At 37.3% G+C, this 144,179-nt stretch overlaps 1 protein-coding gene across 1 annotated transcript; it reads right to left on the reverse strand.

The window, feature by feature from the left end:
- Positions 1-19,057: 19,057 nt before the first annotated feature.
- LOC150075239 (mitochondrial glutathione transporter SLC25A40-like) lies at positions 19,058-111,581 on the reverse strand. Its single transcript, XM_090388410.1, has 10 exons — positions 111,410-111,581; positions 90,477-90,643; positions 71,150-71,217; positions 49,748-49,878; positions 45,718-45,792; positions 38,181-38,279; positions 28,796-28,917; positions 23,986-24,067; positions 21,379-21,456; positions 19,058-19,191 (listed from the first exon to the last, which is right to left on the reverse strand). The coding sequence occupies exons 1-10, from the start codon at positions 111,501-111,503 to the stop codon at positions 19,058-19,060; spliced, it is 1,050 nt and encodes a 349-aa protein (XP_090244536.1). The 5' UTR covers positions 111,504-111,581.
- Positions 111,582-144,179: the final 32,598 nt, after the last annotated feature.

Genomic DNA, 144,179 nt, shown 5'->3' on the forward strand with positions numbered 1-144,179 from the left:
ATATGGGGCAAGGAAGCTTGAGGCTATGCTGTACCAACCAAAAAAAAAAAAATCCCGCGTTACCCTGAGCGAGAGAGAGAGACTCATAAGAATCACCAAGGAAGCAAGAAAGAGCAGAATGATGATATCCAGCTCAGGACCCTGGGTTTTCCAAGCCCATACTCACCAGATGTAAGCCCCTGAGGTATGTGTCGGTAATATCACCTATTCTTCAGCCGATTTGCTTGCTTGCTCGGCGCAAAATGAGGTCATTGTACCTTTGTACAAAGACATGTTAGGTCGCATCTTGAGTACTGTACTGTATACAGGTTTGGAGCCTCATTTTAGGAAGGATGTAGAACTGCTGGCATGGATGCAAAAAAGGGCAACGAGATTGGTTAAGGGAACAAATGAATGCTCTTGCCAAGAAAAGATTCAGCTTTGCAAATTGCAGCGTTTGGAGAGTAGGCATTCGCGAGATCTGATTGAGGTGTTTAAGGCTTTGAAAGGGGTGGACACCTGGTGGAAATAGCCCGAGTTCGAGTCCCGTCGATGACTACAGAAATTTCATGGGGCGTTTTCATAATTTGGCTGAGTTAGTCGGTCTCAGGCGAGGACAGCATGGTTTTTCTCACGGAACTCGAGAAAAACTCGAGTTCCGTGAGAAATAAGGAGCAATGTGGCCTTAGTCGGTGACGCTCCAAACACCCTACAACAACCACAGATTGAAAAACACTGCTCTAGAGAACTTTCTAGAAGTTTTTTGGAAGGTGGAGACTGAAATCTGTTTCCTCTCTTCCAGTAAGACCAGCTCACTGATTGTAAAGTGTAAAGTGTATTTAGGGTCAAGCGGCACCAGGGATTTCCGCGTAGTTTACATTGTGGGTGAACCAATTGACTGGAAAAGCCAGAGATTTAAATTATCGAATATCTAAATGCGATTAACGTTGATTTAACCGGACTATTTTTATAATAAAAACCTGATAACTGAGTATGGCATGAAAATTTTCAATCTACATATGAATTTCATTATATTATGTTATATCTTCCAGTTTTGCCTTGCTCATATATACTCTTCTATTTATTTAGTTGTGCGTTTGCAAGTTATTTAATATCTCTTGTGTTTAATATCTCTTGTGTTCAGCTAAATTAATAATGTATATAATTTAGCATGGAAATTTAGCAAGAAATTTAGAAATTTAAAATTTTACATCCTCGAAGTGCAAGGACGATGTAATAAACCTCGATACGAATTGAATATGGTGAGGCGCATTGTCCTGCTGGAAGAGTTCATTGCCCTGTGGGTGCACGATGACCATGAAAGGATGCGGATGGTCTGCAAGGATGGACGCGTAACCTGGACCGTTCAGAGATGTGTCTAGACGTACCAGAGGTCCCAATGTGTGCCAGTTGAACACGCCCCAGATCATTACCGACCTGCCTGAACAGTTTTGTTGACATGAAGGGTGCATAGCTTTGTGCGGTTTCCGCCAGATACGCACTCTTCCATCCGTTCGAAATAATTGGAAACGGTACTCATCGGACCATGAAACCCCCTCTCCAATCATCCATGGTTTAGTGCCGATGTTCTTTGGCCCAGTTGAGGCGTAGAGTCCTGTGTTGTGGTTTTAGCAATGAGACTCTGGTGGATCGGCGGCTCCCATAACCTATTGTGGCTAATGATAGCCTGATGGTCTTGGAGGAGACGTTTCTGGCACCTCCCTCGTGAAGTCGGCGGTGATTTGTGCCACTGTCGCTCTAAGGTTGGCTGAAACAATGCAAAACAGACGTCGACGGCCACTTTCATCCTCTAATTTTCTCCGCCCACAGCGCTGTCCACGATGAGATGTTATTCCGGAAATAACGTATTCCCGATACACTCTTGATACTGTCGAACGGGGATAGTGCAATTTCCGTATCACCTCCGCGATAGTGACCCATAACGTTCATCCGTACTGCCAAGAATGATAGGGCATGCACTATCATTCCTCTTTCAAAGTCTATTAACTCATGACGTTTATCCATACTGACATCGAATTACCGTCTATGTGAATGCAGTGTACTTATCTATATACCTGCCAAGCGGTAATTTCGCCCACTAGCGAGAGGGGTTACAGCGTCGCGTTGCTCAGGAACCCCATGAATTCTGTCCTTTCAGTGTACGCCATGGCCAAAATCACTGCAAGGTAGTAATCGAAATTGTCTTACACATTAATTATTCTCCATTTTGATTAAATATCCATTGTTACATAACACATAACAATGAGGGGTTAAAAGTCCTGATGACTGAATTTGTTTTCTAGATTGCATCGAAGGTGCAAATGGAAGGTTGAGTGAGTGGAAGAATACGCCCACACTCCTTTAGTTCAACCCTCAAAATATAAACAAATTAAGTGAATGACAATAATTGATATAATATTCCAAAATTTTAATTTCCATCTTTGGATTATATTAACAATTCTTTTTAGCAAATGGCAATTATTGAGTGAAGGAATGAGTATTTTCGGTTAACAATGATGTATATTGACAACAAAGCAAGTGGTTACTGTTTTGTTAAGTGTGGCTTTATTCGTCTTTCAAAATTTGGTCAGTATGGTTAGTCATGAATATCGTCAACCACCCTCTCATGGGATGACAAATATAATTCGCAATCTGCAATTAGACGAATGGCAAGAAGAGCGGGAATCGGAAGAATTTCAAAACCCGGCTTTGACGCTGTCCGAAACGCTATCCGTGATTTTGTAGAATTCTTGCGAAAAGCTATAGTGGTTGCCCAACATCAACATAAAAAGACTATATCCTTGCAGAACATGCAATTGGTAGAAGAAAGCATGGGGAAATCATACTATGGTCTTGGCCGCTAAAGAATTGGACATAAAATTATCAAGTTATATGTATTAATTTATAATGTTATGTTTGTAAAATCTATGTCGTTATATGTATTTAGTTAAAAAATGTTTGTAAAATCTAAGTAAATAGATTTATTTAACTAATTACTAATTTATTAATAGATACTATCAATTTATTATTAGATAGTTAAATAAATTTAACTATCTATTGCCACCCACATGTTTCGAACTCTCTACTAGCTATCTATGCCAATACACCGATTCTAAAAGCTCTACGAATATTACTGCCCTACGTAAGGATCTACGTGACAAGTTCAGTTATTAAATCACATAAGTAGTGCTATAATTTATGATTTATAATCCTCTGCTGATACTGATTACACTGCTACAAGTTATGTAGAAACTGCCAGTATTTGCTGTATCGATATGAAAACAATGGCGGTAGATTTGAATGCTACTATCAATACAATGCCGGCAGAAATCGACTGTGGTTTTCTACGCAATTACAAGGCAAGTAAAAAATAAATGCACCAATTTAATCAGCAAATCACTACAAAAAACCATATTACTAAATTTAAATCAAAAGTTATACAAAAACAATAATTTCAACCAATAAATAAAAAAGTTCACTTAGTAGCTTTGAACACGTCTCGCTCCCACTGACCTTGTCCCATTAAGGGGGGGGCCTCGTCCCATTTTATTAAGGGAGGCAGCATAGGATGCAAGTAAACCCTTAGCCATAATTATAAGAACCTCTTTTGATTCGTGGGATTCCATGTGGACAGGAGATGTGCAAATGTATCTGTAATTCGCAAAAGGTGATATAAGTAATGAAAAATTGGTTAGCTTAACTTGTTCCAGGGAAAATAACGGATCATTGGTTAAAGAAGTAATGCAGGACCACCTAGACAGAAGTGCAGTTATATTGCGGTCACAGCATGGATTTCTTAAGGCGCAATCTTGTCTGACCAATTTGATTGGATACTGCGATGCAGTGAGAATGGAAATAGATGCAAAAAATAATTCTGATATCATATACTTGGATTTCAGGAAAGCTTTTGATACTACTGCACATTATTATTATTATTATCCATATGGTGCAAGGAAGCCTGAGGCTTTTGCTGTACCAGCCAAAAAAAAAAAAATTTCTGAGTTACCCCTGAGAGAGAGAGAGTGTCAGAAATACAAATGAATCACCAAGAAAGAGAAGAATGATATCCAACTCAGGACCCTGGGTGTGCCAAGCCCATACTCACCAGATGTGAGCCCCCAGGGGTAATAAAAGACTGCTGTACAAATTGGAGCAGTGTGGCATTAAGGACAAGTTATTGCTATGGATAAAGGGATGGTTTTTTGGGATAAGACAGAGCAGTTATCAAGTGGCACTGCTCTTTGTGGACTAAAGTTATTAGTGGAGTTATACAGGGTTCAGTGCTAGGCCCGCTGTTGTTTTCTATATTTATTAGTGATACTGATGAAGGTATACACTCTTAATATCTAAGTTTGCAGATGATACAATGGTTGGCAGGGAGGTTAATGACAGCAATCAGAGTATGCTACTGCAATGAGATCTAGAAAAATTAGTCATACGGAATAAGAAATGGCAACTGAAGTTTAGCATTGACAAATGCAACTTAGTGCACATGGATAGCAGTAATCCCAGAGTAATGTACAAACTGTGTGGAAAATTAACTCAGGGTAGTGGTAAATGACAGACCTGGAGGTAATTGGGCAGCAAAATATAGTTCTCTGAGCAGTGCAGACAGGTGGCCATGGGTTTCTGTCAATACATATAGGAATATTTTAATGGGGATAAGGAGGTCATTATCTCAATGTACAAGGCAATGGTTAGGCAGCAGCTTGAGTACTGCATATAGGTCTGGAGATCCTTAGCCTGTATACAGGCTAAGGATGTAGACAGAATGGGTGCAGTGCAGGGCAATAAGATTGGCGAGTGGAACAAAAGGGTGCTCTTATCAAGAAAGGTGATATGTTGAAGTGCTTAAGGCTTTGTTTGTTTTGATCTAGCTGAATGCAGATGATGGTATTATTCCTCTTGCTCACACTACACATTTGAGGGGGCATAAATCCAAATTGAGAAATTATCATTGTAGGACAAAAGTGCAGAAGATTGCTTTCAGCAGGCGTTTGGTTGACTATTGGATAAAACTACCATCTGTTGTTGTGGAAGTTCAAGGAAGAATTAAACAAACTATTGGAAGGAATGGACAGATGATGTGGGGTTTTTTTTCCCCCCAATGCTGCCTACTTACACTTTTCGCCTGATGAAAAGGAGCAGAGTTGTCCTGAAAGATGCAGTTACTTGGCAGGTTGAAATGATCTCTAATGGTTGGCAGAAATTTGCCTTCCAATATAGCCAGGTTTTTGGCTATATTAATGGCATTTACGGAACCTTTTATACACTGCAGGTGACCTACTTCGCGATACGAAATGCACCCTCATATCATTTGGCTGGTAGGGAATTTCACTGTAGACACCATATTGTCTGGATGGTATTCTTCATGACGTTTAGGGCGAACCGTTTGTCTCTCATCACAGCCATGCAGGTTGAATTTCTTCTCATCCAAGAAAATAACTGACTTCTACTGCTCGGGGGTCCATTTGACACGCTCCTTACACCAAATTAATCAGGCCTTTTTCATTTTTTTGTGAAGACGGGCTACTTCTTAGGACGATGAGCTACAAGTCTATTTTTGAAGAGGCGTCTTCTGACTGTTACTGCATTTGCTACCACTCTTATATGTTCTTCCCATTCTCTTTTCAGCTCACACGAAGAAGTTTTTTTAAGGCATAAGCGCTTTAAAAGGGGGTCCTGTTTTGGCGCACAGACTCGTTTGCGTCCGGTTCCTTTTTTCCTATTGGTAGAACCAGTATTCTTGAGTTGGGAAAGAAATCTATCACTCTCGATTGATTACAAGACACTATAAACAATATGACAGGAAGAACATCCCTCCTCACGTAAAGCAACAATAGCACTCTTTCTTCGTGGTGTCAACTGCATGTAACTTGCCATCCTGACAGAGGCGGATTTAACGGTGGGTGCACTGGGCCCCAACTTCTGAAGGGCTCACGCAAAACCGCAACAAATTAGTTGAACATATTAGTTCAAAACTTTGTGATTATTATTATGCTATTATTAATTATATTATACATATATTATATTCAAATTTTATTGGAAATAAAACATTAATACTACATACTTTTTTATTTATTTAAAAAATTGGTTAACATGTATTTTTATTTTCCTTGTCTCTTTTTTTAAGGGACCCAATATTTTCCCTGTGCCCGGGGCCTCAACCGACCTTAATCCACTCCTGAATCCTGACACGACACAAGCAAGGAATGACTGCAACTCTTGCAGAGTGTGCTTATATAGCTGAAAGTAGCAGCTGATGCAATATTATGTCATCACCTATGCATGTCAATCTTATCTGATGCAATCTGTAAGAAATATTGCCTTTTACTTACGTTATTCAGACAATTACAATTTTAAGGGGTGATGCACCTTCTTTGAACACCAGTGTATATATATGGAGCAATATGTCCTTAGTCACTGATGCTCTTAAAACCCTACTACTACTACATTTTGTATGTATCTATGTGTACACTAAGTTTGCTACGAAATGCATCCATCTCATGTTTAAATTCCACCATGAGTTGCCTCGGTTTGCATTACCACTTTATAGAAAATAACACTACTCCCAGAGGAAGAAGTATACTACCTTTGCCATAAATTTACTTGGGTAAATAAGTATAATAATACTGGCAGAAGGTAATAAAAAATTAAATATTTACATTCCAAAATTGTAACCCGTGAATACTTAGAAATACTTTAAAGAAACACTATGATTCCTTTTCAATGATGCCTAATTAAATTATCAGTTTGAATTTGCCTCTAATATTCCAATAGGCCACAACTTTTGCATTACTTTATATAAAAAACACTACTCCCAGAGGATGAAGTATACTTACTACCTTTGCCATAAATTTACTTGGGTAAATAAGTATAATACTGGCGGAAGGTAATAAAAAAGTAAATATTTACATTCGAAAATTGTAACCCGTGAATACTTAGAAATACCGTACTTTAAAAACTCTACGATTCCTTTTCAATGTGCCTAATAGAGTCATTCCACTTTGAATTTGCCTCTAATATTCCAATAGGCCGCAACTTCAATATCGAATCCAAATGTATTTTCATTAAATTAGCAATATAGTAGTAGCGGGGTTTTAGGGGCATCAGCGTCTAAGGATATAATTGCTCTGTCTACTGTCTGTAAATTGTGTGTGTTCTGTGGTCGATTTTCTGTTTGCTGGACGAAAAACCTGAGTTGCGGGGAGAAAAAATCGTGCTAACCTCGCTTGAGACCAACTAACTCAGCCACGTTGTGATAAAGGCCCATAAAAATTCCTGTCATCGATGGGATGCTAGTTCAGGTCTTTGCCAGCCGGTGTGAAGAGGACGCCGATTCTACCAACTATGCTACCCACAAGGGCCTATAAAAAAAAAAATTTCTGTTTATACTCTGGGACGACCAAACGATCAGAGGAGTTTACAAGATACACAGAATACAGGAAACAGCACCATATTCAGCAGTCACGGGCTTGAACCCCGGTCACTCAAGGCACGTGTACTTATGCACCCGCGCGCCTGACCACTAGGCTACGGCAGCCTTATGTAGTCTGTAGTGCAGAGACTTTACGAGGATTAGTATAATACACAAACTTGAATATGAGTACGTGCAGCGCAAATATGTACACCTTATTATTTGCTTAATGATAAAACAATTTCATGGTATGCAAGAGTTAGCTGAAATCAGCGTATCGGTCAGCGAGAACGATCTTAAGAATTATTCAGATCATTTGTGTTCATTAAAAGGCAAAATGAAAAATAGATTTTCAGATTTATTTTCTTTGAAGTGAAGCCATGGCTGTTATATCCAATTGGATGTGATGCCGGTCTGCTAGTGAAGAAATTCAAGAACTCATTGAATTAAAATGTAACGAAGAATGCAAATATAAATTCGAAAAAGGTGGAATGGCTGTGTGTGGGGAATCAAAATCAACTAAACATCTTTATCCAATGATATGGCCAGGCGCCTCCGTTGTTGTTATTTGGTTTTTAGGAGCATTAGCAACTAAGGCCATATTGCTCCGGGATATGCGGTGGTCATTTCCTGACCTTTCCGCATCCTCCGTATTTGGTGGTGACGGGCTCGAACCCCGGTCTAATCAAGAAACATGTGCTACGCACTGCTGCTCCTTCCCACCTGGCTACGGAGGCGCCAGCGCCTCCGTAGCCAGGCGGGAAGGAGCAGCAGTGTGTAGCACATGCTTCTTGATTAGACCAGGGTTCGAGCCCATGACCACCAAATACGGAAAGGTCAGGGAATGACCAATGCATATCCCAAGAGCAATATGGCCTTAGTTGCTAATGCTCCTAAAAACCAAATAACAACATATGGCCAAAGTACTACTTTGTTTTACATCTATGGATGAAAGTGGATTTAGTTCAGTAAATAAAATATTAACAAAGGAAAGAAACAGAACTGATATTTGTTCAAGAGGAGACATTAGAATTAAACTTACTAACCTCATACCAAACCCGAACTTTTAGCTAAGAAGCATCAGGCTCAGGGGACAGGCATCTGTAGCCAGGTGGGCAGGAGCAACAATGCGTAGCACACACTTCTTGATTAGACCGGGATTCGAGCCAGTGACCACCAAATATGGAGGATGCGGAAAGATCAGGGAATGACCACTGCATATCCCCGGAGCAATATGGCCATAGTTGCTAATGCTCCTAAAAAAAAAAAACAACAAAAAAAAAAACCAACCAGCTCAGGGATCCCATTGAATAAAAGAAGTATAAAGCATTTTCATGTTTAAAATTTCATGGAGGGCGATCAGGAAAAAGAAATTGTCTAAAAAAGCCCTTTAGGGGTCAATAGTTAAAAAAAGGTTGAGAAACACTGGACTAGATAAACTAAATGCTGCAGGTATCTTTGCTATTCCTCAGATGACAAGTACAAGGAGACATAAATTTAAATATTTATATTACAAAAGGGTGTTGCAAGTGGTCTATGTGTGTAAAATTTGCTGTTTTTGAAGTTTGTAGTCTGAATAAATTTAAAGGACTAGATAAATTTGGGGGGGGGGAATGAAGTTGATGGTGTTTTTTTTATCTGATGCCGCATAAGCTTGCTTTCTTGCATCATTTTGACACTACAAATACTAATACCATTTACATGCTTATACAGTATACACTCTCTGTGATGTGGAGTGGTTTAGCCATTACTTGTTTGGAGAGGTCTGGGTTCAAATCCAATAAGAAACTATGGGAATGCCTAGCAATCCTCTTCAATTAGGGATGTAGTTAACTGATTGCAAGCAGAAGGAATGAGTTTTTTTCTGCAAATTATCTGGTTTTTCAGCCTACACAACATGCAAATCAGCTTTTCTACAAAAGGGCTATTTGTACAGACATGATACATACAGTCAACATATCCTTAGATTTATAAGACTTTTTTTATATTATTATTATTTTTTTTTTTATTAGTTGTTGGCACATTGGCTTCTGTGGCCATAATGCACCTCCCAAAGTTTTTGCATTTTATTCTGATCGAAGCCTGAGGCAGGATTCGAACCTGCGACCTTTGGGTTGCCAGGCAGGCGCTTTACATACCCGGCTAGCCCGGTCGGCTTATAAGGCTTACCTGTTATCACGATCTGGTATACTGGATAACATGAGCCAGATCACATTAACAGGTAAGACCTACCAACTAATTTAGATAGCAACTTTAGGGATTTTTCATAAACTATCTTTATTGATTAATGAGTTAATTAAATTATAAGCATAAGTGTAATAATTATAAGATAATTGTACATGTAAAAAAGTATAGCATAATTAGAATACATTATATTGTAAATAATCAAATATCATTATCAAAATGAAAACTTCTAGTACCACTCCTCAAACAATGTTCTATCCCCATAGGCCTGAAGACAGGAAACAGTGAGTTCCAAAAATGCAGCTATAAATAGTGTAAGTGTTTGGCATTGAAGTGGTTCAATTCCTTTAAAACTATCATTCTGATAATAAATTACTTAATCTACCACATGATATAATAGTGTAGTGTCTATCAATTCATTAACATTATATAGTTAAGGATTCTGTGCAAAACTGTAGCGACCTTACTGCATCTAAATTAACACACACACGTAGTAGCATTATAAAGAACATGGAAAAAAATGTTAAGTGTTTGGGTAGATGATATGATACAGCTCTATATGCCACTCACCCAGGCAGTAATTCAACACTAAGCACTAAACTTATTTAAGGGCCCAGGAAGCTGAAGAAACCACTAAGACTTTTGCAGCTTCTCAGGGATGGTCTTAGAAATTCAAAAAACGTGCCAGAATTCATAGCGTTAGATTGAAGCGTGAGGCCTCAAATGCTGAAGTCCAGGCAGCAGCAGAATTTCCTGCATAACTGCAAGCCATAGGGAGCAAGGAAATTTGGTATTCAATGTGAATGAAAGCAGGCTATTCTGGAAATGCTTGCCTTCCAAAACTTTCATCTTCCAAGATGAGAAAAGAGCTTCCAGGTTTAAAGCAGCCAAAGACCAATTAAGATTGCTAATGGGTGCAAATGCATCTGGGGATACGAAGCTAAAACCAATGCTTTTTTACCATTTCAAAAGGCCTTGAGCTATGAAGGAATTGTCCATACCTATCCCTTTCATATTTGCCAGTAATATGAAAATAAAATAGAATAGCCTGGGAAACGAATTTGCTTACCAATTGGTTTGTAAGCCGAAAATCTATAAAGGGATTTTCGGTTTACCTATGGGGTTTGAGTCTTAGTGGTCTAATGTCTGAAATTTACTTCTCTAGAATTCAACAATTACATTTAACACCTTTTCTCCCTAGTGTTAGGTATTACTGTAGATACCTCTATGACATACTTTGTATTACAGATTCAAGCACCATTCGGGATATCTTACACGCTTTTAATAATATACACTTTAGACTATATTTGATGTTAGAAACTGAAAATATTAAGTTTTAAAATATAAGAATTATATTTTAAAATTATTGAAAATTATTGAAAATATATATTAAATTATTGAAAATATAAGAAATTGTTAAATTTTTAAAATTTTACTCTCATACGTGATATGTATGACATTCAGTTTAAGATATACAGGAAACCAACAAATACTGGTGTGTTTTTACATTACAATAGCTACCACCCTTTCCCTTATACAAGGTCGATAACGTTAAACCAGTTTCTTAATGCTTATAAATATTCTACTTCCAAATCTGCTTTTAACACTGAAATAAGAGAATTAACAAATAGATTCCAAAACAGTAGCTATTTGTCAATAATAAATCATATAAAAGAATGCCTTCCGGTTTATTGGGCTTTTCTGTTAATGCAAGGCACCTCCGTAGCCAGGTGGGAAGGAGCAGCAGTGCGTAGCACACACTTCTTGATTAGACCGGGGTTCGAGCCCGTCACCACCAAATACGGAGGATGCGGAAAGGTCAGGGAATGACGACCGCATATTCCCGGAGCAATATGGCCTTAGTTGCTAATGCTCCTAAAAACCAAATAATAACAAATAACAATCTGTTAATGCAATCTATTATAAATAGGTAGTAAACTAGATCTTATTGCATTTGCAATAATACTGATAGCTGGAATTCTGTGGGTTTTTATGTTATGATGAAATGTATCCTCTTCACTGAAATCTTCAGTCATATATAAAAAAACAAATTTTAAGAATATTTTTAAGCTTGTTACTCCGTATCTCACTTGAAAATTTGTGCGTGCTGTGATCATTGTTATTGATTACTTTTTTTTTTTTTCTTTACTATTTTAAATTTTACAATCCTAAAAATAAAATTTTAAAAAAATTTTTGTAAAAAAAAATTTACGTTAAAGTCCAAAGTTACGTAATTTGGGGACTTACTGTATTGAAATATGTTCAGCAACCTACGTAAAAAGTATGGTGATAGATAAAAAAACTTAAGACGCACTAGTTGCGTGTCCAATATGATGCTTCCTTTATTTTTATGATGTCAGGTATGGTTTGGTCACAATGTTATAATGGTTCATTAAAGAATTAACGCAGTGGTTTTCAACAGGGGTGCTGCGGAACACTAGGGTGCCATAACAACATTCCAGGGGTGTCATGTAATTTGGGTTTAAGTTACTTAAACTATTTTTTTTTTTTTGAAATTTATATATATTTATTTCATTATAAAAAGGTGTACTCTTTTTAATTTTATAGTGATCTATAATTGATCTTTATTTAGCACCTCTAAATAAATAATAAAATTATAATAACTATCATATAACGTATTTTTTTTTAATATTTATACATACACAGAGAGAATCGGATTATTAAAAGGGTGAAAACCACTGTGTTAGGTATTTCTTTTGGCTCAGGGGCACGGTGAAAAAATTACCGGGACACTAAGGACACCGTGAACCGAGAAAGTTTGGGCACTGCTGATTTAACGGATGCACCGTTTTCAAACTTTTGAATAATTTCAAGTTTTTGTTTAATTGAAAGCACAACTCTTTTGTGTTTACAGATCATTTTTGAAATTTCTAAAAAAAAAAAAAAAAAATATTCACTATAAAAAACTTTTGACATCCCTGACATAAATGACAAAACAAAATTTGTCTTTTGGCGTGCGATGGAACACAGCAATCGATGCGACACACTAAAACAAACTAAACTTTTGTTCTTTTTTTTTTTTTTTTTTTTTGAGTGGTGGGTGTGAAGACAACAGGAGTTATAAGATAATAGGTTCATTTTTCTGCCAATCATGACTTATAATGCCACTTCTTATCACTAATTTAAAATTTGCAAAACATCTGTTTATACCTATTCTAGTTATTACTTGAATTTCATGATTTCTGATTGTTTTTTGTTTTGTTTTTTAATTTGGAGTCTTGAAGTGTCCTGGTTAATCTGATCCTGCTGTATTTATTAAATAATCTTTATAAAACACTCATTTTTAATTTTAAAAAATCAAGTATAACATTAAGAAATAGCTATTTTATGTGTTGTTGGGATTGCCTGTCAAACGTTTAGAATGAATTACAGGAAATCAATGTACTATTGGTTTCAACTTACAATGAGTTTTGTGGAACAAATTACCACTGGATGTTGGGGCCCCCGCTATATTCATTTATGTACATACAAGCAAAAAAATTATTCTGAAATGGTTGCAACCTACTAACTTATGCCAAAAAAAAAAAAAAAAAATTTATTATTATTTTTTTATTGTTAAGCACATGAATCATCTTAGCACAGAGGCACTTTCTGGAAGCAAAAGGTTTTGGATATTTCAGAATAAGGGTACATAGTGACACTTTTATTCATGTAGAATTATTCTGCAAGTGTAAGGCATTCCACCAAATGAAGCAAAGATCTTCATAATACATGCATACAGTAAACCCTCGATTTAACAGACTAATAGGGGAGAAGGGTGTCCGTTAATGCCAAAAGTCCGTTAAATTGAATGTAACCGGGGGGGGGGGGGATTTTTTATTGTTCTTAATGTTAAAAAAAAAGCTTTAATACAATATACAGTACTGCACAATATAAAATTATTAAATTATAATAAATAATTTAATAAATAATTATAATGTTGTATAGTATGAATCAGAGCTGTAATGCTCAATATGTTCTACGTTGATATTAATATTTGCAAAATAATAAGAGGAGTTTACCTCAATATAGTACGTAGAACGCTTCCGTATGATACTCTCCAGAATTTCTGGAGAGTATCATATGGAATTATAAATATAAAATGCGCAATTTGGCCTTTTGATTTACGGATATCAGAAACAGTTTGTTTTTTCACGCCGTAAATTTCACAAACACGTTCTACTGAGACGCCTTGTTCTAATTTCTTAATTAGCTTTAATTTCTGTACCACATTTAAGTTCACAAGCTTTCTTTTAACTCCGCTATCACTTGATGTCATTTTAAATTGTAAGGATTGCAAAATTATTTAATAAATAAAGTCACAATTCAGAAATCACAGAAACACTCTGTATACAACCTGAATGCATGATAGCTTGAGGCAGACCGAGATCAAAACAAAGTAAGTCAGTAGATCTGCTATTTTAACACATTTTCAGAAAGAATAAAAAACAATTTGCTGAATTTGATTATAAAATAAAAGTAGGCAATTATCAAAACAATAATGGAAATAGATAATTATTATTAATTAAAAATTAATAATAACACTGAAGTTTTGTATAACCTAAAAAAATAATATGGTCGAGAAGATTAATATGTACATTACTGTATTATTATCTGTCCGGTCCGTTAAATCCGAAATCTGTTATATTGAGGTCTGTTAAATCGGGGGTTTTCTGTATTGAATCTAGAATTATTCCCTAAGCAGGTGCCTCCGTAGCCAGGTGGGCAGGAGCAGCAGTGCGTAACACACGCTTCTTGATTAGACCGGGGTTCGAGCCCGTGACCACCAAATACAGAGGATGCGGAAAGGTCAGGAAATGACCACCGCATATCCCCGGAGCAATATGGCCTTAGTTGCTAATGCTCCTAAAAAATCAAATAACAACAGCATATTCCCTAAGCAAGACTACATTTTCTTTAAAAGAAATGTTTCTTTTATAATTCTGTTACATTTATTTTTCTACTGTAAGTTTTTCTGTAATCTGAGGCTTCTGGCCCTGAATTTTTATTGTCTTAAATTTCTTTCTCTGCTGAAAAAAATGGCTTATTTGTTACTAGAGTGGTAGCTCATGGGCAGCAGCTGACTCGTATTTACACGAAGTAGGAAATGATTTACAGAACAGTGTTAAGTGTTTGTAAAACGTAATTTTAACAGAATACAAACCAGCATTTTATTTATATTCTGGCTATAAGCAATACTAGTTCTAAAAGATTTCTAAGTTGTAATTATATTACAGTTATTACAAATAAAATATTAATAAATAACATACGCAAAATTAAAACCCCTATTATAAGTTCAAGTATAAGTTTAAAAAAAAATAGCATAAGTTCAAAAAAATATATATTGTTTCCAGAATGTAAAATCCATTAAAAACACTTGATACTATTAAAATGTTTATACTTACAATAATGAAAATACAAGATCTAAAAAATAAGTAAAATAAAAAACTACTGAAATAGGCTGGGGGCAACTGCTGAGTGGCACTTGAGATTTTAGTTTCAATAATAAGTCTTGTCAATCAATGATATAGTGATGCTCACTATATCATTGATTAAGGCTTAATTATAGGGGTATCATTAAGGTAATTCATTAGAATAATCCAAATTTTTTATAATTTTTTATTTATATTTAGTAATTAATTGACCATTGTTAACATCACATTATTCCATGTTATGATTACATCTAGGCTGAAGTTTCAAAACAAAAACTCAGCTTTCAATAATATGACTTGTCTTATCAATATCTATAAATAGCATGTTACAATGGAGTTTTTACCACCCCTATTTAATTTTTCTACTGTAAATTGATCCTTATTTGTTTAATTACCCCTTTTTTTACCTTTGAATACCTAATAACCTGTGGGTTCATTAACACTTTTCCAGTTAAATGGAAAACATATTTTAAGAGAGTGTGATTTAAAAGTATCAAAAACTCCACTTGTAACTAAATCTACATAAGCATGTTACTAGGAGTCTACATTTAACCAAGAAGCAACAATTTCCACTGAAAGAGTGGATGGGTCAGAGAAGTTATCTCATTCATATAAACAACAAAGAGCCTTAAGAGATGTGGAATGCCAACACAGGGCTAAAGAGAGAAAGAAACTGTGATTCTCACGTGAAAAAGTGAATACCTTTAGCACATGTAAGCGTTCACAAACGTAAGGTGTCACCCTTCCATTGCAAAAAAGGTAATGGAGAGGATTTGTTGTATCACTCTTAGCTGGATTTCAGATGTACCAGATGTGTGGCGTGATGGGGTAATGTGGTCTTCTCTTTTTCCATCACGTGCTGTTCGACTGCTTAGGACACGAGTCTTCACCACAACATTCAATTATATGCTGAGATTGTCTAAATGAAGAAGTTGTTAATGAAGTTGAGTGTGTTCTGTGTGTTTTGCCATTCCACAAGAGAAAGATAGCCAAAGCCAGAGTTGTTTAACTGGAATTCAAGGCACCATTGAGAATCCAGCCCAGATCGAGTAAACAGGTGAGGGAGGGGATGTTACTTTTATTGAGTTCGAAAGGTGAATGACTGGGATATCAATAGTTTTTTTTTAGGAGCATTAGCAACTACATATTGCTCCTGGGATATGTGGTGCTCATTCCCTGACATTTCTGCATCCTCCATATTTGATGGTCACGGGCTCGAACCCTGGTCTAATCAAGAAGCGTGTGCTATGCACTGCAGGCGCCTCCGTAGCCAGGTGGGAAGGAGCAGCAGTGCGTAGCACACGCTTCTTGATTAGACCGGGGTTTGAGTCCGTCACCACCAAATACGAAGGATGCGGAAAGGTCAGGGAATGACCACCGCATATCCCGGAGCAATATGGCCTTAGCTGCTAATGCTCCTAAAAACCAAATAACAAACAACAAACAAACAGCTATGCACTGCTGCTCCTGCACACCTGGCTACGGAGGCACTGATATCAATAGTATAACAGGTAATAATCACATTAATTCCTACCCTTGGGAGATGATAATGGCCAAATGATATTGGGATTGCCGATCAATAAGAACATCTATATTCACAATTTACTTTTTGCAGACGATCAGGTGGTGATAGTACAAGACTTAGAAGGCACAGACTATGTATGTTGCCAATTGTTTGAAGAATATAAACAATTTTAGCAAGACTGAAATGTTGTCTTCAGGAGCAGGACACATTCTAAATATTGCAGGTTTTAAAATCAAACAAGTCGATAAATTCAAATATTTGGGATCAATCTTACAAAGTGATGGATCATCCCAAGCAGAGATAAATACGAGAACTGCAGATGGCAGAAAGGCTATCAGCATGTTAAATTCTGTTCTATAAAACAGAAATATCCTAAATAAAACAAAGAAACTTATATTTCAAACGACTACAAAGTCTTCTATTGTATGGAGCAGAAACCTGGACGTTGAATAGGCGAGGGGAAAACAAATTGCTCTCCACAGAAATAGATTTTTGGTGACACTCAGCAAGAACTTCTAGAAGAGACAGAAAACGGAATGAAGACATAACAGAGAAAATGGAAGTGAAAAAGAATATTATCGACACTATCAAAGAAAAGCATTTGACATGGTATGGACATGTAAAACGGATGCAAGAAACCAGACATCCAAAGGCTATCCTGGAATGGATATCTCCTGGAAGAAGGAGAAGAGGAAGACCTATGAAGACATGGATGGATGGAGTACAGGAGTACATGACAGCCCAAGGTTTAACCGACCAAGACACTGAATCGCACTTTATGGCAGGGAAAAATTCAAAAAATAACTTGAAGGATGAGGAAACTCATTGTAAATGGAAACACTCCTCTTGAAGAAGAAGAAAAGGATGATAGAGAGACTACATTCTAAAACTAATTCTCAGTGCAGATGATGTTTATTTCATACTTAAATGGAACCTTTGAAAGTAAATAAGCTGCTTTTTACAACTCAGTGTCTAGCTACTTATCACTGCATTCATATAATCTCCTTGGCTGTTTTAAATTCAATATTATTCATCTGGTTCCTTCCTGGTACAATAATTAGCATTTTTTTTTTTTCTGTGTGTATATAATGCATCTCTACATGACCTAGACACCATCTGCTCCACATTTCATCTGTATGGATACATCAAACCCATTTAAACCAAAACAGATGTATTTTGATTCTTTGAACTTCCTTCAACTGTACAGAAACTGAACCACAATATATTACTACACTGACCATAAGTAGCAGTCTGTTAATACTACTACTCGTGGTCAACTCACAGCTAATCCAACTCTAAGAAAACAGAATTAGGCTCTCACTAAGCAGCCACATTCCCCAACGTTGTTACAATAAAAATCAAAAAGGGATAAGGTGTTACCAAAAAGGTTAATATTAATTATAGTTCTACACGATGAACAAGTTAGTGTAAAGCATCATTTTGGTTCATAGGAGATCACTGAAGTAGGTGAAATGGCATCATTTTTGTTACATCTCATATTGTGAACACCTTCACTATGAATTGCCTGTTATTGGACTACCTTGAATAAGCAACACTTTCCCAGCAGAGAAGACTAATGTGTAAGTGTTCTACTGGGGATGTGTTGCTTATTTGAGGTAGTGCAATAACAAGCAACTCATTGTTAAGGAGTTTGCAATATGAGATGTAACAAAAACAATTCCATTTCATCTACTTTGGTGAATTTACTAAACTAAAATGATACTTTGCTCTAACTCGTTCATCTAGTAAATTTCCCATAATCTGAGGCTTTCAGCCCTAAACCCTTTCTAGTGCTTTTATAGTTCTACATTAGAAGGGGTAGTACCAAAGTTATACATCAAAGCCAAAATAAATTAATATCAATTTTCCTTTCCTCCATACATATTTTACAAATATAATTCTTTCTTGTGTACACTCTCTCATTACCACTATAACAAGTGATTAAATTACTATTCACAGTTACAAATATAAATATTTTATATTTTGTGCTTTGAGGATTAAAATTCTTAACTGTTTGAGCAGGCAAACTGGTGTACATTCATTAAAAAAAAAAAAAAAAAAAAAAAAAAAAAAAAAACCACTGGGAACCACTTAAAATTATAGGGATAAAATGATCACTGGATACCTAATGTAATACTTCATTTGGCCCACTGATTCATCTACAGAGAAAAAAAAATAACCAATGATAAAAGATTTTGGACTACTATTTATCATACATAGCAAAATAAAATAAAATATATATATATTACTTAGTATTTATATTAAAATATATATACTATCTATGTGTATATATGTAGGAACACAGAAAGGAAATTATTTTTTATCGCCTAAACAAAGCAAAGGAAAATAATTATACATAAAATATAGGTAACTAAACAATATACACTAAATGGAATTTAATGCAGTTTTTTTTTATCATTGCTTTTTTTTTAAAGAATTTCTATGGTCTATTGTTCAATTCAACTCCACGTCGATCTTTCCCCAGTTTTAGATATTATGACCTTGATTTGGCTTCATTTATCAATTTTCCTGAATGGATTCAGCTTTTCCTTCTTTAGACTGATTATAATCTCGAAAAAACGTTTTCCCAAGCTCATAAATACTAATCATTATAGCACAAGATGGAGCTACTTTTATAACTCTTGGAACTAAACCTGGAATAGTTAAAAAAAAAAAAAAAAAACTGTTATAAATTACTGCATCCATAAAAATTACATTAGTATTAACATTTAATTAATGCTTACAATATGCTTAGATCTACACTTAGAAGTATCATATATTGCATTGATTTTAATAAATTATTTTTACCTAAAATCACGAGGGGAAAACTACTATTTAAAAATTCAAAACATCAACACTTCATTTGCTTTATGCACAGTTATTAATAATAGTATTCCTTTTAATAAATGATAAAAATAAAAATGAAATTTATCTATATTATTCATTACAGAATTTATATTGAAATAAAAATTTTATATTTCAATAAAATCTTTAAAAAATCTTTATAAAAAAATCATTAAAAAGTAAAATAAAGACAATGCTCAAGAACAAACAATTTTACTGATTTATAGGAAAACTGACTTTATACACAGTGAAAATAAAAATTTCTCATGATAAATTAAAATTTTATAAATAAATATTTATTTAATACTTCATTGAACAATGAAGTATTAAATAAATATCTAAATAGATTTTACCTAAGACTAGCCAAGAAACAGAATTATTCAGAGTTATTAAAGTGCTCGGAATAAATAGAGAAAAACGTCTTGTCTAACTGCACATATCAATTCTAATAAACATGGTCTTTCAAGAAATCTGACACTCAATTGGAGAAAGACTCCAATTATGTGAGCTGCAGAGCTTGGTAACCAGGCACCTCAGAGGTGACTTGACAGGTTTATAAGGCACTGAGAGGGATTAGTAAAATGAATGAAGGTGAATTCACTGTTATAAATAATTCCAGAACTAAAGGCAATAAATTCAAATTACAGGGGTTGTATTGTGAAGGCATTACAAATATCAGTTGTAAATAATACTATCTATGCCAATGTAATCAACTTTGGTAGACTTACTATGTTCAGACTAATAATAATAGTATTTGCCACTATGTGGCAAATACTATTATTACTATCCCACATGTGTGGGATTCCCTCCTCAGGCCTGTAAATTTTTCATTAATTATGTACTTAAATTAATTCCCAAGATATGCCCTTTCACTCAACATATTAAATACTGTTCATTTATCCCACTGATGGTCTTTGAACAGAGAGAAACTGCTATGTATGATAACTAATGTATATTTATCAAATTAGTCCTTTTGTTTCTTCTCCTTTTTATCCATAATTTTTTCTGTTGAGGGAGGAGATTCCCAATGATTTTTTTTATTTCAATGCAGGCATTGAAATAAAACCCCTCACTCTTATTAATTTGTTGCAATGAGTGAACATAGCCCAGTGCAAGGGATAAAATTACTCATAAATTTCATTGTATATTTAATTGGAAAGCTCTTCCTCACACCACTTGGCTGCTCATTTAGACTCAACATATTCATTATTTGGCACAAAACTACTAACTACCACCTGCAACTGGTGAGAGACAAGTAAGTCTCAAACAGGCTGTAATGGGAGTGTATTTGTTATTAATTGAACAGTAGATTCACCTATTTTGGTGATGCTCTTCAAATAAGAAATTAAATTAGTAATTTTAAATTGACTTGCAGATAACCATGCTGTTTCTAAAGGAAGCATAAGCCATGCCTTGTAAATGGAATGACAGAAAAACAGAATGCAGAGTAGGGAAAAAATAGGAACCAAATCAAAGTCCTGTGTGAATTGTGCACAATTGGCATGCAAAGCAATGTGCAGTATTTAACCATGTCTCTCAATGTCATTGGATATGACTTTCATTAAGACAGTGGGACCACTTTGAACAATGAATCTAAGAGAGGCCTCAGTAATGAACAATTCTGATGGATCTAACTGCCATTCTCAGCAGAAGTGGAATAATATCACCAGTGATACCTGAGTTGAATCTATACCATGCAAGATTGCATGGTATAGATTCAACTATGTGAAATTGCATAGCAGCAGCTATGTGATATTGCATATGTTCTCTAATATTTTGGTAGAATAGTGTCAAATAACTTGTAATTTATTTTTGTAAAAAATAACCTGTTGTACATTAATGTGAAAAAACAAAAAGTAATATGTAAATAGGTATGAGAGACTGTAACTAACTGACAGCAGGGTAAAAAAAATTACCAATAAGCTCAACACTAATATTAGTCAAGGTTTTATTTTAAATAAAGTTACTTTATTTTATACTAAAGATAAAAAACATACCTGCAAATAGTGCCTTGATTCCTTGTTTGCGATACATATATTTCATAACCTTGAACATTGAATCATCGGGAAGACTTTCTGAAATTTTTTTTAAAAATTCATTAAAGGGTAAATTTCTGGAGAATATTTAAATTAATATATTTTTACAATAAGAAACAGGTCATATTATTAGATTAGTTAGTATCTATCAAAATATCCTACTGACGAGGCTATCTGGATGCTTAACTTTTTTTGGGAGGAACTTTTAACTTTTGATTTAAATTTAGTAGTATAGTTATTATTTGTGATTCTCTGATTAAGTTGGTGAATTTGTTCATTACTTGGTTTGTAACTGTTTAAGAAACCACTAACTTCTGCTGCCATTTTGTTGTATTGATAAGAATGTTTGAATTTTGCCACCACTGTGTTGTAAAAATAACATTCAAATCCTGCTGCCATTGTTATAGTATTAATGTAGGCAACAACTTGGAGATTTTCTACATAGTTTTGTAACAGTATATCAATGAGAACATTCAATCAGCAATGTATCAATACCAACATTCAACTTCTGCTGCCATTGTACTATAACAAAAACATTCAAATTCAGCTGCCATTGTATACTATTGATATAGGTGACACTTCAAAGTTTTCTACATAGTTTGTAGCAGCATAATTAGTATCAGAAGAGGTCCATAAACTAATTTGTAGCAATATAATGTTTTAATAACATAACTTTATCAGTATGTAAAGTAATCATCATCAAACTGCCATTAAATAAGCAGAATTAGTGTAGCATTAATCTTTTTAATAATCTTAGTTTTATCTCTTTTCTGTTCTGGGAAAAATAATGGCATCACTGGTTAAAGGAAGTAATGCAGGAATAACTAGACCAAAATGCATTTACATGATAATTACAGCATGGATTTGTTAAGAGGCGATCTTGTCTGACAAATCTGATTGGATATTATGGTACAGTAACAAAGAAACTGAAGCGACTGGTTAAGGCAGAAATTGAACAAGTGTGCCATTAAGGGCAAACTGCTGCTATGGATAAAGGGCTGGTTAAGTAAGGAAGACGGAGAGAGAGGTTATCGATGGACACTGCTCTTCTTGGACTAATGTTATTAGCAGATTCTCCCAAGGTTCAGTGCTGGGCCCATTTTTGTTTTCTACATTTATTAATGATACTGATGAAAGCATAGCAGCCTCAATGTCTATGTTATACGAAGGTTGGCAAGGCAGTTAATCACAGTAATCAGGATATGCTATTGCAACAAGATCTAGGCAAATGGACTAAGAAGTAATAAGTGAAGTTTATTGACAAATGCAAGGTACTTCATATGGGGAGCAGTAATCCCTGTTTAATGTACCACAACTATGTGATACCACAGTCAGGGCAGGTAATTGAGTGGTGTAGACACACTGCCAATATAGCTCATGGGGTTGTCAATGTTTTTTTCAGGAAAATTGCCAGCAGGAATAAGGATGTGATTATCCCATTGTAAAAGGCAATTGTTATGTATTGAGTACTGCATATAGGTCTGGAAGCCTCACTTTATGAAGAACTTAGATCTGTTGGAACAGGTACAGAGAAGAGCAAGAAGGTTGCAAAGTTTTGCAAACTGTAGTGTCTGGAGACTAGGCACCTGTAAGGAGATATGATTGAGGTGTTTAAGGCTTTGAAATGATTGAATAGGCTCAATGCTGATAGAATCCTTCCTCTTGCTCAGAGACTACATATGAGTGGGGTATAAATTCAAACTGAGAAAGGATGGTTGCAGGTCAGATGTGCAGAAATTTATCTTCAGCCAGATGGTGACCGATTTTTGAAACCAACTCCAATCTGGTGTGGTAGAGGGGGTTAGTCTGAATAAATTCAAGGAAGAACTAGATAAACTGTTAGAGAAGATGGACAGGTGAATGATGTGATAGAGCGGTAGTCTGAATAAATTCAAGAAAGAACTAAATAAACTGTTGGAGAAGATGGGCAGGTGAAATGGGAAGTGTGGCTTCTTTCTTTCTCTCTTCTTTTTTATTTTTTAGCTGACACTATAAGCTTTCTTCATTTGTCACTACTACTGAAAAAGAGAGATGCAGAAAAATTTTCCAGCTCCATTTGAACATTGCTAAAAAAAAGAAATAGCATATTTTCAAACTTCATGTTTCAAAAATCTCTACTGGCAGACTGAATCAACTTCTTTGTGCTGCACTAAAACTGTTGAAGCTTTCTTGAAACTGTTTTCAACCACTATTGGGAAGACTGTTTCCCAGGCACTTTCTCTCCATGTTCCAAATGGTGATGTCTTTTCACATTGACAGATTTAAAATCATAATATCACAGCATATGCGATGCTTTTTGCACCAATGCCAATTTAATGAGCTTTTCAACTCTATGATCGGCAGTTATATTACTTGAGACTGTGGTTATATTGCTTGAGGCTTCAAAAAGTTCTATGATAAACTTTTTGAATTGTTCTTTCAAATAAAATGAACTGTTCTCTTTATCTAGTGTACTTTTCTTTTTAAAGTAGTTTGTAATGTGGTGAATAATATATGCTCTCCCTGAATAGCAACAGATGCACACTATGTGTATGCATTTTTTGAAAAGATCATGTTTAGTGCACTTACTTTTTTGGAAGTTCCTATCTCCCAATTCAATCTGCTGATGAGTTTTAACTACATCAAAAGGAAGTGTTAATGTTGCAGCTATCTAGCAAGAAAAAGAAAGCACTTGTTAAATTTATTAAAAAACAGTAAATATCAGTCACAAACAGTGATTTTCTTTAATGCTAAACAGAAAATATCAAAACAAGATACAAATATCTATTTTTTTATTTTCTAATAAAATAATTATATGTTTTCAATATATAATTAATTTAAATTAAAAACATGAATGAGGCAGTTAACATATTTGAGATGCCACTCTAATTCATTTCTGGGTATTAAATATCATTTTAATGATAAATGAATAAATAATAAATTTTCTGTTTATACTCTGAGATGATCACATGGTCAGTGGAGTTCACAAGATAGAGAGAATACAAGAAATAGCCCCATACTTAGCAGTCATGGGCTTGACTGCTAAATATGGTTCTATTTCTTGTATGTCTTGAGTGACTTTCCCAACCACTTAAAGACATGGGATACCTATGCACCCTCGTGCCTGACCACTTGGTTATGGCAGCCTTGGTAACTTGGAACTTATGTCATTGTAGCTCATATTAATTTCACAGTAAGCATTTCAAAGCAAAAATAATCAAAAGAAGGACAAATATGCACAGCAAGGATCCCAAATTTTGTACAAAAGGAACTATGAAAATCTACAAAAAAAACCCTCAATGCTAAATGATTGCAAGTATTGAATGCAGGTAAAGAGTATGAATTTTGATTTAAAAATCACCTTAATTAAGAAATACTAAAACTTCTTTACTATGTTAATGAATTGATAGACACTACACTACTATGTCATGTGGTAGATTAGGTTATTTATTATCGAAATGATACAAGTTAAAGGAATTGAACCGCCTCAATGCCAAACACTTAAACAATTTATGGCAACGTTTCGGGAACTCACTGTTTCCAATCTTCAGGCATATTGGGGGTTAGAAAAATTGTTCGAGGAGTGATAAAAGTTTTCGATTTTATGATATTTGCATTAAATTAAATGGAGAATAATTCAATTACTTACAATACAATGTATTCAAATTCAAGATTGGGAAACAGCAAGTTCCTAAAATGTAGCCATAAACTGTTTAAGTGTTTGGCATCGAATTGGTTCAATTCCTTTAAATTGTATCATTTCAATAAATAACTTAATCTACCACATGATATAGTAGTGTAGTGTCTATCAATTCATTAATATATTAACAAACAATCACATAGATTCCCCCCCCCCTTGCAAGTAATGGTTGATCTTGTTACTGGTAATGGTGCATCAGTGTTAGTTGTGTGTTTGTGCCTATCCCATCTTTAAGAGTTTGTCAACTGCTACTGATGAAAAAGGAAACTTCTCAGAAATTTCTTGCTTTGAAATTTATTCAAAAACCACAGTGTTACTATTTCCATTTTTTAATAGTTCCCCTGTCAAAACTAAATGCTATTCTCTGCTAACTGCCAAATGCAGCTATCAGAGAATAGCATTTAGTTTTGATGTTTTTTGGTTTTGGCTTCAAGTATTCATTATAAGTACTATATTGTTTTGTAAGTATATTATGCATTGTTTGTCAACACAGCTGGTCAAACTCAATTTTTTTGCACAATGCAATATTCAGTATTGACTTCCCCAATTAATAATAATAATTTACTCAATTTACAAATATCATTTGACATACTGAATTTCTGCAACCTGAAGACTAAAATTACAAAGAAGGATTTACATTGAAAAAATAAAAGCAGAAAATGGTCACTAAATTTCAATATTCAAAACATAATTTGAAAATCTCATGATTAAAGGTTAAAATACCGTTTTGTGCATATTATAATAAGTTGGAATGATCCAATGTATGGTCTTTTAAAAATTAATATGAACAGAAAGATATTTTTCAAAAATATTCAAGTATTTCATAATTCAAGTTAAAAACCAAAGAAATACACTTTTTAATATTTAATATGATATTAAAATTTTTAAAATTTTTGATATTTAATATTTTAGCTTTAACAGCCATCTTTACTTGTTCCAGCATGGAATTGATCAGTTTTTTTATGTTTCATTTATTTCTGGATCATGAAACTTTTATCACAGCACAAACCATCTTCTCTTTTATTATACAAGTGCATATTTTTGAGCCTGTCCTAGATTTAATGCAATTGAGGCGAGTCAAGTTTCTAGGTACTCCAAGCACTTTATATTGTTTTCTTTAAAATCTGCATGACTTTCTTGGATGAATGGCAGGGAGCAAGATCATGCTGAAAAATGACATTTCCAATTGCATCCAGCTTATTCAAATCTGATAACAGGCTTGTTGCTAAAATTAGTATGCATTTGTCACTATTCATCATCCCATCTATAGATATCTATAAGTTTCCTTGCCTGCACCTCAAAATGGCTCATCAGAAATTAGAACTTTTTTCTGATCTTCTTTAGTCCAGCTTTATACCTCTTGGCAGTTCAGTCTTTTTTTGTCTTCACAGCTTGAATTAAAAGTTGCTTTTTAGTTGGCTTAAAGCTCTCTGCCCAACCACAAAGATTCAACAGTGCATCACAAAGTCTGCGATGCACTGTTGAATCACATTTTCACACCAGTTCTAGCTAAATCCTTTTATAAATCAGAAATAGCCATATGAGTATATTTTTCTTTTTCTGGTTTTGGCATCAGTTTTGGGTGTTGTTTTTCTTTTCCATTCATATCAGCCTTTTCTTTGATGTCAAGTTCAACCTGTCTTGTGTTTCAGCTTTATTATATTGTAAACAGCTTTTAACCTAATTTTACATTAACCTGCTCTGAGTAAGGAAAGTACATTCATGTAAAGTTACATGAATGTGCTTCCTGTACCATTTTCTAGTGGTCAAATCCATTTGGGAAATGAAAGATCTATAAATACTAAAAATATTAGGATTTCTATTTAAAAGCATAGCTCTTTGTATAAACTTGTAATTATGTCAAACAATCCTGTAAAAAAACAAATGAAAATATGGTTACAGCTGTTAACAAGTTGATAAAAGACAATGTATCAAATTTCCCATTTTTTTTTCCACATTAGCACAAGACTGTACACTTCAACATACATAAGAAAACAAGGTCAAAATCAGCAGCCATATCAAAAAGATTAAGTAACCTGACTGCATCCCATGGGGCCACACAGCCATGAAACCAAACACCCCACTCAGCATTTTAAACACTGTATATCTTCACATAAGTAACATAGTGGACAAAGGAGAAATAAGCCAAATTTTTAAAAATTGTTGCCAGAACCATAAAACTAACATTAATTCTTTTAACATTAATCCACAAGTCATTCTATACTCAAAGGACATAATCTGTTTCTTTGCCATAATGGACATAGAAGACCACAGAGCAGCAAAATATCAAATCAACAACAGTACAGTGTATTTGATAATTATTTAACATGAACTGAGACCTGTTTTAACATCCTCATATTACTAAGAGAATTGCTATGAATCATATCAGTATGCAGAATAAAGTTACTTTGGAATATAAAGTGAAACTGAAAATTTCATTTGGAAATATCTTTTAATTTCTTCATCACAAAGGATAATCTCAGCACAGAGTAGGTTATAACAGCATAAGGTTATAAGACCATTAAACTGTAAAGTAACATTATAACAAACACAATATAGTATTTTATGTTGAGATAAGCCAACAGTTGCTAATGGAACACATCTGAATTAAAATGCATTTAAATGTGTAAGTGACAAAAAATTACAATCGTCTACCTATGACATAGTACCAACTAAGGCTATAAAAACTGCACATAAAATAACAACATATATATTATAGTTGACCTATCTTTCATAAAATAATGAGCAGAAGGTGGCCTGCCTATTATTACCTATTACTGAGAGATAATAACATACACTGAGTGGCCAGTTTATTAGGTAAACCAATCTAATAGCATATAAAGCCTCCTTTAGCCCTTCAAAACAGCTTCAAATCACTGAGGAATAGACTCCATGAAATGTTGAATGCATTCCACAGAGATTCTATCCAGAACAGGCTTAATTGATTCCCATATTTGTTTTAGATTAGATTGGTGATGAATTCTGGCTACAAATGGCTCATTCCACTTCATCCCACAGATGCTCATTCATTTGATATCCATCATGAATTTTATAGTAGCCACCGTCATACTCCTGGAATCAATCCTAAATTATTTGAGACTTGTGACATGGTGCATTAATCTGTTGGGAGAAACCATTACAAGGCAGGTAAACTGTGGGCATAAAGGGATCCACCTGGTTAGCAACAATGTTCAAATAGGATGTCACATTCAAACATTATCTACCAGTACCAGGAGACTTAATCTCTGCCACAAAAATACTTCCCATACCACTATATTTCTATCACCAGCCTATAGCACTGACACCTGACATGATAGAGCCACCCATTGATTCATACTACTATCACTAGGTCCTGCCATCAACACCCTTTTCAGCTAAAAGCAAGCAGCAATGATTGCTTTTAAGGTGAAAAGGATGAAACCTTGTGAGGTTGTTCTGTCATATTATTAGTATATTTATTTGTAGTACTAGTAAAATGAGTTCTACATAAAATATGAGCTGTTGCTATTTTCAAATTTATTAGAAATCAAATGGATTATAATTTACATTGTCTGAAATGTATACAAATTTCAATTATTCAAAATTAGAACTGAAACTAAATTTGCATTTTTTTTTAAGCAATGAGAATAGTAATTCATCTTATTTGGGTATTAAAATATATGCATCTCTTATGTATATTTATATACAGACAGTACTTACACTACCACACAAGAATCCAGCTGCAAAATGAAGCATAAATTCTGATTCCTTTTGATGGTGAAATACCATGCTCTGTTGTTGAAATATCACCTTAGATGTCTCATAGCCAGTCCAGTATATGACTAAAAACGATAATGAAGTAATTTGTGAAACTCATTTTTGCAGACAAACAATTCAATCCAGACTAACACAATTCCAGCTATGTTACTAAAAGTTTTACAAATGGAAGATTTTATTTCCAGTAACAACAACTGCACACTGACTAAAGCCTTGACAAGTCATTTATTTATGATTCTTAACACTAATTATTATTAAGGTTATTATTATTTTAAAACCATTCTGCCACAAAAACACTTCCCATACCACCAGATTTCTATCACCAGCCTGTAGCAGTGACATGTGGCTATACTGGAACTAATTATTATTATTAATAAATTTATTGAAATACATCCATTTGCAAAGCCCAGCTGGCTGGAGTTTGTTCAATATAGGCATAAGAAGTGCTGGAAGTAAAGTTTTTTATTAATGTACTAATTGACAGTACGGATATCCTTGAATAACAAAGAATATATAAATACATATAGTGTTTTATATTACATTCTGAAATTACACCATATTAGTATTAGTAGTAGCAAATGATGCAAGCATCAGAAAAAAAAAAAAACTTCCTGCATCACCTGTCCAACTCCTCTAATAATTGCCTAGTTCTTCCTTCAATTTATTTAGACTAACTGCTTCCACAATATCAAACTGAAGTTTGTTCCAACGATCAGCACAGACATCTATCCTCCACCAATCTTCCTCAAATTCTTTTTTATGCCTCCTCTGTATATTGTGTCTAAGCAAGAGGAAAGATGCTATATGCATTTAGCTTACCCAATCCATTCAAAGCCTTGAATACTTCAACCAAATTCCTTGCAAGTGCCTAATTACACAACTAACACCTTCCTTAATAAGAGTACCCATCTGTTTGTTATTTGGTTTTTAGGAGCATTAGCAACTAAGGCCATATTGCTCCGGGATATGCGGTGGTCATTCCCTGACCTTTCCGCATCCTCCGTATTTGGTGGTGATGGGCCCGGTCTAATCAAGAAGCGTGTGCTATGCACTGCTGCTCCTTCCCACCTGGCTACAGAGGCGCTGCCCCATCTGTTCCATCCACTAACCTCGTAGTCTTCTCGGCATCCATTCCAACAGATTCAGATTCTTTCTAAAATGAGGCGATTATACCTGTATGCAGTATTCAAGATGTGGCCTCCTTATCCCTGCTGAAAAAATTGCTGTATATAACTGACAATATGGGATTTACATAAAGATTTAACCACTGCTAAAGGCAAGGGAAGAGCTTTTGCTTTTGTAAAAGTGATTACGATGGTCTCATATGGTTTTTAAATTCTGTACAGTGGGACCAACTGAAAAGTTTCCTCAATATACACTAAAAACAGGTTGGCAGAATTTTGAGGTTATCTTAACTTGTTTTCATGTCCAGAAATGGAATTGCTGCTAAATGAAACTACAACACTATTTTTCTTATTTATTTTATTTATTTATATATTTTTTTGTTTTGTTCAGCTTATGAGACAGTGGCCAAAAAAATGTGTTTGTGTTTATACTTCGGAATGACCACTAGGTCAGAGGAGTTGACATTAATTATTAGTTTGATAATGAATACAATCATTAAACATATTAAGCAGTCACATAGACTTAAACCATAGTCCACTCAAGCATATCTGCTTCTGGACCCTCAAATCAGGATGCATCTTGCAGCAGCACATAATGCTGTCCTTAATTTATTATAGATCTCATAATTAACAAGCATCATCCTAACATTTTAGTGGAGGTTTAATTGTTTTTCTATTTTTTCCACCCATTTTTCAGAGATTTAAAAGCAACCTGTATTATTATTATTATTAATAATATTAGCCATGTGGTACAAGGAAGCTTGAGGCTAATGCGGCACCAGCCAAAAAAAAAAAAAAAAAATTCCCAAGTTACCTCCTGTGTGCGCTTGTGAGAGAGAGAGAGAGACAGAAGTAGAAGGCATCACCAAGAAAGAGAAGAATAATGATATCCAGCTCAGGACCCTGGGTTTGCCAAGCCCATACTCACCAGATGTCAGCCGCTGGGGCAGACAAAATCCATAATAGTTAATATGCATAAATGCTTATTTAAAAATAAAAAAAAATACACATATTGCCCTTTACATTTTCTGTTAGAGACAACTATTACTGTAGAAATAATTTTCATATAGCTATGATGCTGAAATATCATAAAAAATTATTAATTTATAAAAAGTTTTTATTTTCATCCTATGTTATAAAATAAAGAATATTCTCATATCGATACTCAGCAGACCAAAATTATCCAATTCTGGTATGTTATTATACCGTTGTATTAAAATCAAGAATATTTTCTTAGAAGAGTAGGAGATTGGCGGAATTACTTAACAAGTACAGGTCACTATTGAAAAAAAGCTATGAATTAGGGTTGAATTTGAAAGTGTCTACAATTCAGCCCAGACACGATAGGAGAGAGTATATGATGAGAGCCTTGTCAATCAATTCGGCCCTGGAAAGATTGTGCAAGGCTCAAGGGGTAGAATTTTTTTCAGCCTGGTCTGTACTTGTTAACAGGAGAGATTGCTTCTACAGGGATGGGATACACTTAAATAGAAAGGTGCAAGAATATTCACTGATGCTATCAAGGCAGTGTTAGGTGGGTTGGAAAAATGCTAGCTCGGAGGGATAAAAGGACTAATAGATTAACAGTAGCCACTGCCAGAGGGGAAAGTGATTCTTGCACTGCTTCTATTGGAATGAGCAGCAGCCTGGAAAACAAGATGCAGGGTATTTCAGAGACTGCTGGGAGTCATTGCGGTACAAGTAAACACATGGGTTGTGTTAGCGTAGCTAAGAATAGGAACAGGTGCACGTATACTTGCATGTACACCAATGCTAGGAGTTTGGTAAATAAATTTGATGTAATTGAGGTATTGCTCAAAACATCAAAGGCAGATATTGTTCGGATGTCAGAGACGTGGTGTAACCCAGATATAAGGAATGCAGAACTGGAATTTGGGGAGTACAATGTGTACAGAAAGGATAGACAGGATAGGAAGGGAGGAGGGGGTTGTGCTATTAGTTAAGAAACACATAAAATCCAAGGAAGTGAAGCCAGTCGACATCACTGGACAGTGCAGTGTAGTGTCGAGTCAGTTTGGTGTGACATAAGCATTGGGAGATCAAAATTTAGAGTAGGAGTGTGCTATAGGTCTAATGACTCTGATGAGTATAATAAGAAACTGTACAGAGAAATAGAGTGGGCCAGTAAATCAGATAGTCTGATAATGGGGAATTTTAATTTCCCAGATATTGACTAGAATTTGTGGGTTGGTCACTCACACTAGCAACGCTTTTGTGGATTTGTTGGATGATTGTTTTCTACATCAGCACGTTTGGGAGGCAACTAGAGGGAGCAATACTCTTGATCTGATTATCAGTAGTGATTCTTCATGCATTAAGAATCTCCAGATAAAGGAACCACTAGGTGGCAGTGATCACAGTTGTTTGTTTGCTTGTTATTTGGTTTTTAGGAGCATTAGCAACTAAGGCCATATTGCTCTGGGATTATGCAGTGGTCTTTCCCTGACCTTTCCGCATCCTCCATATTTGGTGGTGATGGGCTTGAGCACCCAGGATGGAAGGGATCTATCCAGTTATATTAAAGGAGGCAGCTAAGGAAGTAAGCAAACCCTTAGCCATAATTATGACAGCTTCCCTGGACTCAGGGGACGTCTCCACGGACTGGAGATGTGCAAATCCACAAATCCCCAATTCACAAAGAGGGAACAAAGGGTGACACGAGTAATTACAGGCCAGTTAGTTTAACTTCTGTTCAGGAAAATTAATGGAGGCACTGGTTAAAGAAGCACTGCAGGATCATCTAGACAAGACTTCAGTTATAGCTCGGACACAGCATGGTTTTGTTAAGGGGAAGTCTTGCCTGACCAATTTGATTGGATACTATGATGCAGTCACAAAAGAACTGGATGTAGGGAATAACTTTGACATTATATACTTGGATCTTAAAAAGGCTTTTGATACAGTTGCACATGGAAGACTGCTGCACAAATTGGAGCAGTGTGGCATTGGAGGCAAATTGCTGCTATGGATAAAGGGGTGGTTGAGGGGGAGAAGACGGAGAGTGGTAATCAATAGACACTGTGCATCATGGACTAATGTTATTAGTGGAGTCCCTCAGGGTTCAGTGTTGGGTCCATTATTGTTTTCTGTATTTATAAATGATATTGATGATGGTATATCAAGATGAATGTCCAAGTTTGCAGACGATACAAGGATAGCAGGGTTGTCTAGGACACTACTGACACTATGCTGCTGCAACAGGATCTGTAAAGGTCGAGCAGATGGGCTGAGAGGTGGCAAATGAAGTTTAACATTGACAAATGTAAAGTACTACATATGGGAAACAGCAACCCCAGAGCAACGTATCAACTCTGTGGTACTACACTGACAGTGGTAGAAAATGAAAAGGACCTAGGGGTAACTATGCAGGCAGATATGAAGTTCTCTGAGCAGTGCAGATGGGCTGCAAGAGTAGCTCATGGTGTCTTGTCAATGATATACAGGAATTTTTCTAGCAGGGATAAGGAGGTGATTATTCCCTTGTATAAGGCAATAGTCAGGCCACAGCTTGAGTACTGTATACAGGTATGGAGGCCTCATTTCAAGAAGGATATAGAGCTGCTGGAATGAGTACAGAGAAGGGCAACAAGATTAGTTAATGGAACAAAGGGTTGCTCTTAAGAAGAAAGGCTTAAGTTTTGCAAATTACAGTATCTGGAGACTAGGCACCAGCGAGGTGATCTGATAGAGGTGTATAAAGCCTTGAATGGTTTGAGCATGCTCAATACTGATGAGATTCTTCCTCTTGCTCAGAATAATTACCCAAGAGGGCATAAATTCAAATTGAGGAAAGACAGATGTAGGATAGACGTGCAGAAATTTGCCTTTAGCCAGCAGGTAGTTGGTTGGTGGAATCGACTTCCATCCCTTGTCGTTGAAGTTGACAGCCTAAATAAATTTAAGGCTCAGCTGGACAGCAGGTATTTCGAATGAGAGGGGTGAAGTGGAAGTGTTTTTTTTTTTTTTTTTGGCTGATGCTGCATAAGCTTGCTTTCTTGCATCATATGCCTCTACTAATGCTAAGTTGGGCTGCAACATAATTATCACGGTACATTTTTACCCTTCCACATTTGGAAGTGTAAGTGAAGAACAGGGTGAAAGGGATAAACAGGACATTAAACACATACAGATGAGTACTATTGGAGTTGAAATGTCAACATCAGGGCTGATATTTGCTGGATACTGAAGAGGTACTGTACAGTAAAAGCATCTGCAAGAAAACAAAAGAAACGAAACACTAATAATGAAAGTCTGACTGAGTTTTTAAAGTAAAAGGTGAGTTTTTAATATACTTTTTTGATACTCAGCCCTTTTCAGTAGTATTTTATAGAGATGACAATGAATTTTCCAAAGTTTTCGGGAAAATATCAGGCAATAAAAACTGTGTGACCAACTGCAAACTTTTTTGCAATGGGTACAGCTATTTACTATTCGACGCATACTGGCTTACCTGCTCACGACAAAACACAGACTACATTTCTTTAGGACAACTAGAGAAAAGATCTGCTACCAATTGCAAAATTTTCGCAATGAGTACTGGTAGTATATACAGTGTATATATATCTGATAATTCAAAATATTTTATGTTATTATATTTTAATTTTTAAGCCATTATTTAAATATATATATATATATATATATAAACATTAGAAACAATTTTTTTGATTTAACAGCTTTTTTTTTTTTTTTTTTTTTTTTTGTTAGTTGTTGTTGCATCGGCTTCTGTGGCCACAATGCACCTCCCACAGTTTTTGTATTTTACTGTTATACAAGCCAGAGATGGGATTTGAACCTGTGACCAGGCAGGCACTTTACCCACCTGGCTAGCTCGGTCGGCTAACAAACATCTAAAATACAATAGCCACTAATCTATAGCTATATAATGTGTAAGCGTCTAAAAAAATAAACAGAAATATCTCTTATATCATTAATAAATAACCCTGCTCCTCCCTCTTTTTTACAGCATATTTTAGGTTTGACAAAGTTCCGTTCACATCAATATAGTGATTAGGTGGACTTCTTGCATCAAAAGTTTCTTTAAATTCTTAAAAGTACTTAAAAGTTTCATCTATACACTGGTGTTCAAAGAAAGGGCATCACCTAGGAACTGCACATTTCTAACCGTTATTCGCGATGGTATGTTACATTAATGACTAGCATCAGAAATAGAAATATAAACAAAAGATATTTATTAACAGTTAAGGCAAAGCTAAGTAATATTTAACAGGTGCTCTTAAAATATTCCAAAAATGAGCATTTGCAACCTTTATACAACAGTTTTGGTAAACACAACAATTATGGCTGAAATGTTATCAGAAGCCCTCAATTTGCTTCAGTTTATCGTTTTAAATGGAAAACAAAATGAAAAGTTCACCAGGTGCAAACTAATATTTAGTTGAACCGCCTCTAGCCCTGATGACAGCAGCACACTGTCGAGGCACTGACAAGATCAATTTCTGAAGATAATCAACTAATAGTTCATGGTTCCAAACACGAATTATGGCTTCGTGAAATTCACAAAGGGTGTTTGGTTTCTTTCTGGCAACTGCAGATTCCATATGATGCCAACAGTTCTCTATAGGATTCAGGTCCAGGCTGTTTCCCGGCCAGCTAAGAGTTGTAATGGATTGTTCTTCCAACCATTTTTTCACCTGTAACAAATGTAAACACATTATTGTCGAACCTCTAATGCAGAAATGAAGCTAAAGTAACTACGTAAGTGCCTACTTACACTTTTCGCCTGATGACAAGGAGCAGAGTCGTCCTGAAAGATGCGGTTACTTGGCAGGTTGAAATGGTCTGTAATGGTTGGTAGCAATTTTCCTTCCAATATAGCCAGGTATCTGTTGGCATTTACGGAACCTTTTATAAACTGCAGGTGATACAAAACTAATACTCTGCGATACGAAATGCACTCTCATATCATTTGGCTGGTAGGGAATTTCACTGTAGCCACCATACAGTCTGGATGGTATTCTTCGTCATGTCTACGGTGAATTGCTTGTCTCTCATCAGAGCCATGCAGGTTGAATTTTTCTTCTCATCCGAGAAAATAACTGACTTCCACTGCTCAGGGGTCCATTTGACCCCTGAGCAGTGGAAGTCAGCCGACCATTTTTCTGTACATTCTGATGAAGACACTGAAGAACATCAAATTGATATACATGAAGAAGTACAGCTACAGCAGCTGTCTGTGTCAAGGGATCCACGATTTTGTCCAAACCTTTATCCTTCTGAACCAATAAGATCACAGAAAGTGAACTTAATGACTCATCAGGGATCGCAAACTGCCGAAGAATAAGGCAGAGCGTTTGGCCTCAAGGCTACAACAATGAAATCTTCTCGATCGTTTTGTGAAAGTGATGAAAATGACAACATTTTGTACTCGAAATAAAGACTATGATATATTACATTGGCAGCAACGAACACGAGACATGTTCCAAAAGAATGCCAACTATTTAAAGATGCTTCTAAGGTTAGTTCAAGGCTGTGTTATTACACAATGGAAATATGCTGCCTTCAATACCTCTTGCGTATGCCATCCACAAAAAAAGAAACATAAGCAAATGGAGAACATCCTCTTAGGCGTACACTATCAGAAGTATGAGTGGCAGATATGTTGTGATTTAAAGATAATCGCCATTTTATTAAGACTACAAAAGGGTTACACTAAGTATTGTTGCTTTCTCTGTGAGTGGAATAGTTTTTCCAAGGATAGGCATTACGAGAAGAGGAGTTGGCCTCAATGAAAATCATTAATACCTGGAATAAAGAAAGTAGCATTTGAACCTCTGGGAAATCAAAATAAAGTTTTGTTTCGACTACTCCACATCAAACTAAGGCTCGTGAAAAATTTTGTGAAGGCTTTTGAAGTGAAAGGTCCTGCATTTACATACTTGCAAGAGAAATTCCCAAGGCTTAGTACAGAGAAGATTAAGGCAGGCATTTTCATTGATCCAAAAATAAAGCAACTTTTCAAAGACTAGCTTTTCAAATGTGCCCTTAGTGATAGTGAGAAATCAGTGTGGAAAGCCTTTCGAAATGTTTAGACTGGTTTTTAAGGAAATGTTAATGAAAAACTTGTCAATTCAAACAGAAATGAATTGACAGAAACTATATAATGAAACTCACCGATACTACCTCCAAACAGTTTACTATGAGATAAATCATCACACTCATTGAAAATATGCAGAATCACCATTATGAAAATTTTTCAGTTTGGACTAGTTAACCTTTTATTGGTCCCACATTTTGAACTTCTCTTCTTTCCTTTGATATTGTTGTCAAACACAGGCACTCTGTCAAGCAGTGCTAGTAATGATAGTGGCTACAGATGGAAAAAAAAAAATCTGGGTTTTGTTTAGTAATAGTGGATGAGGCAAGTGAATTCTACTCTATTGATGTTGAGCTGAATATAAAGCAAATATCAAATTGACACTATTATTCCACTCTGCAATTAAAAATCACAATAAAGTGAAATGATGAAATTAATAAGAACAAATAATAAATGATAAACTAGTAAAAATTGCTCTAAAAATAACATTTTTCCCTCAGCATTTCTGATTTTGGTCTTTTAAATAACAAAACAGTTCTTATACAGTGTCTGAAGTGTCTCTTTAAAACTGAAAGGGGCTAATTTCTTTCCACTATACAATATTTATCAGTAAATAAAAGTATAAAAATATATTTTCATCCTTTGAAACTTCATATGATGATAATTTGACATTGAACTGTTCATTTTATGAATGTTTATTTAGTTAAACATTATCCCATTAATTGCAATTATCTGCAAAATTTTGTTCTTCTATGTTTCAAATATTTAATACTTATCTTCATAAAGCACAATTGGATTGGTAACATAGTTTATTACATGTTAAGACTCCTCTCTAGGGATTTACTATGCCTACAGAAGGAACTCAGGCACTGAAATTAAAATTTGCTATACCCACCTTAACATACACATTTAGTTCCAGCACATAAGCACCTAGCATTGTAGGTCACGATATGCAGTAAACAATGGTACAAATCCAATTATATTAGTTACACACAGAAGTATTAAATATCTGCCTGCTTTAAATGTTCATTATTATACGTGAAGGAAGAATTAGTGAAAGTAATATCAGATACTATTTGCATAATTTTTAGCGAAGTTCTAATTGTTGTAAAAAGGAAATCATACTAACCAGAAAAAGGAACATCCCTTAACAATGTTGCTGTTAATCCCATCCACAGTGAAAGCATGCCTCTTTGAGAAATCAACTCTTTTACTGATTGGTATATATCTAGAAAATACAATAATTAAAATATAATCATAACATGTGGTGCATAAACAGATGTATTAAAATCTAAGCTGATTTATAAGACTATTGCCTTCCTTTTACTATATAAAAATAAAGAGAAAAACAAAAATTCTTCAGTCTATAATGGCCCTAGTTTAAAGGTCAGGAGTGAAATACAAACAATATTCCTGTAAACACCAACAAGACAGGAAATATGACTTATTTTAATGTAGGAAAATAAAGTCTGCTTATATAGGAAAAGAATAATAAGAAAAGAAGGAAAATAACAAAAACCAGTCAGACAGAGTGTCTCTTTGCAGGTTATAAAAAACTAGAATGAATGGAAGAAAAGTTTTCACAAGTGAAAGCTCCAAAACATCAGTGACACAATTGTCTGATTGGCTAAAGCTGTCTCTTACCAAAATGAAAATTTAAAGAGGGCAAAATGAAGGTCCCCTAATAAAAAATAAATAAAAATACCTGGAAAACAAAAACAAATTTGGTTGCGGATGCCTTAACTTTTCAAGGGAAAGCTACAAGATACTCCAGCATGCAATGGAGAAACGCAGTGTTGTGATAACCCTTCAACTTAGAGAGTCTGAGTTGAGTAGCTACAGCCCTGACATTAAAAATGCCACTAATCGCAGTCCTGACCAGTGAAGCGCTTGAAGCTTTGAAAAATGAAATAGAAAATGCATGAACAGAATTTGAATGTTCAAAGCCTCTAGTGACGATAAAATATTTGATATTTCAAAGTTAAAGTCGTAAAGGCCATCCCGTAATTACAAAGTATGAAAAGATAAAATAATTTTGAGAAGGAACCAAGGGATAAACAAGGGTTTTTATAGTTAATTTACAGTTTTCAGCCCTTCTTCTATACTCACCATTTAGAACTCTCCAATTTTACCCCCATCCCTTCTCTTAAGTTACTTAAACTGCCTAGCATTTTTAACATTGTTTTTAATGGTCAGGATTGTGTTTATTGTAGTGTTGGGGCTAGAGCTGCTCTACTTAGATACCCTGGGATGAGGGGTTATCGAAATGCTATGTTGATCCTTTATCTACTGGAGTGCCTTGTAACTTCCCCTTAAAAACATGGGGCATCAGCAGCTGATCCTTCTTCTTTCTCAGGTGTTTCCATTTAATCTTTATTAGGTGACCTTCACTTTAATCATTTCACCTTCTCTAAATTTTCATTTCAGCATGAGACATCTACAGCCAATCAAAGAGATATATCATCTCACTGGCATTCCAGAGTTTTCACTTCTGAAAATATTCTTCCATTCATCTTAGTCTTTCATTTCTGGAACCCCTTAAACTAGTTTTTGGCATTTTCCTTCTTTTTTCTATATAGGCAGACTTTATTTTACTACTTTAAAAAAAACAAAATTCCTTCCACATTTCCTGTCTGGTCATTGTCAACAAGAATATTGTTTATAAAATTTCTTCAAATACTTAATGAAAATTAACATTAATAAAACTTGCCAAGAAATCACAAACTAAAACTAACTCTATCTGTGCTAAAATCTGCAAAGAGAGTTATTTTTTTTAATGGATGTAATGTTTTGTAAGTAATTAATAATCTTGTTTTTTATTCAACCCCCCTCCCCACCCTTAATATAGTGGTTTTGGCATGTAGCAAAAATACTATACTGTCATATAGGACAGCAAATTGTGCTAACTCTCAGCAATCATGAGAAATGTTTGGATTATGGTTTTCAGTTACTGGCTAGGGTGAAGGTTGACAGTACAGGTAATTACCCTTGAAATGTTCCACAGACTGATCAGGCACACTTTTAACTGAATGTTGATCGCTGTTTGTCAGATGTGGGGAACATTACAATCACATGTCAATGTATACCCTCTGCACATGTTATTGTTTGTTTGTTATCTGGTTTTTAGGAGCATTAGCAACTAAGACCATATTGCTCCGGGGATATGTGGTGGTCATTCCCTGACCTTTCCGCATCCTCCGTATTTGGTGGTCATGGGCTCGAACCCCGATCTAATCAAGAAACGTGTGCTACGCATTGCTGCTCCTGCCCAACTGGCTACAGAGGTGCCCACATGTTATTGTGTGATGCAGTTTCACCATTATATTCATTATAGGACTCCTCTTTTTTGAGGAGGTTTGACTAAATTTTCCTACAGCACATACCTTGACTGGTGCTCGATATCATAAATTCCTCACCAAGCACATTATTTCCAACATTCAAACTAGAGCAGAGTTCCCCAAACTTTTTTAGTCACGGAACGCTTATCCGTAGCCTAGTGGTCAGGAGCGGGAGTGCATTAGCACACGCTCTTTGAGTAGACCGGGGTTCAAGCCCCTGACTGCTGAATACGGTCGATCTGCCAACCCGCACTGGACCAGCATGGCAGATTATGGTCCATTTCCCTCAGCATGAATTGTTGAGGAGGCTTTCATCATGCAGTGGGTTGATAATTGCTGCACTTTATCTTTTTTTTTTATATTCTTTTGTGGCTATTTGGTTTTTAAATAAAAAACATAAAATTAATGCTCAAATGCATTTTATTTTTGAAAATAAAATCAAAATAAAAATATACGTATAAAAATTATAAAATCAGTTGAAAATTAAAGCTGCATTCTACATAAGAAAAGTGTTATATAAACGTACATACCAAAACAACATGAATTATGATTTTTAAAAGGAAAAAATTAATTGCATTTTAATGGGATTGATGTTTGTGTCTTTGAATCACAAATTCGTTTATAGTAGATATAAAGATACGCTGGAAAGTTGAATTCTCATGTAAGGTGCAGCATCAAGTCTATTCCTATATTTAGTTTTTGTATATTTAGTATAATAGGAAAAGCCAGTCTCACAAATAAGTTGTAGCAAAAGGAAATAATACTCAAACTGCACGTTTAGCCACATTGGGGTACTGTTCTATTAAGCTACTTCAAAAATTATTAAGTGGAAGTTCCTTAAACTTTTGTTTTAAATTATAGTCAGAAATTAAATCAATTAGGCTTTCAAATAAGTGCACAGTGAAGCTGAATCAGAAATTCATGTAATGTGGGGAAGCAGTCAAAGTTATTTCGTTCTACAGAAGATATCCAGAATTCCAGTTTCTTTCTATATGATGAAATTTTATCCATTGTACTAAAAATTATCACATTCTTCCCTTGTAGTAACAGATTAATTTAATTTAATTTTGAAAAAATATCTGCATGATATGCAAGTCTCATTTGCCACTAGGAATTTGTCAAACAGTCAATAAAATTTCATCCTGAGTTACCAAAAGCGAAGAATACCAGTAGTTCACTATGAAGTTCAAAAAAGTCTCACAAATACTTTGCCTCTGGATAGCCACCTTACTTCAGTGTGTAAAAGAAGCACTTTATGCTGACTACCAATTTAATCACACAAAATTTTAAATAATCTGGATTGAAGTGGTCGTAAAGTTAATAATTTTTACAGCTTCATCCAGCATAATTTTTAAATATGCTGGTATTTTTTTTAGCTGCCAGAGCTTGTCTGTGTAGAACACAATGACTGATAGTGCTTTGTGGTACCACATTTAAGATTTGCATCACAGTTCCCTTTACCTTCCCGATCACTGCCTGAGCACCATCAGTACATACGCCAATACATTTTTTTCCAACTAATTTAGCCACATGAGTTGGGGAAAATGTGATAAAATTGTTGATGCAGTTGAATCGGTGTTGCTTTACAGAGATTCACATAAGAGCAGGTTTTCTTTGATAGTATTATTAAATCTATATTGGATGAATACTAGTACCACATTTAAGATTTGCGAATGGGATGACCTGCGAGACTTCTTTTCTTCTTTTCCTTGGTCAGATTACTGTTTCAAAACTCCTGATGTCAACGTTTGCTCAGATCGTGTCAGTGAAATTATTCTTGCAGGAATGGAATCCTTTATCCCACACTCCACCTTAAAATCTCGTCCTTTATCTAAACCTTGGTTTTCCAATAAATGTGCTAAGGCTGTTCAAGAGAAGAATGTTGCATATCGTAATTGGCTTGTTTCTAATTCTTCAGTTTCATTTTCTGCCTACACCAAAGCTCGCAACAATTGTAAAGCAGTTATTAATCAGTCCAAACTAGAGTTTGAACAGGCTAAGAGTAGAAAACTTGCTTCTTGCCCTAATGCCGAGCATTCTGGTCTCTTGCCAAAGCTATTGGCCGCAACTTTTGCCCATCTCTGCTTCCACCTCTGTCCAAACCAGATGGTTCTGTTGTCACTTCAGCCAAGGATAAAGCTGTCCTGCTAGCATCCCATTTTTCTTCCAGCTCATGTATTAATGAACTTGGTAAAACACCTCCCACCATTCCCAACACGGTCCATTCAATGCCTCCTGTGGTCTTCCGTCAAAAGGATATCAGAAGGATTTTGATGAATCTTGATGCTAAGAAAGCTCCAGGTCCTGATGGTATTTCTCCACTTGTTCTCAAAATCTGTGCTCCTGAACTTACTCCTGTTCTTTGCCGCCTTTTTTCACTTTCTTATTCCAAAGGTGTTTTTCCTTCTGCTTGGAAATTTGCTCATATCCAGCCAGTTCCTAAAAAGGGTGACAAATCCCTCCCATCCAATTATCGTCCCATTGCAATTACTTCTACTCTTTCTAAAGTAATGGAGAAATCAATTAACCGCCAACTCTTAAACTACCTAGAAACCTTCCGTCTGATCAACGATCGCCAGTATGGATTCCGTCGGTGTCGATCCACTGGTGATATTCTGGCTTATGTTACCCATTTATGGACTACTTCAATGGAAAGGTTCGGTGAAACACAAGCAGTTGCTCTTGACATCTCAAAGGCTTTCGATCGTGTTTGGCATAAAGGTCTTCTAAACAAGCTTCCATCTTATGGTTTGCCAACTGTTTTTAGTAATTGGTTATCCAGTTTTCTTTCTGATCGCTCACTGAGGGTGATGGTAGATGGCTCTCTGTCTTCTAACTTCTCCACTAATGCCGGTGTCCCCCAAGGTTCAGTTCTTTCCCCCACCCTTTTCCTCTTGTATATCAATGACCTTCTTCCATTGACTGGAAATCCTATCCATAGTTTTGCCGATGATAGCACATTGCATTCAACTTTCCATTTTGAGAAACCTTGCCCTGCTCAATCAGCTTCAACTTCTCGAAAATCTGCTACCAATTCCTTAAATGCCGATCTTCAGGTAATTCTCCAGTGGGGCAAAGACAACTTAGTTGATTTCAACCCTTCTAAAACTCAGTCTTGTCTTATATCTCGCAAAAAGGATTCTTCTGCTCCTATGCTTATCTTTAGTGACACTCCAATTTCTAGGCAAAAGGATATATCTCTTTTGGGGATTACCCTGACTTCTAATCTCTCTTGGCAAAAGCACATTACAAATATTGCTTCCTCTGCATCTAAAAAACTTGGTTTTCTCTTTCGCTCTCAGCGTTACTTTTCTTCCAAACAGCTGCTCACTCTGTATAAATCGCAAATCCGCCCTGCCATGGAATATTGTTCCCACATTTGGGGTGGTGCCCCCAAAACCTCTCTCAGGCTTCTTGATTCCATTCAGAAGAGGGCAGTTAGGTTAATTAATGATTCATCTCTAACGGAGTCTCTCCACTCGCTTTCTCATAGACGTACTGTTTCTGCTGCATGCCTCTTCTACAGATATTTCCATGGGCACTGTTCTTCTGAATTGGCTTCTATAATTCCCGCTCTCTCTTTCAAAACAGTCCGAACACGTGCCGCCACCAGCCAACATCCATTTACTGTCCAACTTCAAACCCACAGAACCAACTTTTCATCTTCCTCATTTATTCATTCAACTGCCGTTTTCTGGAACAACCTTCCTTCATACGTATTTCCTGAAAATTACAATCTACAGAAGTTCAAGTCCAATGTCAACAAATATCTTCTTTCGTCTTCTCAACCTCCAACCCAAGCACGGTACTAAGTACTATAGGTTCTAATACCTCTCGTGTTTGGGGTTCACATAAAAAAAAAAAAAAAAAAAAAAAAAAAAAAGCAGAGCAAGTGAAATGTCAGTGGATTCATCTATCTGCAATGAATACTCACAGCAAAGTTTCATAAAGTTTCCTTTGGTAAAGGAAATTCATAATTTCCTTTACCAAATGCCTGACCACTTGCTCACCTGACTTCAATCCATGTGATTTTTAATTATGGGTTTATTTAAAGGATTAAATATACCAGGATAACATGGAGACCCCGAAAGACAAAAAAATACACCATAAAGAGGCATGGTTGAGAACCTTAATTGAGGGAAATTTTACAAATGACAACTGACAATGTGGTCCATGATTCCAGCATATTGCTAATGTCAGTAAATAAAAACATTGAACAGTTTACTGCCACAACAATCCAGAATGCCATTTTCCATACTGAGAAACACTATCTACCTACATAGTATATCTCAGTGATTCTTATATTAGTGTGGTATAGTTATGTTCTCCCCCATGATCTAAGTGATTTTCTAAACCCACAGTACAGGCAAGTCTGATTTTTTTCCGATTCAAAAATCTAAAACATAGTATTGGGACCATTTTATCCTTTCATGCTAATAAACTATTAGCATTTTCACGTGGTAAAGCGCGTTTTATTAAATATTATTACCTCAACTCAGTTTATTACAATCTTCTAGTATATGATAGACAAAACTTGTTCAACAAAAAAATATTACTTTAGAACTGCCCATTAAGTGGAATTTCCAAGCATGCAACATTCAAGTTATGCATAACTTGTGGCCCACCAATGAAGCTGCAAGGCTTTAATACTGTCACTGGTTCACAAATTTCTTTCATGGCAAAATTGAAACCACCACCACTATCTCAGATGAAGCAAGGTTGGATATGAGTGACTAAATAACCAACCAAAATAGTAATATAAGGAAATCTATGGTTATTATGAAGGCCACTGAACCAACTAGTAAAAATCAGAACATGTTACCTGAATCAAGTCAAGCAACTGATGGTTAAATATTCTTCTGAAACAACATTAATACAGAATCTTCCCAGGAGATCATAATGCAATTTATTGCTTTTCTGAAGAATCATGAGAGATTTGTGATTTTAACAAGATGGAACCATCTGCCATGCTGCTTATACAACTATAACAGCTACAAAGGCATTTTTTTTAAACAAATAATTTCACTGGGACCCCTGCCCCAAATTTTTTCACATGGGGATATTTTAAGAACAAGCACTTATAGTGGATAAATGATAATACATCATTGGATGGCATGGTGAAACAGGTAGATTCCTATGTACAAGGTGATGGATATTTCAACATTTATTATACGAAACTCTGAGTGCATATAGGTTACTTTTGCACAATTTTTTGTTGTTTAAAATAAATTTTATGCAAAAACAAAAAAAAAAAAAAAAAAAAGAAACACTGATTTTATAATTAAACCTTATATCTTATTTTTAAACATATGAAACCCTAATACTTACCTTTGTAGCTGAATCTACGATACTGCAAATTAGTCCTAATCAGCTCTACAGGCCCTACAACTGATGCTGAAATAACTGAAAATAAGAAGCACATTTCCCAATATTAGCACATTATTATTACTGAATTATTATTCTCTGAAAAGCATACATTTAGTATTCATTTATAAATTACAAAATGACAACTAACTGAAAAATTACCATTTTAAGCTTCATTTTTTATGTGAACAAAAGAGAATTTTTAACACAGTGGTTTTTAACTTCTGATATTCCAACTAGCTCCAAATAACTTTATACTACACTGATGTCACACTCAAGAAGGGAACCTCATCATATTCAACAATTATGAGTTAATTCCAACCAAACTCAGTGCAAGTGATTGGTTGAAATAGATTAGGTTCAAAGATAGTGTCCCATTGTTGTTTGTTGTTTTTTTGGTTTTTAGGAGCATTAGCAACTAAGGCTATATTGCTCCAGGATATGCGGTGGTCATTCCTTAACCTTTCCGCATCCTCCGTATTTGGTGGTGACGGGCTCGAACCCCGGTTTAATCAAGAAGCGTGTGCTACGCACTGCTGCTCCTTCCCACCTGGCTACGGAGGCGCTTAGTGTCCCATTGCTCCCTCAGTTTCTACTCACCCGAACTCAATACAATGTGTTTGCAAATATCTATGTAACAAACTGATCAACTAATAGCTGCAATGAAGTTATTGTGGCTACTAGTTAATCAGTTTATTCTGGAAATGACTGAATACTGCAATTTACAATAAAATGTCTAGGTGCATTCCCTTCTTTGCATCTTCTATGGAATTATACAATAAAACTTTTGCTTACCACAATGGAATATAAATAATTTTCCCTGTGTGAAAAGCAAAGTTCCCACCAAGTTATACCATCTTAGATGTTTCAAAAGTATCCAACCTTCTGAAGCTCCTTAAGAGTATTCCTCTCCCAATATACACAGCACATCTGCTACCATTTCAATCACCAAATATTCACTATACACTAAAAACAGACCTATTACTACTAATGCTCTCCAGACAACCAATTGATTAATATAAGACACTAAAGCCAATTATAAGATAATAAATAAACAATCTGTTTATACTCTGGGATGACCATATGGTCAGGGGAGTTCACACGAAACCAAGAGAATACAAGAAACAGCACCGTATTTAGTAGTCATGGGCTTGAATCCTGGTCACTCAAAACACATTTACTTATGTATCCTGGCACTTGACCACTCAGCTACGGCAAGATGGAAATAATACAAGGGTTATTCCAAAAGTAATGCATAAAAGTAGTTAATTTAAAATGAATTTGTTTTATAACATATTTACATTAAAAACTTTCAATGTAGTCTCATTCGTGCATTATGACAGCCTTTTCCAACATTTGAGTAATTTTTGAAAGCCACTTAACTGTCTGCTGAAGTTAAGCTGTCAAATGCACTGGGTCAATGTTTCTAAAGACAGAAATCTTTGTCCATGCAACAGTTCCTCAAGCTCAGGGAATAGATCGCAATCTTAAAGACTTATATTAGGACTATAAAGGGGCAAGTGAGGAAGCAGCTCCTACTTCTAATTGGTGAAAACAAGATGTACAGACTGTGATATGAGGCTTTGCATTGTGATGGAGTACGGGCATACCAGCTTCTGTAGCCACTTCTGATAAATTTTCAGGTGTAATTTCTGATTAAAAAATGTTGCATAGTAATCTCCAATTACTGATCTTCCAAGGGGCACATGATCAGTGGTAATAATGGCCTAATAATCATAAGCCATGATAACCATTTGTTTCAGCTTTGATTTTGCTATTGACATTTAGAGGGGCATGGTGAAGATGGATGATTCCATCAAGCTGACTGTAACTTCAGTTCAGGTTCAAAGTCCCACATCTATATCTCATCAATGGAAACAACGAGTTTTAAAAACTCTTCATCATCTTATTGGTAATGTGCAAGTAACAGCATTGCAATTACTTTAACACTTTGCTCATTGTTCATCTGACAGAAAATGTGGGATCCATCAGGTGGTGACTTTTCATTTTTGTAGGTGAACAGATGATTTTTCACAGCTCATACTTCTGTCTTCCTCCAAAATGGCAGTAATAATGACAACTGATGTGTTGTCTATAGATGTTCTCAGTCTACCTGAGCACTGCTTGTCTTCAACACTGGTCTGAGTCTGATGAAACCTTTGAGAACAATGTGAAATTGTACTACAATCTACTGTTAACTCATCACACACTTCCTGCAGCAATTTATAAATTTGTGTTCGACCAAGTAAATTTTCAATTTTGATAAAAAATCTTTGATCTGAAACTGTAAAACTGACCTGAAGAAATATCAGCAAAATTAATTTTTAAAAGCCTCTAACATTCAATGGCAGAAGTCTATTTCAAGCACACTAATTTTAAGGTTAAACTTCACATTATTACATTGATAAATGTCAATCATGTAGATGCATGGAATGAGGGCACACGCACAGTGTGGAATATTTTTCAGATAATCCTCTAGTAGCTAATGTTTCTAATATTTAGACCAACACCTAGAATAGTAGCCTACAACTGTGGTCCTTGGACTCAACCTGGAGTCCTTGAACAAGTCTATTGGAGGGGAGGTCAGCAAGGAGGTGGACTTTCTACTCAGTATGTGCACCACAAATGAGTTACATAGCATAAAAGCTCATCCATCCCACTAATTTTGGAAGCTAGGCTTCTAGAGACCTTTCCCCCCCCTCAATCACTGGGTAAAAGGTCTCAGAAATTATGTATCAGGTAGACTGTATATACATAAACAGCCAGGATATAGAGAGTACTGTATTTATGGTACCAATAACTGCTTAAGTAATACAAAAATATAGTCTGATTTTCAACATTCACCAGTGAATTACCTATTTACATCATTATGTTTATGGAACATTAAACCTTTATAAATCTTTCTACTTAATGTGAAACTACCGTGGAAGCAATTAAAGATTAAGTTGAGGAATACTTGTATATTTTGTTTTTATAAGTCTGCAAACAGAAGAGTTTCAAACAGATTGCACTGTCAAATGATAACCAGATTGTTTCAAAGATGGCAGATTGAAATAAAAGTAACCGCCCACAATTAGGGTGAATTTTTACACTCTCCCAAAAAATGTATTTGGTTTGGATTATAATGTAAACATATGAGTTATAAACAGATGGTGCTCCTGGGGGTGCTTAAATACACTGATGTAGAGGGGAAGTATGTACATGATAAATTTGGTTTTTATCAGACTGTAAACAGGAATGTTATTAGAGTGGGGGAACAGAGACACACACACACACACACACACATATTGCAATCTCATAAGCTAACCAGCTTTTGGAAAGCAGTAGAAAAAAAGGGTGAGTTTTTGGAACATTTTCTTGAATAAAAGTTAACTGTTAAGTGATTAACTGAATCAGTGAAACATTTCTCAAAAAAATGATGCCTGTTATTTATACTACAAAACTAATGTGTATAAAATAAATTTACATCTGAAAATATCCAAATATAAATAGAAACTTCTAGATTGCTAAATACATTGCAATGATAAATAGTAGACAAAGATAAAAAAAACAACAGTTAAGATGATAAGTAAATCAAAACAAACTGTAAACTGGTTTATCATACAGATGAATAACAGTTTTGTAAGATGAGAAATTACACAATGCTACTCTGAAATGAATTCAGTTCTCACACTTGCCTGAGAGCATTAAATAACATATTAGTAGTTTTAGATTCACTATGTTATATAAGTTATTTGCTATTTACTGACTATAACTGCTACCAATATTAATTTTGAAAATTTTCTTGAAACCCAACAAAATGATGCATTTTATATGACACAGCATTGGAATAAAAAAAAAAAAAAAAAAAAATTGCCAATGATATACAACTATACTGTACATGTCTACATTAAAAAGTTGCTATTGTCCCCTTTTTTCCACAACATTTATAAATTTTAAAACGAAATTAAAAATAATTTCAGAATTTCTGAAGTTATCATATAATTTAGACTACCTCTAGCTGCTGCTCCTGATACAGCAGGCACCCAGAGTGGCTGCTGAGGTGCTTTAAGTAGATCAGTCAGTTTCTCACGAGTTTTATCATATAACGTAAAATACAAAGCAGTAGCTGGAATAGCCATAACCCTATAGAAATCAATAATATAATTTCAAAACACTAGTTAAGTATTTTATATTAAAAACAATAAAGTTTAATTTTAAAAGAAAATAAAAAATAATTTTTTTAAAAAATTAAAAATGCTCTGATTGCATAATCAGTGGCACACAATGGGTAGCATCAGCATTTCAGGCACTAAAAGTCATGATGATGCAGATGCATCATTTGGTAATAATGACTTGAATGCCTAATGATATACTCCAACTGGAGGAGGGTACATTCAATGATTATACAGTCAGTTCTGCTATAATGCTCATTTTTGCAATGCGACTGTTATATTAGGTAACAATGCAAGTATAACGCGATTTTCACATTCGCTCATGTGATTTCATCTGCAAGTAACACTAAGTGAATGCAAAACCTGGCACCAAGCTGAACATAGTGACCTGCGCAGCAATACATAGAAGTTCACAAAGCTTAAAAAATGTCAAATGTGTGAGAACTATATTTCCCATTTACTGTAGTTGTATTGGTGGGAGACAAACTGTTGTCACTCACTGTATTCACAAAGATAACATGTGATATTGTAGGCTGACTCATGTTTTCAGCAGCTCACATTTTTCTGTTCGAACAGAAATTTCGTGAGGCGTGATAGCGTGGGCAGAGGAGCACATTTGTGGAGGTCACTACCATAAAACAATAAAACCAATTTGCAGTTCCCGGTTTATTGAGCTTTTCAATTAGTGCAATTAATTATAAATGGGTAGTAAACTTGATCTTATTCCATTTGCGATAATACGAATAGCTGGAATTCTGTGGGTTTTTATGTTATTATGGTGAAATGCGTTTCCCTTTCCATGAAATCTTCAATCATATAAAAACATAAATTTTCAGAATCTTCTTTTCATTCCTATTTTTCAAGATTCGTAAACTTGTTACTCCATATCTCACTTGTGCAATTTGTGCATCCCGTGTTCACCGTTATTATTGATTGCTTATCCTTTTTAATGCTTTAAATATTACAATCCAAAAAAAAGAGAAAATGTCAGTGAACAGAAATATCAATCAAACAAACAAACAAACTTCATATCTTGTCAAGGTAAAGTGCTATATTTACTGTAATATTTATTTATTTATTAGAAATTTAAGATGTTTAAACCTGTGTTAGCAATTTTATTGGGTTTCTAACTTTTTTTAGTGTTTTACTTACAAGACTGAAATTTTTTTTTTTGAGTGCTCTGCCCCCTTTCCTATTTTTCCCCATAAGCCCTGTTGTTTTTAATGCACGAAATACTATAACGTGAAGATTTTTAGGAACACATACTGCATCAGTGGCGGATCCAGAAAAAAATGGCAGGATGGGCACCATTTTGTGCCTTGTTTGTGCACAAGCAAGGCACAAAATAATGCTCAGAACAAAACAAATATGACACTCAAACATAATGTGACTGTGGACATAGGCACACAGCTAAAGTCTGAATTACTCTGAAGTAAACATTACACATGACCAAACTGAGTTTGGTCATGTGTAATGTTATTGTGTTATATTAAAGGAGGCAGCAAAGGAAGTAAGCAAACCCCAAGCCATGATTATGAGAGCTTCATTGGACTCAGGGGAGGTACCCATAGACTGGAAATGTGCAAATGTAACCCCAATTCACAAAGGAGGATCAAAGGCTGACACAAGTAATTATAGACCTGTTAGTTTAACTTCTGTTCCAGGTAAATTAATGGAGGCACTGGTTAAAGAAGCACTGCAGGATCATCTAGACAAGAATTCAGTTATAGCTCAGACGCAGCATGGTTTTGCTAAGGGCAGGTCTTGCCTGACCAATTTGATTGGATACTATGATGTAGTCACAAAAGAACTGGATGCAGGGAATAACTTTGATATTATATATTTGGATCTTAGAAAGGCTTTTGATACTGTTGCACATGGAAGACTGCTGCACAAATTAGAGCAGTGTGGCATTGGAGGCAAATTGCTGCTATGGATAAGGGGATGGTTGAGTGGCAGAAGACAGAGAGTGGTAATCAATGGACACTGCTCAACGTGGACTAATGTTATTAGTGGAGTTCCTCAGGGTTCAGTGTTGGGTCCGTTGTTGTTTTCGGTGTTTATGAATGATATTGATGATGGGATATCAAGTTTAATGTCCAGGTTTGCAGAGTTGTTAAGGACACTACTGACGCTATGCTGCTGCAACAGGATCTCAAAAGGTTGAACAGATGGGCTGAGAGGTGGCAAATGAAGTTTAACATTGACAAATGTAAAGTACTACATATGGGAAACAGTAACCCCAGAGAAACATATCAACTCTGCGGTACTACACTGACAGTGGTGGAGAATGAAAAGGACCTGGGGGTAATTGTGCAGGCAGATATGAAGTTCTCTGAGCAGTGTAGACGAGCTGCAAGAGTAGCTCATGGTGCTTGTCAATGATATACAGGAATTTTTCTAGCAGGGATAAGGAGGTGATTATTCCCTTGTATAAGGCAATGGTTAGGCCACATCTTGAGTACTGTATACAGGTCTGGAGGCCTCATTTCAAGAAGGATGTAGAGCTGCTGGAACGGGTACAGAGAAGGGCAACAAGATTAGTGAATGGAACGGGTACAGAGAAGGGCAACAAGATTAGTGAATGGAACAAAGGGTTGCTCTTACGAAGAAAGGCTTAAGTTTTGCAAATTACAGAGTCTGGAGACTAGGCACCGGCGAGGTGATCTGATAGAGGTGTATAAGGCTTTGAATGGTTTGAGCATGCTCAATGCCAATGGGATTCTTCATCTTGCTCAAAATAATCACCTCAGAGGGCATAAATTCAAATTGAGGAAGGATGGATGTCGGATAGATGTGCGAAAATTTGCCTTTGGCCAGCGGGTGGTTGGCTGGTTGGTGGAACCGACTTCCGTCACTTGTTGTTGAAGTTGATAGCCTAAACAAATTTAAGGCTCAACTGGACAGGTATTTCGAACGAACGGAGGGGTGACATGGGAGTGGTGTGTTTTTTTTTGGCTGATGCTGAATAAGCTTGCTTTCTTGCATCATATGCCTCTACTAATGCTAATGCCTCGAACTAGAATAGCGATAACATTAGCATCAGTGGTGCCAACTGTAGTCAGTTGAAAATAGCTCAGCAACAATGCATATATAGATAAAATCCTATGTTAACAATGAAAAAAAAAATTTTTTTTATTTGTAGCTAGAGGGAATTTAAACAATTGGTGCATATTCTCTGAAAAATGAAAATTTGTGGTATGGGCACGTGCCCTTACTCTTAATCCACCACTGTACCGCATTATAGCAGAACTGACTGTATTGCAGAAAATGGATTCAAACTACTGGTATTGGATTCTAAGGTAAATGCCTCCGCTGTCACTAGCTTATATGTGTGTATTATGTGTGCATGCATTAGGTTGAATTTTCACATCATTAATGGTCTTATAAACTTGAAAATGGAAATGACTAATAGTTTCATGTTTATGATGTTCATTTCTTTTTTTGCTTTTCCAACAGAATTAATAAATATCTTGTTATGTTGAAAAATAACATGTTATTAAATTTTTAAAATTTTCATTTAAAAAATTATAAATGCATTTAATTCGTCAGCTGTTATATCATTGGGATACCTACCCACTCATCAATGAGGGCCCAAATAGCCCTTAAATGGTCATCTGGTTGGTGGTACCCACTGAAAATAGGTAGCAGTAAGCTCCTCTTCTACTGGGGGAAGTATTACTTTTTTTTTTTTTTTTTTTTTTATGAAAACCACAAAACTTAGGTTGTTTGGTTTTTTTAGGAGCATTAGCAACTAAGGCCATATTGCTCCAGGATATGCGGTGGTCATTCCCTGACCTTTCCGCATCCTCCGTATTTGGTGGTGACGAGCTTGAACCCTGGTCTAATCAAGAAGCATGTGTTTTGCACTGCTGCTCCTTCCCTCCTGGCTATGGAGACGCCACACACACACACATACACATACTTAATACCATGCATGGGTTGGAGGTTGAGAAGATGAAAGAAGATATCTGTTGACTTGAACTTCTATAGATTGTAATTTTCAGGAAATACGTAAGAAGTAAGTTTGTTCCAGAATATGGAAGTTGAATGAATATATGAGAAAGAAGAAAAGCTGGTTCTGTGAGTTTGAAGTTGGACAGAAAAAGATGTTGACTGGTTATGGCATGTTTTTGGACTACTTTGGAAGGGAGGGAGGAAAGAAGGGGGGGAATTATAGAAACCAATTCAGAAGAACAGTGCCCATGGAAGTATCTATAGTAAGGGTACGCAGCAGAAACAGAACATCTATGAGACAGAGAATGGAGAGAATCTGTTAGAGATGAGTCATTAATCAATCTACCTGCCCTCTTCTGAATGGAATCTAGAAGCCCGAGAGAGGTTTTGGGTACACTGCCTCATATGTGGGAACAATATTCCATGGTAGTATGGATTTGTGATTTGTATAGAGTGAACAGCTGTTTGGAAAAAGAGTAACACCCAGAGCAAAAGAGAAAGCCTAGTTTTTTAGATGTAGAGGAAGCAATATTTGTAATGTGCTTATGCCAAGAGAGATTAGAAGTCAGGGTAATCCCCAATAGAGAGATATGATCTTGCCTAGAGATCAGAGCATCATCAAAGATAAGCATAGAAGCAGAAGAATCCTTTCTGTGAGAATAAGACTGGGTTTTAGAAGGGTTGAAATCAACTTAGTTATCTCTGCTCCACTGGAGAATTGCCTGGAGATCAGCATTTAAAGAATTGGTAGTGGATATTCGAGAAGTTGAAGCTTTTTGAGCAGGGCAAGATATCAGAAACTGGAGGATGGAATGCAATGTGCTTTCATCAGCAAAACTATGAATAGGATTTCTGGTCAATGGAAAAAGGTCATTATCATTACTATACAAGAGAAAAAAAGTGGAAGAAAGACTTGAGAACCTTGGAGAACATCAGCATTAGTGGAGAAGTTAGAAGACAGAGAGCCATCTACCATTACTACAGTGAGTGGTCAGAAAGAAAACTGGATACCCAATTACAAAAAACAGTTGGCAACCCATAAGATGGAAGCTTATTTATTTAGACCTTTATGATAAATATGATCAAAAGCCTTTCAAAAGTCAAAAGCAACTGCTTGAGTTTCACCAAACGTTTCCACTGAATATATTATCCATAGATGGAAAACATAAGCCAGAACATCACCAATGGATCGACAATGATGGAATGCATACTGATGATCATTATCAGATGGAAGGTTTCTAGATTGTTTAACAGTTGGTGGTTAATTGATTTCTCCATTACTTTAGAAAGGGTAGAAGTAATTGCAATGGGATATTAACTGGATGGGAAAGATCTATCACCCTTTTTAGGAACTGGCTGGATATGAGCAAATTTTCAAGCAAAAGGAAAAACATCTTTCGAATAAGAAAGTGAAAAAAGGCAACACAGAATAGGAGTAAGTTCAGGAGCACAGGTTTTGAGAATAAGTGGAGAAATACCATCAGGACATGGAGCTTTCTTAGGATTAAGGTTCATCAAAACACTTCTGACATCCTTTTGATGGAAGACCACGGAGGCACTGAATGAAGCATACTGGGAATGGTGGGAGGTGGTTTACCATGATCATTAATACACGAGAATGGCTCCATTGGAAAAGAGACCATCATCAAGTTGTGACCTTGGGTGCCAAGAGAAACACTGACCTCGACTGTGTACTTAAAAGGGTTGTTTGTGAGAAAAAGATCAAGAGTGTTGGCTGTGTGGTTAACACTGTCTGGTATTCTGGTAGGTAAATGAATCTGTGCGAGGTCATTAGTAATCGCAAAAGCCTCAGCATCTCGACCAACTGGGCCCGTGTGACTAGAAAACGGAAGCCAACTGGAGCTGTGAACATTAAATTACCAAGGAAAATTACCACACTGTTAGGAAAGTTGGACTGGAGAAAGTTATTTCAAAGTGAGTAAGTCAAAGAGTTCCAAGTGTTTAGTTGAGTTGGGAGAATGATAGAGGCAACAGATAAATCTGACACAATGTGGTAGAGAGATTTTAAGCCAAAGAAGATCAAAAGAGAAGATTTTAAATGACTAAATCTCCAACAGGGAATATCAAAATGGACATATGCACAAGTACCACCTTTATAGTGAAAGAAATCGTACAGCAAACAATTCAGTCAACTGAGATGAGCAGTGGTTGAATCAACCTATAACTGAGATTCTGTTGAAAAAAGTACATGGGGTTTGACAGACTGTAAGTGGAAATGGACATCATTGAAATTAGAACTGAATCCACCTGTATTTGTGAAATGAATGAGGGATTTTAATAAACAGGGAACTTATCTGAGGTTTAATGAGATAGGCAACTCACGAAGGAATTCACAATGTGAGATGTTATGCAATGAAGCCACTACACAACTTTGGTTGGTTTAATGTGTATAGAAATGATGCTATTGCACCACCTTATATAACAGTACTGCAATTTATTAAGAAAAAGCAAGACTGATATATTGTAAGAAGATCAAAAAAAAAAATATATATATATATATATATATATTGGTGGCACTGTGTCAATATGTTTGTTACAATTAGGGGTGCTACCTCAGGTTTTCAGGCATCACTTGAACGTTGGCACCCGGGTGCAGTTAAATTTCACTGCAGGAAAATCTGCCATTTCACTCCTAAGCAGCAATTTCCTAATGTTCACCACACTCATGCTATGATATGATCAAATGATTTTGTTGATAATCAAATCTTGCATGATGTCCCTCAATGGTTGCTCCTAATCACAACTGATATCAAACTTAATTTCCACAACTGAGTTTTGTGCCAGCTTATTGGTATGTTCGCTGAGTATTACTAATATATATTTTTTTTATCTTGTATCAGTAGTTTATAGGTTTCTAGACAACTTCTCTCACACACACACACACACACACACACACACACACACACACACACACACACACACACACACACACACACACAGTAGATGACTTTCATCAACCGGTGAAATACCACCACTTTGCTTATTGGAGGCTTGAAGTGGTGAAACCCATGTTTAGTCTCTAGAGCAAAGTTTCCAGCATCCCCTTCCCCCAATACTTCTCCTTCAACCCATGCACGGTACTAAGTACTATAAGTTTTGATACCTTTCGTGTTTGGGGTTTTCATAAAAAAAAAAAAAAACATATGGAGGATTCCTTCATATGTATTTAATCTATTAACTATTCCTCTATAACTTCATAGCATGTTGTATTCTTCATACAGTAGGCTCAATTTTCTGCTTTGTGGGTTAACCATGGAACTTAATTATCAGTGATATTTTTAGATTAATTATCAGATTTATCATATTCTCCCACGATACCAATGTAGTTTCAACAGTAAAGACTGCTGCGAAATACTTATTCAACTCAGCCACTATTTTGGCTAGACTGCTGATTATATCTCCTCTTTGATCTTGTAGCAGTAGGGGGTCTATCAAATTTACTTTCTGAATTTTTGCATTCATAACTTCTTTTCCTCATTCTTAGCTTTCTCCACCAGTAATTTTTAATACTCAGATTTTGCAAGACTTACCCTGCCAATGGTTTTATTACATCTGCTTATATTTTTTATATGAAGCAATGTCACAAACAACAGCCTATTACTATCTCATGTCATTTTCTTTTGCTCAATTAAATCTTTCAGCTCTCTTATCTTGGCATCTTCCTTTTGTAGTACTTCTCAACTGGAATGAAGGTGGTTGTGGCCTCCATAATAAATCCCTTAAACACCTCTCATAATCAATACTATCAAATATCATATAGTAATAGCTCTAGTAATGGTTAACAGAGCTCAAGAAACATAAGTTTGCAGTAGCAGTAATTAAAAACCTGAAATTTCCCTTTGACCACTGAAATTTCTTTGGATATTATCGATTTTACAACATTATGATCACTCCCCACTATCACTTAAGGAACTGTCTTAAAGTCAGGTGGATGAAAAAAAAAAAGCAAACTGACTTTAAGAACCATTCTGTTCCAATTTGATGATAGAAAACCGGATATTTTTTCCAAGCAGCCTTTGACAGAGAAGCTGACTAATTCACTAGTGTTTTTTTTTTTTTTTTTTTTTTTTTTTTATGTAAACCCCAAACACGAGAGGTATTAGAACCTATAGTACTTAGTACCGTGCTTGGGTTGGAGGTTGAGAAGACAAAAGAAGATATTTGTCGACATTGGACTTGAACTTCTGTAGACTGTAATCTTCAGAAAATACGTATGAAGGAAGGTTGTTCCAGAAAGCAGCAGTTGAATGAATAAACAAGGAAGATGAAAAGTTGGTTCCGTGAGTTTGAAGTTGGCCAGTAAATGGATGTTGGCTGGTGGCGGCACGTGTTCGGATGTTTTGAAAGAGAGAACAGGAATTATAGAAGCCAATTCAGAAGAACAGTGCCCATGGAAGTATCTGTAGAAGAGGCATGCAGCAGAAACATGCCAAAAGACATATATATCATTTTGCCTAGAAATCGGAGTGTCACCAAAGGTAAGCATAGGAACAGAAGAATCCTTTTTTGCGAGATATAAGACAAGACTGAGTTTTAGAAGGGTTGAAATCAACTAAGTTCTCTTTGCCCCACTGGAGAATTACCTGAAGATCGGCATTTAAGGAATTGGTAGCAGATTTTCGAGAAGTTGAAGCTGATTGAGCAGGACAAGGTTTCTCAAAATGGAAAGTGGAATGCAATGTGCTATCATCGGCAAAACTATGGATAGGATTTCCAGTCAATGGAAGAAGGTCATTAATATACAAGAGGAAAAGAATGGGAAAAAGAACTAAACCTTGGGGGACATCGGCATTAGTGGAGAAGTTAGAAGACAGAGAGCCATCTACCATGTTTTTGGTTTTTTTTTAGGAGCATTAGCAACTAAAGCCATATTGCTCCGGGATATGAGGTGGTCAGTCCCTGACCTTTCCGCATCCTCTGTATTTGGTGGTGATGGGCTCAAACCCCGGTCTAATCAAGAAGCGTGTGCTACGCACTGCTGCTCCTTCCCACCTGGCTACGGAGGCGCCGCCATCTACCATCACCCTCAGTGAGCGATCAGAGAGAAAACTGGATAACCAATTACTAAAAACAGTTGGCAAACCGTAAGATGGAAGCTTGTTTAGAAGACCTTTATGCCAAACAAGATCGAAAGCCTTTGAGATGTCAAGAGCAACTACTTATGTTTCACCGAACCTTTCCATTGAATTAGTCCATAAATGAGTAACATAAGCCAGAATATCACCAGTGGATTGACACTGATGGAATCCATACTGGCGATCATTGATCAGACGGAAGGTTTCTAGGTAGTTAAAGAGTTGGCAGTTAATTAATTTCTCCATTACTTTAGAAAGAGTAGAAGTAATTGAAATAGGACGATAATTGGATGGGAGGAATTTGTCACCCTTTTTAGGAACTGGCTGGATGTGAGAAAATTTCGAAGTAGATGGAAAAAACACCTTTGGAATAAGAAAGTGAAAAAAAAGGCAGCAAAGAAAAGGAGTAAGTTCAGGAGCACAGGTTTTGAGAACAAGTGGAGAAAAACCATCGGGACCTGGAATTTTTAAGCATCAAGATTCGTCAAAATCCTTCTGACATCCTTTTGATGGAAGACCAGAGGAGGCATTGAATGGAGCGTGTTGGGAATGGTGGGAGGTGTTTTACCAAGATCATTAATACATGAGTTGGAAGAAAAATGGGATGCTAGCATGTCAGCTTTATCCTTGGCTGAAGTGACAACAGAACCATCTGGTTTGGACAGAGGTGGGAGCAGAGATGGGCAAAAGTTGCGGCCAATAGCTTTGGCAAGAGACCAGAATGCTCAGCTACCATTAGGGCAAGAAGCAAGTTTTCTACTCTTAGCCTGTTCAAACTTTAGTTTGGACTGATTAATAACTGGTTTACAATGGTTGCGAGCTTTGGCGTAGGCAGAAAATGAAATTGAAGAATTAGAAACAAGCCAATTACGATATGCAACATTCTTCTCTTGAACAGCCTTAGCACATTTATTGGAAAACCAAGGTTCAGATAAAGGACAAGATTTTAAAGTGGAGTGTGGGATAAAGGATTCCATTCTTGCAAGAATAATTTCGCTGACACGATCTGAGCAAATGTTGACATTAGATGTTTTGATACAGTAATCCGACCAACGAGAAGTAGAAAAGACGTCTCGCAGGTCATCCCATTTTGCATTCTTGTAATGCCAAACCACACGAGGTGGGGAATAACCATGAGATAAAGGCTCCATTGGAGAAGAGACAATCACCAAGTTGTGATCTGAAGTGCCTAAAGGACCTCTCACTTCAACCATGTACTTAGAAGGGTTGTTTGTGAGAAAAAGATCAAGCGTATTGGCTGTATTATTAAGATTATTATGATTATTGTTGTTTTTATTTGGGTTTTTTTAGGAGCATTAGCAACTAAGGCCATATTGCTCCGGGGGATATGCGGTGGTCATTCCCTGACCTTTCCGCATCCTCCGTATTTGGTGGTCACGGGCTCGAACCCCGGTCTAATCAAGAAGCGTGTGCTATGCACTGCTGCTCCTGCCCACCTGGCTACAGAGGTGCCCCTGATTAAGATTGTCTGGTATTCTTGTAGGTAAATGAACAATCTGTGCAAGGTCATTAGTAATTGCAAAAGCCTCAGCATCTCGACCAGCTGGGTCAGTGTGACTGGAAAACGAAAGCCAGCTGGAGTTGTGGACATTAAAATCACCAAGGAAAATACCTCACTGTTAGGAAAGTTGGACTGGAGAAAGTCAAGTTGCAAAGAGAGGAAGTCAAAGAGCTTCAAGTGATTAGTGGGATTGGGAGAATGGCAGAGACAACAGATGAATTTGACACAATGAGGTAGAGAGATTTTAAGCCAAGGAAGATCAAAGAGAGGAGATCCCAAATTGCCAAGTCTCTGACACGGAATATCACAACAGACACATGCACAAGTACCACCTTTGAGGCGAAAGGAATCATACAGTGAATAATTTGGGCATCGGAGATGAGCAGTAGTTGAAGCAACCGATAACTGAGATTCTGTCAGAAAAAGTATGTGGGGTTTGGCAGACTGCAAGTGGAAATGGACATCGCTGAGATTAGAATTGAGACCACGTATATCTGTGAAATGAATTAGGAAGTGTTTGGGAGGTTTAGATCTTTTTGCAGATAAGCTTGCTCTATTAGTTTGACAATTCATGGTGTATTCAATAGTAAGAAAAAGCGGATGGGACATGCTGTATGAAGTAATGAAATTTTTGGATATGGCGTACACATGGTAAGAACATAACGTGGTCTCGACAATGCTCCCCGCATACACACTACTTGGACTCCCTCCAATCACTATCTGGCAGAGTAGAGGTAGCAAGATTATACACTAGCTGATCCGGAAGCCTCCTAGAAAGTTACCAATAGGTTCGGTCCGGTGTACTAACTAGCGGCCGGCCTGTGAACACCGTTTTAGAGCTGTACCCTCGAAATGTAAGGAATATTGGATCTCGCCACGATGTTGATCATAACCTCAAAAGTCATCAATCATACTGCATGGTGGAAGAGATAGGGAAGGGTTGACCGGAACTTAGCTCTTGAGACTAAACATGGGTTCCACCATTTCAAGCCTCCAATAAGCAAAGTGGTGGTATTTCACCGGTTGATGAAAGTGATCTACCACCTAGTACTGCCTGGTAACATAGAGGGGCGGCATTCCTCCATGTGGTGTGGATGCCGCACCTCGACCCCTGCTTACATGGGTTCACACCTGGGTGGTCACCCACGATGTATTTGTGCATGGAGGTTATACCCAGGATTACTAATAGTCCCACCATTGTGAAGGTGCAAGCAGAGGATTTGGCTGTCACAGACCGTCTGGACATCGCCGAAATTGGGTCCACTCGACTTGAGTGTCACCCGAATATCAGTTCTATCAGCGTTTCAGACTCCCAGGTAGCAAGTATTTGGCATAGAGAGGAGATTGGCATAGATTTGGAATTTGACCTGGAGAGGAGAAAGCCAAAATGTCTCTGCTCTTTGTAATCCAGATTGACTCAATCCTGTAATTTCTGAATTTGGCTGGTCACAGGTCAACCCTAGCAGCAAAGGTTAATGACACAATTCAGAATCACTTTGACAAGAATGGCATCCTAAATGAGTTTTGGCATGGTTTCATAACAAGATCTTGCTTGCCAAACCTAGTAAGTTACTATTACAAGGTTATAAAGCAGTTGGATATCAAAAACAACTCTGACTTTAAACATATGGATTTTAGTAGTGTTTGATACAGTTCCTCATGAGAGGTTAGGGAAGGCTGGGATAACAGAGAAAATCTATTGGCAGATGAGTGGTTGGCTGAAAGACAGGAGACAAAGGGTGGTCATAAATAGGTATTATTCTGAGTAGTGGAGCAGCAAGGGGGGAGTCTCTCGGGGATTAGTGCTCAGGCCTTTCTTATTTGTTATCTCCTAAATGATAATGATGAGAGAATACAGGGGAACCATCAAAGTTTTCTGGTGATTTAAAGGCTGGGAGAGTGGTTAATGATCAGAACAAGGCTTTACTGCTTCAAAAGGATTTGGACCAAATGTATGTATCCATTTGGGGAACAGAAACCCAGAAGTAGGTCACAGAGTAGGGGAAGAGGAACTAAAAATGTTTAGGATGAGAAAGACTTGGAGCCTATAATAGAGCTGAACTAGAAAGATGCCAGTATTTCCCCAATCCATAAGGGAGAAGCTAAAGAAGTATAGAAAGTATATACAGTACTATTATACTTCTACAGTATAGAACTATAGAATACTGTATACAGGTCTGGAGATTAACACCAAAAGGTGTAGAACTAGATGAGAAGGTGGCATAAAGAAAAGCAAACAGATTAGTGAAGAACACTAAGCATTATCCCTATGAGGAATGGCTTAGAAGATGTGGTCTAAGCGCAGAGCTTGGCAGCTGGGGGGGGGAGGTTATCATTGAAGCAGATAAGGTCTTAGTGGGGTCTATAACAATGAATTGGGGAAGAATATTCTCCCCAATAAATATTAGTATTGATAAATGATGAAAGGAATCAAGCAAAAACAAGTTAATACAACAGCGACCAAAAAATAAACAATGAAATGAAATAAAATAAAAATCTTCGGAAGTAACAGTAGATTAGATCATAAGAATACCTTCAAGCAGAGTGGAGTGAAATACTGGAATAAGTTGCCTGCAGTAGCGGCGAAGATTGAGAGTTTAGAAAAATTATTCTAGGAGAAATGAAGAGGCACTTTCGGATGATGAAAGTAATATCAGAGTTTTTTTTTTTTCTTCTTGCAAATGCAGAGTAATTTTCCTTAATGGAATCATTATGCCATTTTTACTAACTAATACTAATATTTCAGATATTGTACATTAGCATTAGTTGAGAAATATGATGCAAGTAAGCAAGTTTATACAGCATCAGCTAATAAAAAAAAAAAAACCTTTTCCCATTTCACTGATCCATTCATTCCAAATGTTTGTCTAGTTCTGGCTAAATTTATTTAAGCTATCAACTTCCACAACAACAGGTGGAAGTTTGTTCCAGCAATCAACTACTCGCTGGCTAAAGGCAAATTTCCGCACATCTATTCTACAACTATCTTTCCTCAATTTGAAACTGTGCCCCCTCAGGTTCTTAGTCTGAGCAAGACGAAAAATCCCATCAGAATTCAGCTTGCTCAACCCACTCAAGGCCTTATACATCTCAATCAGATCACCTCGTAGGTGCCTACTCACCAGGTGCTGCAATTTGCAGAACTTAAGCCTTTCTTGGTGAGAGCACCCCTTTGTTTCCCTCACCAATCTTGTTGCCCTTCTTTGTACTCGTTCTAGCAACTCTACATCGTTCCTAAAATGAGGCCTCCAGGCCTGTACACAGTACTCTAGGTGTGACTTGACCATTGCCTTGTATAACGGGATTATCACCTCCTAGTCCCTGCTAGCAAAATTCCTATATATCATTGACAAGACTCCATGACCTGCCCTGGCATCCCGTCTGCACTGCTCAGCGAACTTCATATTTGGCTGCACAATTACCCCCAGGTCTTTTCACTTTCCACTTCCATGAGTGTAGTACCACCCAGTTGTTATGTTTCTCTTTGGTTATTGCTACCCATATGCAGTGCTTTGTATTTGTGAATGTTAAACTCCAGTTGCCACTTCTCAGCCCATTTTTCCAACTTATCTAGATCCAGTTGGAGTAGCATACTGTCGTTAAAAACCCTGCCAACCTTTCTATCATCTGCAAACTTGGACATTAAACCTGATATACCTTCATCAATATCACTGATAAATATACTAAACAACAATGGGCCTAATACTGAACCCTGAGGAACTCCAATTTGTTCAGCAGTCTTCCATGTGCAACAGTATCAAAAGCTTTCCTGAAATCCAAGTATATGATATCAAAATTATTTTTTGCATTCAGTTCCTTTGTAACCACATCATAGTAAGCATTCAAATTGGTCAGACAAGACCTCCCTTTGACAAACCCATGCTGTGTCTTAACTATTACTGCAGTCTTGTTTAGATGATCCTGCAATGCTTCTTTAAAAAGTAATTCCATTATTTTCCCCAGAACAGAAATTAAACTAACAGGTCTGTAGTTACTTGTGTCACCTAGATATAAGTTAGATATAACCTAGATATATGGGCAGATGGGCTAAGAAGTGGCAACTGAAGTTTAACCTTGACAAATGCAAAGCACTACATATGGGTAGAAGTAACCCCAGAGAAAAGTACCAACTGTGTGGTACTACACTTAAGGTGGTAGAAAATGAAAAAGACCTGGGAGTAATTGTGCAGTCAGATATGAAGTTTTCTGAGCAATGCAGACAGGCTGCCAGGGCAGGTCATGGGGTTTTGTCAATAATATATAGGAATTTTGCTAGCAGGGAAAAAGAGGTGATTGTCCCTCTGTATAAGGCAATGGTCAGGCCACGCCTTGAGTATTGCGTACAGGTCTGGAGGCCTCATTTTAGGAAGGATGTAGATTTGCTTGAGCGTGTACAGAGAAGGGCAACAAGATTGGTGAGGGGAATGAAGAGATCCTCTTACCAAGAGAGGCTTAAGTTCTGCAAACTGCAGTGGCTGTTGACTAGGCACCTGCGCAGTGATCTGATTGAGGTGTATAAGGCCTTGAATGGGTTGAGCACGCTGAATTCTGAAGGGATCATTCCACTTGTTCAGATTACAAACCTAAGGGGGCATATATTCAAATTAAGAAAAGACAGATGTAGAATAGATGTGCAGAAATTTGCCTTTAGCCAGCGGGTGGTTAATTTCTGGAACAAACTTCCATCTGTCATTGTGGAAGTGGATAAGTTAAATAAATTTAAGGAGGAACTGGACAGGCATTTGGAGGGAATGGTGCGATTTTTTTTTTTTTTTTTTTTTGGCTGATGCTGCATGAACTCATACACTTGCTTTCTTGCATCTCATGCCATTACTACTACTGCCTTTTGAACCTCCTTTCTGAATTGGTGATACATTTTCACTTCAAGTACATGGGGATCTCCCCTGAGTCCAAGGAAACTCTCATAATTATGGCTAAGGGTTTGCTTACTTCTTTTGCTGCCTCCTTTAATATAACTGGATAGATCCCGTCCACCCCAGGTGCCTTCTTCATGTTTAACTTCAATAATTTCTCCTCCACTTTGCTCTCAGTTATTACAAAATCACTTAGCTCCCTGTCAGCATTTGATAAACTTCTGACACTCCCCTCATTGAACAACTCCTCAAGTGTGAATGTAGATGCAAAATACTCATTCAGTTTATCAGCTACCTGAGCATGATCATCAATAGTCAACCCATCTATGTTGTGGTCCAATCTGATTCATCCCTTTCCTTCTAGAGTTTACATAAGTAAAGAACTCCTTGCTGTTTTTTTTTTTTTTTTGCATTCTTTGCCAAAGATTTCTCATAATCTGCCTTTGCCTGCCTAACCTCCTTTGTGACTTGATTACAGACTAGTTTATACCTGCCATAGGCTTCTGTATCGCCTAATACTTTATATGCATCCCATACATTCTTCTTCTCTGCCACTAGCCTCATTAATTCATCTGACATCCATTTAGGCCTAAACATTGAACAGTATTTCTTAGTTGGAATGAAAAGCGTAGTATCCTTCAAAATTAAGTCCCTGAAGGCTTCCCATTTAGAATTCACTGTTGGTAAAATCATCAGTTGATCCCACTGTACAGAATTTAAAAACTGTCTTTAAACTGTCTAAAAACAGAATTTAAAAACAGTGATCAATACACTGTGATCACTGTTGCCCAGTGGTATCTTTATCTACAGATCCTTAATGCATGAAGAATCACTACTGATAACCAGATCAAAAGTATTACTCCCTCTGGTTGCTTCTCGAACATGTTGCTGTAGAAAACAGCCATCCAATAAATCCACAAAAGTCTTGCTAGTGTGCAAGTAACCAACCCACAAGTTCCAGTCAATATCTGGAAAGTTAAAATCTCCCATTATAAGACATTCTGATTTACTGTCCCACTCTATTTCTCTGCACAATTGCTCATTATACTCATCAGATTTATTAGGTCTATAAAATACACACCTACTCTCATTTTTCCTTTCCCTGTGCTTATTTCACACAGACTCAACACTGCATTGTCCACCAACATCAATTAGATGCACTTCCTTAGATTTTATGTGTTTCTTAACTAACAGCATAACCCCTCCTCCCTTCCTATACACACTGTACTCCCCAAATTCCAACTCTGCACTGCCTATATCTGTGTGACACTACATCTCTGATATCCCAACAATATCTGCCTTTGATGTCTTCACTAGCACTTCAAGCTCATCAAATTTATTAACTATACTCCTAGCATTGGTGTACATGCAAGTATACATGCACCTGTTCCTGCTCCTCGCCACCCTAACACAGCCCATGTATTTACTTGTTCCACTATGACTCCCAGCAGTCCTGGAGATATCCATTACCTTGCTTTCCAGTCTGCTGCCCATTCTAATAGAAGCAGTGCAAGAATCACTTTTGCCTCTACCTGCGGCCACTGTTAATCTTTTAGTCTGTGTATCCCCCCCCACATTAGCAGTTTTCCGACCCACCTAACACTGCCTTGATAGCATCAGCAAGCATTCTTGCACCCTTTCTATTTAAGTGTATCCCATCCTTGCAGAAGCAGTCTCTTCTGTCAACAAGCACAGACCAGGTTGAAAAAAATTCTACCCCTTGAGCTTTGCACAATCTCTCCAGGGCTGAATTGATTGACAAGGCTCTCATCATATACTCCCTCCTATTGTGTCTAGGTAGAATTGCAGACACTTTCACATTCAACCCTAACTCGCAACTTTTTTTCAATATTGACCTGTACTTGTTGACTAAATCTGGAGATCTCTTACTTTTAATGTCATTAGTTCCAACGTGTACAACAATATCAACTTTTGTACCCTGAAAAGATGATATCTGCTGTACAACGTCATCAACTTTTGTCCGTGGCAGACATACCCTAGTCCTGTTCCACCTATCCTTCTTACAAAGTATATTCCCCATCTCCCTGACAATAGAGTCGCCAACAATAACTAGTTCCTTTGGGACTAGTGCATTCTGCCTTGGAGATTGCCTCTGTGTTGCCTGATGCACAGGAGTGAGCTCTGTTGTTGAGCTAAGTAGCTGAGAGCCTGATGGGCCCCTCATATTAATTTCTTCGAGAGCATTTACCCTACACCTCAAGCTCTCATAAACACCCATCAGAATGCTGAGTTGGCGCCTAATTTCTTGACACTCCAAACACCTAGCACACACAAAGGCATCCTCCTTGGCTAGATCACATCCTGTTTTAGAAAGGTCGGCAAATATTTCACATTTTGCACATTTTTTGAGACTGTAATGAATTGGAGAATCACCCCTTCGTTTCCCCCCCCTGAGCCACAGCTCTTGCTAGTCTGTGATCTTTGCTTCGCAGCTCTAGTCTGAGTCACGATTTTTGTTTAAATACAATTTAATTAACAATGAAATTTAATAAGATTAATAATATTTTTGATTAATTGATAATACTATAATATGCTAACAGATTCCTAATACAGTGCTGCGTATTACGCTATCTAGTTTAACTTTATACCTTACGCTATCAGTTCGAAATACATATACGTTAAGCTATTTCTTATCAACTACAATATGGCAGCTAGTTCAACAATATTGGCGCCAACGCCGGAAGCCATAACTTCCAAAATCGCTGGTCAAATTCAAAATAAGAAGCTAACGAATGCTACTTAACCTTTTTATTATCTCCGTAAAACACAATGTACTATGTTAAATAACAAAGAATACGTTAAAAATTAAAAAACTACCAAGTCTATAATTATTTATAGATATGGTGGTGGAGTTCAACTAAACCCAGTAGTGGAGGAAAGGGACTTGGGTGTTACGATACGGTCAGACATGAAATTCTCTGAGCATTGTAAACAGGTTGCAAGGAAGGCCCATGGTGTCCTATTGATGATCTACTGAACTTTTGCAAGTAGAGATAGGAATGTGATAATCCCATTATATAAGGCTTTTGTTAGACCACACTTGGAATACTGTGTTCAAGTATAGAGACTGCACCTAAAGAAAGACATTGAGCTTCTTGAAAGGGTGCAAAGACGGGTAACTCGCCTGGTGAGAGCGGCAAAAGGGCGCCCTTATGAAGAAAGACTTCGAATGTGTGGGTTGCAGAGTTTGGAAACTAGACACCTTAGAGGAGATTTGATTGAGGTGTTTAAGGCTCTGAGAGGCATCAGTAAAATTAATGAGGATGAAATGTTCAAGATTATAAATGATGCTAGAACTAAGGGACATAAATTAAAGTTACGGGAGAAATGTTTAGATTGGACTGCAGGAAGTTTTATTTTAGCCAGCGAGTTATAAATTACTGGAATAAGTTGCTTACATGGGTGGTAGAGGCTGACAGTTTGGGGAAATTCAAAGGTCATCTGGATAGTACCTTCAGGTGAGGGAAGGGCATCGGATGATAGGTTTAATTTCTTTTTCTTTTATTAATTATTATTATTTATTTTTTATTATTTTTTTTTATCTTTGTTTTATTCGGTTTTTTTTTTTTTTTTGGATGGTGCATCATAAGCCATAGGCTTTCTTGAACCATGCGGCCATTACTAATACTATTTGTGTCACCCTTTGAACCCCCTTGTGAATTGGGGATACATTTGCATATCTTCAGTCCATGGGGACCTCCCCTGAATCTAAGGATGCTATCATAATTATGGCTAAGGGTTTCCATACTTCCCTCGCGGCCTCCTTCAATATAACTGGATGGACTCCATCCACTCCAGGTGCCTTTTTTATGTTTAACTTCAACAATTTCTCCTCCACTTTGCTTTCCATTATTACAAAATCATTTAGCTCCCTGTTAGAGTTTAGTAAACTTCTGTCCTCCCTTTCTTTACAGAATTCTTCATGTGTGAATACAGACGCAAAATATTCATTCAGTCTGTCAGCTATCTGAGCAGGATCATCAACAGTCGAACCACCAATATCAAGTGGACCAATCTGATTCATCCCCTTCTTTCTAGGTTTACATAAGCAAAGAAGTCTTTGTTGTTTTTCTTTGCATCTTTTGCCAAGGTTTTCTCATAATTAGTCTTTGCTTGCCTAACCTTCTTTGTGGCTTGATTACAGACTAGCTTACATCAGCCATAGGCTTCTGTGTCACCTGATAATTTATATGCATCCCATGCATTTTTCTTCTCTGCCTTATTAGTTGATCTGACATCCATTTAGGTCTTAATCTTGAACAGTATTTCTTAGTTGGTATGAAAAACCTAGTAGCTTCCAAGGTTATTTTCTCAAAGGCTTCCCATTTAGAATTTGCTGTTTTTAACATCATCAGCTGATCCCACTGTATAGAATTTACAAACTGTCTGAGACCACTGTAGTCACCTTTACAAAAGGAAAAACCCTTCCCTTTACTCTTGATGGTAGTTACATCTTTAAGTAAATCCCACTTAAGTACACTGTGATTACAGTCACCTAGTGGTTCCTTTATCTGCAAATTCTTAATGCATGAATAATCACTGCTGATTATCAGTTCCAGAGTATTACTCCTCTGGTTGCCCCTCAAACACACTTGCTGTAGAAAACAATCCTCCAATAAATCCACAAAATTCTTGCTAGTGTGTGTGACTAACCATCCCATAAGTTCCAGTTAATATCTTCAAAGTTAAAATTCCCAATTACAAGACATTCGGATTTACTGGCTCACTGTATTTCTCTGCACAATTGTTCACTGTACACATCAGAGTCATTAGGCCTATAACACACTTCTACTCTTATTTTCCCTTTCCCAATGTTTATGTCACACCAAACTGACTCAACATTGCACTGTCCACCCATGTCAACTGGATGCACTTTCTTAGATTTTGTGTGTTTCTTAACTAACAGCATAATCCCTCCTCCCTTTCTACCCTTTCTGTACACATTGTAATCCTGAAATTCTAATTCTGCACTGGTTATATCTCTGTGACACCAAGTCTCTGATATCCCCTACAATATCTGCCTTTAATTGGACATTCATTCACAACATACAAATATATCTGCCCACACACTTAATTTTAATTAGCGATATTCATAATGGCAACAAATGTTTGACACCGATGTTGCCCATCTCATCTCTGTATAATGAAAATTTAAACCTTTTTGCAACTGAATATGAAATTTTCTGACTTCATTTTATCGAATCACTTTAGATAAAAAAGTGAGCTTACTACCTGGCCACCCACTTTTTCCTTGGCAAAATCTTTTAACACTCCAGTGTACAATATAATTTGGTTAAACTAGCAACTTTAATCCCTAGTGCTTTGCAATTAATTTAGATATAAATTTAGTAAAGATTACTATACAAAAGAAATATAAATATATTAAACATGACACACAGTCATCACATTTAAGTTAGATTATAAGTATAGTGTCTTGATAAGAACATTGGACAAACAATCACAAAAAAGGGTAAGTTTCAAGGTAAATTCCTAATCAATGTTTAAATTAAAATGTAGCAAAAAAGTTTGATGATGTTTAATAGTCTGTTTATATTCTGACATGACTAGACAGATTAGAGAAGTTTACAACTAGTCAATTCGACAAGAATATTATCAAAATCTGATGGATACTTCTGGATTTTTGATTAGTTATTGTCTTGAATTACCTGCACCATTTCTCCATTTCCATTATATTAGATAATCAAAAGTCCAATGCAATAATAATTAAATTAAACAGAAAAAGGTAAATTGAAGTATAATATACATACTTACAATGTTGGAGAAAGCCCACTCCATAAGGAAACAATACCTTCTGATTTTGTAATTTTTATAAATGCATCCTACAGAAAGAGATATTTACTTAAACTGCTTTCTCAAACTGACAGATTTAACTAATTGCTAATAATGAGAACAGTAGCTTCTGTGAAAAGAAAATATCTTGGTTTATTCTTTAGAACAGGCCTGGCCAACCAAATCATTATGTGGGCCACTTTGGCAAACTACAAATTTTCTGCGGGCCACATATAAAATGAAACAATCTTTTAAAAATAAAAAATCAAAGGCCATAAAAATTTATTTCATTCATTCGTTATTATTTTATATCTACATCAATAAAATATTTGCTTTTCTTTGCAATCACTCAATTTTTTTTTAAAACCTACTTCGATATTGGTAGTTGCACATCTTAATTGATTTGTTATTGAAGTTCAAGATTTAATTTTAATAAATTTCATTTTTGAAAAGAAAGTTTCATAAATGATGTGGATTCGAAGGTGCTCGCAATTTTTTGTGCAAAAATCTTAATTTGGATACTTTTCCACTGTCACATACGTGTTGTAAAAGTTGATTTTTGATGTTGTGGCGTGAATGTGTTTTAATTCATTGTTGTACTGTAAACCAATCTGCAGTTTCCGGTTTGAAGAAGGGAATGAGTGGTGGAGATTTGGAGAAGTACAGCTAGTCTAGTATTATATTTCTCGTGCTTAGTGCAGCTAGCGAATGATTTCCCAACTGATGCTGTCAGTAGTATAAAAATTGTCTGTCGGGCTGCCAAAAAATAATGTGGCGGGCCACATGTGGCCCACGGGCTGGCCAGGCCTGCTTTAGAATAAATAGTTAATTAGAATATTCTGTTTTTTATAACTTACCATGATAATTTACTGTGACGGTTATCTCATATCCCATATTTTTTCTGAGCTCAAATAAGAGAGTATAGAGAGCAATTCATAGTTGAATAAATTTATTCAAATATGAGGAACTTGGAACTGCTCAGACATTTGGCAGCATGAAAGGTTTGATTATTTTAAACTTGGTCTTCAGTTTGCTTAAACATTCTTTTCACTTTTAATTCTAAGGCATTTAGGAATCCTTTAAGGGTTCAATTTCTTGTCAATATTTGTTTTTTTTTGTAACTTGTCGTATATGTGATGATTGTTGGGAGGGTTTTTACTGTAAACAATTAGACTATATATCAAAGTTAATTAATTTCAATTTCTTAGGTTCATTGGAATTGAATACAATATAAATAAATTTCTGTTTATTCTTGTGATGACCAAGGTCAGAAGAGTTTAAATATTCATTGTGATTGTATTATACATATGGAATTAATCACCAGGCAACTAGGAGTTTATATTGCTACAGTGCACAATAGGCTGTGCCATTTTTATGATAACATATGGGCTCAGCTCAAACCCATAATTTCTTTACTTGTGGCAATGCAGAATAACTGCTAGAGTACAGCCAGTCCATACTGATGGAACATATAAATTCCACAAATGTTCAATAGCCATCGTAGACAAAGTAATATAGCAATAATATAATAAAGCATTTGATCATTATTATAATTTATAAAATTTAAGCTTTGCACTTTTTTAAAGTGGGTTTATGAAATCAACTTGTCTTGTATTTACTATCCAAGTCAAACTAGTATTCACAATACATATCATGCATACAAGAATAATTTAACGAAGATATTTTTATTTAAACCTTCCATCCTTAACCTTCTCCTAGTATGGCATCTGACAATGCCACTTTAAATGTTTCTGTTATTTTTTTTAATTTGAAAATTAAATCAAATCCTGCTATATACCTTTGCCAACCAATTCCACTGCAATAATAATTATTCTCTAAATGGTTATACGGTATTTTATACCTTCATTTTGATATACCATGAATTATAAGACATAAAATTTTGTTGATGCCTATCAAACAAATGTATCTATCTTTCTTCTAGGCAACTCCTATTCCCATGTGGCATTTTTGGGACACCAGTGATTGTTGGCTAATCTTGATAGAGCTTTGGTTTCACTGGCTAAACATGAACAGCTGATGAAAATATATATGTTCCTGTTGCATCAGCCACACACCAGCATTTGTTTCAATCTGGAAGATGAGTGACCTTAAAAATTCTAAAACATATGAAATATTTTATTATTATTATTGTTGGTTTCTCATTTATTTTCATTCAATATTTTTCAACTAAGCCTTGCAGATCAAGGGGGTCTTGCAGATCTCAAAGGAACTTGTCTGACCAATTTGATTGGATACTATGATGCATTAACAAAGGAACTGGATGCAAAAAATAATTTTCATATCATATACTTGGATTTCAGGAAAGCTTTTGATACTGTTGCACATAAAAGATTGCTGTACAAATTGGAGCAGTGTGGCATTAAGGGCAAGTTACTGATAGGACAGAGGGATGATTGAGTGGGAGAAGTCAGATAGTGGTAATCAATGGATTACCACTATCTGACTACGAGGTATTTCGGACGAACAGAGGGGTGAAGTGGAAGTGGTTATTTTTTATTTATCGATTTTTTTTTTTTTTTGGCTGATGCTGCATAAGCTTGCTTTCTTGCATCAAATGCCTCTACTAATGCTAATGCTAATAATGTGAAGTCTGCTGACGAGGCTAGTGGGAGCCAGACATGTTCAAAGCTGCTAAGCGGATTTTCTTATTTATTGATTTGAATTTATTGTTTTTCTAAAACTTTTGATTTAAATTTAGTAGTATAGCATTATTTTGTGATTTTCTGATTAATCTAGTGTATTTATTCTTTACTCGGCCTTGTAATTGCATAAAAGTATCGGTAAGGGTATAATATCCACGTATTACAAGTTGCAGCTCCGCTGAACGAGAAGTTTTTTAGCCATATTTAGCCGCTTCATTGACCAATTGACACATAAAATTATATTCTATAAGTAGCTTATAGACCTAGTCAGGATCGTTAGTTTATTCTGAATTGGGACAGCGAGATTTGGAAGTTAATTAATACTTAAGTGTCTGTAGATTTACCATTCGTAACTTGCGCCATTGTTATATGATACGTTATATCCTGCACTAGATAGCGTTAGTATAGTATATATAGTATAATATAGTATATAATATAATATTGTCAATTAATCAGCAAAATCTACTAATTTTGTTAAACTCCATTGTCAATTAAATTGTACTTTTAACTAAATACATATAACGACTTAGATTACAAATGAAACATAATTAATTAATACATAACTTGATACGGAAGTTATATAAACAGAACTCGTAGATAATAATTGATACTGAAAAATATATATAGCATTATAACTGTGTTGGGATACAAGTTTAGGGTTATAATTTTGTACTGAAATTTAAATTTTATTAAAATCAAATCGAAATCATGACTCAGACCAGAGCAGCAAAGCAAAAGGCTCAAGCTAATGGGAGTGCTGTGGCTCAGAGGAGAACTGAGGGGGGTGCAGTTGCCCTCTGAATCACAGCCTTTTAAAATACACTGCTTGCATGATGTTTGTGGAGCAATTGGGTACGGGACATGATATTGCCATGGGGGATGCAAGGAGTGTAACGAAATCAGGCGACAACTCAGCGTTGTTATGGGCCTATATGAGAGCTTGAAGGACAAGGTGGATGCCCTCGAAGGATCTAAAGTGAGGGGCCCATCAAGCTCTCAGCTGCCTACATCAAAGCCAGAGCTTGCACTCAGTCATCACGCAACACAGTGGCAACTCCCAAGGCAGAATGCGCTGGTCCCACAGGAACTAGTAGTTGTTGGTGACTCTATTGTCAGGGAAAAGGGGAACATGCTTTGTAAAAAGGATAGGTGGAACAGGACCAGGGTATGTCTGCCAGGGGCAAAGGTTGATGATGATGTAGAGCGGATATCATCTTTTAAGGGCACAAAAGGTGACATAGTTGTACACGTTGGCACTAATGAAATTAAGAGTAGGAGACCGCCAGAATTACTTAACAAGTGCAGGTCACTGTTGAAAAAAAGCCGTGAATTAGGGCTGAATTTGAAAGTGTCTGCAATTCTGCCCAGACATGATAGGAGGGAGTATATGATGAGAGCCTTGTCCATCAATTCGGCCATGGAAAGACTGTGCAAGACTAAAGGGGTAGAATTTATTTCAGGCTGGTCTGTACTTGTTAACAGAAGGGACTGCTTCTACAGGAATGGGATACACTTAAATAGAAAAGGTGCAAGAACATTTGTTGATGCTATCAAGGAAGTGTTAGGTGGGTAGGAAAACTGCTAGCTTGGGGGGATACAAGAACTAATAGATGAACAGTAGCCACTGGAAAAGGTGAAAGTGATTCTTGCACTGCTTCTATTGGAATGAGCAGAAGTCTGGAAAACAAGATGCAGGATATTTCAGAGACTGCTGGGAGTCACTGTGGTACAAGTAAACATATGGGTTGTGTTAAGGTAGCTGTTTGTTGTTTGTCTGTTATTTGGTTTTTAGGAGCATTAGCAACTAATGCCATATTGCTCCAGGGATTTGCGGTGGTCATTCCCTGATCTTTCCGCATCCTACGTATTTGGTGGTCACAGGCTCGAATCCCAGTCTAATCAAGAAGCGTGTGCTACACACTGCTGCTCCTGCCCACCTGGCTATTGGGGCGTCATTAGGGTAGCTAAGAAAAAGAACAGGTACACATATACTTGCATGTACACCAATGCTAGGAGTTTAGTAAATAAATTTGATGAATTTGAGGTATTGCTCAAAGCATCACAGGCAGATATTGGTGGGATATCAGAGATGTGGTGTCACACAGATATAAGGAATGCAGAACTGGAATTTGGGGAGTACAATGTCTACAGAAAGCATAGACAGGATAGGAAGGGAGGAGGGATTACGCTATTAGTTAAGAAACACATAAAATCCAAGGAAGTGAAGCCAGTCGACATCACTGGACAGTGCAGTGTCGAGTAAGTTTGGTGTGACATAAGCATTGGGAGATAAAAATTGAGAGTAGGAGTGTGCTATAGGCCCAATGATTCTGATGAGTATAATAAGAAACTGTATATGGAAATAGAGTGGCCCAGTAAATCAGAGAGTCTTATAATGGGGGATTTTAATTTCTCAGATAATGACTGCAATTTGTGAGTTGGTCACTCACACACTAGCAAGGCTTTTATGGATTTATTGGATGATTGTTTCCTACATCAGCATGTTCGGGAGGCAATTAGAGGGAGTAATACTCTTGATTTGATTATTAGTATTGATTCTTCATGCATTAAGAATCTGCAGATAGAGGAACCACTAGGTGGCAGTGATCACAGTATGCTGAAGTGGGATTTACTCAAAGAGGTAAATACCATCAGGGGTAAAGAGAACGGTTTTTGCTTTCGTAAAGGTGATTACGATGGTCTGAGACAGTATTTAAATTCTATACAGTGGGACCAACTAATGATGTTACCAACAGCAAATTCAAAATGGGAAGTATTCAAAGAACCTATCTTGGAAGCTACTAGGCTTTACATGCCAACTAAGAAATATTGTTCAAGGTTTAGGCCTAAATGGATATCAGATGAATTAATGAGACATATGGCAGAGAATAAAAATGCACGGGATAAATATAAATTAAAGGAGGCAGCAAAGGAAGTAAGCAAACCCTTAGCCATAATTATGAGAGCTTCCTTGGACTCGGGGGAGGTACTCATAATGTGGATATAACTTCGCAACTGAGATGGCTTGTTGTATTACCTGGGTACCTGCCCGCCCACTGATGACGAAGCTAAACAGCTTCGAAACAATCGTCTGGGTGGTGGTACCGCTGAAAATAAATAACAGTAGTCTTCTCTACTAGAGAAGCGTTATTTATTTGAAGTAATTCAATAGTAGCCATCTTGTTGTGAAGGCAACCACATTATGAGATGCAATTAAAACGATGCCTTCTACGCTACAATCGTAGCTCAAATCTATGGGTTAACTATGGTGTATTTACACCGATATTATATATAAATTAACATGTGACACAGAAGCCTATGATAGATATAAGTTGATCTGTAACCAAGTTACAAAGGAGGTTAGGCAGGCAAAGGCAGATTACAGGAAATCTCTGGCAAGGGATGCAAAGAAAAACAGCAAAGAGTTCTTTACTTATGATTGGGCAACTTGATATCGATGGTTCAACTGTTGATGATCCTGCTTAGGTAGCTAACAAACAAAATGAATATTTTGCATCAACATTCACACATGAGGAGTTATTCAGGGAGGGAAATGCCAGAGGTGTATTCAACTCTGGCAGTAAGCTAGATAATCTTGTAATAACTGAGAGTCAATTGGAGGAGAAATTGTTGACGGTAAACACAAGAAAGGCACCTAGGGTGGATGGGATCTATCCAGTTATATTAAAGGAGGCAGCAAAGGAAGTAAGCAAACCCTTAGCCATAATTATGAGAGCTTCCTTGGACTCAGGGGAGGTACCCATAAACTGGAGATGTGAAAATGTGACCCCAATTCACAAAGGAGGATCAAAGGCTGACACAAGTAATTATAGACCTGTGAGTTTAACTTCTGTTCCAGGAAAATTAATGGAGGTACTGGTTAAAGAAGCACTGCAGGATCATCTAGACAAGTCTTCAGTTATAGCTCGGACACAGCATGGTTTTGTTAAGGGGAAGTCTTTCCTGACCAATTTGATTGGATACTATGATGCAGTCACAAAAGAACTGGATGCAGGGAATAACTTTGATATTATATACTTGGATCTTAGAAAGGCTTTTGATACTGTTGCACATGGAAGTCTGCTACACAAATTGGAGCAGTGTGGCATTGGAGGCAAATTGCTGCTATGGATAAAGGGGTGGTTGAGGGGGAGAAGACAAAGAGTGGTAATCAATGGACACTGCTCATCGTGGACTAATCTTATTAGTGGAGTCCCTCAGGGTTCAGTGTTGGGTCCATTATTGTTTTCTGTATTTATAAATAATATTGATGATGGTATATCAAGCTTAATGTCCAAGTTTGCAGATGATACAAAGGTTGGCAGGGTTGTTAAGGACACTTCTGACATTATGCTGCTGCAACAGGATCTGAAAAGGTTGAGTAGACGGGCTGAGAGGTGGCAAATGAAGTTTAACATTGACAAATGTAAAGTACTACATATGGGAAACAGCAACCCCAGAGCAACGTATCAACTCTGTGGTACTACACTGACAGTGGTAGAGAATGAAAAGGACCTAGGGGTAACTGTGCAGGCAGATATGAAGTTCTCTGAGCAGTTCAGACAGGTCGCAAGAGTAGCTCATGGTATCTTATCAATGCTATACAGGAATTTTTCTAGCAGGGATAAGGAGATGATTATTCCCTTGTATAAGGCAATGGTCAGGCCACACCATTGAGTGCTGTATACTGGTCTAGAGGCTTAATTTCAAGAAAAATGTAGACTTGCTGGAACGAGTACAGAGAAGGGCAACAACATTAGTTAATGGAACAAAGGGTTGCTCTTACGAAGAAAGGCTTAAGTTTTGCAAATTACAGTGTCTGGAGACTAGGCACTGGAGACGTGATCTGATAGAGGTGTATAAAGCCTTGAATGGTTTGAGCATGCTCAATGCTGATAGGATTCTGCCTCTTGCTCAGAAAAATCACCTGAGAGGGCATAAATGCAAATTGAGGAAAGACAGATGTAGGATAGATGTGCGGAAATTTGCCTTTAGCCAGCGGGTAGTTGGGTGGTGGAACATACTTCCATCTCTTGTTGTGGAAGTTGAGAGCCTAAATAAATTTAAGGCTCAGCTGGACAGGTATTTCGAATGAACGGAGGGGTGAAGTGGAAGTTTTTTTTTTTTTTTTGGCTGATGCTGCATAAGCTTGCTTTCTTGCATCATATGCCTCTACTAATGCTAATGTTATTAGTGGAATTCCCCAGGATTCGGTGTTGGGCCTATTGTTGTGTTCTATACAGTCAGTCCTCGTGTAGCACGATAGTTGTGTTCCAAGAAACCCTCATACATTGCAAAATCATGCAATATAAATAACAGGCCCTATGGGAAAAATAGGGTTAGGTGCCGACTACCCAAGATTGAACACACATTTGTAACCAAAACGTTACCGAACACAATAAATAATCATAATAAAACACTTACGTATTTTATTATGACTATTACGTAATAAAATATTGCTAATGCTTTTGCTTCTATCGTAAGCAAACTTGTTCTTTGTTTGATCTTCTATCCAAACAGATGACAGCCATTCCATCTCTTCCAATTCTTTGTGTCTTGATCTAATGGATTTTATTACACTTTGAGTTGTTTCTGCTATGAAAGTTGTTTTTATTTTCTCTGTATTCTTTCTAATTCTCGGCGTTGCCTCATTTAAGCCTGTAGCACGTGCAATATCACATGGTCTTTCATTTTGCTCAAAGTGTTTCACAATTTCATATTTTTTCCCTATTGACAGAAACGGACTGGCCTTAGAGCTTTACCAGGGATACCCTGGTGGGTCAGAGGCCAGAAGGCGATGGAGGCCAGTGTGAGGTTGCTAAAAAAATTCCCGTGTAAGAATTTTTGACCCAGTTCGTCTCTGTCTATCGATATTACTTTTCTTTTTCTCTCTGAATCTGTAGTGTCTTCACAAGAATGCTTTCTATTCACACCTTTTAAGTATTTTACTCATTTTTAGGGAATAAAGCACAATTACAAAATGAGAAGGCACACTTGATACACATAAACAAAGCTGCATGCATATGGCAACTGAATAAACAACACCGTAAAGGCAGAGACACACCATAACACCTCACATTTTACTAAAGCACATTTCTGGGGGTTACTACCATAAAACAATAAAAACAATTTCCAGTTGCGATTTTGTTAGAGGAATCTGTTATAAACAGGCAGTAAACTCGATCTAATTGCATTTGTGATAATACCAATAGCTGGAATTGTGTGGGTTTTCACATTATTATGGTGAAATGTGTTTCCCCTTCACTGATATAAAAAACATAAATACATTTTCAGAATCTTCTCTTCATTCCTATCGTGTTGCGTTCAGTTGGGGTGATTCTGCATTCGACTGCCATTTCTTGTAAACACAAAGACGAATCATGCATAAGCGAATTCGGTTTGTGTTATATATGACATTGTTCCCCTATTTATAAATCGTGTGTGATCGAATTCATGTAGTGTAAACACGTGTTATACGAGGATTGACTGTATTTATTAATGATATTGATGGAGGCATATCAGGCTTAATGTCTAAGTTTGCAGATGACACAAATTCTGGAAAGGTGGTTGACAGTAATCATGATATGCTACCATAACAGGATCTTGAAAAGATAGGCAGATGGGCTCAGAAATGGAAACTGAAGTTTACATTGACAAGTGCAAAGTACTTCACATCAGTAGTAGTAATCCCAGAGTAAAGTATCAACTGAATGATAATACACTAGGAGTAGTAGAAAATGAGCTGGGGTAATTGCACAGTCAGATATGAAGCTCTCTGAGCAGTACAGACAGGTTGCCAAGACAGACATGGGGTTTTGTAAATGATATACAGAAATTTTGCTAGAATGGATAACAAGGTGATTATCCTATTGTATAAGGCAATGGTCAAGCCACATCTTGAGTACTGTATACAGGTCTGGGGTCTCATTTTAGGAAGGATGTAGAGCTGCTGGAATGATACAGAGAACAGCAACAAGATTTGTGAGGGGAATAAAGGGATGCTCTTACCAAGAAAGGCTTCAGTTCTGCAAAAACTGTAGTGTCTGAAGACTAGGCACCTGTGAGACAATCTGACTGACATGTTTAAGGCTTTGACTGGATTGAGCAAGCTCAATGCTGATAGGATTCTTCTTCTTGCTGAAGAAGAATCCCATTCAAGGGAGAACTAGACAAATTCTTGCAGGCTATGAATGGGTGAATTGTGTTTTTTTTTGGCTGATGCTATATAAGCTTGCTTTCTTGCATCATTTGCCATTACTACTACTACTAAAGCATGTACATCCTGTAACATGTCCAAAGATGCTCTTGTAAATAATCCTAGTTCAACAGATGAGACTCCCTAGGTAACAACATAGCAGATGGGGATACAGGAATGTGGCAAATTAAAATTAAAACTTGGTGCACTGCTGAATGAGTCTAAGTACTGATGAAGAAGGATGATACTCTAGAGCAGAGGTTCTCAACCTGTGTCGCAGTGCCCTAGGGAGGTGTCATAATTTACCAGGGGCGTCACAGATGATATAATAGTTTGTAAGATTTCCATGGCAAATTTTAAAAATGTATTAAGAATGATTTTTTTTACTATTATATATCTACTACTATTTGATTTGTATTATTATTTTACATGTAAATAATTATAGAAAATATTTGGATCGTATTCTTGGGTTCCGGTTACTACAAGCAATTGGTTTGTGTATTTTCACACGTTTGTGTTTTTTTGACCTTGCATGAGTCTGAATGACGTGACACCAGAAATCTGCTCATAGTAACCACATATTCAGAGTACAATCAGCCATTTGGTCTAAGTGTATGTGTATTTCGAATCACATACGAACGTCAACATTTTACATACGGTGAGTTACTGGTAGTCAATGGAGGTGCGGGGAAAATTTTACAGGTCAAGGGAGGTGTGGGCTCAGAAAGTTTGAGAACCACTGCTCTAGAGCAAAAGAAAACCTGTAGAATCTACTGGAATTCAAGTTCTAGTAAACTACAAAGTGAGGCACTCCTGATTCAGACTTCATTTGAAACTATCAAGTGACAACTGCTTTGGTTGAAAAGAATATAATTTGTTGGGAGGGGTGGACTGTGTTGCATGAGAAATGGATAACATTTTTTGCAATAAATATGGGTTCAGCAGGCAGAATTAGGTACATATGCCTAGAATGAAAATTTATGATATAACACGTTCAGATTTTAAAGATCTAAAAAGAGTTTCATTGAGAGTTTCAAAGAGAGAGATTCACTGCTGAACTAATGATATCAACTGCACATGAACTGATAACACTGGTTGGCAAAAAAAAACATTTTTTTTTGCTCCCTGGTAAAATTCAGGGTGATTGTTGTGGATCTGATGTTGCTGAATTCAAATATGACAACCACATTATTGTAATACCCATCAATTTAAAATGAGAAGGAATTAAAGTCAAAAACTAAGTTTCTAGTAAAAAAGATTTCATATATTTTAGGAAAATGTTACATATAGTACTAAATATTGAACAATGGGTCTATTAACTTTATTCTATTTATAAAAACGTTTATCTGATAACAAAACACTTATGTTGTCATTTTTTGCCTTTTATAATCATCCATTGGTGACTCCCATATGATAATCCAACAATAGTCTGTCAACATGTTTGGATTCCATTTTCCCTGGTATCTTTTTTCCATTTCAGAAATATCTTGGTGAAACCTTGCACCATGTTCATCAGAGACTGCTCCCAAGTTTGCAGGAAAAAGTCTAAATGATAATGTAGGAAATGAAGCTTTAACGATATGTTGCATCCCAACTCTCTGTATGCTAAAATTAACTTTCCACAATTTCACTGTAATTTTGTGATTTCTCATAGCCTAAAAAGTTCCAGCAAATGTTTTCAAATGCCTTCCAGGCTCTTATTTCCATAGAATTTAATTTTTTAGTGAATTTCTCATCTTGGAATAGTAGTTTGATTTGAGGACTCACAAAAATTCCCTTTTATTTTGGCCTCGCTGATTCGAGGAAACTTTTGCCTCAAACAGTAAAATCCTCCTCTTTTTTGTCCATTGCTTTCACAAATATTTTTTTATCAAACCTAGCTTGATGTGCAATGGAGGTAGATTTTTCACTTATCTGCCAAAGGAGGATGTGCTACATTCTTCTGTCCTAGTGTAGTTTCTGAATAGTCTGGCCATTTTTTTTACCTTATAGTGGCAATCTTTCGCTCGGCTCTTTCACTCACATAAAATGCAGCAGTATCTAGTGTATTCACCTTGCAACCCAGGTGGCAAAGCTACCACTTTTAGGTTGGCACAGATATTCCATTTTCATTTATAGCATATTTTTTGAAAAAAAAACCTGTAGGTTCTTGTATGTTACCTTCATGTGAACTGCATGGAGTAAAACTACTTTCAAACTGACCTTGTATGAATCAATTAAAAGCCTCCACTGTTCAGAGACATGCTCCAGATTTCTTTCATTTCATTTCTTTTCATTAATTCCTGGACATTGTTACAATAAATCAAAAGCACCATCCATGGAATAATAGGTTGTTAAGTTAGATTGCCTCTTTCTATAAAAAGACACCTTGACGCCCTTTTCAAGAAGATTCCACAGCTAAAACAGTGGAATCTTCTCCTTTTCTCTTTTCTTCCTTTTCCAATCCTGAATCAGAGTCAAGTCCATAAGTTTCTGGTAGTCTTGGCACTGGTATTGTATCATCATGAGGAACCGGCCTTAAAGCAGAAGGTATGTTAGGATACTCTACGTCCAAGCTATCCCAAGGTATCTTGGGATAGCTTGGATTTCCCAGAAAAATCAGATATATTGGTCATGCAAAAGTAACAATCGTTTATGTGGTCTCGAGGTTCCCTCCATATCACCGGAATAGTAAAAGGCATCAATTTATAACTACTTCTAAGCCAGCCTGTTATTGGAAATTTTTGGAGCCCATACTTTTATTTTGATAACTGATCTTACATCCAAAATAAAGTTCATAAGCTTTTCTCGCAAGATGTGACAGTAGCTTCCACTGCTATTTTAATACCACTTCACAAATGTAGCAAAAACTATCAGGCTTATTTTGGCAAGAACGCAACATATTTTATGTACAGCTGAGGTACACACACTTACACACATAAGAACACAAAATAAATTGCAGATTTGTAAACTCCTCTGACCTAGTGGACCTACCAGAGTATAACTTTTTTTGTTAAATGTCCAAGGCTTTGAATACTGTTCCTTATAAACACATTTATGCATAGGTATGTTACTGATTGAGGAGAAAATAAGATATCTCATGCTCTTTTTCATCAATAATTATAACAAGTTTCTTCTGCTTACTCAATTGTTTAAGACATAAAAACAGTACCACAGGATATCAATAAGTAATGCATGAGCAAGCTGAATGTACAGTTTGTATTGATGCTTCATTACAATATGCTTGCACTTTGACAATGTTAGATGTAAAACAAATGAGTGTTACTGTTTATTACAACAATGTTAACTGCCATTCTAAATTAACAGAATTATATATTAATTTTAACATTGTATATTTAGTTCAGAAAAGATCTTTACATGAAAATCGGGACAAAACAGTGTCCCCAAAATGTTATTTGGGACATTACACTTGAAATTGGGGCAATTCCAGAAAATCAGGATGCTTAATCACCCTAGTCAAAATAGTGGGGCTAACTTTGTAACAATTTTTCAATAACCTCCAATACAGCACACTTCATTCTTCTGAGACTGAAAAAATAGTCTATTCAGAATACTAACAGTTTAGAATACAAATTAACACAAGTCACCTGATGAAGTATTTCTGCTGTGATTGCAGACAGCTACAGAAGAAGAAAAAGCTTAAGTCATGTACTAATCATATCCATGTAATTCTACACATAATCATAGCCTACACTTACCCATGAAAAATGTAGCCATTTAATGTCCTGGGACCACACAGAAATTTAATTTTTTTTTTTTTTTTTTCTACTCCCCCACACAACTGATAGTACAGCTAAAATTTACTATTTCCTTGCTTACATTCATAGAAGTAAGATGACACAATCTATACCTCTATTATTGAGAAGTTGTCTTTCGTGATAGAAAACTAGCAACATATGGCAATAATCAATAAATATTTAAATTATGATGACATTATTTATGCTCTATTACCTCATTATTAACTTTTTGTAATTAACTGAGAATAAGGAACTTAAAAGATCAACAATTCTATATAATTAGATACAGTGAAACTTTTCAAGATAATTTTGTTGTGAGCAAACAATTTGAACCTCTTAATTGGGATAAAACCTTCAAAAGAGCTTATTTAAAAAGCATATCTTAAATGAGATCTTAATTCTCTGGGCCTCACATGCATCTGATGAACCCAATCAGTGTTGCATGTAAATTTTTACCAATGCTGACAAAACAGGAAACAAGGCTTGAAAAAAAAAAGTCATCCAAGATGGTGTCTCTAGAAAGAGACATGATCTTGGATTTTCAAGCATCAAATTGAGTTTTTTGTTAGCATCAGCAAGAATTTTATATTTATCTTATTCCTAACCTTAAAAAGATAATTACAGTTTAATCGTTGTTTTTCATCCATTAGAAATTAAGGAGTGGGATTACAACCGTGTCAAAACATACCTTTTCTCACAAATTATCTTAAAATGATTATGTAATATTCCATATTTCTTTTCAATTTAATATTGAAAAGAAACACTAATTACAAAATGTCATACATGTGTGCTCTAATCTAAACTTTTTTGTAATTAACTGGCAGGTCTTGCCATAATAATTCAGGTGCCTCTGCAGCCAGGTGGGCAGGAGCAGCAGTGCGTAGCACACGCTTCTTGATTAGACCGAGGTTCGAGCCCGTGACCACCAAATACAGAGGATGCGGAAAGGTCAGGGAATGACCACCGCATATCCCTGGAGCAATATGGCCTCAGTTGCTAATGCTCCTAAAAATCAAAACAAACAAACAAACAAACATAATAATTCACTCAACAATTCATTAGGATATTATTAGGATATAATTCATTAGGGGGATACAAGGACTAATAGATTAACAGTAGCCACTGGCAGAGGTGGAAGTGATCCTTGCACTGCTTCTATTGAAATGAGCAGAAGCCTGAAAAACAAGATGCAGGATATTTCAGAGACTGCTGGGAGTCATTGCGGTACAAGTAAACACATGGGTTGTGTTAGGGTAGCCAAGAATAGAAACATGTGCATGTATACCTGTGTGTACACCAATGCTAGGAGTTTGGTAAATAAATTTGATGAATTTGAGGTATTGCTCAAAACATCAAAGGCAGATATTGTTGGGATATCAGAGACGTGGTGTCACACAGATATAAGGAATGCAGAACTGGAATTTGGGGAATACAATGTGTATAGAAAGGATAGACAGGACAGGAGGGGAGGAGGGGTTATGCTATTAGTTAAGAAACACATAAAGTCCAAGGAAGTGAAGCTAGTCGACATCGATGGACAGGGCAGTGTCGAGTCAGTTTGGTGTGACATAAGCATAGGGAAATCAAAATTGTGAGTAGGAGTGTGCTATAGGCCTAATGATGCTGATGAGTATAATAAGATATTGTACAGGGAAATAGAGTGGGCCAGTAAATCAGAGAGTCTTATAATGGGGGATTTTAATTTCCCAGATATTGACTGGAATTTGTGGGTTGGTCACTCGCACACTAGCAAGGCTTTTGTGGATTTATAGGATGATTGTTTTCTACATCAGCATGTTCGTGAGGCAACAAGAGGGAGCAATACTCTTGATCTGATTATCAGTAGTGATTCTTCATGCATTAAGAATCTGCAGATAAATGAACCACTAGGTGGCAGTGATCACAGTGTGTTGAAGTGGGATTTACTCAAGGAGGTAACTACCATCAGAGGTAAGGGGAAGGGTTTTTGTTTTCGTAAAGGCGACTATGATGGTCTGAGACAGTATTTAAATTCTATACAGTGGGACCAACTGATGATGTTACCAACAGCAAACTCAAAATGGGAAGCATTCAAGGAACTAATCTTGGAGGCTACCAGGCTTTACATACCAACTAAGAAATATTGTTCAAGGTTTAGGCCTAAATGGTTGTCAGATGAACTAATGAGACATGTGGCGGAGAAGAAAAATGCATGGGATACATACAAATTAATGGGTGACATGGAAGCCTATGATAGATATAAGTTGGTCTGTAACCAAGTCACAACGGAGATTAGGCAGGCAAAGGGAGACTACGAAAAATCCTTGGCAAAGGATGCAAAGAAAAACAGAAAAGAGTTCTTTACCTATTTAAACTCAAGAAGGAAAGGGATGAATCAGATTGGTCCACTGGATATTGATGGTTCAACAGTTGAGGATCCTGCTCAGGTGGCTAACAATCTAAACGAGTATTTTGCATCTACATTCACGCATGAGGAGTTATTCAGGAAGGAGAATGATGTAGGTAAAGTAAACATTGGTAGTGAGCTGGATGATTTTGTAATAACTGAGAGGAAAGTGGAGGAGAGATTGTTGAACCCCTAGCCATAATTATGAGAGCTTCTTTGGACTCAGGGGAGGTACCCATAGACTGGAGATGTGCAAATGTAACCCCAATTCACAAAGGAGGATCAAAGGCTGACATGAGTAATTATAGACCTGTTAGTTTAACTTCTGTTCCAGGTAAATTAATGGAGGCACTGGTTAAAGAAGCACTGCAGGATCATCTAGACAAGAATTCAGTTATAGCTCAGACGCAGCATGGTTTTGTTAAGGGCAGGTCTTGCCTGACCAATTTGATTGGATACTATGATGTAGTCACAAAAGAACTGGATGCATGGAATAACTTTGATATTATATATTTGGATCTTAGAAAGGCTTTTGATACTGTTGCACATGGAAGACTGCTGCACAAATTGGAGCAGTGTGGCATTGGAGGCAAATTGCTGCTATGGATAAGGGGATGGTTTATTGTTATTTTTGGATTTTAGGAGCATTAGCAACTAAGGCCATATTGCTCCGGGATATGCGGTGGTCATTCCCTGACCTTTCCGCATCCTCCGTATTTGGTGGTGACGGGCTCGAACCCCGGTCTAATCAAGAAGCGTGTGCTACGCACTGCTGCTCCTTCCCACCTGGCTACGGAGGCGCAGCACGGGATGGTTTAGTGGCAGAAGACAGAGAGTGGTAATCAATGGACACTGCTCAACGTGGACTAATGTTATTAGTGGAGTTCCTCAGGGTTCAGTGTTGGGTCCATTGTTGTTTTCGGTGTTTATGAATGATATTGATGATGAGATATCAAGTTTAATGTCCAAGTTTGCAGATGATACAAAGGTTGGCAGGGTTGTTAAGGACACCACTGACGTTATGCTGCTGCACCAGGATCTGGAAAGGTTGAACAGATGGGCTGAGAAGTGGCAAATGAAGTTTAACATTGACAAATGTAAAGTACTACATATGGGAAACAGTAACCCCAGAGCAACGTATCAACTCTGCGGTACTACACTGACAGTGGTGGAGAATGAAAAAGACCTGGGGGTAATTGTGCAGGCAGATATGAAGTTCTCTGAGCAGTGCAGACGAGCTGCAAGAATAGCTCATGGTGTCTTGTCAATGATATACAGGAATTTTTCTAGCAGGGATAAGGAGGTGATTATTCCCTTGTATAAGGCAATGGTTAGGCCACATCTTGAGTACTGTATACGGGTCTGGAGGCCTCATTTCAAGAAGGATGTAGAGCTGCTGGAACGGGTACAGAGAAGCAACAAGATTAGTGAATGGAACAAAGGGTTGCTCTTACGAAGAAAGGCTTAAGTTTTGCAAATTACAGAGTCTGGAGACTAGGCACTGGCAAGGTGATCTGATAGAGGTGTATAAGGCTTTGAATGGTTTGAGCATGCTCAATGCCAATGGGATTCTTCATCTTGCTCAGAATAATCAGCTCAGAGGGCATAAATTCAAATTGAGGAAGGACGGATGTCGGATAGATGTGCGGAAATTTGCCTTTGGCCAGCAGGTGGTTGGTTGGTGGAACCAACTTCCATCACTTGTTGTTGAAGTTGATAGCCTAAACAAATTTAAGGCTCAACTGGACAGGTATTTCGAGTGAACGGAGGGGTGAAATGGGAGTGGTGTGTTTTTTTTTGTTTTTTTTTTGGCTGATGCTGAATAAGCTTGCTTTCTTGCATCATATGCCTCTACTAATGCTAATGCTAATAATATGTCGATAGATAAATAAGAAAAAACCCTTGTATCTATAACATTCCATAATTTGACTCGCTATAAATTTTGTTATGTGTATATTTTTCTGTAAATTTCATGTAAAATGTCTAATCAAAATTTTTTAAGGCTGTATTTATTAGAAAAGAAGCAGTGAAGCTAGAAGGCTAAGATAATGAGCAAGTACAGGGTGTTCATTTTAAAAATAAACCCAACAACTATTAATGGAAAATACAATTTATTATGAGAATAATGTCACCGTTAATGTGGCCACTGAAGTGAAACCACACTTCATCAGTGAAATAAATTTTATTCAAAATTTCGATACTTTTGCAGCATAGTAAATTTTTAAATCGGCAAGAGTACCATAATATTTTTAATATTATCCCAAAACTCATGCATACTATGGATTCAGTATATAAAATACTTTAGGTGTTTTCTTACTGAAATGAGCTGAACCAGGTGATATCTCCCTTGAATACTGACTTTCAATAGAGATTTGTTTGGAGATTGCAATATTGTTTGCCTAATGTAGTCTAAAGTATCATGTGTAAGATACTGCAGTATTTACTTAAATATTTAACTTACTGTAATTATGGAGTCACAGATCATGTAAAGCATGTAGGTTTATTACTTGTCCAAGGTGGAAAATTCCTTAAGCAATTATGAATAAAGTGGCATACACTATCAAGTAGCATGCAATTAGTGTGAAATAAATTTTTCAAATTGATAGTGTTATTAAAGGGTATGGTTTGTGTTTTGAATAACATCTAACAGGAGAGAACATCAGAGTAGATCGGCAATTAAGAGGCTCATTAAAAAAGTCACAAAATGCTGGTGTGGAATGCCCAAACATTTGATGTATTGAAGAAGCAATTACTTATTGTTCTAGAAAATCTCTAAAATGGCCCTCTCACAGGAGGATTTCTTAATAATCCACATTTCAGCTAAGAATAATAATATGGTTACATCACTTAGACATTAGTCACAGCTACAGAAAATTTCCAAAAACATTGCAAACACTACCAGATACATAGGGATCACACTGAAAATGTTCTCTAACAAAAAAAAAATCTATCATGTTTCATGATATCAGAAACAAAGCTGCAGCGAAATACTTAAAGAAATACAATCAATTCAAAACTAGAGAATCTTTTCTGATCACCCTGTACACTGATAAAATCAGCAAGTGAAAGCAAAATATTATAAACTACAACAATAATTTTAAAACTTTAATTATACTCAAGTGATTTTGTGATATAAAATTCATAACTTATAATTTGAGAAATGCCAAAAGAAAACAGAGTTCATAATTATTATATTTAACTCATTTCAATTAAGTGTACTATACTGTTTCAAGCTACTTTTTTTCAGCCATGTGTTAATAAACGAAATCAACAATTATTTCTGATAGAAATTACAGATACTATTGATATAAAATCTAAATTTACGTACCATTGTTCCATTAAAATGGCCTGGATTCTTTTTATACCAATCACTGCTACCATCAACACAGTAACATAGGTGGTCCATTAAGCCATTGCAATATAAAAAACATTTTCTAGACTGAAATGTTTTTTCCTGAGCTTGTAGACGAGTTTTTACAACATCCAAAGGAGTAACTGAAAGAAAATGTATTTGAACTAAAAATTCTTGTTGAAATTAAAAATCAAATTTGTTAATTTTTAATACTGCATTGCTTTATTGTATTCTTTAGTAAGCAATAAAGATTATTTTATTTATTTATAATAATTGTGTGGTGCATTAACCATATACCTAGAGTACATATTTGTATATTTAACCCCAGGGGCTCACATCTGGTGAGTATGGGCTTGGTACACCCAGGGTCCTAAGCTGGATATCATCATTCTTCTCTTTCTTGGTGATTCCTTTCTACTTCTGTCTGTCTCTTTCTCACTCTGAGGGTAACTCGGGTTTTTTTTTTTTGGCTGGTGCAGCATAAGCCTCAGATTTCTTGCACCATATGGCTGCTAATAATAATAATAATAATAATATCTTCTTCAATTTATACTGTAACCTCCTTTCTAAAGTTAACATTACCTTAATTCTCACACAATGTTAAATATGGCAGGTTTTCTCCAGAAAATGAACTATGATTCATTGGAAAAGGCAACTTTTTTTCCCCAGTTATCAATGGCCCAATGATGCTGTTCAGAAGCAAACTTTAGGCATCACAGGTGTAAAATCGAAATACTATGAGCTTCTGTGATAACTGCCATTACTCTCTCTTGGAAAGAGGGCTGTAATGAATATTTAATTGAATTAATGTCTTATATTTTGGTTTCATATGTATGTTTAGGATCTAATTATTTATTAATTTTTCATTTCTAAGACAGTACACTCAACATTGCTATCCAGGATCCAGTTATTGGGCCATACCAGATGCCCTCAGCATGAAGTACATAACATGATGAACATCTAGATGTTCCTTATATTATGACCACAGTGCACCTAAGTTATTACTCTTTTATGTTTTCTTCTTTTTTTGACATACTTGCTACTACCTAATTTATGCTTTTTCCACTTAATGAACTTTCCAGGTATCAACTGGAACTCGTGGAGCTTAGAGTAGCAGAGTATTTTTTGATTTGTGATGACTGCTTTCTACCCCAACATGTTACAGAGGCAACAAGGAAAAGCAACGTTCTTGACTTAGTTATCAGTAGTGATTTATGATGTATTATAAATCTTCGAGTTAGGGAATCTTTGGATGGCAGTGATACTGCATATTAATATAGATTTTATTCAAAAAAATAGCTACAGTCAAGTGTAAAGAGAAGTGACTGTTTTCACAAGGGTCATTATAATGGGCTCAGACATTTTTTAAACTCTTTTCAGTGGAACAAACTGATATTGGCAAAAAAAGTAAATGGGAAGTGTTTAGAGCAGTAACCTTAAAGGCTACTAAGTGTTTCATACTGATTAAAAGATACTGTTCAAGATTTACACTAAAATGGATGTCAGATAAACTTGATGAGCTTGGTAGCAGAGAAAAAAAAAAAAGGGAAGATTACAAATTGTCAAGGGATACAATGAGAAACCAAGTTACTCAAGGGAGTTTAGCAGGGTAAGGGATATCATAAAAGTCCTTGGCTAGGAATGTAAAGAAATGCAGGAAGCAATTCTTCATAATTGTTAACACTAGAAGGAAAGATCAATCACATTAGTTCACTGGATATGAATAGTATTACTACTGATGGTATTTTGTAGATTGCTAATAAATAATAAATATTTTGCATCTACATTCATATAAGAAGTTGTCAGAGATTAGAATAAATCGGGAGAACTAACTTGGAGTGAAATGCTTTTATAATAACAGAAAGTAAAGTTGTTAAGAAAGTGCTACAGCTAAAAGTGAACAAAGCATTGGTGGGGGGGGGGGGCTGATGAAATCTATCCAATTATATCAAGAGAATCTGCAAGAGAGATAGCAATACCTTTGACTATAATAATGATGGTATCCTTAGATTCAGAGAAAGCATCTGTAGACTAGAGATGTTCAAATGTATCTCCTGTCACAAGGGTGGTTCCATGGGCACTGGTAGAATATTTTGCAAGGTGGTGCAAAAAAAAAAAATCCAAAAAAGAAAAAAAAGAAACTACAGTAGAATGTGATTATTTGAACCTTCAATTATCCGAACCACCACTGCCCACCAAAAAATTACAGTATCTACTTTTAGTGCACTGGTTGTTATGTTGAAATATTATTCCTGCTGCTTAATACATTTGTTTCTGATTGTTTGTTTGTTTGGGGATTTTTTTGGTGCATGGGCGTCTATGGCCATAATGTGCCATACATAGGTTAGTATTTATGCTGTTTCTCTATGGATCGAGAGTCAGGAAACTGATTGTTGACTAGCTAAAGGAGGTAGTATACATCGATTGCTTTGAGAAAGGTAAAAATCTTTGAGACATCTGTTTTATTGCCCAAAAGTGAACTAAGCGTTAGTGGGTCTTCAGTTGTGGCTGGATTGAAGTGATTCTGGCATTCTATTGCAAATTTTGTGCATTCCACAAGGATATGTTTCACTGAAAGCACTGTTTTACAGTGATCACACTGGGGGTGAATCTCCCCTCTTAAAAGGTAACCATGAGTATTAGTGTGACCTATACGGAGACGAACTAGTATTACCTCCTGTTGTCGAATTGCACTGAGGCTTGAAGGCCATTGCTCAAGATTTGGCTTGATACTTCGAAGCTTATTTTCAAGTTGGTTTTGCCATGTTGATTGCCACTGGTACATGCATTTTTCCTGTATTATTTGTCTATAATCTTGATGTGGAACTCTCCACTGTACATCAGGTGGTAAGTCGGCCGCTTTTGCGGCATTGTCCGCTAATTCATTTCCTGAAATTCCCATATGTCCTGGGACCCAACAGAAATGTATGGTTCTTCCAAGCTCAGATAAGGTATATAAAGAGTTTGTTATTTCTTTTACGACTGGGTGTGTGATGTTCATGGTGTTTTCCAGGGCTTGAAGTGCACTTAGAGAATCAGAGAAAATTATACTGTTTTCAATATTGGAGGTCTCGATATGCTTCAGTGCAACCTGAATTGCCAATAATTCGGCAGAAAATATACTGAACTCATGTGGCAGTTGGTAGGCCAATGTTATGTTCGGGAAAACTGCGGCGATTCCAATGTGGGTGCCATTCTTTGACCCATCTGTATGAACTACAACAAAGTTTGGAAACTGCTCCACCACTGCAAGGTACAATTGCAAGAAATTTTCTTTATGCAGTGCAGATTTATCCCATTTATTAAGGTATTTATCACATAAAGGTGGAGTAATGCTCCACGGAGCAAGGAATAGTGGAGGGGTATTTGAGATATTATCAAAACTCAGATTAAGTTCTTCTAGAAGATGTCTTATTCTTATACCTAACAGTCAGTTAGCAGTAGGGCGGTTATGGTATAACCTGCTGTGTTGAGGGGTGAAAAGTAATTCCCAATTTGGGTGTTCAGGCATAGATCTTATTTTATATACATAGCGTAATATAAGTTGTTGCCTTCTGATAGAGAGAGGGGGTTCGTGAGCTTCGGCATATAGACTATGTATTGGAGACGCGCGATATGCTCCTAGAGCAATGCGTATTGCACTATGTGCAATACGCATTGCTCTAGGAGCAATGCGTATTGCACGTGGAATACTTCCACGTGGAATACTTCCATACTTCCACGTGGATCAAGCCAGCGAAGGACACAAGGCCTTGCTGAGCTATACACTGGTGCCCCATAGTCAAGTTTTGATCTTATTAAAGATCTGTATAGCCGTAATAAGGTAAGGCGATCAGCTTCCCACTTTGTTGCTGAGAGAACCCGGATGATATTTAATTTTTGTTGGCAGGATGTTCTTAGTCTTTTAATATGTTCCAGGAAGGTAAGTTTATGATCTAAGGTGATTCCTAAGAATCGTATGCTGGGTTGAACTGCTATTGGTTGTCCCTTCAGTTGTAGTTCCGGGTGTGGGTGCAATTTATGTTGTCGGCAAAAATGGATGCACAACGTTTTTTGAGAACAAAGCTGAAAACCATTGGTTTGTGCCCATGTACTGATCTTATTTATTGCCCCTTGTAACTGTCTCTCGATCGTATTCATGTTTTTCGCATGGCAAGATGTTTGTTTGTTTGTTATTTGGTTTTTAGGAGCATTAGCAACTAAGGCCATATTGCTCCGGGAATATGCGGTGGTCATTCCCTGACCTTTCCCCATCCTCCGTAATTGGTGGTGACGGGCTCGAACCCCGGTCTAATCAAGAAGCGTGTGCTACGCACTGCTGCTCCTTCCCACCTGGCTACGGAGGTGCCGCATGGCAAGAAATACTAAGGTCATCTACAAACAGTGCCTTATCGATAGTGTTTGGAAGTTGTTCAGCAATGGTGTTTATCGCAATTATAAAGAGTGTAGCACTAAGTACAGAGCCCTGGGGAACTCCTTCTTCTTGAAAAAATAGTTCCGACAGTAAAGTTTTAAATCGAACCTGGAAAGTTCGCTTGTCTAGGAAGTTCCGTACGAAAATCGGGAGATGGCCCCGAAGTCCATGGCGGTGTAATTCGCGGAGTATTCCATACTTCCACGTGGAATCATAGGCCTTGCTGATGTCAAAGCAAATCATTACATGGTGTTCCAATCTAAGGAATGCATTCCGAATGGAATTCTCTAGTTTTACTAGTATATCTAGTGTTGATCTGTTCTGTCGAATGCCGAATTGTGCAGAATGTAAGAGATTGAAATTTTCCAGGTACCATATCAGTCGACGGTTCACCATCTTTTCCAGAATTTTGCAAAGGCAACTGGTCAAGGCAATGGGTCTATAGCTAGTAGGGTTTTTCGGGTCTTTTCCTGGTTTAAGGAATGCAAGGACTGTAGCGTGGTGCCATTGTTTAGGGAATGTGTCTTCCCGCTAGAGCCTATTGAACAGATCAAGAAGTGACTGCAGTGATTCAGCACTTAGTTCCTGTATCATCGAATAATGGATATTATCTGGTCCTACAGCGCTACGCCTAGATGTTGACAAGGCTCTATGTAGTTCGTGGATAGTGAATGGTAAGTTATATTGTTCTTCTGCTTTTGAAGAAAAGTTTAACTTTTGTTTTTCTGAATTTGCTTTGAATCTTCTGAAGGCTGGTATGTAACTTTCTGTTGCTGATGTTTGGCAAAAGTTTCCCCTAGTATATTGGCAATTTGGGTAGGGTCAGAAATGTTCTGCCCTCTCCATTCCATGATAGGCAGAGGTGTCGTTTGATATTTACCACTCATTTTCCTGATTGTTTTCCAAATTTTATGTGTGGGAGTTGCTTGATTGATGGTTGAAGTGAAGCAAATCCAAGCGGCCTTTTTATTACTGCGTCTAACATACCTCGCTCTTGCTCTAACGTGTTTAAACTGAATGAGATTAGCTGTGGTTGGATAGCGCCTAAAAGTATTCCAAGCTTTATTTTGGTCTCTTTTTGCTGCACGGCATTTGTCATTCCACCATATTTTTGGGTGTTCAGGTAATTTTGAGGAGGATTTTGGTATAGCTTGTCCTGCTGCGTGTAGTATAGTTTTTGTGACATACTCAACCACTTCCCTGGTTGGGGATTTTTGTATAATTTCAGGGTCCAGTTCAGCTAATTTTTTATACATCTTCCAGTCTGCTTTATCAATTAGCCACCGAGGAATTCTAGTAAGATGATAAGAGGGTTTATTTAGTAATTCAATTGTAATGGGAAAGTGATCACTATGCAGTGGGTCATTGTTTGCCGTCCACTTTAGAGTAGGATACAAAGTTGCAGAACAGATAGACAAGTCTATTGCAGTATATGTTCCAGAAGGAAGGTGAACATAAGTAGGTGACCCGTCATTTAGAAGGAGAAGGTTGTTATCATCTAAACATTTTTCAATTAGTTTTCCTCTTTGGTCGATATTGTTGTTACCCCATAGTGTGTAATGACCATTTAAGTCTCCCAGAATGAGGAAAGGTGTGGGGAGTTGAGCTATGAGGTTGTTTAGATCATTTTGTTGGATGGAAAAGCTTGGTGGAATATATAAGGAGCAGATTGTAATATGGATGTCAGCAGCTACACGGACTGCTATTGCCTCGAGGGGAGATTTCAGTAAGACCTGTTTGACAGGAACATATGGGTTTGTTATAACAGCTACACCACCATGTGCAGTATTTTGATCGGTTCTATCTTTTCTAAAGATATTGTAATAAGACAGTTTTGGTGTGTCTTGAGGTTTGAAATACGTCTCTTGGAGGCAGAGACATATTGGTGTGTATTTAGAGGTAAGGTCGTACAGGTCATTAATATTGGCATGGAAACCACGACAATTCCATTGAATTATTGTGTTCATTGTTTATCTATAGTTAGACTTTCCGAGTGTTTTCTTGGTGCTGAGGTTCTCTGTTTTTCACTCTTGTTTTTGTCTTTCTTTCGAAAGTAGGGCCTTTCTGTTTCCATGTCTTCTTCTACAAAAATGTGTAGGACCAGGTCATCTGGGGGTATTTCCTTAGTATCCATTTCCTGTTGGTGACCAAAGTTACGATTTGTTTTTCTTTGCGTCCTTCGTCCGGGGAGTGGAGATTTTCGATTGGTATAGAAACTGGCGTATTGACTGCCTGAGTGTGAGTTGCATTGTACAGTGTTTTTACATAGTTCGAGAAAGACTCTTTTGGGGGTACTGTTAGTTCAGTTTGCGATGCGGTTGATTGGAATTTTTTGGTGATTTGAGCATACGTAGATCTATTTGCAAGGGTTGGTGGTGAGACGTTTCACTTTGCTTCTTGATAGGACACATTATGATTGGTTTTATAAATCTGAATAAGTTTCTCAGTTTTCCAGCGATCGCATGTTCTAGCGTAAGCGGGATGATCTTTTTTGCAGTTTGGGCATATCGGTTGGGGAGCAGTACAGGCTTCGCAGTTGTGTTCAACTGACCCGCACTTTGCACAAGCAGGAGTTCCCCGGCAAGCTGTCTGGGAATGGCCGTACTTCTGACATCGGAAACACCGTAGTGGGTTTGGAATATAAGGTCTGACATTACAGACCAGATATCCAGCCTTAATGGATGCTGGGCGATGTGGTGTATTAAAGGTCAGAATGAGATTGCGTGTAGGAGTCAGAACTCCTTTTCTGGTGGAAATTCTCTTGACCTGTATAACGCCTTCTTCTTTAAGTTCTTCAAGCATCTCCTCTTCGGACACATCTATTAAATCCCAGTCAGAGATCACTCCTTTAGAGGTGTTCAGTGATCTACGGGGTGTCACAGTAACTGGTATTCCAGCAAAGAGATTAATATTCAAGAGCCGCTCTGAGTGTTTACTATTAGAGGTCTCGATCAGAATATCTGCTGACCTAAGTCTTTTTACAGACTTAGGAGCTCCAGCTCTGCTTTCTAATTCCTTTTGTATTCTAAATGGCGAGATTTTGCCAATTGCATTTTCACCAGTTGAGTGCATGATCAGGAAAGCTGGAGAAGGATTGATGTCAGAATCAGTTTTCTGCCATTTTGAAGTTCCTGCAATAGAACTATCTTTCTTTTTTGATGTCCGGGGTGCATCTGGCAGCCCAGATAAGTCCGAGTTTGATTTACTCATGACGTGCTCTTTTTGGCCCCGGGAGATTATCTTTTTCTCCCAGGTTACCAGCCCCGCCACATGGAGGCAAGAGCGGTGCCACCTAGTGACCCAAGCGAAGAGAAGGTTAGTATTAATGAAAAATAAAAAGGGGGTTAAAGAAAGGTGCTTTCCTTTCTGGGTTATATAATTTGAAAGATCTATTCAATTATAATGCTCAAGAGTTAACGGACCTGCGAAATTCAGGAGAAACATATATACAGTAAAGCGTATCAGATAATCACTATGAAAAGGCGCTGTGGTCACTAACATCGCTTGGCACTCGGGGCCATTTGTTTCCGATTATTTATTCGAAGATATATGCAGTATAGCATAGAAATAGTCTTAATTTGTCATTACAGGAATTAAAAATCAAATGTTGGCTTTAGCAACTGCATGGACCCAGGACAGTCTCCCACGACCTTGATGCATCATTGTCTGTTGTATCATTCTCCATTGTGAGTGCGGGAGTATGGCCGGGGGGGGGGGTATCTTTCACTCAATCTTCTACGAGCCACTGCAGTGTGAGGTTATTTCAGGTGTTTTGTTTCTAATCACTCATTCCAGATTTTGTTCATGACTTTTCAGAGTGAAATATTGTGTCGTTTTGCTTTTTAATTTTAATACTGCTGCCGCTAATAATGACATCTACAGGCAAAAGTAACCTTAATGTGCTATCGATAGAAGACAAGATAACAATTATTAATAGACTGGAAGGGCGAAACTGGTGTATCGCTTGCTAAGATTTTTAATGTTGGTACAGCAACCATATCTGACATAAAGAGCAGAAAAAATAAAATTCTGAAATATTTCATATTTCAAAAAACACTTCAAAGTTATACAATGAAGATGGCTCTAAAGAAAAAAAAGGAAAACTATGAAAAAAAGCTAGTGATGAGAAATTAAAAGACTTTATTTATGCTTTCTACATAAGAGAAGTGGACTTCTGGACCTCTTATGTGAAAAAGTGTTACGAAAAAGTGTTACAACTGAATCAAAAGTTTAAAAGCCCATCTGAATTTAAAGCAAGTACAGAATGGCTGAAAATTTTCAAATCTTGCCACGGTATAAGAGAGCTTGAAATTCAAGGAGAAGCTTTATCAGGTGATGGCCCGAAAGCAGAAGCTCTTAAAGAGTCTTTTCTGAAAATGGCAGAGGAAGGTTTTTCCAAGGATGAAGTTTACAATGCAGATAAAACTGGTCTTAATTGGAAGTCATTCCCTCGTAAATCACTTCCATCATGAACACTACACAAAACACTGCCTATACATGACCAGATAAGGCAAAAGCCTCTTCACAAGCTGTACAAAAGCGGCTAATGGTGGAAACCCTGGGGTACGCAACAACAACACGTGAATCCCCTGAATCACAACGCAAAATGGCTGCTCCTGGTTTCAAAACTAACAAACAGTGTGTTACAATTATGGTATGTGCAAATACAAGTGGACAGCATGTTTATCATTGTTAGTGATTGGGAAATCCAAGATGCTTTAAAGGTGTAAAGTGCCTACTAGTACAATATAAAGGACAGAAAAATGCTTGGATGAATTCCAACATTTTTTTGGATTGGTTTAGCCAAGATTTTATTCCAAGTGTGAAGAAGACTCGAGAAAATAAGGATAAAGCTGGTAAAGTTTTGCTTATTATCGATAATGCACCATTACACTTTCCTCTTTAAAAACTGAATTTGACTGATGAGAACTTGATTGTCAGGTTTTCACCACCAAAGGTGTTATTCAAGGTGTTATAGAGACACTAAAAACAATGTAAAAAAAAACAAGTCTTGCATCACTTGCTGCTACCAGAAGTGAGATGAAGAGAGCATGGCTGAGTTTTAAAAGAAGTTCAATATTAAGGATTGGTGCTACATGTCAGCAGATGCCTGGAACATGTTGTCAGAGAGAAATCTGAAAAAGGCATGGCATAAACTACAGGGTGTTGCCGAAGAGAAGGTCACACATGCAAGATTTGAATGAAGATGTAGGTGAGATTGTAACTTTATTTCAAGGGATTCCTTGGTTTTCTGAGAGTGGGCAAAGTGATGCAAAGGCATAGTTAAACAATGATGCTGATGATCCTGGTTATCATATTTTAACTGAAGAAATTGTTGCATTAGTCCAGGATGAAGAATGTGCTGACTTTAACCAAGGAGATTCTGATGATGAAGAAGACAAAGTGGGCCCACTCATTCGGGGGTCTTCACTGGCTAGAAGCTGCTGTGACATGGTGTGAGCAACAGTCTGAATGCAGTTCTACAGAGATACTCTATTAAAGAGGATGAGAGACCTTGCCATGAAAAAAAAAAAGACAATCTCGCATGGTTGAAAGAAAAATTCAAGATTACATATTTTAAAAAATAAACCTTCCCAAGATTCATTAGATCCCATAGATCTGCAACAGTCTGCAGTGGAGGGCAATATTGTACCCTTGATGTGGTTTGCATTTGTGTTGAAACTGAGGAGATTTAAATTTTATTTGGTGGGCATTTATTTTCATCATGACGGTGACATTGCATTACAATTGAATTGGGCGCCTCCATAGCCAGTTGGGAAGGAGCAGTAGTGCGTAGCACACGCTTCTTGATTAGACCGGGGTTCGAGCCCGTCACCACCAAATACAGAGGATGCGGAAAGGTCAGGAAATGACTACTGCATATTCCTGGAGCAATATGGCCTTAGTTGCTAATGCTCCTAAAAACCAAATAACAACATAACAACAATTGAATTACATTGGAAGCTTGCTGGACCACTTGCAAAGTGAGAGGGTTATTATCTGCATGGAATGGACTATAACTCGAAAAACACATCATAGTTCAGCAGAGCTACTGATGAATGGGAACGATTTTTGGAGGAGTTGATTACTCAGCATGACCTGTTCATTCACAACCAATGATTTAAACACAGGACATTGTGGACAGTAAACGGAGAATCCAATATTGATGTGACACTATCAACTATTCATACATCTGATTTTATCACTAAATGGGTTGTCAAACCAGTTTGGGTATCCAATGATCACCAAGTAATCAAGTTCCAGTTGAGATTGATATCCCATTGTATTCCTAGATATACAGGGTGTATTGTACAGCTTTTCATTAAAATCAGCAAACTGGGATACTTCTGATGAGCAGTTGCATTCTAAAACTGGAGTGGTAATGCTGGATGAGATTGGTGCACTACCTGGGAATGTGGCTGCCCAATTATTACAAGATTGGTTACAGGAGGTGTCTGAAAAGGCTATGAGATGCACCTAGATAATGGTCATTTAATGATGCACAAGCTGCTATGGCTATAATGCACACCACCTAGATATGATGTGCTCCAGTCAAGTGGACACCAGAACTAACATCTCTCTGTAAGGAAACCATTAAAGCAAGGAAACTCTATCAGAAATGTAAGTGTAGGGGAGGCAATGAAATACAAATGAAATTCAATTGAAAATGAATACAGACAAGCAAGACGGAAATTCACACAATGATCATTAGAGAAAAGTATAATGCACAAAAAAATCCTGATACAAACACGTGGAAACAACAATCCCTGGGATTGGTATATAAACTGTGTAATAACAAATTATGGCACCCTGCTGGAGATGTGCATTCAATTCAGGCTGCAGGAAGGATGACTCGTACTTGGGAGGAAAGTATAACACTAATACTGGACCATTTGGTGGGAAATTTGAACCATCACAATGAGAATGAAACTAATATTTCAGCATATGAAGGAATGATATTGCTTAATGAGAACTACACTGGCATAGGAAATGAGCCCCAATTTCAAACAGAGGAGCTGAAGATGGCAATTCATAATATAAAAATAATGAATGTCCGAGCATGGACCTGGTTGTGGGTGAGGTAATTATAAAAAGTGTTTGTTTGATGCCAGCACAGCTGCTTACTATATATAATGCCCGCTTGAGAGACGAGATTTTCCCGGATATTTGGAAAGAAGCATTATTGAAATTAATTTTAAAATTGCAATTTCATACTGTCCAATAGCATTTCTAAGTGAATTAGGGAAAGTCTATAAACATATGTTGGTTGTCAGAATAATCAGATATGTCTGCGACAATAGCATCCTGTCATATGCACAATATGGTTTCACTCAAGGCACAGGAACAGATGATCCGCTTAGGCAGCTAGTGACTATAGTGCAGCAATTGCAGGTGAAATACTGTCTAGGTATCTTCATTGATTTTGCCAGAGTGTCTGATAAAATAAATTGGCAAAGTGTCTTAATAGTGTAAGGTAAGGTGCAGGCATTATCAATCCACTGCAGGATGGAAGTCTCCTTAACAATTTATGTTGAAGGAAATGGAACATAATCTGCCACGCTGGTCCAGTACAGGTTGGCGGATCAACTGTATTTTGCAGCCAGTGGCTTAAACCCTGGTCTACTCAAAGAGCGTATGCTACTGCACTCCTGCTCCTGACCACTCTGCTATGGTAACACGAGGCTATATTTTCCCATCAGATTTATTTCATAATCAAGGATTACTTCAACGGAAAAGTAACTGTTAAGTCAGCATCTGGGTCAGTTACCAGAATTATTCATAGGGGATGTCCACAAGGATCTGTATTTGAGCCTATGATGTGGAACCTAGTCATAAATGACTGGCTGAAATGCAACTGCATCAATGTAAATATGGTAGCACATGTTGGCAACCTGGTTATTAGCATTAGCATTGGCACATGATACAAGAAAGCAAGCTTATACAGCATCAGCCAAAAAAAAAAACCCTTCCTATTTCACTGATCCATTCATTCCAAATGTTTGTCTAGTTCTGCCTAAATTTATTTAAACTATCGACATCCACAACAACAGATGGAAGTTTGTTCCAGCAATCAACTTTTTTTTTTGTTAGTTGTTGGCGCATCAGCTTCTGTGGCCATAACGCACCTCCCAAAGGTGTGGCCATAACACACCTCCCATCTTTTATAAACAAAGGCTCTTCACACTGATCTCTACCATTTCAAGTGAATCGCAAGATTTTGAAGCTACCTATGTCAAACTCAAGTAAGTACCAATCTACTGTACTTCAAGTGACTGTAGTCTATGTGCCCCCATCACCATCTCAAGACCTTATCCTTGAAGTAGCAAACTGGATCCTGCACCAGCTGCAATTGGCCACTGTAAACATCGTATGTGGTGACTTCAATCTACCCCCTCAACTTAATAACCTAAAGCAACTGTTCCTGTCTCACCTTCTTACCGCAGACCTCTCTCTGCCTTGTCAGCGAACTCCCAACTCGTGGGCCTAACCAACTTGATCTAATACTAGCCTCCATACCATGCATCATCGATAAAACCTTAGAGACGGTGCTGAACTCTGACCATTATGCACTTTTAATGCCAACTAATCGCCATCTTCCAAATCGGCAGAACAAAACCATGTCACATGTCAGCCCTACATTCCTGAACATACCGAAATGCATCGAGGCAACATTTTTAATCCCTTGGTCAACCCTAGAGTTATGTGATATCCAATTAGCCATCACCCTCCTTACCAATTGGATTATATCTGTAACAAGTTATGCAGCCACAAGAAAGATCACAATTTCCCCTTACTCTAAAGCATGGTGGTCTCACGACCTGAAGAAACGATTCGACCTCAAGCAACATCTACATAAATTGTGGAAGCAATCTCACAACATTACGGACAGAATTGCATACTCTAGAACTCAAGCTGAGTTTAACCGCCAGAAATCCACAGCGATCAAATTGTACCTTGACAGGACCATGCGCATAGGGAAAGTTCCATATAAGGATACCCCTTCAGGTTTTCCCCCTTAACTTGATCCCCAAAGCTGGCGTGACTACATCACTAGGTTTACCACCACTCTCAACCCAGAAGACCAGCCCTCGCTACCAACATCTGACACCACTTTTGACCCACTGACAACCATAATAATATCGAGACAAGAATTAATTAATGCCATCAACTCACTGCCAGCAACTCCTACTACTGGACCTGACGGGATTCTGCAATTTATGCTTAAGAGCCTGAGTCCTTACATCCCACAACGTCTGTTACATATCTTTAACTTGGTGCTCTCAAAGCGCTGTTTCCCACACCAACAGAAGGAATACCTTGTCAAACCAAGGCAAAAATTCGAGTTCCATCACTTGTGAAACGCTACAGACCAATCTCAAATTCATTGTCTATTGAAACTGCTAGAAAAAATACTGCTCCCGATTCTCACTATGCAAATCCTGCCAGACAGTCCTCCACAAATCCACTATGCACTCCCACACAGAACAACTGTGACCAACCTTCTAGCAACAACTAACAGAATCCTCACAGCCTTTGAGAACAGAGACGAGCTGGCAGCCACCTACATAGACATTGAATCTGCATTTGATGCCGTGCACAACCCGTCTCTCCTAAAACTACTAGAAAAGCACTATCAGATAGGTGGCGACATCTTAGCTTTCCTCACATCTCTGCTGAATAACCGAATAGTCAAATTATGTGTAGATAACTCACGATACCGCAAAGTAATGTCAGTTGGAGTCCCGCAAGGGACAGTGATATCTGGTCTTCGCTGCCCTTATTGCTCCACTGGTAATCCAAAAGTTAAATATCCTGGTATATGCTGACGATCTAAAGGTACTCACAAAAATTAAAGCAAGCCAAAACCCTCACCAAGTCTCAGAAGAGCTAACCTCCACTCTTTCTTCAATATGTATGTACCTCAAACAATTTGGTCTGCGTATCAATTCTGAAAAGTGAGAAATCATAGTCTTCTCATTAAAAAAACAGCCAACAAAATTCTATCCAGCCCTCAATGGAGCCTCCATCCCTCTTGTCCAACATCACATTGACCTAGGAATAAGTTTCAATCCGAAGCTTCTTTTCGACCAGCAAGTAGACATACTCCTCACAAAAGCCGCCAGACTGAGATGGATATGTAAGCATTTGCACCATGTAACAGATAAATCCACCACGGTGAGATACTTCTCAACAATAGTGTAGCCACCACTTCTCTATGCTGCAGAAATTTGGGCATCTGCATCTCCTTCTACCATCAATCCAGCTTCTCAAGTGGGCATGCCACAAACTTAGCCTGCCTCCACAGCTCCAGACCACCGATATGGCCAATGCACTTAACATCCCAAGGCTCAAATTGCTCATTAATGAAAGAAGGCTCGTCACAACAGTCAAACTCATGACTGGTCTCATCTCATCTCCTCCCCCTCCTTCTGGGAAAACTGTGCATGGAGGATCCCACCGGAACGTCTACAAGCAATCCCCCAGTTATATGCTCTGCAAAGGTGCTTCATCTGTCGGACCAGTTTCTTCCTCAGCAGACGTTATCTTGAGTCCAGGACCTAGATGTTGACTTCAATAAGTTCTGTCATGATAGACAATATAGGAAAGGAATACTCAGTGGGGTAGCCAAGGCTACTACTATTATAATTTGATTCTTGAGAAATGTATATTCTTAACCCAAAGAACTATGTACATATTTTGTATAAGGTAATGATCAGGCCACACCTAGAGTACTCCAGAGCTGTATACTAGAGTATACAGGTCTGGAGGCCTCATTTCAAGAAGGATGTAGAGATGCTGGAACGAGTACAGAGAAGGGCAACAAGATTGGTGAATGGAACAAAGGGGTGCTCTTACGAAGAAAGGCTCAAGTTTTGCAAATTACAGTGTCTGGAGACTAGGCACCAGCGAGGTGATCTGATAGAGGTGTATAAAGCCTTGAATGGTTTGAGCATGCTCAATGCTGATGGGATTCTTCCTCTTGCTCAGAATAATCACCTGAGAGGGCATAAATTCAAATTGAGAAAAGACAGATGTAGGATAGACGTGAGGAAATTTGCCTTTAGCCAGCGGGTGGTTGGTTGGTGGAACAGACTTCCATCCCTTGTCGTGGAAGTTGATAGCCTAAATAAGTTTAAGGCTCAGTTGGACAGGTATTTCGAACGAACAGAGGGGTGAAGTGGAAGTGGTTATTTTTTATTTATTTATATATATTTTTTTTTTTTGGCTGATGCTGCATAAGCTTGCTTTCTTGCATCAAATGCCTCTACTAATGCTAATGCTATTTATGCACTTCAATATATCCTTATTGTATGTATTGTGAAGCAAATGATTGTACACTCACTTAATGTTCTATATATGTAGTATACTAAAGTCATTTCTCCATTTTCCTGTACTTTTTTTTTTTTTGCACTTATTTATCATTTCTATTATTTATTTATGAATTTTGGTCCCTAAGGCAATAATGTCTCTGTAGTACAATGTTAACCCCTGGCTACTGTGCCGTGATGGGCTGTTGCAACTAATATTATGTAAATTATCATTCTAAGAGTTGCAATAAAGATTCTTCTTCTTAAATGGAAATGAGTGCAAGAATATTTGCTGATGCTATCGAGGCAATGTTAGGTGGGTTACAAAACTGCTAGCTTGGGGGGATTCACAGACTAATAGGTTAACAGTAGCCGCAAGCAGAGGTGGAAATGATTCTTGCACTGCGTCTATTGGAATGAGCAGCAGCCCAGAAAACCAGTTGATTTCAGGAACTGCTGGGAGTCATGAAACAAGTAAACACATGGGCCGTGTTAGAGTAACTAAGACTAAGAACAGGTGCATGTATACTTGCATGTGCACCAATGCTAGGAGTATAGTAAACAAATTTGATGAATTTGAAGAGCTGGTTAAGACGTCCAAGGCAGATACTGTTGGGATATCAGAGACTTGGTGCACTCAGATATAAGGGATGCAGAATTGGAATTTGGAGAGTACAATGTGTACAGAAAGGACAGACAAGATACAAAGGGAGGAGGGGTTATGCTGTTAGTTAAGAAACACAAAATCTAAGGAAGTGCATCCAGTTGACATAGATGGACAGTGCAACGTTGAGTCAGTTCGGTGGGACATAAGTACTGGGAAAGCAAAAGTGAGGTTAGGAGTTTGTTATAGGCCTAATGATTCTGATGAGTGCAATGAACAATTATACTGAGAAATAGTGGGCCAGTAAATCAGTATCTTATAATGGGGGATTTTAACTTCCAAGATATCGGCTGGAACTTGTGGTTGGTCACTTGCACACCAGCACAGCTTTTGTGGCTTTACTGGATGATGGTTTTCTACAGCAGCATGTTAGAGAGGCAACAAGAGATAGTAACACTCTTAATCTGATTATCAGCTGTGGTTATTCATGCATTAATAATTTACAGATAAAGGAACCACTAGGTAGTAGTGATCACAGTGTACTAATGCAGGATTTACTTAGAGAAGTAACTACCATCAGGAGTAATGGGAAGGGTTTTTGCTTTTGTAAAAGTGACTACAGTGGTTTCAGACAGTTTGTAAATTCTATACAATGGGATCAACTGATGTTAAAAACAGCAAATTTTAAATGGGAAGCTTTAAAGGAAAAAAACTTGGAAGCTACTAGGTTTTTCATACTAACTAAGAAATACTGTTTAGTTTCAGGCCCAAATGAGGTCAATTGAACTAATGAGACTCGCGGCAGAGAGGAAAAATGCATGGGATGCACATAAATTGTCAGGCGACACAGAAGCATTAGCATTAGCATTAGTAGAGGCATTTGATGCAAGAAAGCAAGCTTATGCAGCATCAGCCAAAAAAAAAAAAAAAAAAAAAAACCACTTCCACTTCACCCCTCTGTTCGTTCAAAATACCTGTCCAGCTGAGCCTTAAACTTATTTAGGCTATCAACCTCCACCACAAGGGATGGAAGTCTGTTCCACCAACCAACCACTCGCTGGCTAAAGGCAAATTTCCGCACGTCTATCCTACATCTGTCTTTCCTCAATTTGAATTTATGCCCTCTCAGGTGATTATTCTGAGCTACAGGAAGAATCCCATCAGCATTGAGCATGCTTAAACCATTCAAGGCTTTATACACCTCTATCAGATCACCTCGCTGGTGCCTAGTCTCCAGACACTGTAATTTGCAAAACTTAAGCCTTTCTTCGTAAGAGCACCCCTTTGTTCCATTCACTAATCTTGTTGCCCTTCTCTGTACTCGTTCCAGCAGCTCTACATCCTTCTTGAAATGAGGCCTCCAGACCTGTATACAGTACTCTAGGTGTGGCCTGACCATCGCCTTATACAATGGAATAATCACCTCCTTATCCCTGCTGGAAAAATTCCTGTATATCATTGACAATACTCCATGAGCTACTCTTGCAGCCCGTCTGCACTGCTCAGGGAACTTCATATCTGCCTGCACAACCACCCCCAAGTCCCTTTCATTCTCTACCACTGTCAGTGTTGTACCATAGAGTTGATACGTTGCTCTGGGGTTGCTGTTTCCCATGTGTAGTACTTTACATTTGTCAATGTTAAACTTCATTTGCCACCTCTCAGCCCATCTGCTCAACCTTTCCAGATCCTGTTGCAGAAGCATAGTGTCAGTAGTGTCCTTGACAACCCTGCCAACCTTTGTATCGTCTGCAAACTTGGACATTAATCCCGATATACCATCATCAATATCATTTATAAATACAGAAAACAATAATGGACCCAACACTGAGCCCTGAGGGACTCCACTAATAACATCAGTCCACGATGAGCAGTGTCCATTGATTACCACTCTCTGTCTTCTCCCCCTCAACCACCCCTTTATCCATAGCAGCAATTTGCCTCCAATGTCACACTGCTCCAATTTGTGTAGCAGTCTTCCATGTGCAACAGTATCAAAAGCCTTTCTAAGATCCAAGTATATAATATCAAAGTTATTCCCTGCATCCAGTTCTTTTGTGACTGCATCATAGTATCCAATCAAGTTGGTCAGGCAAGACTTCCCCTTAACAAAACCATGCTGTGTCTGAGCTATAACTGAAGTCTTGTCTAAATGATCCTGCAGTGAAGCCTATAGTAGATACAAGCTAGTCTGTAATCAAGTCACAAAGGAGGTCAGGCAAGCCAAGGCAGATTATGAAAAATCTTTGGCAAAGGATGCAAAGAAAAACACAGACTTCTTTACTTATATAAACTCAAAAATGAAGGAGATGAATCAGATTGGTCTACTTGATATCAATGATTTGACTGTAGATGATCAATCTTAGATAGCTGCCAAACTAAATGAGTAGTTTGCATCAACATTTACACAAGATGAGTTAATCAAGGAGGAGAGGGCCAGATGTCTATCAAACTCTAACAGGGATTTAAATGATTTTGTAATAACTGAGAGCAAAGTGGAGGAGAAATTGTTGAAGTTAAATATAAGAAAGGCAGCTGGGGTAGATGGGAGCTATCCAGTTGTATTAAAGGAGGCAGCAAAAGAAGTAAGCAAACCCTTAGCCATAATTATGAGAACATCTTTGGACCTTGGGGAAGTCACCACAGACTGGAGATGTGCAAATGTATCTCCAATTCACAAAGGGGGATCAAAGGGTGAGAAGTAATTACAGACCTGTTAGTTTGACTTCTGTCCCAGGGAAAATAATGGAGTCACTGGTTAAAGAAGCACTGCAGGTTAATTTAGACAAGACTGCAGCAATAATTCAGACACAGCATGGGTTTGTCATGGGGAAGTCTTGTTTGACCAATTTGATTTTAATACTATGATGCATTCACAAAGGAACTGGATGCAAAACATAATTTTGATATCATATATTTGGATTTCAGGAAAGCTTTTGATACTGTTGCACATGGAAGACTACTGTACAATTGGAGCAGAATGGCATTAAGGGCAAGTTGGTACAATGGATAAAAGGATGGTTGAGTGGGAGAAGACAGAGTGCGGTAATAAATGGGTACTGCTCTACGTAGACTAATGTTATTAGTGGTGTCTGTCAGGGGTCGGTGTTGGGCCGATTGTTGTTTTGTATATTTATCAATGATATTGATGAGGTATATCAAGCTTAATGTCAAAGTATGCAGACATTAAAAGTAATGACAGTATACTGCTGCAACAGGATCTGGAAAGGTTGGGTAGATGGGCTGAGAAGTGGCAACTGAATTTTAACATTGACAAATGCAAAATACTGCATATGAGTAGCAGTAACCCCAGAGAAATGTACCAACTATGTGGTGTTACACGCAGGGTAGTGGAGAATGAAAGAGAAGTCAGATAAGTTTTCTGAGCAGTACAGACAGACTGCCAAAGTAGGTCATGGGGTCTTGTCAATGATATATAGGAATTTTGCGAGCAGGGTTAAGGAGATGATTATCCCCTTGTATAAGGAAATGGTCAGGCCCCACCTTCAGTACTGCGTACAGGTCTGGAAGCCTCATTTTAGGAAGGATGTAGAGTTGCTAAAATGAGTACAGAGAAGGGCAACAAGACTGGAAGGGAACAAAGGGGTGCTCTTATGAATAAAGGCTAAAATTCTGCACATTGCAGCTTCTGGAGAATAGGCACCTGCAAGGTGATCTGATTGAGGAATATAAGGCCTTGAATGGATTGACAGGTTCAGTGCTGATGGGATTCTTCCTCTTGCTCAGATTACAAACCTGAGGGGGCACAGATTCAAATTGAGGAAAGATGTGCCGAAGTTTGCCTTTATTCAGCAGGCAGTTGATTGCTGGAACAAACTTCCATCTGTTGTTGTGGAAGTTGATAGCTTAAATAAACTTAGGGAGAACTGACAAATATTTGGAATGAACGGATCAGTGAAATGAGGTTTTTTTTTTTTTTTTTTTTTTTTTGGCTGATGCTGTATATTGATGTAGTTGCATTTCAGCCAGTCATTTAAGACTAGGTTCCACATCATGGGCTCAAATACAGATCCTTGTGGACATCCGCTATGAACAATTCTGGTAACTGACCCAGAAGCAGGCTTAACAGTTACTTTCCTGTTGTTGAAGACAAACATTTGGAATGAATGGATCAGTGAAATGGGAAGTGGTTTTTTTTTTTTTTTTTTTTTTTGGCTAATGCTGTAAGTTTGCTCTCTTGCATCATGTGCCTCTACCAATGCTAATGACCAAATTCATGGGTGTTCAAAAGATGAACTATATTTATTTGTAAATATACTGATATTAACTTGTATTTTTCTGAACTTAAGCACGTGACTTTAATTCGGGGTTTGGGTTTCATACTCGGCATATACGTTGACAAAGTTTTTGGCACGTTTTAATGCTTTAAACGTCGATTTATAAGGCGGAATATACGGTAAATATCTAGAAAACAAAATGAGGGGAAAAGAGAGGTTCCAGGGCTTTTAACTCTTGATGTACCAAGTATTAAAATAGGTGAGTGAGTGTTCATAAATTAATGAATTCATTATTATTTACTATTCATAATTAATGGCTTGTTGCAATTATCACTATTACATACCCAGTAATGTTGTTGCAAGTGCGCCGGTGCACGAACAAATACAATGCTGTGCGGGAGTCAATTTAACTTGCTGCTGAGCAATCTGTGAACTCATAGTGGAGCGTAAGAACGACAATATATATATTTTATATCAAGAAAAATATATCAACAAGTAAGAAAATATACAGTCCAAATTTTCCTCTCTATGCTTTTAACCATTAATATCAAAATTCGTTAGGCAGATATGAAGCGAAAACATAACCAACTGAAATGAAAATCATATACACATAGTATTGCAAAACAACTTTCTACTGAAGTGGTTTAGTTGATGAAAGCAATGAGAACTACAGTCATGTAAACAATCCATTTCGTATGGGAGAATCACGTGTGTTTGTATAACATAGAGGGCACTGTAATCCTTCTCTTCAAGCTGAAGCGTCATTACGTACGATATCGATGTAAAATGAGAAGGGCATAAAAAAAATTTGCATAAAATTAACGGGCTTTCTCCTGGGCAGAAGATGAATCTGCGACAGGGGCGTATTCAGGGGGCATACGGGTATATTCCCCCTTAAACATGCGTATAAATGTTCCTAAGTCTATCTAAAAAAAAACACTCAAAAACCTGGTCGTTATGCACCCCACTTACGATGATGATGATTATTATTATTATTAGCTATAGCCAAAAAAAAAAAAAAAATCCTGTGCTACCTTGAGAGAGAGAGAGAGAGAGAGAGAGAGAGAGAGAGAGAGAGAGTCAGAAGTAGAAGGGAATCACCAAGAAAGCAAGAAAGAGAAGAATAATGATATCCAGCTCAGGACCCTGGGTTTACCGAGCCCATACTCGTCAGATGTGAGCCCCTGTTGTAAAAGGCGAAACAGGGCTCCTCCGGGATAACTGAATACGATTCAGATCTACGAAACTTATGGCAAGAAAAGTTAACTATCTCTGCCAAGTGCATAATAATGTAACATTAAATTCATTTATGTTAATTAAATTAAATTAAGTATACAAGGCTTATTTAATTCATCATCATCATCAGCAGCAGCAGCCATTTTCAATCCATGCAGGATGGAGGCCTCTCCAGCAACTTTCCAGTTCCTTCTCTTTTGTACAATGGCCATCCACTTACTACCAACGAACTCTTCAATTTCATCTGTCCATCTCCGTTCTTGTCTTCCAGGTCTTCTTCTAGCTCCTCTTGAGTACCATTCTGTTATTTTCTTAGTCCATCTGCCATCATGTCTTCGAGCTATGCATCATGAGCTTCGAGCTATCCAAGACCATTTTAATGCTTTAATTTTGATAAGAATGTCCTTTATTTGAGTTTGCTACCTAATCCATATGTTTCTCTTCTAATCTACCAGTCAGATTCCTAATATAATTCGCTGTGTAGCGAAGAATTCCATTCTTCGTTGTATAGTTCTTAGCTTCTCTTCCATTCTTTTGGTGAGTGCTCAAGTTTCACTTTCATAAGTCATAATGAGGAGTATACATTTGTTCATTGTTTTACGTTTCAGACAAATTGGGACATTGCTCTGCAGTATGTGACTATATTTCCTGAATGCTATCCATCCAAAATTTATTCTTGGATCGATATGTCTCTTTGTCGAACTCCTTTCTCAATTTTAAATTTGCGCTACTGTCTTTTGTCTAGTCTAATAAAGGAGGTAGCGTTCTCATATATTTTCATCAAAATCATAATATATGGGGTATCTATGCCTTGTCTTTCCAATGCCCGAAACATTGCCTTATGCTGTATGGAGTCAAATGCACTTTCATAATCCACTAATGCCAGGCATAATGGTGTTTTATATTCATTTGCTATCTTAGCTGTGATATTACGTGAATGTGATCCATAGTTGAGAATCCTATCCTAAAGCCAGATTGCTCCCTTGATTGTTTCTCAGCAAGTCTCAGCTTATTTAATTACAGTATATTAAATACAGTATAAACATTAAAGTTCTTTCTTACTTTAAAAATAACTCAAAAACCACTGGTGAAACTATAAATTCTGCTTCCCTCCATCGCCGGATGACTGGGGGACCTTTGCGATCTTTAACAACAATACTAAACCAGCTGCCGAGTCCCCTTGACTCCGTGGCATCCACACCATAAAAACCCTGCGACTGTAGATGTTGTTATCATTGGGTTTTTTAGGAGCATCGGCAACTGAGGCCGTATTGCTCCGTGTATATTGTTTGTAAATTGCGTGCTCTGAGGTCGATTTTTTGTTTTTGCTGGACGAAAAACCTACTCTCGCCTGAGATGGACTAACTCAGACACATTGTGAAAAAGGCCCATAAAAATTCCTCCAATTATCGACGGAACTCGAACTCTGGTCTTTTCCACCCGGTGTGTGGAGGACTGCAATCCAATCAACTGTGCTACCCACGAACGCCGTGACTGTTGAATCACTCCACTCATTAAAGCTAACTTTAAATGGATGAAGTGAAATTGCAACACAAAATTGTTTTCTCCAGCCCAGATTCGATAATTTGCCAATCAGAGATTCATCAAGGTAAAATGAGCTTCAGCCCTCCATAGATTGTTAAATAACCGTTCTGAATTCTCCGAGACTTTGTTAATCATCCTCTGAGTTTTGATTGTCTTAGGTTTCCAATCGATATTAGATATTTCATTTTATAGCGAAACGTTTATGGGCATAACCCTAAGTCTTTATATTAGCATTTAGCATCAGTAGAGGCATTTGATGCAAGAAAGCAAGCTTATGCAGCATCAGCCAAAAAAATAATAAATAATAAATAAATAAAAAATAAACACTTCCACTTCACCCCTCTGTTCGTTCGAAATACCTGTCCAACTGAGCCTTAAACTTATTTAGGCTATCAACTTCCACGACAAGGGATGGAAGTCTGTTCCACCAACCAACCACCCACTGGCTAAAGGCAAATTTCCGCACGTCTATCCTGCCATCTCGGGTGATTATTCTGAGCAAGAGGAAAATCCCATCAGCAGTGAGCATGCTCAAACCATTCAAGGCTTTATACACCTCTATCAGATCACCTCGCTGGTGCCTAGTCTCCAGACACTGTAATTTGCAAAACTTAAGCCTTTCTTCGTAAGAGCACCCCTTTGTTCCATTCACTAATCTTGTTGCCCTTCTCTGTACTCGTTCCAGCAGCTCTACATGCCTCTTGAAATGAGGCATCCAGATCTGTAAACAGTACTCTACCCGTAGCCTGACCATTGCCTTATACGAGGGAATAATCACCTCCTTATCCCTGCTAGAAATATTCCTATATATCATTGACAATACACCATGAGTTACTCTTGCAGCCCGTCTGCACTGCTCAGAGAACTTCATATCTGCCTGCACAACCCCCCCCCAGGTCCCTTTCATTCTCTACCACTGTCAGTGTTGTACCACAGAGTTGATACGTTGCTCTGGGGTTGCTGTTTCCCATATGTTGTACTTTACATTTGTCAATGTTAAACTTCATTTGCCACCTCTCAGCCCATCTGCTCAACCTTTCCAGATCCTGTTGCAGCAGCATAGTGTCAGCAGTGCCCTTGACAACCCAGCCAAACTTCGTATCGTCTGCAAACTTGGACATTAAGCTTGATATACCATCATCAATATCATTTATAAACACAGAAAAGAATAATGGACCCGATACTGAATCCTGAGGGACTCCACTAATAACATTAGTCCACGATGAGCAGTGTCCATTGATTACCACTCTCTGTCTTCTCCCCCTCAACCACCCCTTTATCCATAGCAGCAATTTGCCTCCAATGCCACACTGCTCCAATTTGTGCAGCAGTCTTCCATGTGCAACAGTATCAAAAGCCTTTCTAAGATCCAAGTATATAATGTCAAAATTATTCCCTGCATCCAGTTCTTTTGTGACTGCATCATAGTATCCAATCAAATTGGTCAGGCAAGACTTCCCCTTAACAAAACCATGCTGCGTCCGAGCTATAACTGAAGTCTTGTGTAGATGATCTTGCAGTGCTTCTTAACCAGTGCCTCCATTAATTTTTCGGGAACAGAAGTTAAACTCACAGGTCTATAATTACTTGTGTCAGCCTTTGATCCTCCTTTGTGAATTGGGGTCACATTTGCACATCTCCAGTCCATGGGTACCTTCCCTGACTCCAAGGAAGCTCTCATAATTATGACTAAGGGTTTGCTTACTTCCATTGCTGCCTCCTTTAATATAACTGGATAGATCCCATCAACCCCAGGTGCCTTTCTTGTGTTTATCTTGAACAATTTCTCCTCCACTTTACTCTCAGTTATTACAAGATTCTCTAGCTTACTGCCAGAGTTGAATACACCTCTGGCATTCCCCTAGCTGAATAACTCCTCATGTGTGAATGTCGATGCAAAATATTCATTTAGTTTGTTAGCTACCTGAGCAGGATCATCAATATGAAGTGGACTAATCTGATTCATCCCCTTCCTTCTAGAGTTTACATAAATAAAGAACTCTTTGCTGTTTTTCTTTGCATCCCTTGCCAAAGATTTCTCGTAATCTGCCTTCGCCTGCCTAACCTCCTTTGTAACTTGGTTACAGATCAACTTGTGTCAATCATAGGCTTCTGTGTCACGTGTTAATTTGTATGTATCCCATGCATTTTTCTTCTCTGCCATATGTTTCATTAATTCATCTGACATCCATTTAGGCCTAAACCTTGAACAATATTTCTTAGTTGGTGTAAAGCCTAGTAACTTCCAAGATAAGTTCTTTGAATGCTTCCCATTTTGAATTTGCTGTTGGTAACATCATCAGTTGGTCCCACCGTATAGAATTTAAATGCTGTCTCAGTCCATCGTAGTCACCTTTACGAAAGCAACATCCCTTCCCTTTACTCCTAATGGTAGTTACCTCTTTGAGTAAATCCCACTTTAGCACACTGTGATCACTGCCACCTAGTGGTTCATTTATCTGCAGATTCTTAATGCATGAAGAATCACTACTGATAATCAGATCAAGAGTATTGCTCCCTCTTGTTGCCTCACGAACATGCTGATGTAGAAAACAATCATCCTATAAATCCACAAAAGCCTTGCTAGTGTGCGAGTGACCAACCCACAAATTCCAGTCAATATCTGGGAAATTAAAATCCCCCATTATAAGACTCTCTGATTTACTGGCCCACTCTATTTCCCTGTACAATATCTTATTATACTCATCAGCATCATTAGGCCTATAGCACACTCCTACTCACAATTTTGATTTCCCTATGCTTATGTCACACCAAACTGACTCGACACTGCCCTGTCCATCGATGTCGACTAGCTTCACTTCCTTGGACTTTATGTGTTTCTTAACTAATAGCATAACCCCTCCTCGTGCAAACTTCTTATTTCCACCCCTTATTGTAATTTTTCTTATATAATTTTATTTTTTAAACACAAAACATATATTATGATACATGAAGTAAATATGTTAAAAATAAAATAAAATAACGAAAATACATTAATTTGCTTTGGCTGCAGACAAAAAGTTTCAGAGAAAGATTTCAAACTTTGTTTTTTAATATTGCTCACCGTTTAGTACTACTAGAAAAAAAAATTATAAAGTTCCTGAATAATTCCAAAAAAAATCAACTGTCTCAAAAAGATATTTTTACCGCATCCTTCACTACTAAATTCAAAGTATGGGCTGCTCAAGGTACAAAAAAAGGCTCAGGGGTTTATATCTAAAATTTTTTTCCTGAAGACCGTTATATTTTCCTTTCATATTGGCCCCGTTGTCGTAGCCTTGCCCACGCATATTTTGAATATTAATGTTATATTTTTTCAAAAATTTTAAAATGAATGTAATTACCCCACTACCAGTCCTATTTTCGATTTCACATAAACCTAAAAAATGTTCCCTGATTTCAAATTTTTTTTTCATCATTATAAATTACAAATCTTAAAATAATTGTCAATTATTCCTGATAACTGGCATCAGGTGTACAATCTAAAATCAAAGAATAATATTTAGGTTCCTGTAACTTATCTAAATTTTTTGTGCTTATAATATTTCATATTATATATAAAATATCATTTTGAATTTTTTTCTCTTTTTTTTTTTTTTGTTTGGTAGTTGTTGGCACATCGGCTTCTGTGGCCATAATGCACCTCCCAAGCGGGACAAACCAGATCGGACCTTCACGTAAGGGAAAGGGGATTAGCATTAGCATTAGCATTAGTAGAGGCATACGATGCAAGAAAGCAAGCTTATTCAGCATCAGCCAAAAAAAAAAAAAAAAAAACCCACTCCCATTTCACCCCTCCGTTCGTTCGAAATACCTGTCCAGTTGAGCTTTAAATTTGTTTAGGCTATCAACTTCAACAACAAGTGATGGAAGTCGGTTCCACCAACCAACCACCCGCTGGCCAAAGGCAAATTTCCGCACATCTATCCGACATCCGTCCTTCCTCAATTTGAATTTATGCCCTCTGAGGTGATTATTCTGAGAAAGATGAAGAATCCCATTGGCATTGAGCATGCTCAAACCATTCAAGGCCTTATACACCTCTATCAGATCACCTCGCCGGTGCCTAGTCTCCAGACTCTGTAATTTGCAAAACTTAAGCCTTTCTTCGTAAGAGCAACCCTTTGTTCCATTTACTAATCTTGTTGCCCTTCTCTGTACCCGTTCCAGCAGCTCTACATCCTTCTTGAAATGAGGCCTCCAGACCTGTATACAGTACTCAAGATGTGGCCTAACCATTGCCTTATACAAGGGAATAATCACCTCCTTATCCCTGCTAGAAAAATTCCTGTATATCATTGACAAGACACCATGAGCTACTCTTGCAGCTCGTCTGCACTGCTCAGAGAACTTCATATCTCCCTGCACAATTACCCCCAGGTCCTTTTCATTCTCCACCACTGTCAGTGCAGTACCGCAGAGTTGATACGTTGCTCTGGGGTTACTGTTTCCCATATGTAGTACTTTACATTTGTCAATGTTAAACTTCATTTGCCACCTCTCAGCCCATCTGTTCAACCTTTCCAGATCCTGTTGCAGCAGCATAGCGTCAGTAGTGTCCTTAACGACCCTGCCAACCTTTGTATCATCTGCAAACTTGGACATTAAACTTGATATCCCATCATCAATATCATTCATAAACACCGAAAACAACAACGGACCCAACACTGAACCTTGAGGAACTCCACTAATAACATTAGTCCACGTTGAGCAGTGTCCATTGATTACCACTCTCTGTCTTCTGCCACTCAACCATCCCCTTATCCATAGTAGCAATTTGCCTCCAATGCCACACTGCTCCAATTTGTGCAGCAGTCTTCCATGTGCAACAGTATCAAAAGCCTTTCTAAGATCCAAATATATAATATCAAAGTTATTCCCTGCATCCAGTTCTTTTGTGACTACATCATAGTATCCAATCAAATTGGTCAGGCAAGACCTGCCCTTAACAAAACCATGCTGCGTCTGAGCTATAACTGAATTCTTGTCTAGATGATCCTGCAGTGCTTCTTTAACCAGTGCCTCCATTAATTTACCTGGAACAGAAGTTAAACTAACAGGTCTATAATTACTTGTGTCAGCCTTTGATCCTCCTTTGTGAATTGGGGTTACATTTGCACATCTCCAGTCTATGGGTACCTCCCCTGAGTCCAAAGAAGCTCTCATAATTATGGCTAGGGGTTTGCATACTTCCTTTGCTGCCTCCTTTAATATAACTGGATAGATCCCATCCACCCCAGGTGCCTTTTTTATGTTTATCCTCAACAATCTCTCCTCCACTTTCCTCTCAGTTATTACAAAATCATCCAGCTCACTGCCAATGTTTACTTTACCTACATCATTCTCCTTCCTGAATAACTCCTCATGCGTGAATGTAGATGCAAAATACTCGTTTAGATTGTTAGCCACCTGAGCAGGATCCTCAACTGTTGAACCATCAATATCCAGTGGACCAATCTGATTCATCCCTTTCCTTCTCGAGTTCAAGTATGTAAAGAACTCTTTTCTGTTTTTCTTTGCATCCTTTGCCAAGGATTTTTCGTAGTCTGCCTTTGCCTGCCTAATCTCCTTTGTGACTTGGTTACAGACCAACTTATATCTATCATAGGCTTCCATGTCACCCATTAATTTATATGTATCCCATGCATTTTTCTTCTCTGCCACATGTCTCATTAGTTCATCTGACAACCATTTAGGCCTAAACCTTGAACAATATTTCTTAGTTGGTATGTAAAGCCTGGTAGCCTCCAAGATTAGTTCCTTGAATGCTTCCCATTTAGAGTTTGCTGTTGGTAACATCATCAGTTGGTCCCACTGTACAGAATTTAAATACTGTCTCAGACCATCATAGTCGCCTTTACGAAAACAAAAACCCTTCCCTTTACCTCTGATGGTAGTTACCTCCTTGAGTAAATCCCACTTCAACACACTGTGATCACTGCCACCTAGTGGTTCATTTATCTGCAGGTTCTTAATGCACGAAGAGTCACTACTGATAATCAGATCAAGAGTATTGCTCCCTCTTGTTGCCTCACGAACATGCTGATGTAGAAAACAATCATCCAATAAATCCACAAAAGCCTTGCTAGTGTGCGAGTGACCAACCCACAAATTCCAGTCAATATCTGGGAAATTAAAATCCCCCATTATAAGACTCTCTGATTTACTGGCCCACTCTATTTCCCTGTACAATATCTTATTATACTCATCAGAGTCATTAGGCCTATAGCACACTCCTACTCTCAATTTTGATTTCCCTATGCTTATGTCACACCAAACTGATTCGGCACTGCCCTGTCCATCGATGTCAACTGGCTTCACTTCCTTGGACTTTATGTGTTTCTTAATTAATAGCATAACCCCTCCTCCCCTCCTGTCCTGTCTATCCTTTCTATACACATTGTATTCCCCAAATTCCAGTTCCGCATTACTTATATCTGTGTGACACCACGTCTCTGATATCCCAACAATATCTGCCTTTGATGTTTTGAGCAATACCTCAAATTCATCAAATTTATTTACCAAACTCCTAGCATTGGTGTACACGCAGGTATACATGCACCTGTTTCTATTCTTTGCTACCCTAACGCAACCCATGTGTTTACTTGTACCGCAATGACTACCAGCAGTCTCTGAAATATCCTGCATCTTGTTTTTCAGACTTCTGCTCATATCAATAGAAGCAGTGCAAGAATCACTTCCACCTCTGCCAGTGGCTACTGTTAATCTATTAGTCCTTGTATCCCCCCCAACTAGCAGTTTTCCGACCCACCTAACACTGCCTCGACAGCATCAGCAAAAATTCTTGCACCCTTTCTATTTAAGTGTATCCCATCCCTGTAGAAGCAATCTCTCCTGTTAACAAGTACAGTCCAGGCTGAAAAAAATTCTACCCCTTGAGCCTTGCACAATCCCTCCAGGGCCGAATTGATCGACAAGGCTCTCATCATATACTCCCTCCTATCGTGTCTGGGCAGAATTGCAGACACTTTCAAGTTCAACCCTAATTCACGGCTTTTTTTCAGCAGTGACCTGTACTTGCTAAGTAATTCCGCCGGTCTCCTACTCTTAATATCATTCGTGCCAACGTGTACAACTATATCACCTTTTGTGCCCTTAAAAGATGATATCCGCTCTATAGTAATAAATACACCAGCTGCCGTTGCAGATGAACTGAACAGTTATTTTGCATCGATATTTACAAATGAAAAGCCTTTTGTGGCAATGGGAAATTGTGGGAGCGAAGTTAAAAAATATGTAATTAATGATATTGAAATTTCGCAAGATTATTTAATGAAAAAACTTTCGAGCCTACAGACCAGTAAGGCTCCTGGAGTTGATGGAATATATCCTATAATCTTAAGAGAGGCGGCAAGCGAGTGCATTGAACCATTGAGGCTAATTATGCGAGCATCACTAGACTCTGGGGAGATTCCCTTGGATTGGAAAAGTGCAAATGTATCTCCCATACATAAGGGTGGCTCTAAAAGTGAAGTTGGAAATTATCGACTTCAGTAGTAGGGAAAATCATGGAGGCAATGATCAAGGGTGGAATTCAGGATCATTTGGATCGAATTGAAATTCTCAAGGATACTCAGCATGGTTTTGTAAAGGGAAAATCATGTTTAACAAATCTGGTTCGCTATTTCGAAAGGGTCACTCACGAGCTGGATTTAGGGAATAATTTCGACATTGTTTATTTAAATTTCAGCAAAGCTTTTGACTCAGTCCCACATGAGCGGTTGCTTTATAAGCTGGAACAGGTTGGAATCACTGGGAAAATCCTTAGATGGATAGAAGGATGGCTTCAGGGCAGGAGGCAGAGGGTTGTGATAAATGGCTATTCCCCAGATTGGGTTGATGTAAGAAGTGGGGTTCCCCAAGGATCAGTATTAGGACCACTGTTGTTTTTAATTTTCATAAACGACATTGATGAAGGGATAGAAGGCGTGATGTCTAAATTTGCAGATGACGTTAAAATTGGTAGAGCAGTTAATGATCACTGTCAAGCTGAGCTTCTTCAGAGAGACCTAGATAGACTTCAAGAATGGTCAGAAAAATGGCAGCTGTGCTTTAATCCAACAAAGTGTAAGGTATTACACCTGGGAAACAGTAATCCGAAAAAAACTTATTCACTTGGTGGAGTTCAACTAAACCCAGTACTGGAGGAAAGGGACTTGGGTGTTACGATACGGTCAGACATGAAATTCTCTGAGCATTGTAAACAGGTTGCAAGGAAGGCCCATGGTGTCCTATCGATGATCTATCGAACTTTTGCAAGTAGAGATAGGGACGTGATAATCCCATTATATAAGGCTTATGTTAGACCACACTTGGGATACTGTGTTCAAGTATGGAGACCGCACCTAAAGAAAGACATCGAGCTTCTTGAAAGGGTGCAAAGAAGGGTAACTCGCCTGGTGAGATCGGCAAAAGGGCGTCCTTATGAAGAAAGACTTCGAATATGTGTGTTGCAGAGTTTGGAAACTAGACACCTTAGAGGAGATTTGATTGAGGTGTTTAAGGCTCTGAGAGGCATCAGTAAAATGAATGAGGACAAAATTTTCAAGATTATAAATGATGCTAGAACTAGGGGACATAAATTCAAGTTACGAGGGGAAATGTTTAGATTGGACTGCCAGCGAGTTATAAATTACTGGAATAAGTTGCCTTCATGGGTGGTAGAGGCCGACAGTTTGGGGAAATTCAAAGGTCATCTGGATAGTACTTTCTGGTAAGGGAAGCGCATAGGATGATAGGTTTAATTTCCTTTTTATTTATATTTTATTTTATTTATATATATATTTTTTTATTTATTAATTATTATTATTTAGTTATTTATTTTATTTATTTATTTATTTTTTGTTTTTATCATTGTTTTGTTCGGATTTTTTTTTTTTTTTTTGGCTGGTGCAGCATAAGCCATAGGCTTTCTTGCACCATGCGGCCGTTACTAATACTAATACTAATCTACTGTATTTTGTAATACTAAGTTTTTACGTAAATTAATTAATTTGTTAGTGCATTCAGCATGCATATTGCTTTTTTCGTGAATATTCAACTGTCTTGTTAAATGTTGCCAATCTTTGAATCCAGCGTTTACAAGTGGAACTTAAAAATAATTTACAATTATAACAAAAGACAGCATTTTGCGAAATCGAATGCGGCTACCAATTGCGCGAAAGTGATTCACCGTTTTGTAATTTTTTATTGTAATATTCAATAGAAAAGTTTCTTCTATTATTATCTTTATCTTTTGGAAAATCAAATTTTTTTAATTGTTCTGTTTTGTTTTCAACTAACATCATTTTTATTTTATTATTTGAAATTTGTGGCTATTTACCGGATCACTAAGTGAAATTAGTTTATCTTGTATACCACTATTGTGATCTTCACTTTCCTCTTCATCCAAATTTGTTTCATTTGCACCTAGTGTTTCTTGCTGAATTGGAATGTCAACATCTTCGACTGGTGATTATTCACATGTTTCAGTTTCTTCATCAATAGTAGGAAAGTTAGAGGAAATCAAAGTCGATGGACCTGGCTGTGGCCGGATATCCAGAAACCTGATAATCGAACCTTTTTAGCTTTTTTATTTGGTCGCTTTTCATTTTTTTTCTTCTTCGTTTTCTGTGTTCATAACCAGAGAATCGTTTCCTTACTCAGAAATCTGAGAAATAAAGAAAGCAAAAGTTTTAAATTTAAAATTCATTATTTGTTAATATAAAATACGAAAAAACACATTCTTCGATACATTGAACTTTTAGTCTCTGCCGTCTCCTTTAGTGTTTACAGAACATTTATCTTTACCGCCTCTTAGTCTGTGCCGTCTCTTTTAGTGTTTACAGAACATTGATCTTTATCGACTCTTAGTCTCTGCCGGCCCCTAGTCATTACTGCTCTGGTGCGGTACACTACTTGCACCACCGGGTTGGCGCAGCTCTGATGGTGAGTACTAGATAATCTCAACGAATTTGATCAGGCTTGTTGGAAGCACTGTTGGGCACAGAAGTCTGCCCAAAGGACCATAACTTACAAGCAGAATAAAAATGACATCTCGATCTCTGTGAACGGGTCTAGTGTGGAAAAAGTGCACTCTCCCCTGGACCTGGGTCTTAAGTGGGATTGTGTGTGGGGGGGGGGAGGTGAAGATGTTGTTTTTTTGTCTTTATATATATCTTTTATTTAATTTTTTTTATTATATATAACCTTTATTTATTTAAATTGTTCCTCAATGCTATAAGACTTATTTAATTGTTCCCTGTACTCTACTATGCCTCCCGTTTTGTCCCCTCCAACTTTACACCTGACTTGTTAATCTCCCAGAAGATTCTAGACTCTATGGGGTCTCAATAATTTAGGTATTCCTCCTCTGGACTGGCTGAAGTTCAAAATGACTGACAAACACATGAGTACAAAAGATAATAATATTCATTGACATTATATACATTTCAATCAATAGCTACAATTAACTGCGAACTTTATTATGTGTGGCTTTGTTAGACTGCTAGGCCTTATCTGTGTAAATATCCTTGTAATTCAAACTACTAATTATATATATATATATCATGTTCTTAGTGTACCTCATCCATGGGTTCTAACAGGTCCAGGAGTTCATTACACTTTATAATCCTTACATCAGCTTTCCATATACAGTACTCAACTGTCCTAGTAAGTCTACTGGTAGCATTCAGTATGAGAATAAACAATTACAAGTAGCTATTTATATATCCCTTTCCAAAATTATTACGTACACATATATGTATATATATCTCAGTTAGAAAATACTTTCCTCAACTACAGATCTGTTCATCATTCATAATCAACCAATGTAATTAACCATCTTCCCGTATATCTAATCCAATAATTCTTTAATTAGCTAGCCACTCAATCAGTGTTTTATCCGTTATTAAACAATTACTATCACACTAAACTATACTCTTACTAAATCCAAATTCACTATATTTTAACTTTTAACTACAATCCTTTATTACCTAATTAGTCATTCCCTCAAAATCAACTATTATATCAAGGTATCCCTTCTACCCACTAATTAACTTTTACCTTAAGGTCCTACTCTTAATTTCTCTACAACTCTGTGTACATTGGGTGCAATTACGTTTAACTTTCTCCCATAGATTAAGTATTTCGTCTAGAGTCCTTCCTTCACTAACTTAAGATTTTTCCGTACTTAACTATCACTTACTCAGTTTTCCGAGTGTTCTCTCTATTCTGGGCTGCCATAACCATTTGCATAACGGCGTAGACTAGAAGGCGGGCGGTTGTTCATCCTTAGAATATCTCAATCTACCTGAGGTTCGCTCTCCCGTAGGCACTGCTCTGCTGAGTTGAATAAGGATCCTTTCTCGCGTCATCGGTCAGCGCTGCATCCGTATACCGCTCTGGCACTGCGGAAATTTTAGGGTCGGCCGGTCGTTCATCACTGCTCAGTTGAGTACCCTGCCTCTAGAATTCTCCTTGGGCGTTCTTCTCTTTCCTTCTCTATGGATTGCATCAGCTTCTCTCACTGTGCTATATTCGTTGGCTACTACTGTATCTTCATTCTTCTACGTGGACACATTCTTTCTTCAACTTTAGACTTACATAAATTACGCACAAGGAAAATTTCCTTCCCATTACTACGGCCTCCACTCCAAAACTTTTAACCATCACCCAACCTCAACAACGACTCTGCCACACGACTGTCTTCCTCCACACACTCCCAAACACTCTCTCTAAAAAAACTCTTTCTTTCTTTACTCTGAATTTCAAAATTTCCTACGCTTTTCTATCTGACCAATCGCTGGGTACATCCCTTCCCCTGTAATTCCCATTCGTCTCCTTCACTCTTCCGTGGGCGTGTCCTCCACCCTTTTCAGAGAGGGCTTCCGGTTTCCAGCAATTTCTGGAACTTTCTAGAAGGTGACCGGAAGTTCGTAAGTCTAGAAGTTTCTAGATCTTCTTTGTGATTGCCCAACTACACCCTGTATTTGTCTTGCTTGACCTGTTGTTAATCGCCCCCATGAAATTTTTAAAGTGTGCACTCAATTTCTTGAGTACCTCCGTTACTGAGCTCCATCTTTATCTTAATTGTGTTTTTGTTTCGATCCATTGTTCTTTAGGGGCGAAATGTTGACTCTGATCTGCGCTCATTAACTACGGACTGCTCCATCAGTGTTTCTATTGTATCGCGTGTTCGAAATGCTTCCCGTTGCTACGTTAATCTTCCTCTCACTTAAAGGTAATAGGCAAAACGAGCACAATTAAACCTGGGACTTATCTGAATTATCCTATTCAAATTCTGTTATTTAGTTTTGACCTGATATATTTCTAAAGGTTGTCTGTATTAAAATTCACTAATAATTTTCCAATGTCAATGACACCCATTATTAATAACAGTTGTTAGGGCCGGTCTTTACTGGATGACAGACTCACCTTCGCTCAACACTTCTCCCATATGAAGACAAAAATATTCGCTGCTTTATGGGCTACTAGACAGGAACAGGTAGGAATTAGGGATCCTCAGCTAGCGACCAAGTACATTTTAATGTGTGTCCTGCCAATTGCAATGTATGCCTCGCAAATCTGGTCTTCAGCTCCAGATTCACATTATAAGTCCGTCCTTGGGATCGAGTACTGGTTCTTGCGATGGCTTAACAGAGTTGCTGTCTACCCTTTTACTATCTCAAGGGCCATTCTCTACTCAAACCTTAACATCATACCCTGAATGCAACGGACAATTAACAGGAACATATACACTCTCGCACAAATGTTAACAGGCAGAGTAGGTGCTCCAGTCCTGGATAATATTCTAGTCAAACCGCGTGCCACTGCTAGACGTTGCGGAGAAGTAAATAATCCACTGCGTCCAGTCCTGAACAATCTTAGTAGCCTGCAAAGATTCTTCCCATCAAATGCAGCGAAAATATTTAACTCAATACACATAGATGCCGAAAAACTGTGTGAGGATGCAGCATACCGGAAAGAGATCTTCCAGAATTCGTACAGACTTACCGAAATATGAATCGGCTGCAAAGTACCAAAGAATTGTGAGTAAAAGTGAAACGTTCTGCTTTAAGAACAATAATAATTTGGTAAGCTGTTGACTGGAAAAATATACCTTCTCTAACAGTTATGTAAATATGTAAGTTATATATGGAATTATTAGTGAATTGTAAATATATGATTTGTATAATGTATGTACAGAATCATTAATGTGTAAATACTGTATACATTAAACATAAAATTTATATATAATATTTCTGGAGGAGTACCCTGATATGTACTTAGCACCCTCCTGGCACTTTGCAGTCCCGGGGTGGTTTCCTTATGGAAATAAACAGATAATAATAATAATAATAATAATAATAATAATAATAATAATAATAATAATAATAATCACTAGGGCAAAGATACAATGACAAAAACATATGTATCAAAAATATCTGTCATGACTTAATCGATTAACCAAATTTTCTGTTGACCCCGGCAGCGATTACCGTTGGCCACCTGGGCTAATCCGCCTCTGAAAAGAACCTTCACTGAGAAGATAATCTCAGTTATTATTATTAATTATTATTTTTTTTTAAATTTAAAGTGAGCATACGTGAATCGGTTTCGGATGTGCTCGTACTTTCGGACTTTAGTAGGTACTCATCACTCCATAACTTTTTTCACTAATTTCATGATTCTTAGGAGCAAATATTTACAAAAATATAATTTTAGAATATTACCTTAGCATAGAAAGCTAATAACAAAAGAGAAAGTTGTTTTCACTTTCATTTGTAATGTAATTGATATCATGAACCGTAAAAAAAAAAAAAAAAAAAAAAGTAAAGTGCAGCTATTATCAACCCACTGCAGGATGGAAGCCTCGTCAACAATTCATGCTGAGTGAAATGGACCATAATCTGCCACGCTGGTCCACTGCGGGTATGCTACTGCACTCCCGCTCCTGCCCACTCGGCTACGGAGGCCTTTCGTGAACCGTACACGTCACTATATATACAGGTACTTCAACTTGCTACGTTCCATGTTCACATGAAGTGTTAACAGTAAAAAGAAAATATTAGTTTCTTCAGAAAATATTCGGGGAAAGTTGTTTATTCATTCGTTTATTATTGTAAAGAACAGCCTTAGTGGGCTCCTTTAGTGAGAGGGTAACATAGAATGTGATTCGTAAACTAAAACTCTTTAAAAATAACTGTTGAAATTATGCACAAAATATTTTCTGTATGCATTCCTTTCGGGATATTTACCGATAAAAAATAAATAATAGTAAACATATGAAGTACACAGACCTTAGACAGGAAGTTAAAGAGATGTGGTTGTGGGCGTTGGTGCTTTGTCGTTTAACTAATATTACTTTTCTTATTAGTTTATTTTTTTTTTTTATTGAAGCTTTATTTGAGGTTTATTTTAATCAATTCTTCAATGGAGTCTACTATGCCCCCCTTTTTTCTCAACTCCCACGTAGCACCTGACTTATTAACTCCCAGAAGATTCTAGATTCGGGGGGGGGGGGGTTCAGTAATGTTAATTTCCTCACCCGGACACTAGGCTCTGTGTTCAAAATGACTGACACGACTCATATATATATATATAAAATTGGTTTATTACATATATACAAACTTGGATTATTTAACAAATCAATACTCATTATTCACTTTACATTAATACTACGGTTCTGGCCATTAAGGTCTTCCATACATCATCATTTCTTGCCTCTCTACTACTAATACTCTCCTAAAATCAGTTTAACTAAACTCTTAAATACAATTGACATTCTTATGTTTCTTATTCCTACTCTTTTAGCACAATTGACATTTTCATGTTTATTATTCCTACTCTTTCAGCACAATTGACATTTTTATGTTTATTATTCCTACTCATTTAGCTCAATTCTACATTCTTCTCATGGCTATTACAATTCTTCTTCTTCTTCATTGACATTGTATAAATTTACATACAACTCTATCTGCTCTACCCGTCCAAAATTATTAAATTTTCCCCTTCATTAATTAGTCTGTAAATTATACTATAACTAGAATCAATCCTACGTAAAACTGGTTCAAAATATTTCCTTAATCAACTACAGAACATGCACTGAGTTTACTGAAAGTGCTCTCGCAATCTCATTTAAAATTTCCTAATCTTCCTACAGTCCTTTGCAAATATATATATATATGTACATAAACTGTTTGAAACTTACTTCTGAGATTTGAATCCTCCCGCTAACAAATGTTTCGCCTGTGTCTTTCTGCTCTGCAATTGGGGTCCACCATCAGTCGGGGATTTCTCTCCTTCAGCTCCGGAACTGTAAACATCTGCTAGGGATACTGTCTATTCCGTCGATTCTTCCTGGTATCATAATTTCCTACGCTGTGCCCGATCATTCAATCGGAGTCGCTCCTTTTTACTCTATTTCTCTGTGTAGACTGCAGGGCTGCCCAGTGTACTTTCGTAAGCATCATCTCTCGCCTTCTTCCTAAATATATTTCTAGGAGGGGGTTTTAGGACTTCTTCCTTCCATCTCGAGAAAGTTCCTATCTATACTTTACTTAACTATCGGAGTTTAGCCGATTCACCAAAATTGGTCCTACAGGTGAATTACTTCTAGGGGTTGTTTCCCCAGCCTACCTCTCAAAAACTTTCATCACTTCTTCGAAAGAACCTTTTCTCACCTCCCGAAAAAAACTTTTCTCTCTCTTTTTTTTTTTTTCGCCCTTTTCCCGCGCTCTCTTCCCTTTTTATTTCTCAAAATTTAGTAACGCCTTTCCTTTCCACAGCCAATCATTTCTCTTTTTCCATCATCATCCCATTCTCACTTGCCTATTTCACGTGACGTGCAATAGGAGAAAGGTCACCGGAAATTCCCAGCATCTCAGAATCTCTCCTTAACCATCCAGAACATCTGTGTCCATTTACTTGACCTACCTCGCCCCAAAATTTGACCAAGCGTTCTCTGTTAACGGTAAATCAGGATCGCTCCCCGCTGGCCCCTACTGTGACCTCTCGTGAGCACTCCGTCTCTCGTCCCTTGCCATCCACTGACCACCCACTGGTCCATCTAGCTATCTTCGCTTGCTCTTAGGGAGTGGACGCCGATCATATTTCTCCCTCTAATGTCTCTACATTAAGTACAAACTCTACTTAATTCAGTTCCATTAACGTGACCCACTATCTTAAATTTTATGACTTTAAGTGTTCTCTTGAAAGGTTTACATTATCACCCTACCTAGCATTCTTTCCTTAATTATTTTATATTTAATTTAACTTGTAAGACTTTGGGTCTTACATTCGCCAATACTCCCCTAAAAAATTTATGCATGTGTAAATTTAAGCATGTGTAAATTTTTTCTATACTGGTACACCTTCCACCGTATATCTATTTACCTATCCCCTTTACACACAACTACTTACGCCAAATCATCTGACGCCAAAATCACCCTGATGAAGTCTTGTATTATCCCTATTTCGCGTGTTTTTTTTTTTTTTTAACAGTATCCATATTCATTAAAATATCAGTTGCTTAACCCATCGCACAATTTTGAAGATAGTTTAATCCCAAGTCCACTTGTTTACCCTCATAGCTGAACGTGACCCTCTTACTGTTCTATATACAGATATATACATATACACAATCTAAATATTTTAGACCTCACTAAATTTACTCCCATCCCATACTCTCCTCAAATAAACCCCCCCTAAATACATCTGTCTCTAAACACCTTCTGACTTCCTTACTCGCCTCTTACGCAATATTTACCTCTATGTAGTCCCTGGTAATCCACTCTTTTTCTTTTTCTCAACATCTCTCCTTGGCTCGTGTGAGTCTCGCCACTGCTCTCATCCCTGCCTTGACAAGGTGTTGCCTGTGTCTTCCCCATCCTCAGATCCTTGGGCGGCAGGTCATTCATGTATTCTCCCCCCCTCAAGTGGTATTGTCTCAGATGGTTCTCATGCTCCACTCTAACTGTGTATGGTGGTCGAGTTAGCTTTATCCTATAATTAACAGGGGACAGTTTTTCCGTTATCCGGAAAGGTCCTATGGATAGGTTATTCCATTTTCCCTTCCCTTTCCTGTGGTTCTTCCGCACTACCCAATCTCCTACTTCCAGCGTCTTGTATTTCCTTCCCATATTTAGACGTGCCCTGTTCCTTTTGCTTGCCTCCAAACTTGCCTTCCTTGCATCTAAGCGTGCTTCCTCAAAATTACTAATGATCTTCTCCTTATACTCCGTGATATCAGGGAACTCCTCCCTACTGCCCTTAAGGCATAAATCAGTCGGAAACGTTGGGTCAAAACCCATCAACAAGTAGGCCGGAGTGTCCTTTATACTTTTATGGACGCATGTCCGTATCGCATACAAGGCGTAGGGCAGTTTCTCGTCCCAATCCTTAGCGGAACAGTCCGAAATGTGAGAGAGCACCCCCTTCAATGTCCGGTTGAACCGCTCACATAGCCCGTTTGATTCGGGTCTGTATGGTACGGTGTTGAGTTTTTTTTACCTGCAGCATCTCACATACCTGCATCATTAACTCTGACTGGAAGTTCGCACCATTGTCTGTCAACATATACCTGCTGCAACCGTACCTACATACCACTCCTTTTAGATAGGCTTCTGCTATAGCCGAAGCCGACTGGTCTTTTAAAGGGAAGGCCTCTGGGTATCTAGTAAACATGTCTATCACAGATAGGATGTACCGGTTACCCCTAGGTGTTGTTGGTAAGGGGCCTACAATGTCTAATGCAATCGCCTCAAACGGTCGTCCTGGATCTAGGTGTTGTTGCATAGGGGCTTTACCTAGATGTATAGCCCTCATCTGGCATTCATGGCAAGTCTTACAAAACCGTTCTATGTCTTTACTCATCCCTTTCCATGTGTACCGCTTCCTGATCCTCTGCAACGTTTTCTTGAACCCCATGTGCCCAGCTATTCTGCTAGCATGAAAGGCTTTTAATATCTCGGGGCGCATTTCCTTTGGTAAGACCACCTTCTCCTGGTCCTTGCCCCACCTTTGTGAGCTGGTTTGGCTTCAGATCTCTTCTTCAGGCCTAGCATAATGCCACTGCATTCCGGATCTATCTCTTGAGCCTTCCTTATTTCAATTTCCTCCCCCCTCAGTTCCGTGTCCCCTGCGGTAGCTACACATGCTTCTATTATCTCACTATCACCCCTCGAATCGGCTTCCACCTCGTTTGTCTCATAACGGGCTCTACTAAAATAGTCGGCTACAGTGTTTGTTCTTCCCGGGATATAGCGCACTTCTATGTCATATTCCTGCACCTGCAGGCTCCACCTAATCAATCTACTATTCTTGTCCTTAATGTTCCTCAATATTTGTAGAGGTTGGTGGTCAGACAATACTACAGTCTTCCTGCCATAAACTAGGAATTTGAATTGTTCCAAGGCAAAGACTATGGCCAGTGCCTCTCGCTCTACAGTAGAATAGTTTTTTTCGTGAAGGTTCAAGGGCCGGCTACAGTAGCCTATGGTCCCCCTTCTACTCCTTCTCCTTGTTCCAGAACAGCCGCAATGCACTCTCCCGACGCATCACATGTCAAAAGAAAAGGCTGCCCCCCATCTGGGTGCCTCAATAGGGGTTTACTAATCATTACCTGTTTCAGTGCAGTGAAGGCCCCCCTGCCTCTTCCGTCCATCGGAATTTCTTGCCTTTCTTAGTAAGCTCTATCAGAGGTTTCATCACGTGGGCTCTATCTTTAATGAACCTCTTGTAATAGTTCACCATTCCTAATAATCTACGCACTTCTCTTACACTCATCGGGGGTTTAAGTTTGCTAATGGCTTCGGTGTTTTTTTGCATTAGGTGTGATCCCCCTTTCAGATATCACGTGACCTAAGTACTCTACTTCTGGTATAAGGAATTTGCATTTCGAGCTTTTTAACTTCAATTTTGCTTCGGCTAGTCTCTGGAAGATGTCTTCCAGCAGTTCCAAGTGTTCTTCCAACGTTCGTGAGTATACCAGGATATCGTCTAAAAAACACAGCACCCCTTTCTCCAGTAGGTCAGCCAGGATGGTATTCATAAGGCATTGGAAGGAAGCAGCCGAATTCCTAGCTCCTTGTGGCATCCTAGTCATGTTATACTTGCCAAAGGGTGTGGAAAACGCAAAATACTTCCTGTCCTCTTTCCTCAAAGGGATTTGAAAATACCCTGAATGTAAGTCAAGCTTTGATAGATACCTGGCTCCCTTCAGGCTGCATAGTAATTCTGTAATATTAGGCAGGGGAAAGTCTATAGGGTGCGTGACAGCATTCACTTTCCGCAAGTCCAGCACTATCCTAAATGCACCGTCGCCTTTCTTGACCATTAGAAGGGGGCTGTTCCATTTCGACACCGACTTTTCGATGATGCCTGCCTCTTCCATCTCCCTGATCTCTTCTCTCAGCGCGGTCAGTTGGGATTGGGGAATCCGATATTGAGGGGTATAGATGGGTATCTCTTGTTTGACGTGCACTTCATGCTCTACTAGTTTTGTGCATTGAAGATCCGTCATTCGCTTAGCAAATACCTGAGCATATTGCCCTATTAATTTTCTTAATCGGGGTTCCTCCACCATTTCCATCGCGTTAATCCCACATTCTTCTTCCCAATCCTTTATGCTATCATCCTCTGCCTCTTCTTCTGGATCCGCTAAAATTTCCTTGCCGAAACTAAGGCTGCCCTCTCTCACGTCGATCCTGACACCTATTTTTTTTAGCAGGTCTATCCCTAGGATGGCGTCATGCTTACCGCTGTCTATCCTTTCGGACACTAGATAAGCATGAGCTACCCCCTCCTTGCACCCCTCTAGTCTAATTTCGTCCATTACAATATAATCTGTGCGGATTTCCCCTGCACCCACTCCCTTCAATAAAAACTCCTGACAACGCCTAATTTCCCCCCCTTTTGCTGTCCTGCAGTATTTTGAGAAAAATTGCCACATCAAAATGGAGCGAGAAGCTCCGGTGTCCACCAGAAATTTGCCTTCTATTCCTCTTAGCTTCCCCTTTATATATATCATGTCGCCTATCTTGTCTGCATTACTTAATGCTTTGTACAATTTTTCGCCCATCTTAACCGCACCTGCTTCTGGTACTGGTCTCTCCAGGCGGGCGCTCTTGAGAGACCTGTTCAGTTTAAATTCCTATCCCTGGGGTTCCTACTGTCTATGATTTTCTTTTCGTCATTTTTCCACCCCATTTCCCTGCTCCTATTTACTATTCCATCCCTCTCAGGTCTATCACTGCGTGTTGCCCTAAAGGCTTGCGCTTGCTGCCTAGTGTCCTGTTTGTTGCGGTAGTCATCCCCTGCCCGGTATCTCCCCCAGCTATTCCTGAGTGGACAGTGTTTTGCAAAGTGTTCCACTCCCCCGCAATTGTAACACCTCCTAAGCCTATCATGCCTATCTTCTCTAGTGTTTGGCCCGGTTTGGGCGTTTTCCCCCCTCTGTCTATTAATTTTGTCTTGCATGATCTCTCTCATGTTACATTCTCCTAACAATCTATTTAATTTAGCTCCCATTTCCGCTATCTGTCTCTCTAGCCCTTCTAATTTATTTTTGCCTTCTTTTTCTTTATTATCCTTCGGTTTTGTCTCTTCTCCCGTTGCTAAAACATTTATGTCCCTTCTAATCGCCCCCCGACTTTGGAAATCTAATTTTTGTTCCTGTACGGCCAGTTCTAACGCTTCCTTTAAGGAGTTCGGTTTTCCTCTTAGGACTTCCCGCCTATACCTGTCTCGTATTCCTGTAATAAACTGGCCCATTAAAATTTTTTCAAAGGCGCAACTTTCTTTTTCCGATACCTCTGTTGTTAATTTTACATTTAAAAATCTTTTATGATACTCCTCTACACTTTCGCGATTATTCTGACTATAATTATTTAACATCCCGATCCCTTCTAGAAATGTGATTTTCGGGGAAAATAGCTTTCTTAGTATTTTTTCCAGCTGGTCTAGGGTTTCTACTTCCGTTGCTTGGGTTTCCTCTAAATATTTAGTCTGGGCTCTGCCCTCCAGCTTAAATTCTGCCATCATTACTATTTCCAATTCAGACAGCCCTTCTTTTTCTTTAATCACTTGTAGTCTTCTCAGAAAATTTTCTACATTTTCTGATGGTTCCCCTCTAAATGCCTTTAAAAATTTACTTAACTTAATAGGGCCCCTACTATCGTTCCCTGTACTAACAATTGATTCTACTGATGTCTCCTGTCCATTATTATTTTCAATCCTTTCCCTATCCTCCCTGCAGTGCGCCCTCCTTGTAGCCATGATTTATCTTTTGGGGTGGGGTTTAATTTTAATTAACCATCTAATTCCAATAACTAGCACATTCCTACAACTAATCCTATAACACAATAACAATTCTAATTCAGTAACAAATTCTAAATACTTACTCTGTTTAAAATTTCTGGCTCGCCAGCTGAATTTTTTCTTTCACTTTCAGCAACTGAATTACTTTTATATTTTTTTTTGTCGTTTTGAACACAGCCTTCCGTTGTGAGGAATTATCCTGGCTGGCTCGCCAATTGTGGACGTTGGTGCTTTGTCGTTTAACTAATATTACTTTTCTTATTAGTTTATTTTTTTTTTTTATTGAAGCTTTATTTGAGGTTTACTTTAATCAATTCTTCAATGGAGTCTACTATGCCCCCCTTTTTTCTCAACTCCCACGTAGCACCTGACTTATTAACTCCCAGAAGATTCTAGATTCGGGGGGGGGGGGGGTTCAGTAATGTTAATTTCCTCACCCGGACACTAGGCTCTGTGTTCAAAATGACTGACACGACTCATATATATATATATAAAATTGGTTTATTACATATATACAAACTTGGATTATTTAACAAATCAATACTCATTATTCACTTTACATTAATACTACGGTTCTGGCCATTAAGGTCTTCCATACATCATCATTTCTTGCCTCTCTACTACTAATACTCTCCTAAAATCAGTTTAACTAAACTCTTAAATACAATTGACATTCTTATGTTTCTTATTCCTACTCTTTTAGCACAATTGACATTTTCATGTTTATTATTCCTACTCTTTCAGCACAATTGACATTTTTATGTTTATTATTCCTACTCATTTAGCTCAATTCTACATTCTTCTCATGGCTATTACAATTCTTCTTCTTCTTCATTGACATTGTATAAATTTACATACAACTCTATCTGCTCTACCCGTCCAAAATTATTAAATTTTCCCCTTCATTAATTAGTCTGTAAATTATACTATAACTAGAATCAATCCTACGTAAAACTGGTTCAAAATATTTCCTTAATCAACTACAGAACATGCACTGAGTTTACTGAAAGTGCTCTCGCAATCTCATTTAAAATTTCCTAATCTTCCTACAGTCCTTTGCAAATATATATATATATATGTACATAAACTGTTTGAAACTTACTTCTGAGATTTGAATCCTCCCGCTAACAAATGTTTCGCCTGTGTCTTTCCGCTCTGCAATTGGGGTCCACCATCAGTCGGGGATTTCTCTCCTTCAGCTCCGGAACTGTAAACATCTGCTAGGGATACTGTCTATTCCGTCGATTCTTCCTGGTATCATAATTTCCTACGCTGTGCCCGATCATTCAATCGGAGTCGCTCCTTTTTACTCTATTTCTCTGTGTAGACTGCAGGGCTGCCCAGTGTACTTTCGTAAGCATCATCTCTCGCCTTCTTCCTAAATATATTTCTAGGAGGGGGTTTTAGGACTTCTTCCTTCTATCTCGAGAAAGTTCCTATCTATACTTTACTTAACTATCGGAGTTTAGCCGATTCACCAAAATTGGTCCTACAGGTGAATTACTTCTAGGGGTTGTTTCCCCAGCCTACCTCTCAAAAACTTTCATCACTTCTTCGAAAGAACCTTTTCTCACCTCCCGAAAAAAACTTTTCTCTCTCTTTTTTTTTTTTTTCGCCCTTTTCCCGCGCTCTCTTCCCTTTTTATTTCTCAAAATTTAGTAACGCCTTTCCTTTCCACAGCCAATCATTTCTCTTTTTCCATCATCATCCCATTCTCACTTGCCTATTTCACGTGACGTGCAATAGGAGAAAGGTCACCGGAAATTCCCAGCATCTCAGAATCTCTCCTTAACCATCCAGAACATCTGTGTCCATTTACTTGACCTACCTCGCCCCAAAATTTGACCAAGCGTTCTCTGTTAACGGTAAATCAGGATCGCTCCCCGCTGGCCCCTACTGTGACCTCTCGTGAGCACTCCGTCTCTCGTCCCTCGCCATCCACTGACCACCCACTGGTCCATCTAGCTATCTTCGCTTGCTCTTAGGGAGTGGACGCCGATCATATTTCTCCCTCTAATGTCTCTACATTAAGTACAAACTCTACTTAATTCAGTTCCATTAACGTGACCCACTATCTTAAATTTTATGACTTTAAGTGTTCTCTTGAAAGGTTTACATTATCACCCTACCTAGCATTCTTTCCTTAATTATTTTATATTTAATTTAACTTGTAAGACTTTGGGTCTTACATGGTATATGGGACAAGAAACAATCATCCTGATCACCGTGTCAATCACCATCATAGTGCTAAGGAGCCTACGTAAGAACCTAACAGCAATAGGCCTCCCAGAAACACTTACATGGAACTCAAGGAAGGTGCGATCCTGAATATCTGTACGATAGTCAGAGAGTTTCTCGACTAATAATAATAATAGTAATAGTAATGGAGACATGTGATGTAAGAAAGCAAGGGTTATGTAGCATCAGCCAAAAAAAAAAAAAAAAAAAAAACAATTTCACACATCCATTCCCTCTAAACGTTTCTCCAGTTACTCCTTGAATTTATTTAAACTATCAACTTCTACAACGACAGATGGACGTTTGTTCCAGCAATTAACCACCCGCTGGCTAAAGGCAAATTTCTGCATGTCTATCCTACAACTGTCTTTCCTCAATTTGAATTTATGCCCCCTTAGGGCCGTAATCTGAGCGAGTGGAAGAATCCCATCAGAATTCAGCGTGTTCAACCCATTCAAGGCCTTTTACACCTCAATCAGATCACCTCGCAGGTGCCTAGTCTCCAGCAGCTGCAATTTGCAGAACTTAAGCCTTTCTTGGTAAGAGGACACCTTCGTTCCCCTCACCAATCTTGCTGCCCGTCTCTGTACACGCTCAAGTAACTAAATCCTTCCCAAAATGAGGCATCCAGACCTGTGTGCAGTATTCAAGGCGTGGCCTGGCAGTTGCCTTATACAAAGGGATGATCACCTCCTTTTCCCTACTAGCAAAATTCCTGGATATCATTGACAATACCCCATGACATATTCTGGCAGTGCATCTGTACTGCTCAGAAAACTTCATATCTGACTGCGCAATTACTCCCAGGTATTTTTCATTTTCTACCACCATAAGTGTAGTACCACACCGTTGGTTCATTACTCTGGGGTTACTGCTACTCATATGCAGCACATTGCAATTGTCGATGTTAAACTTCAGTTGCCACTTCTCAGTCCATTTGCCCAAATTTTCTACATCCTGTTGAAGTAGCACACTGCCATTACTGTCATTAACAACCCTGCCAACCTTTGTATCATCTGCAAACTTTGACGCTAAGCCTGATACACCTTCATCAATATCATTGAAAAAAAAAAATGTTGAAAACAACAGTGGGCCAAACACCAAACCCTGGGGGACTCCATTAATAATATTAGCACACGAAGAGCAGCTTCCATTGATGAATACTCTGTCTTCTCCCACTCAAACACCCTTTTATCCATTGTAGCAACTTGCCCTTAATACCATATTGCTCCAATTTGTTCAATAATCTTTCATGCGCAACAGTGTCAAAAGCTTTCCTGAAATCCAAATATATGATATCAAAATTATTTTTTGCATCCAGTTCCTTTGTAACCACATCATAGTATCCAATCAGATTTGTCAGACAAGACTTTCCCATGCTGTGTCTGAATTATTACTGCACCGTTGTCTAGATGATCCTGCAATGCATCTTTAACCAGTGACTCCATTATTTTCCCCGGAACAGAAGTTAAACTAACTGGTCTGTAATTACTCGTGCCACCCTTAGATCCCCCCCCCCTTGTGAATTGGCTATTCATTTGCACATCTCCTGTCCGTGAGGATCTCCCCCGAGTACAAGGATGCTCTCATAATTATGGGCAAGGGTTTGCTAACTTTGCTTACTACCTTTGCCGCCTCCTTTAATATAACTGGATAAATCCCACCCACCTCGGGTGCCTTTCTTATGTTTAACTTCAACAATTTCTCCTCCACTTTGCTCTCAGTTATTACAAAATCATTAAGCACCGTGTTACAGTTTGATATAAACTTCTGGCATTCACCTCCATTAATAACTCCTCATGTGTGAATGTAGATGCCAAAAATACTCATTCAGATTATGAGCTATCTGAGCCGGATCATCAACACTCGAACCATCGATATCAAGTGGACCAATCTGATCCATCTCCTTCCTTCTTGAGTTTATATAACTAAAGAAGTTCTTGCTGTTTTTCTTAGCATCCTTTGCCAAAGATTTCTCGTAATCTGCCTTCATTACGAGAAAATAATAGTAGATAATTTCTCGTAGACTGGCAATATTGTCTTTCACGAAAACATTTACAATGTATATTGGGCTAAAAACTTTTCAACCCCTCGTACAGTTTATAAGTTCGGCAAACAAGCGCATTATAACCTGAATTGTTTTTACGAAAGTCACGGTCCAATCTGTTCACGTGCTCCACTGCCAGACGAGGAGAATGCTTTCATCTACATCCCCTCTCTTTACCTCCCCATTCCGTTTTCTTTTCTTTTCTTTTTTAGGTCTCTGTCCAAGAAGGTCATGGCAACCCTGGCAGAGATCAGCCAGCGAATAATAGACAACCCTCGCTACCTCCCAGTGGTGTGCGGTAACGTGGGATCCTACTAGGGGTACCACAGCCAAACGTTAGGACAAAACAACACTTATATAAGTAATACAAAACACTTTTCGTGGCTTTCACAGTAGTACTGCTTTTCACCACATCATACATACGGCGCAAATTAATTGTTCTACAAAAGGAAAAAAAAAAAAAAAAAACTAACGTTTTCTGTCTTGGAAGAATTTTTATTTTTAGTTTTGATTTTTCCGTGGAAAAATCACAACTCTGACCAATGTGCAAATTAAAATACATTAAACTCAACAGTGTTTATTTTTACATTGGTTATTTCCCCCACAATGCATTACGTTAAGGTATTAGCTATATCAGTAATACAACAAATAAAAAATTAATCTTCTCTATTAACGTGTTTATGTAGTTTATGAAAACAACAGGGATTGCCTTTATTTTAGATATTATAGTAGATTAATGGTGTTTATGCAGTTTAATTTAAACGAATCATGTGATAAAAATAAGCAAATAAGCAATGTAATCTTCTGATTAAAAACTGTTATGTGCCAGTGAGATTTTTTTTTGAAGAAATAAATCAATGCAACATTATCATTCTTTAACAGTCTTTATTTTCATCATTCGTCTTTTGCATAACAGAAATGATAGGACTAACACATTGCAAAATTAGATCAAAACTGTGCCTAAAGAATATATACTGATATATTCTAATATACAAAATTCTCACAGATTTCTTTATGTACATATGTGGTTGCATTAACTTGGCTATATAATGGTTTGATGGACAGAATGATATCCACTGTGCCATACACAAAATGGCCTGTTTCTTTTTTTTCTTTTTTTTTTTTTTTTGCATAAAAACATTTCAAATTGTGCTAGGTGCATTGCATAGTGCAAAATACTAATACTATTCAAACAATAAAGGAAAGCAAAGATTCATGGGTATTGAAGGTATAATTACATATTATTAGAAATTTTTAATAAAAAACGTAATACTATTGGAACATTGAAACAGCATTTTGAAGTAAACGAAACAGTTTTTATCCAAGAGTGCTTTCAGGATAGGAATTTCATTGGATAATAATTGTTGGAATGGATGATAAAAAATGAAATCGGTTAGAAAATTCAGTAAAAACACATTTCCTTGATCGTCTTGGAATGTCTAAGTATATTAGAAAATGCTAATTGTAGTTTGTAGTACAAAGTTGCATAATGTGCTAAAAGTACGTAGCTCTTTTGTCTGACGAAATCCTTAAATATATTAATATATTTGTTCATTACGCCTACTTTCAATATAAAAACAACGTTAGTGCAAGCCAGGCTGAATATATATAAAAAAAATAATTAACAACTGGTAACTAAAATCAAGGGATATCCATGTTATTTATTCTAATTCGATAGATTCATTTATTTCATCTATAACAAATATATTTATTTAGTTCTGAGGGAAAAATAGTCGAACTGTGCCTGCTGTACCAGTTTAATAAGCAATTTCTCTTTGGTAAGCTAGTTCTATGCATTGAGGAGATTATTATAAACTAAAATTTAGACCTATACACATAGCTATATATAAATAGAGTTAAAATAAATATAAATTCTCCATGACATCCACCTGTATCGTAGTTTCAAAATATAATAAAAATAACACTATCAACTTTTGTGAGGCATTGTTTCTTTCGATATTCTATATAATTTTTATTTGTTTCCAGTAAACAGTGTCAGATTTTAAATTTTATACTGGCAGTTTTGTCAAGATTTTGGAAAGAAATGGTGATTAAAAATAGCTTTGGATACAAATGATCTTAATTTTGTAATTAAATGATATAATTTTGTTAGAAGCTTGTTTAGAACTTGGAATGTATTGATCATTTATTAATACGTAGGTGTGTTTAGCAATAACTAAATAAAAATGGTATTTTGTGCGTTCATAGTTCGTCAGAGAATTGTATGATAGTAGAACGTATTACAAGCTGCCTATTTTTCATATACGTCTCTTTTGAGAAACAGTCACAGTAATTAACAAGCACTCAACATTTTAATACATTTCATCACAACGATATTGATGTACTTTCGCAAAAACTTTTAGGTTGTTCAACACTTTTGTATCGAAAGCACTATTATCATTAAGATTCACGAACAAATCTGTTCCAAACTCTGGAAACAAAGTTTTTATCTATTGCAAAGTGGTTTGGTCGATTTACGAATCCATTTCTGGCATAAACATTGCAGGAATCCTTTTCAAGGACAATAGACATTGACAGGTCAATTAATGTGTATAACTTGTTTATTAGCAATTCCACAAATAAACAAACTTATTATCTGTTTCAATATAACTCATGAAACACTAACCACTTACTTCCTGCTTCTCATTTAGAGAAACACTTGTTTGAGTAAATGCCGTTGACTGAATCTTACTGTCTTCAGAGGTATTAACTACAATGTCGATAAAAATATGACTAGTTTACCTGTTTTTTTAACTCGTCAAAGATATCATGATGTGCGTAGAGGCCAGCCGTATAAGTTGCAACCCACCTGTGCAGTTGCAAGTTATACTAGTGGTGAATCGAATTACACTAAATTTGATACAAAGGTATCAAATTAAGGTATACATTCAGGATCCTTGCTGGATCCTATTATTAGACTAACAATAATAGGATATAATGAGCTGATAATTCCTCACTCCTTGACTGTCAAACGCTAAGACTGTCTTAGTTTCATAACCAAGAAACAGGGAGAGTTGTCATCAGCTCATATGGTGTGACGGTTGGTTCTGGCAAAGGGTCCTGAAGGTAAATTTAGTGTAATTAGGTCATAAGCGCTTAAAAACTAAAAATAATTGAAAACTGACTTTGAATTATTACTAAAGTCTATAAACTTCATTAGGCTCTTAACATTCAAAAGATCTGAATTTATAACCTTATTTCGAAATATATTTCTAATTCAGTAAAAAAATTTAAGCATTACAGTATATTTAAATCGATAGTTTGCAGTAGATATCTTCTAAAATAGGATATCCACTGCAAATTGCCCCTTTGAATAAGATCACTTTAATTTGTTGAAAAAACGTTATGAAAGTCAGTATATTTCATTATTTCAGAGAATCACTTTCAAATCTGTGATTTGATGTTATGAAGCATAAGTCTAGAAGTGCAAGATAAATAAAATATCAGTGTTTCTACATACCGACATGATTAACATTTACATTATTTTTGGGTATTAAGTAATTTACAGGAATTATTTTATTTCCTATTTATTATTATTTCTGTTTTTTTATATCAGATAAAGAGTGATGTGATTAATATCAAAAGGAATCGGGAGCTCCATATGAAGGAGGTTTCTAATGCCTTTCCCCAATGTTAGAAATTAAACAAGGCAATGGGCATTGCACTGGACTTTTTTTCTGAGGTGAGAAAAGAGAGTGAAGGGGATTGTCTTCTATAGTCCTTTAATATGGTATTGCTCACATCGCGATCCTTATTTTCGCCTAAATCTTCACAGAAATGGAAATGAAATAATTCTTTAACCATTAATTTATTGCTGTTCTGTTGAGAGTACGAAAATTATAGTTGCATATAGGATGCAAACAGCAAAACTGAGAAACTACTTGGTGCTACAATTTTTATTGAGAAACTATTCGATGCCTACATATCATACGGAATAATAAAATGGAACTAAATTTATTTTTAGATGATTTTTTCAAGGAAAATTTAATGAGAGGGGAAATTATGTAATTTTTAAAATAATATCATGAACTCTGCTTTACTTTATACATATTATTCATTCATTTATTCATTTTAACTATACATTTCTAACAATACACTTTGAAATAAATAATGAATTGGCATGTCAGTGATCACTTTCAAAATTACTTTTCAAGCAGGTGCTATGACATCCAGATGTACAACGAAGTCATACACACATATACACACACACACATATATATATATATACAAAGGCTTTGTATATGCACACTGTTGGTACTCTTCTTATAACCTGATATACGCATATACACAACACTGCAGCAGAAACATGATATTGCACAATACTACGCAATCATACAATAAATGTAGTCCAGAAGGTAATCTCTATTTACACTATCGCGGACGGTAAAATACAGCACCTCAAATAAAGATGCTTTTGATTGTAGAAGAGCAAGACGTTAAGCAATATACACTTGTCTATAACAACTCATCGCAATACTTTTTTCAAGGGTAATTGTAAACAGCGATATGTTATTCTACGTACCTACTAGATAACATTTTGTAGAAAGGTAAGGGAACGGATTTATCTGCCTCATGCAGGGTGAAAATACTAGTTACTATAAATAGCAGCCAAATAAGGTACTACTTCCTAACATATAGGATATTTGTAACAACAAACTCTCATTTTTTTCAAAGTTATACCGATGTTGCTCTTTGAAGTATGGCTATGAAGAGTCCCAATGTTATGCAAT

Source organism: Mastigoproctus giganteus, chromosome 14 (assembly GCF_048544385.1).
Source record: "Mastigoproctus giganteus isolate SK-2022 chromosome 14, ASM4854438v1, whole genome shotgun sequence".
NCBI lineage: Eukaryota > Metazoa > Arthropoda > Arachnida > Uropygi > Thelyphonidae > Mastigoproctus > Mastigoproctus giganteus.

What these genes read in the sequence shown, in the direction of transcription:
- LOC150075239 (XM_090388410.1), bottom strand. Translation starts at nt 111,503, where the DNA reads ATGAGTTCACAGATTGCTCAGCAGCAAGTTAAATTGACTCCCGCACAG. An exon ending in CTGGATTCTTGTGTGGTAGT is followed by an intron (nt 24,068 to 28,795) that starts GTAAGTACTGTC and finishes TTTTCTTGCTAG; the next exon opens with ATAGCTGCAACATTAACACT. An exon ending in AGATAGGAACTTCCAAAAAA is followed by an intron (nt 21,457 to 23,985) that starts GTAAGTGCACTA and finishes AAAAAATTTCAG; the next exon opens with AAAGTCTTCCCGATGATTCA.